The sequence below is a fragment of the Bubalus bubalis genome, chromosome 5 (assembly GCF_019923935.1).
Source record: "Bubalus bubalis isolate 160015118507 breed Murrah chromosome 5, NDDB_SH_1, whole genome shotgun sequence".
Taxonomy (NCBI): domain Eukaryota; kingdom Metazoa; phylum Chordata; class Mammalia; order Artiodactyla; family Bovidae; genus Bubalus; species Bubalus bubalis.
In genome coordinates, this window is record NC_059161.1 from 17,555,959 (window position 1) to 17,700,137 (window position 144,179).

Here is a 144,179-nt window from a genome sequence, read left to right on the forward strand (position 1 = left end):
ATAGCCAAATCAACTTTGAGAAAGCAAAACAGAGCTGGAAGAATCAGGCTCCCTGACTTCAGACTATACCACAAAGTTACAGTCATCAAAACAGTATGGTACTTACTCAAAAATAGAAATATATATCAATGGAACAAGATAGAAAACCCAGAAATAAACCCCTGTACCTATGTTGAATTAAGCTATGAAAAGGAGGCAAGACTACACAATGTTGGAAAGACAGTCTCTTCAACAAATGGTGCTGGGAAAACTAGACAGGTACATGTGAAAAAAAAAGAAACTAGATTATTCTTTAACACAGTACAGAAAAATAAGCTCAAAATGGATTAAAGACCTAAATGTGAAACCAAACACTATAAAACTCCTAAAGGAAAACAAAGGCAGAATATTCTCTGACATAAATCACAGCAATATCTTTTTTTAAAAAAAATCTGTCTCCTAGAATAATAGAAATAAAAGCAAAAATAAACAAATGGGACCTACTTAAACTCAAAATCTTTTGCACACCAAAGGAAACAATATACAAAATGAAAAGACAACCTCAGGTTGGGAGAAAATATTTGCAAATGATGTGATGGACAAGGGATTAGTCTCCAAAATTTATTAATACAAACAGCTTATGATGCTTAACAGCATCAAAGCAAACAACCCACTCAAAAAATGGGCAGAAGACCTAAATAGACATTTCTTTGAATACATTCAGATGGCTAATAGGCACATGAAAAGATGTTCAACATTGCTAATTATTAGAGAAATGCAAAATCAAAACTACAATGAGATACTACCTCATACCAGTCAGAATGGCTATTATCAAAAAATCCACAAACAATAAATGCTAGAAAGGGTGGGGAGAGAAGGCAACCTTCCTACACCACTGGTGGGAATGTAAATTGGTACAGTTCTATGGAGAATATATGAAGGTTCCTTCAAAAAATAAAAATAGAGCTACCACATCACCCTACAAGCCCACTCATGGGTATATATCTGGAGGAAAACATGATCTGAAAGGATACATGCAATGTATCCTTGAACCCCAATGTTCATTGCAGCACTGTTTACAACAGCCAAAACATGGAAGTCACCTAAATGTCCATCAACAGAGAAATGGATAAAGAAGATGTGATACCTACATACAATGGAATAGTACTCAGCCGTTAAAAATGAAATAATGCCATTTGCAGCAACATGGATGAAACTAGAGATTGTCATTTTGAATGAAATTAGTCAGACAGAGAAGGAGAAATATCATATAACATTCCCTATATGTGGAATCTACAAAGAAATGCGACAATTGAACTTACAAAACAAAAAGAGACTCAGAGTTAGAGAATGAACTTATTTATGGTTGTCTGTACACACTGCTATGTCTAAAATGAATAACCCACCAGGACCTACTGTACAGCACATGACACTCTGCCCAGTGTTATGTGGCAGCCTGGATGGGAGGGGAGTAGGGGAAAATGAATACATGTATATGTACGATTGAGTCCCTTCACTGTTCACCTGAAACTGTCACACAACATTGTTAATCGGCTATACTCCAATATAAAATGAAAAGTTTTTTCTTAAAAAAGGATTTGGGGAAAAAAAAAAATGTACCCCTCCCAGTACAGCCTCTGCCCCATTGCTTCACCTTCCCTCTTTAATTACAGCCTAAATTTCGCATTACTCAGTCCTTTGCTTCACTTTATGGCTTGGCACACGTGTAATTCTAAACAATAGAGTGTTTGATTTTTAAATTAACTTGTTCAACATCTCTCTTCCCACTTAACTCTGAGAAGAGGAATTGTGTGGTTTCTGGTCTCTGGTCTGTTCTAGCCTCAAGCATGGCCTTTAGCACATAGCAGGGACTTAGATGTTTACAGATTTTATGTCTATTCTTATAAAAAAAATGCATACCAGTCTCATTGTTGTACGGCAGAAACCAACACAGCATTGTAAAGCAATTATCCTCCGACTGAGAATAAATTTAAAAGAAAAAAAGCTTACCAGTCTCACTACCAAAATTTGTGTTTTAAAAACTTAGGGCAGCAATCACCCAGTGTACAGTATCCTGGCTTCTATCGTGCTAAGGTTACTGAGAGTGGTTCCAAGAGCACTTTAGCAGGTAGTCCTCCCCTCCCCCGCCCCCAGCTGGCCCCACCGCTTGGCAGGTGGTTAGCTGGGATTTTTGCCTCAGGGGAAGGCTGGGTTGCTGGGTGGAAACTGAAGCTGGGTGGAAATCTGAAGCTACTGGAAGCCTAGCAGTCCTCAAGTGAAAGCTCAAACACTTTAAATCTTACAGGGAACGGGCTCCCCAAGAAAGGGAACCTCTGAAAAGATTTAAAGGAAGTACTCTTCAAGACAGAAGAGACATAGATATTGTTTTAGGGCCCAGAAAGGAGACAGGATTCTCCTGAAGAGGCTGGGCCAGAGCAGTGAGCCGGCCATGTGCTTCCAGGGACTGCAAGCATTGACATCACCTGCAGCAGCTGCTTGCCACTTTTTCCTTCTGTTGGGCACCAGGTAATTCTTCTGAATTTCTTTCCAGCTCTGGGCAGGGCCAGGGACCCAGCAACCCAGGCTCGGAGTGCACGGAGGGCACCACTGAGAGGAGGCGAGGAGGGCAGCTTTTGGGTTGCCAGTGCAGCCAGACGACTCACCCTGGAGATGCGTTTGCAGAGCAAGGACACCTTTTACTTAGCTTGTAAATCTATTTGGAATGGCTGAGTAGAGATTCTGATGGGGAGTATGAGGTTGCTGAAGCTACCAGGGCACCTCAGTATCACTACTATTGGCTTCAGATTTCATTTAATTAAAGCAGATGAAGTAAAATAGCATTTTATGTGTGTAAATTCAGAGTTCTCTACCTTATCTTTGGCACCTCCTGACATCTATCCAAGTTCCTAGTAGATACTCAATAAGTGTTGAATGAGTGGATGAATTCTTAACAGAGCTGAATTACTCATTTATATTCCTGTATCTTTTAGGCATGTGCTTTAAAAAAAGTATAAACAAAAGTCTCTATAATAAAAGACTATGTGCAAAGTTTTTGTATTTTTTTTTAATTCTCCTCCTGGCATCAGTAATTACTGCATACTAGGTGCTGTTTTTTGTTTGTTTTGGGTTTTTTGTTTGTTTTTATTAGAATAGTTATTTTATAATGCTGTGTTAGTTTTTGCTGTACAACAACGTGAATCAGCTCTATGTATACATATATCCCCGCCCCCTTGAGCCTCACTCTGCTAGGTGCTGTTGATCCATTTAATTCCACAAGAATCCTCTGAGCTACAGTTATTATTGTTATTTCCATTTTACAGACAAAGCTGAGGCACATAAAGATTAACCACTTGCCAAAGGCCACACATGAGTAAAGGCATAGTTAGGATCTGATCCCAGGCAGTCCAGTTCCACAGGTTCCTGGAACTCTGTGGTCTGTCATCGTTAAAAATGGCAATGGCAGTGATAACTGTCCTGAGCCTACCACTGCTGCTTTGGGGACATAGTAAATGAAAGTGCTTTGTAACTTGCGCAACGTGACACTGTCGTACATTAATTTTAGTTACTTACAAGTGTAACAGAGCTCTTTCTCTTGTTTTAACTTTCTGTGATGTGGCCAGTTTTATTTTGTGTCCTTGGCTCCTACTCCTTTGTCTTTATGTTTCAGAAACGGAACGTTTCTAACTCAGGTTAAATTTGACTTCTCGGTTCCTCGGCGTGTTCCTCTGAAACCTCTCCTAACTCGAAATGGCGTAAATCAAAGAAGCGATCACCTCGCTACACGTCTTGCTAATGGGGGCACAAAGTAAACTGAGACAAAGCATAAGTGCTCACAGACACAGTTCAAAATTATGGCGGCTTGTGGAGGGAAGGGATCGTTAAGAGAGTTTGGGTTAGACATGTACACATTGCTATATTTAAAATGGATAACCAGGACTTCCCTGGTGGTCCAGTGGTTAAGAATCTGCCTGCCAATGCAGGGGACATGGGTTTGATGCCTGGTATGGGAAGATTCCACATACTGCAGAGCAGCTAAGCCTATGAGCCACAACTCCTGAAGCCTGCGCACTCTAGAGCCTGTGCTCTGCAACGATTGAGAAGCCCACACACCGCAACTAGAGTGTAGCCCCTGCAGCAAGACACCCAATGCAGCCAAAAATAAATGAATAAAAAATAAATTAAAAAATGTAAATACATAACCAACAAGGACATACTGTTAGCACAGGGTAATCTGCTCAATGTTATGTGGTAGCCTAGATGGGAGGGGAGTCTGGAGGAGAATGGATTCATGTATATGTATGGCTGGGTCATGGTGCTGTGGACCTGAAACTATCACAGCATGCTCCAATATAAAATAAAAAGTTTAAACAAAAATAAAACAGACAAAAGGGATAGAGCAGCTTGATGCTGAGATGAGGAGTGTGGCTCCCTGGGAAGGAGCCTGGCATTGCCACTCTGCTTAGGTGGTACATGCTGTTTCTACCAAGTCTCCTGCAAAACAAACACTGAACGCTACTCTGAATTTTCGACTTTTTTTGTAAAAGCAAAAATCCTCTTTGGATTTGTTACCAAAACAAGTACTAGGTCTTTAGGTCTTTCCTGAAATCAAAGGCAAACAAATAGTGGAAAACAACAGAATGGGAAAGACTAGGGATCTCTTCAAGAAAATCAGAGATATCAAAGGAACATTTCATGCAAAGATGGGCTCGATAAAGGACAGAAATGGTATGGACCTAACAGAAGCAGAAGATATTAAGAAGAGGTGGCAAGAATACACAGAAGAACTGTACAAAAAAGATCTTCACGACCCAGATAATCATGATGGTGTGATCACTCACCTAGAGCCAGACATCCTGGAATGTGAAGTCAAGTGGGCCTTAGAAAGCATCACTATGAACAAAGCTAGTGGAGGTGATGGAATTCCAGTTGAGCTATTCCAAATCCTGAAAGATGATGCTGTGAAAGTGCTGCACTCAATATGCCAGCAAATTTGGAAAACTCAGAAGTGGCCACAGGACTGGAAAAGGTCAGTTTTCATTCCAATCCCAAAGAAAGGCAATGCCAAAGAATGCTCAAACTACCGCACAATTGCACTCATCTCACACGCTAGTAAAGTAATGCTCAAAATTCTCCAAGCCAGGCTTCAGCAATATGTGAACCGTGAACTTCCTGATGTTCAAGCTGGTTTTAGAAAAGGCAGAGGAACCAGAGATCAAATTGCCAACATCTGCTGGATCATGGATAAAGCAAGAGAGTTCCAGAAAAGCATCTATTTCTGCTTTATTGACTATGCCAAAGCCTTTGACTGTGTGGATCACAATAAACTGTGGAAAATTCTGAAAGAGATGGGAATACCAGACCACCTGACCTGCCTCTTGAGAAATCTGTATGCAGGTCAGGAAGCAACAGTTAGAACTGAACATGGACCAACAGACTGGTTCCAAATAGGAAAAGGAGTTCGTCAAGGCTGTATATTGTCACCCTGTTTATTTAACTTATATGCAGAGTACATCATGAGAAATGCTGGACTGGAAGAAACACAAGCTGGAATCAAGATTGCTGGGAGAAATATCAATAACCTCAGATATGCAAATGACACCACCCTTATGGCAGAAAATGAAGAGGAACTCAAAAGCCTCTTGATGAAAGTGAAAGTGGAGAGTGAAAAAGTTGGCTTAAAGCTCAACATTCAGAAAATGAAGATCATGGCATCCGGTCCCATCACTTCATGGGAAATAGATGGGGAAACAGTGTCAGACTTTATTTTTCTGGGCTCCAAAATCACTACAGATGGTGACTGCAGCCATGAAATTAAAAGACACTTACTTCTTGGAAGGAAAGTTATGACCAACCTAGATAGCATATTCAAAAGCAGAGACATTACTTTGCCAACAAAGGTTCGTCTAGTCAAGGCTATGGTTTTTCCTGTGGTCATGTATGGATGTGAGAGTTGGACTGTGAAGAAGGCTGAGCGCCGAAGAATTGATGCTTTTGAACTGTAGTGTTGGATGAGACTCTTGAGAGTCCTTTGGACTGCAAGGAGATCCAACCAGTCCATTCTGAAGGAGATTAGCCCTGGGATTTCTTTGGAAGGAATGATGCTAAAGCTGAAACTCCAGTACTTTGGCCACCTCATGCGAAGAATTAACTCATTGGAAAAGACTCTGATGCTGGGAGGGATTGGGGGCAAGAGGAGAAGGGGACGACAGAGGATGAGATGGCTGGATGGCATCACTGACTCAATGGACGTGAGTCTGGGTGAACTCCGGGAGTTGATGATGGACAGGGAGGCTTGGCGTGCTGCGATTCATGGGGTCACAAAGAGTCGGACACGACTGAGCGACTGATCTGATCTGATCTGATCTGATAAAGGAACCCAGAATAAGGTGAACTTCTGAAAAGCGGGGGATACCTGTATGTCAAATCCATTTGACATAATTTCGTTATCACTTTCCTTTTGTGATACGAAAAGACTAAGTGTAATGATAATTATTCTATTCTTTAAAAAAATTTTATATATGTATGTGTATATGTATTTGTGCTGAGTCTTCATTGCTGCGTACGGGCTTTTCACTGCAGTGGCTTCTCTTGTTGCAGAGCACGGGTTCTGGGTGTCTGGGCTTCAGTAGCTGTGGCACATGCAATCCTTCTGGACCAAGGATCAAAGCCATGTCCCCTGCATTGGCAAGCATGACTCTCAACACTGGACTTACCAGGGAAGTCCAGATTGTATCATATTCTGAAAGAACTGCCACAAGGGCTAACATGACCAGATGAATGAAGAAGAAAAACAACCATCTTGAACTTTCCACTATGATTCTCAGTTTCCTGGCCTCTTCACACCTAAGTACATACTAGTAACCTAAGAGGCAACCTATTTCGCCTTCGTGCTTAATTGCTCAGTTGTGTCTGACTCTTTGCATGTCTGACTCTGTGTCTCAGTCGTGTCTGACTCATGGACTGTAGCCCACCACGCTCCTCTGTCCATGGGGTTCTCCAGGCAAGAATACTGGAGTGGGTGGCCATTTCCTTCTCCGGGGGATCTTCCTGACCCAGGCTTGAACCCGGCTCTCCTGCACTGCAGGTGGATTCTCTACCATCTGAGCTACCAGGGAAGCCATAGAGTTAGTGCATTCCTTGACCATATAAGTTTTGCTTTCAAAACGCAATGGACTTATTTGTATGCTGTTTGTTTTTAACTGGTAGGGATATATTAGACTAAACTAGTAATAAGCTTCAGAGAAGGCAATGGCACCCCACTCCAGTATTCTTGCTGGAAAATCCCATGGACGTAGGAGCCTGGTGGGCTGCAGTCCATGGGGTCGCTAAAAGTCGGACATGACTGAGCGACTTCACTTTCACTTTTTACTTTCCTGCATTGGAGAAGGAAATGATAACCCACTCCAGTGTTCTTGCCTGGAGAATCCCAGGGACGAGGGAGCCTGGTGAGCTGCCATCTACGGGGTCACACAGAGTCGGACATGACTGAAGTGACTTAGCAGCAGCAGTAATAAGCTTTGACTTCCCCTCCACCTTCTCTTCAAACATCATGTTTCTTCAAACAATCATGTATATAAAAGATGGTCCTCTACAATTCCAAACTAACTGAAGAGTTCTGTGTTCTCAGCACTATCTTCTTTCTACAACTTCGCTAATAGGGCAGATTAGAAACTTGCAGAATCAGGGATGCCCACCTCTAGAGGAGGGAGAGAGTGAGTACATATTTTTAAGAACCATCCCAAGGACTTCTCTGGTGGTCCAGTGGCTAACACACTGCACTCTCAGTGCAGGAAGCCCGGGTTCTATCCCTGGTCAGGGAACTAGACCCCACATGCTGCAACTAAGACTCGGCACAGCCAAAAAAAGAGAACCATCCCATATAATTCTGCTCAATCAAATTTAGGAAACATCTCTTAGCTTCAGAGTGTGGGCCAACTCCTGTTCTGGACTCAAAGGATCTCGCTCACTCTCCATCTGGCATCAATTTACTTAAGTTCATCAAGAGTAATTCACTATACTTGTAAAGTGGGACTCATAACACCCCAAGCTGCCCAAGGAGCATGTTGCTACAAAGCCTAGTCTCCTCACTCAGGAATTAGGAATATTCTGGACTGCATTTTGAATGGATCACCCAATACTAATTCCATCAAGTCCCCATCCCTCTTTTTTCCAATCCAGCCAGAGCTCCAAACCTCAGCCTTTATCACAGGGTCTCTCATATCCCTGTATTCCACATATCCCCTAACGTGGACCAATTTATTCCTCCCTTCCCCACAACTGACCTCTCCACTGTGCTCTCTAGAACTCCTGGCTTGTAATCAGCAGACTTTCTTTTTTTTTTAAATTTTTTATTGGAGTATAGCTGCTTTACAATGTTGTGTTAGTTTCTGCTGTTCAGCAAAATGAATCAGTTATATATAAATACACACACATATCCATTTTTTTTTTAGATTTCCTTCCCATTTAGGTCAGCACAGATCATTGAGCAGACTTTCCTGTGCTATACAGTAGCTTCTGATTAAGTTTATTTAGCCACGCTGAGCATGTGGGATCTATCTAGTTCCCTGACCAGGGATTGAACCTATGTCCCCTGCGCTGGGAGCATCATGTCTTAGCCACTGGACCACATGGGAAGTCCCCTGGACCAAGTGAAAAAGCAAGGTGGGTGCACACAAAAAGCAGACACACGAAAAACACACACACTTCCAAATACATTTATATGCTTATATTCATAGACTATTCCTGGTAAAATTTACAAGTACTGATAGTGACTTACTTGAGACAGGGATAACAGAGAATTGTTTGTGGTTGTTTTTCTCTACAGTTTGGAGTTTTAAAAAAAAGCATGCATTTATCATCTTTTCCGGGGGAAAAAAGTGCCTACATTTTTTAAGCACATGGGTCTAAGTCTACAGCACTGAGTCAGTGAAGGAGCAATGTCTGATCTTCTTGCCTTTGGGCAAGTCATTTAATCGTGCTGAGATTTTCCATCACCTACAACATGGTTACAATGATATACAGCCCTCAGGATTAAGTAAGGTCACTCTGTGGATGTGCCAAAGCACACGAGTAGGGAACACAGCCGGTATCAAACAAATGCTCGGTAGCCTCCGTTTCTGTTCCTGCAACCATAGGTAGCGCCCTGGGTACATCATCTATTGCGGCTTGGGTTTCCTTTCTTATGCCAGGAAAGTTGCTGTGAGTGCCGCAGCTATTTAAATCAACTGACCTTTCCAGTTAAGGCTCCAGACAACCTCTATCTTAGGCTGGAGATGACTAAAGCTGCTGATGACGGAGGCAACTGGTGGTGTATTGGGAGGTGTGGCAGGGGTGGGGCTGAGCCTTCCTCGGACCCTATGACCTACTGGCTCTCACGGTCTACAAATTTCTCTTGTAAGATATGTCTGCCAGCCGCACACTGTAATCTCTGAGAAGACAGAAATAGCAGGGCTCATGGTTCCAACTCCCATTCTTTGGGAATGGGACTTGGGCCTGAAGTTTTTTTCTACCTTTGCCAGAATTTTAATTCCCTTTATTGCCTTGGCCGCCTCAAGCCTTCTCCTGAGGGTGATGGAGCTTTGTCGAAGCAGTAGGGTTGGGCTGGCAGGCTTTCCAGAGGACATGAACTAGAGAAACACGCAAGAACACTGTCTCCTTAAGAAGCACCATCAGGCTATCACTGTCCCACCTGGTTCATTCAAGCCATGTGACCTCACTAAGGAAAGTCATGTGCTTTAAGCACCTCCTACCCAATTTCCATCAGCTCCACGTATTCCTGTCTTCATCATATAATCTAAACAAAAGCAATGAGCTTGCTGACTGCAAATAGTAAAATTACTCCACACACACTACCACAGCCGTTATAAAACTCTTCCTTGAATTAAGCTAAACTTGCCCAGAGTTCAACAGCTGCCATGGTTTCCACAAAGTTTTACGCAAATACCTTTATAGTATGAGAAGCAGCTTATACAGAGCTCCATTCGACCCTCAGGGCTTTCATTTATAAAAAGGTGTTACAAAGAGTTAATTTTATATGTCAACTAGGCTGGCCCATGGTGCCCACCCATGGTTTCTGTTTCTGTGAAGGCATTTTTGTGTTATATCTTTTTCTTTTTAAAAACCTTGGCTGTGCTGGATCTTCACTGGGGTGCAGGGGCTTTCTCAGAGGACGGGCTCTAGAGCTCTAGGGCTCAGTAGTTGCAACTCACAGGCTTAGCTGCCCCGAGGCATGTGGGATCTTAGTGTCCTGACCAGGGATAGAACCCACATCCTCTGCATTGCAGGGCAGATTTTTAATCACTGGACCACCAAGGAAGTCCCTCTGTGAAGGTGTTTTGGATGAGGTTGACATTTAAACTGATGGACTTTGAGAATTTCCTGGCAGTCCAGCGATTGGGACTCTGTGTGGCCACTTCAAGGGACATAGGTTCCATTCCTGGTTGGGGGACTAAGATCCTACAGGTCTTGGGGCATGGCCAAATAAAATAAAATAAATTGATGGACTTTGAGAAACAATGTGGATGGGCCTCATCTAATCTGTTGCAGAACTTAATGAAAAAAAGAGTGACTTTCCCTGAGCAAGAAGGGATTTTATTGTGACTCAAGCTGCAACTCTTCTGTGAATCTCTACCTCTTTTGTATGTGCCAAGCCTCTGCAATTGCATGAGCCAACTCCTTAAAATAAACCTCTCTCTCCCTCTCTTTCCCTATCTCTTTCTCTCTCTATCTCACCTTAAATATATATTTATTTATAGATAAGCATATATATATTTACAAATTTTGTCCTAGGAGAAAATAGAACCTAATTAATTTTTACCAGCATCTTTACCAAGGTCAAAAAAAAAAAAGCACACATTGAAAAAAACTAGAAAAAATATGTTAAATGTTAAAATTAAATACTAGAACTATGGTTGATTTTCCTACATTTAAAAATGTTTAGTAAGGTGAGAATGTATTACATTATGATGAAAATGTTTAAAATTAATTTCTTAATTAGGGAACTTTATGTTATGAAATGATACAGCTTTTAAGTAAAACAAAACAAAAACAGTGTGTTTGTTATGCAAATATAGCTTCAAATCAACTAGCCCAGGGCTCTCTTTCAACCGGATGCTGCCACTAAGACCCTCTAGGAATCCAGCTCAGAGAGTGGGGCTGCCCATCTCCCCAGATTCAGATGTGACCAACAGTCTATGAAGGCCAACTTCATGCAAAGCTTGATCTGGGTGCACTTGCTCTCAGCGCACATTCATCTGATTCTCACAACTCCTCTAGGTGTGCTCAGTGGCTTCAGTTGCGTCTGACTCTTTGTGACCCCATGGACTGTAGCCCGCCAACCTCCTCTGTCCATGGGATTATCCTGGCAAGAATACTGGAGTGGGTTGCCACTTCTTCCTCTAGGTGACAGGTACACTATTCTCACTTAGCAGATGAAGAGACTGAGGTTCCAAGAAATGATGTGATTTGCTTAAGAGGCAGTTAAGAGGCAGAGCCAGGATTTGAAACCTAATTTCCTAACTCCAGTCCCTATCATGGTTCCCTTTGCTGAAATCCCAGAAGACATGAGAGAGGGCAATACCCAGAGTCTGGTTCATTCTACATCAGTTTTTGTATTGGAGCAGGTATCACATGAAAAAAAAAAAAAAAGCTTATGATCAAACGTTTGTGTATCAGTTCCAGGAATTGAGCCACTGCCCATTTTTTGGCCTTTTATAGTTGGCCTCGGAACTGTCACGGCACTGCTGGGTGTGCCATTTAGCTTGTTGTTGTTCAGTTGCTAAGTGCTGTCTGACTCTCTGCAGCCCCATGGACTATAGCATGCCAGGCTTCCCTGTCCTTTACTACCTCCCAGAGTTTGCTCATATTCATGTCCATTGAGTTGGTGATGCTATCTAACCATCTCATCCTCTGCTGCCCTTTTCCCCTTTTGCCTTCAATACTTTCCAGCATCAGGGTCTTTTCCAAAGAGCTGGCTCTTCAAATCAGGTGGCCAAAGTATTGGAGCTTCAGCTTTAGCATCAGTCCTTCCAGTGAATATTCAGGGTTGATTTCCTTTAGGATTGACTGGTTTGATCACCTTGCAGTTCAAGGGACTCTCAAGAGTCTTCTCCAGCACCACAACTCAAAAACATCAATTCTTTGGCACTCAGCCTTCTTGATGGTCCAACTCTCACATCTATACATGACTACTGGAAAAAACTATAGCTTTGATTAGTAAGCCCTTTGTTGGTAAAGTGATGTCTTTGCTTTTTAATAGCTGTCTAGGTTTGTCATAGCTTTTCTTTGAAGGAGCAAGCTTCTTATAATTTCATGGCTGCAGTCACCATCTGCAGTGATTTTGGAGCCCAAGAAAATAAAGTCTGTCACTGCTTCTACTTTCTCCCCGTCTATTTGCCAGGAAGTGATGGGGCGATCTTGAATGTTGAGTTTTAAGTTTTAGTTTGTAAGTGTATAACAATGAACATATAATGAGGCTCAAGGTCCACTGGAAGTTGAACCTTGTGCCATCTTGGACTCAGTTTTTTATCATGTCCTATGGTTCTGTCATTGTTTTAAAGGTTGTGCCCTGCCCGCTTCCCTCCTATATCATGGAAATCCCATCAGGGGAGATTTGGCTAGATCTGAAAGGACAAAGATTGCCTTGGGGAACATAATCCATTTCCAGGGCGTGTGCCATTCTTCTCCCTTCTCCTAAGTTCTTTTTGGGAACTCCTGAAATGTCCCCATCTTTTGCCTGCTTTTGAAACAAGTGTTCAGGGAGCTGCCCAGGCAGGTTCAAACAAACAGCTGCCAAAGCCCCAGCTCTTCCCCTGTCACACTTGCTGCTGCTGTGTGTAGAGTGGGATCTATGGCCATAAACACTGGAGTCAAGTTGCAGACACTCAGCTTTCTAGCAGACTGTCCTTCTGTGTTTTTGGCTAGGGGGATTTGAAGCCCCGTGCACGCCCCCTCCCTCCATTCCATGTTTCTCTGAGTCTTTGACGGCTGTGGTTCCGTCCGATTCCCGGTGTGTCTGGCACATATTCTGGACCTGGTGGTCCCAAGGGACCTTGGAGTGGAGGAGCAATTCCTTTACATTTTCAAAGCCAGACTTGGCTAAGGCCTTTCTGGCATCTCTATTCTTTCCCCAAAGTGAACCTCTCTAGAGTCCTGTGTGATTGTTAGATCACATTTGTCAGCAAGGAACCTGACTGTGGCCTTAACCGAAAGAGGTTTATTTTTCTCAGACAAGAAGTCAGAGGTGAGACTTCCATGCTGCTCCAGTGGCTAAGACTCTGCACTCCCAATGCCAGGAGGCCCAGGTTTGATCCTTGGTCAGGGAACTAGATCCCACATGTCACAACTAAGACCCAACACAGCCAAATAAATAAGTAAAAAAAAAAAATTTTTTAAGAGAGGGAGATAATATTCAAGTTAACAAAGAAATATGTCTCTTTAAAAAAAATTTAAAAAGGAAGAAGTCAGAGGTAACTGTCCAGGCTATGCAGCAGTGCTAGGATATAATCAAGGTACCAAACTCCTCAGAAGATGTTTTTGCTCCATGATCCTTAGTATGTGGCTCTTCTCATAGTCTAAAGATGGCTTTTGCATCTCTTAGCATTACTGAGAAAGGATGCTGCCTTCTCTTTTTTGCTTTTAAGTATGGGGCTTCCCAGGTGGTGCTAATGGTAAAGAACCCACCTGCCAATGAAGGAGACGTAAGAGATGCAGGTTCGATCCCTGGGTCAGTAAGATCCCCTGGAGTAGGAAAATGGAAACCCCTTCCAGTACTCTTACCTGGAGAATCCCATGGACAGAGAAGCCAGGTGGGCTATGGTCCATAGGGTTGCAAAGAGTCAGACACGACTGAAACAACTTAGCACACACATGAAAGCAATTATTTTAATTAAATGAATCTAATCTAATTAAATGAATGATCCATAAACTCACTGGCCTTGTAAAAACATTACAGAGAAGGCTAAAGGCATCCTTTCACCATTTCTTTTCCCAGTCCCTGGAAGTGAACATTGTTATCACTTTTTTCTTTTCCTTCAGAACTTTTCCTGCATATTTCATACATTTATATATGCCCGTGGAAAATATAAAGCTTTTAAAAAATTTCATTTGTATCATATTGTATCGATGGTCCTTCAACCTTTTTCTTCCCTTTCCAATTCAACTGTATATTTTGGCAATTTATTCTTTTATTACATGTAGCTTTCTCAAGTTGTCTTCTACTTTCTATTTCTAAACTGCTTCCTGATATTTCCTAATATGAATATATTACTCTAGCTTCTTTAGCCAGTCAATCCCCTATTAATTGAGACATAGGTCATTTCCAATTTAGGATACTGAAGAAACATGATCCACAGATCATTCTTATACACATGCCTCTTTTGTATATATAGATACCATAAAATGAAATTTCTGGGTTTTAGGAGGCAGGCAATTTAAATCTTTACAGGTATTACCAGGTAACCCTCTCCTCCCATGCAGAGATAACCATATCTAAGAATGTGGTTTGTTCATCTTTAACTCCATTCTACCTTTAGGTCTAGCACAATCTAAGCTCAGTAAATGCCTGCTGAATTGCACACTCCACCAAGATTTTATATAGAGATGACCCAGTCATTTGCTATTTCTAAGGCCTCCCGTAGACTGGTTTTTGTTCTAAAAGTTCATCCTGTTGAGTCTAATGTTCTCTCTCTGTCTCTCTGTGAGATCTTAGTTCCCCAGCCAGGGATCAAACCCGTGCCCTTGCCAGAGAAAGCATGAAGTCCTAACCATTGGACCACCAGGGAATTACCCTCTCTCTCTTTATCCTTATACTTTGGTTCTTTTCTATTTTGAAGATCCAGGGAGAACAAACCTAATTCCAGTTTCATGTGATCTGTGCAGCTTATATCAGACTGATGATTGCTGCTCTACCCCCATTTCCATGCCCATTTAAAATTTTTCAGGGTTTTTGTGAAGATAAATGAGATAATCTTTGTGAAACTAGTCTGAGTTCTTTTCAAGGGTAGAATGTAATATGGCAACAACATGTCCCCAGTTTTTGAGGACAGGATTCATTTCTATCTTATGAACTCTTATTTCATACCATTTAAGGTTTTAAATGTGTAGTGTTTTCATAGGGCTCAAAAATTTACAAAAGGTATACACTGAAAAGTCTTGTTCCCATTCTTATTCCCCATCCTTTTAGTTCCTGACTCCTCTTTCCAGGTTCCCACATAACAACTTTAATTCATTTTTGGGTAGCATTCCATAACTTCCTTATTTAAACACTTACAGTTACTTAAATAAATTTTTGTGTTTCCTCACTCTGCCCCCCACCCCTATTCCGCACTTCTTTCTATTCACATTATATCTTTCTTTAAATTAATTTTTATTGGAGTATAGTTGCTTTACCATGTTGTATTAGTTCCAGCTGTATAGCAAAATGAATCAGCTATATGTACATATATTCCCTCTTTTTTGGATTTCCTTCCCATTTATGTCCCTGCTCACATTATATCTTGATATTTCTAAATGAAAACACATAGTGCTTCCCATAATTACTTTTGACTTTTTCTATTAATAGAAATTTAAAACAGCATATGGAAAATTTAATCTTTCAAATAACCTCCATCAAGCCTCAACAATTATTGCTAACTTGTCAATTTTTAAACCTATTCTTCTTTTAAAATTTTTGTTGTAGAATCTTAAAGCATACCATATTTCTATATTCATCTTTCTTATTTTTAATGGATATACAAATACTCTGATATAAAGACATGTCCCATAATTTATTTTAGCAGTCCTTCATCAATATATGTTTCCACAGTATAATTCTTTTTAATAAATGGAATTATATCTATAAATGTATATATGTGTATGTGTGTGTGCATGCTCGGTCGCTCAGTTGTGTCTGACTCTTGGCAACCCCATGGACTATAGCCTGCCAGGCTCCTCTGTCTATGGAATTTTCCAGGCAAGAATACTGGAGCGGGTTGCCATTTCCTACTTCAGGGGATCTTCTTGACCCAGAGATCAAACCCGAGTCTCTGCCTCTCTTGCATTGGCAGGCAGATTCTTTACCACTGAGCTACCTGGGAAGCCTGTGTGTGTGTATGTGTACACACAGATACAGATAAACACAAACATACACATGTAGTATACTATTTTTTATCATTTAAAATTTTCACATAAACAAATTCGCTACTTAGAAAAGGAAAATATCTACCAAACCATGGTTTCAATTTGGAGTTAATAAAATGGAATCACTGCAGAACCTGAACAGCAACTGTGGAGCTTTTGATCTGCTCTTCTCAAAATGCTGTAGAATCTTTGATATTAAGTACCTGCCCATATTAACACTCTTCTCACAATTTCATCATTAAGAAAGCTATGGATTTTCTGAATTTTATCTTCTCTTTTTTCTCTGCAAAGCCTTTCTCAACTTACCCAGACTTTGTCCAGTTTCTCAACCCCAGCACTAATGACATATCAGACTGGATCCACCCCCCGCCTTTTTTTTTTTTTTTTGCTTTGGGGGACTGTTCTGTGCACGGCAGGATGTTTAGCATCATCCCTGGTCTCTGCCCACTAGAGGCCAGTGACACTTCCCACCCCCCTCCATTCTGACAATCAAAAATGTTCCCAGACATTGCCAAATGTCCTCAGGGGAGCAATTTCCTATTGCTTCAGACTTACAGCAAACGGAGGAAAACTGGACAAGATGGCCAGCAGTAGACATGGAAACACTTTATGCTCTACTAGCTGATAGCCAAGTACGAACAAGCAAACTGAATTATGCTTCTGTTTCATTTTCCATTCAGAGCCAATTACTTGTTTATTTAATAAAAAGTTCTAACTTACTAGTTTAAACAAGGCTTGAGAATCTTAGTAGAAGCAGAAGGCTAATGAATGAATTTGCTAATTCCCCTTTCAAGCCAATGACCTTGGTTAATATTTCTTAGCAGTGACAGGTCTTAAGTACTGTTTATTTTTTTACCTCTGAAAAGTCATATTTTGTGTATTTATTTTGTGATTTAATGCTGTTTTCTATTAAGTGTCTCAAAGTGAATTCAATGGAGTTGAAACATTTTTCATAGGTGACTTGAATTTATATCCAAGTCTTGATTAATTTCCACACCAAAAGTTCTGTGTTTTGGTCTAGGTTGGCTCTCAAGGTGCATTTTCAGTTTTCGAATTGGAAATTGATCTCAGATGAGAAAATGGAAGAGGAGTATGCAGTCTCCTTTATCTTTCTTTTTGAGAAACAACTTGTCTTCTTTACAGAGGGAAGAATGGAGCCAAACTTTGCCAACCTAGACTAAACATGCTGTCAGGTGCTTAGGAACCTAGCTATCCAGGGTTTGTTCACGTCCTTACTCTTCTATGAGATTCTGCACCTGCTAAGCCAGAATGGTCTATCTCATTCTCTTTGCTCTGACAGTGTTTTAAAACTCTGCCTAGGACTTTCCTGGTGGTACAGTGGATAGGAATCCATCTGCCAAGCCAGGGGATATGGGTTCAATCCCTGGTCTGGAAAGATCCCACATGCCACAGAGCAACCAGACCTGAGAGCCACAACTACTGAAGCCCGAGTGCCTAGAATCTGTACTCTGAAACAAGAGAAGCTGCCCCAATGGGAAGCCTGCTCGCTGCAACTAGAGAAAGCCGGTGCACACCAACAAGGACCCAGTGCAGCCAAAAAAAAGAACCCTGAACCCTGCCTGACAACATGGCGAGGTGTGGACACATGTTCCCTCTTTTTTTTTTTTTTAATGAAACTGTGTGACTTTATTTATTTACTTATTTAGTGTTTGGCAGTGCTTCAAGCGAAGGCAATGGCACCCCACTCCAGTACTCTTGCCTGGAAAATCCCATAGATGGAGGAGCCTGGTAGGCTGCAGTTCATGGGGTTGCTATGAGTCAGACACGACTGAGCGACTTCACTTTCATTTTTACTTTCATGCATTGGAGAAGGAAATGGCAACCCACTCCAGTGTTCTTGCCTGGAGAATCCCAGGGATGGGGGAGCCTGGTAGGCTGCCGTCTATGGGGTCGCACAGAGTCGAACACGACTGAAGTGACTTAGCAGCAGCAGCAGCAGTGCTTCAAGATTAGTAGTATCTCAGTTCCCCAATCAGAGACTGAACCTGGGTCACAGCAGTGAAAGCACTGAATCCAAATTACTAGATCACCAGGGAACTCTCCATATGGCCCCTCTCTTATTTATTTAAGAGTTTATGAAGTTTATATCAACACACACCTGAAGAATATGAGTGGGAATGGATCTTAAAGATGAAAGCAATTAAAAACTGCAAGAGGCCAGATAGAACAATATGGCACATGGCCCCTCCTCCATTTGACTGTGAGCAGCTTAAGGGCATGAACTCATTCATTTCTATCCCTGAAATCTCCAGTATCCATTATTTTACATGGCACAGGACCCTGCCAGGCTTCTCTGTCCATTTTTTCCAGGCGAGAATACTGGAGCAGGTTGCCAGTTCCTACTCCAGGGGGCTCTTTCCAACCCAGGGACTGAACTCACATCTCTTGCATTTCCTGCGTTGGCAGGCAGATTCTTTACCATGGTGCCATCTGGGAAGCATCTGAGTCTCTTATCTGCCGTATATTTTACACATAATCTTATCTGATATTTACTTTGCAAAGTGTATTCTTATACCCATTTTTCAGATGAATTAGAAAGCTGAAGTTCAAAGAGGCTGAGAAACTTACTCAAGGTACCAAACTCAGAAGCGGGCATGCTAGAATACAGACTCAGAGGTCTGATTTCTACATATTTGTTCTTTCCATGTATCATTTCACTATGTGATGGAGGAGAATCTTTCGGGAAGCTCCTATGTGGAGTAAAAGCTTTAGTCAAAACATTCTTATTTTTTTCTCTACAGGACATTCAAAACCTTGGTAGTGTCTTAGATTTCTCCTTTACAGGAGAGAGTCCTTTCTGTTAGAATTGGAAGGACATGTGTCTCCTGCCTAGAGAAGAAGTTTGTTCATAGTAAGACAGAGATCCATTGGAAGGGTCATCTGGGGTGGTAAGAACCCTCTGGCATGTTCCAGCCTCATTTCCTCCCTGGCGCTGCACAAGGAGGGTACAAGTGGTTTTGGACGAGTGCCTCTGAGACAAAGCCTGTGGAAAAAGCTGGGGTGGGGAAGACCTTGAGAACATCAAAGCCCTAATGAGGCCTTTCCATGCCTGGTGTTCAGTGACTTCTCGACCAATTCTTTTTGTAGTTTTTTCCTACTTCTTTGCTCCTGGTCTATCTTGCATAGGGTAACTATGTAACACTGTCCAAACTAAGACAATTTTGAAAGGAGAACAATATTAATAATAACTCTAGGATAACAGAATCTCCTGGGGGAACCAGTATGCAGGGTTTCTCTCTTTTTTGGCCATGCCGCATGACTCATGGGATCTTAGTTCCCCCAACCAGAAACCAACCTGGGTCCCCTGCATTGGAAGGCAGATTCTCAACCACTGGACCACCAGGGAAGTCCCCCTGCTCTCTCTGTTTTAGAAGTCTTATTTCCGTAACATTTCAGAAACCTTTCAGAGGTCAATGGGCTTGACATCTTTGAACACAGGGAACATATGTGTACAGGTGAGATAGGACATATCATAAGGCAGAAAAAATTATGGGGTCTTTTCCAATCTGCATGACCTTGGATAAGCCACTCAGCCTCACTGAACTCAGTTTCCTCATGTACATAACAGCAAATGGTATTCCTCTCAGGGCAGCTTATATGGAATAAGTAAGAATATCACAGGTACTAAGTCTGCATACTAATCTCTTTCTCAGCTGGGCTGGGGACCATTGTGGCTGTTGGGGTGGTGGTGGGAACCACTAAATATTTGGTTCCAAGGTCAGAAGATCTCTAGAAACCCTGAGAGATGATCTGAGTTTCAGGTTCCTGTGATCTGAGGATTCTTGGCCCACTATAAGTTAATGAAAGTGGGGCCCATTCATTTTTATTGGTTAAAGAATATTCATCTACCAGTTGGGGATAAGAAGGGGAAAAAAGAAGAGAGAAAAAAGCACTTCAAAACATACTTCCTGTACTGCCCTGCAAACGGGGCAGAGAAGGGCTTGCGGGAGGATCTGACACGAGCCCACCCATGACAATGTGGAGAGAGGATGAGAGGTCATCTTGGTTGCTGTGTTCACAGGTTCCATGTAAATAGGAACCGAATAAATATGAAGTGAAGGAAAGAGCTGAGATGCTAAGCTTAAGGCTGGAAACAACCTCTATTTTGGCCTTTTACCTGTTTTCTTGGCCCTGGCAATAGGCTTGCACTCTCCTGACTGGACAATGATCCCTTAGGCATCCAAGCTCAGTGAGCATTTCCCAAGACTAATTAGTGTTTAGGAGAGACTTTTCCTGTTAAGACAGCCTCTGCCTTAGGCTTCCTTGTTCTGAGAGGAGGTCGGTACCTGCTTGCCTGAGACCTACTAGCTTTGATTAGAAGGTAAGACTGTTGACCTGATGCTTTCTTGGTTGGTACTGACTTCATTAGTTGTGCTGGGACAGCTATAAGATAGGCCAGTGATAGGCCTTGTCTATACCCCGAGACTAAGCTGAGAACACCCTGTAAATAATGGTCACGAATTCCATCCAGAGAGACAAGGACACAACTGACTCTAGTTACTGGGTTTCTGAACAGCATACAGCTGGGCCTGGGCTGGCTCATCTTCCCTACCTTTGCGCTCCTTCTCGAGGCCTGGGGCTGTGTCTCTGTTTTCAGGAGCCCTCCAGGCTCCTCTGCTCTTTCAGTGCAATGAGCGGCAGATGTGCTCAACTGCTAGAAGGCACATGGCTGGGGTGCTATTTCTGGCTTGGGCTGAACTCAGAAGTCCTAGAAAGAATGTTTGTGACACTACTCTTCTGAGAATTCATAATACTCTGCCTGGCTGTTCCTGATAGTCATTCAGACAATAGGCTTGTGGACCATGGCATCCACAGTGGGGCCAGGGCAGAAGGGTGATGGAAGTGGTGACATCAAAGCAGCTCTCTAGTGGCTGGTTCAGAGCAAACCACATCCTTGGCTGCTTCATTTATTTATTCATTTGTGCATTTATTTATTTTTTACTTATTTTTGGCCATGCCATGTGGCATGTGGGATCTTGGTTCCCCAACCAGGGATTGAACCCCCGCAACGTGCAGTGGAAGCACAGATGTTTAATTTTTTTTTTTTTTTTTAAGCAGGAGAAGGAATGATTATTACTAGCAGCAAGTAAGGAAAACACGTTTCCAAAGTAGAGTCTCCTTAACAGCAAAATTGGGCAAATTTTAAGCTAAAGGCACATGCATATTCATGAGGGGGCTTCAACAGAGAAGAATGCAGCAGAGAATTGGGGCAAAGGTTGACAGAGCTTTAGTTGACTGAAGTCAGGAGGGTCAACATCATCATTCCATCCTCCACCTGGTGGGGGCCTTAGTTCCTGGTCTCAGGACTTAATGAAGCTCACGTTCTTGATGTCTTATTGCAGAAAGGATTCAGCGAGACAAAGTGATAGACAGGAAGTGGAGTTATTTAGAGAGAAACACACTTCACAGACCGTGGGCCATCTCAGAAGGTGCGAGCGGCCAGAAGCTCAGATTCTTAACCACTGGGCCACTGGGAAAGTCCTGTGAATTCACTAAATAGCTGCACCTGGGAACTTCATGCACATAAGAGAACAAATCCGACTTAACATTCCTGCTTTCATGGATTTTATATTCTAGCAAGGGGGATACAGATAATAAATAATAAGCATATTAAATAAAGTGTTTAATGTTAGAAGATGTTAAATGCGATGAAAAAAGAAAAGAGCAGAGCAAAGGAGACCAGGAGTGCCAGTGGGGAGGATACAGTGTTAGACAGGGAGGTCATTCTAGATGTCATTGAGAAAGAGATTTCAAAGACTTGAAGGAAGTGGTTAACTCAGCTCTTTTCTGAGGGAAGAGTGATTAAGGCAGAGGTAACTTCTAGAGGAAAGGTGCAAAATGGGAAGATGTCTGGCCTGTTCAAGCAGCCGCAAGGAAGCCAGAGTAGCTGGAGGGGAAAGAGCTAAGAAGAAGGCTTCAGGGAAGTGAGGAGTGTGGGGGAGGCGCTGAAACAACAGAGCCTTGTATGCCGCTGTGAAGACCTTGGCTTCCACCTTAAATGAGATTGGAAGTCACTTTCAGGATTTTTGAGAGGTGGCATGATCTGACATTCAACAGGATCATTCTGGAAAGATGGCGGCAGCAGGGGAGGCGTACTTTTGGGACATTTCTGAATCTCCCTGTAACAACAGATGGAGAAACGAGAATGAAAACTAAAAACCCTGGGACAACATTTAGCTCAAAATTAGGTGACAAAGTGTCTTCACAAAAAAGACATGGACAGAAACACATCAGCAAAAGCCATAAGACCTGCATGGTATCAGCTTCTCTGTGTCATGGTATCAAACAGGCAAATTTGAGAAGATCATTCTGCAGGCAGGTGACTGTGGGGCCTGAGGTCAGGTCCCGGGGCTGGAGCACAACAGTCCCTCTGAACTTTTGAAACTGCCCATTGCAGGCTCCTTTCCTGGACACAGTGCTATTTGAGGAGAAATTGCTGGGGGTGTATTCAAAATACAACAAAATAGGACAAAAGAGATGCAGAAAGAAGCAAAAAGTAATGAAGATGACAAGGATTTGAGAGAATGTGACACATATTTCAGATTGGCAAAAATATATAAATTATATCCTATATAATTTATATATATATTAATATATAATTATATATAATTATTAGTATTATATATTAATTAATGGGAGTCCTGAAGAAGAAAACCAAAGCAAGGAAACAAAAACTAAACACTGTAACTTAAGAAAATTTGCCTAAATTTCAAAAAGAAAAAGGAAAGAGATTTTAAACTATATATTGGAAGAGCATATAAAGTGCTGGAGAACAAACATATTAGTAAAACTTTTAGATTGTAAAGGAAGTGAAATGAACATGTTACTTATAAGAGAAAGGAAATTCGTTTATCATCAGACTTTGTCATAGCAATACTTTATGCCAGGATCAAATGGAGTACCATTTTTAAGTTACTCAAGGAAAGATGAACTGAGGATTTTATTTAAGGTTGGGACTTCTTTAAGAAAAAAAAAAGTATTTATTTGGATGCTTTGGGTAGTTGTAGCACATGGGATCTTTACTTGCAGCATCCAGGATCTTTTTTTTTTTTTAGTTGCAGCAATGTGAACTCTTAGTTGTGGCCTGTGGGATAGAACCCCACCCCACTGCTTTGGGAGCATGGTGTCTTAACTACTGGACTGCCAGGGAAGTCCTGAACTGAGGATTTTAAATCCAGCAAAATTTACCTTTAAAGTAGAAATGGCCCTGACAAATTTATCAACAAGCAAGAGCTCAAGGAATATTGTTCCATGAGCCCTTCATAAAGAATGTTGTGAAAAACGTGCTTCGGACAAGCTGAATGATTTAGGAATAATTGGTATAAAGACTTTTATGAAAGTCGCTCAGTCATGTCCGACTCTTTGCGACCACATGTACTATAGTCCATGGAATTCTCCAGGCCAGAATACTGGAGTGGGTAGTCGTTCCCTTCTCCAGGAGGTCTTCCCAAGCCAGGGATCGAACCCAGGTCTCCTGCATCGCAGGCAGATTCTTTACCAGCTGAACCACCAGGGAAGTCCATAAGGACTGTTGGTGAATATTAAATACACGGCTCCTTGTAGAATTAGATTAAATGAGAGTTAGCAGTAGGGCATTGGAGAAAGCAATGGCACCCCACTCCAGTACCCTTGCATGGAAAATCCCATGGACGGAGGAGCTTGCCGTCTATGGGGTTGCACAGAGTTGGACACGACTGAAGCGATTTAGCAGCAGCACTAGGGCATAGTGTATGTAATAACAGCAATATGCTCTGACAAGGTAAATTTAGTATAGCCATTAACAGATAAAGAACAGGAATGGCATAAACAAAAGCGATCTGAAGGGCTGGGGTGGAAAAAATATTCTTACAAAGGAAAATATGTCCTTTCGACCAGTTCTCAGGAATGCCTCCTGCCCTAGCCAGTCTATTTTCATCTACAAAGGCTCCTGACTGAAAGGAGCTTTGCAGTGAAGTTCAAACAGCCACCCACTTGCATTTTTCTAGCCCACAGGCTGTTTCCCTGCCCAACAAACACCATCCCATGTCACTGCAGGCCTATCTGTGGCGCTAACAATATCCTGCAGACAAGATGGTTCAGGAGTTCACATTTTTATGAAGTTCATTTTTTGCCACCTGTGTTCTTTTTGGACTGGCTTAACATTCCCCAGCCCTGGAGAACAGGCTGCAAGGGAATCGAGCTGGACTGACTGAAAGCTGGAGGCCCTTGTTCTTGTTGTTCTCTTTAATCTGGGTCTGTAATCCCCAGGAATCCGGCCGTGGTGTACGCCTTCTCACGGTTTCCCGGTTCCTCAGCGACTTCCTGGCACGGATAGACTCGGGGTCCCCAGGAGTACCACCTCCCAGCCCTCCCGCTGCCCTCCGCCTTGCCTTTCTTTCTTTCCTGCCTGGAGCTTGAGCCTGATGTGCAAACACACACAATCCGTCTCTTATGTAAGTTTCCTGGTCCCTGAGCTGGGTGACTCAGCACGGGGTGGTGCCTCACACTTTCCCAGCCTGGGGCAGCACGCTAGCAAGCTGTCATGGAACACAGAACTGCTGATGGGGTCCAGCTCAGCAGCCTTCCCCAGTGTGTCTGCTGAGCCCGTGAAATCCGTGGGAACCACCTGAGGGCTTAGCACACGGACCCATGCGGGTGGAATTCTCCATCTCCCTGCCCACTTCCTGTTTCTTCCTCTCCCACCTTTGGCAGAGGGTCACGGGAGCTTTACATTTGGTTCTCCTCTGCCCGGAGGCTGCCACTTTTTGGGTCCCAGCTAAGAGCTGAATGTTTGTGTCCCTCCAAAATTCGTATGGTGAAACCCTAACCTCCGCCACCCCTAGTGGGATGGTGTTAGGAGGTGTGCCTTTGAGAGGTGATTGGTTTGCTTACTTATTTACCTGCTGCCCTGGGTCTTCCTTGTGGTGTGTGGACTCTTCGGTCGGGCAGGCAGGCTTTCTCTAATTGTGGGGCACAGGGGCTGGCCTAGTTGAGGCACGCATGCTTGTCTTGTGGAACACCGGCTCTGGAGCACACACACTCAAGTAGCTGCAACATGCGGGCTTCTCTACTTGTGGCGCGTGGGCTTAGTCGCTCCACGGTTTGTGAGATCTTGAAATTCCCTGGTAGCTCAGTTGGCAAAGAATCTGCCTGCAGAAGTGGAATCTTTGCTCCCGAGCAGGGATGGAACCCATATTCCCTGCATGGGAAGGTGGATTCCAGGGAAGTCCTGAGAGGTGGTTGGTTTAGATGAGGTATCAAAGGTTGAAAGTCCCCTTCTCTCTGCTGTGTAAGGATGCAGTAAGCAGGTGGCCATCTGAGAACCAGGAAGAGGGTCCTAACCCGAACCCCACCAGGCTGGCACCCTGATCTTGGACTTCTAGCCTCCAGAACTGCGATTAATTTCTGTTTCACCCACAGAGTGTCTGTGGTATTTTGTTACAGCAGCCCAGCAGCCGAGCCACCAGTCCCACGGACCTGAGTGAGCCCCCATGTCTGGGTTCTACCAAAGCTCTCAGGCAGGCAGCAAATTGGTGCGGGAGGATACACCCTTGGTATGGCTTGCTGGGACCCAGACTCACTCTCACTCTCTCAAAGGAAGGCTACTGAGAACACTGGTCATAGAGAGGACAGACTTCGGCTGGTTCTGTTAGGGGAAGACTGACTGAAACCGCCCACCCTGGCACCATAGAAACCATTTACATGAGTTGTTTTACGACAGGAGGTCCTGGTAAGGAACACAGAACTAATAAGCCACCACCAACCAGAAGAGTTTGGGAAAGGTCAAAAGGAGACACCACATGTCCGACCACCTCCCAGAACCCTTCTCTCTGGCATCCATCTTGGCTGAACCAAGATGTGCACCACCAGAAAGGACTCTGAGTCAGAATGATTGGCTAAAGGCAATCGGAAACTAATCCCATCACCATAAAACCCGAGACTGCAAGCCATGTGGCAGAAAGTTCTCCTGGGTTCCCTTAACCTCCTGTTCTCCATCCAGGCACCCCTTCCCAATAAAATCTCTTGCTTTGTCAGCACATGTGTCTCCTCAGACAATTCATTTCCGAGTGTTAGACAAGAGCCCAGTTTCAGGCCCTGGAAGGGGTCCCCCTTCCTGCAACAGCTCTGTTCTTGGGTCTGGCTGTCCCTCATTTCCCTCTTCTGCAAGCATGTTATTGAGTTTCCTTTCCGTTCCAGGACAGGGACAGGTGCTGGCATCCTGCTGATTGCTGGACTAGGAGCCAGAGACCTCAGATTCTAGTACAGGTCTCGTCACTAATCAGGTGCTCACAGTTAAGCAGCTTGCTTTTTCCCTTTGTGCCCCAGGCATGCATCTGAGCAACACCTGCCTTAGAACTGTTACTCGGTCATTAATAAAAGCTGTGTGCTGGCTCCTCCAGGGTTGCAATATGGTGCTTAACCAGACAGCTTCGATTGCTGCCCTCCTGGAGCCTGCATTCCAGAGCGAGGAGGCGACAGAAGAAATAGGTAAATAAGACAATTACTGACTGTGACAACTGCTCTGAGGGAGATGCTGAGGATGAGGAAACAGCCCCTGGGAGGACGTGATATTTATTTCAAAGCCTCCACCTGCAAACTGAGAAGCCAGCCCTGCAACCTGGGAAGAGCGTTCCAGGCAGATCTCTGAGCTAATAAAAGTAAAAATGCTCTACGAACTATATAGTGCAATGCAGTCATCAAGTTTAATAGGAGTTAAATTGTCTTCAGCCTGTGTGGCTTTGCCGCACATTCCTTGATCACAGCCTGGAGCTGGCTTCACTGGCCAGTGTCTGGAAGGCGGCGTAAGGACAATGAAGTCCCAGGGTGTGGTGGGAAGAAGGGTGGATGAGTTCTGCTGTCTCTGAGGACGTGATGATCCAGCCTTTCTAGGCAGACCCATTTCCTCCCAGTGTTTTGGATCTTTGTCACCATGCTTGCAACATGCAGCTGGCATTTATGGAGCACCTGTTGAGAGATAGGGACTCTCCCCTCCTCTGAACAGGCACTCAGGCCTTGGGAAGGCCCCCTCTCCCAGCCTGTCCATGTGTGGGTCCATGTTGGCTGCTATCCATTTGTTTGTTATTTTGCTGTCTGGCTAGATCCCTCTGGGGAGCCAGTGGGGCTCCAGGCATGCCTGGATTGTGAACTGAGGCAGTTTACCTCAGTAAAGAGGGGCCACTCAGGGGCCGGAATGTTTTCACGTGTCTTCCTGGACAAATATCCAGGGGCCTGTGGAGCGGTCATGCAGTGTACCTACCTTAGCAAACTCCAGCAGCAAAGTGCTCCAGTTGACCGAGTGAGCAGCCTCAGCTCAAGGGACATAGGAGGGCTGCTGCTTCACGTCCCCTCAGAGTTAGGGATGCTGGACAGAGAGCCACAATGCCGGAGTCCCTGCCTGTTAAGCCTGCGGCCCACTCTGCTATTTTGTGTTCCTTCCTTTGGTGCTAACATTCTCTAGCTGTGTGACTTTAGGAAGACGGTAGTTTTCAAACTTCAACGGGCATCAGAAATCTCTGAGAGCTTGTGGAAGCACAGCTCCTTGAACTTGCTGAATCAGTAGCTCTTTGAGTTAGGGGTGCAGGAGTTTTTGTTTTTAACAGGCATTGAAGAGTGATTCAGACTGCACGTAAACCGCAGCTGGGGAAACCTGGCTGTTTAAAGTCATGATTTAGGTCACACCTCCCTTAAAGGACTGATGGTTCCTCAGGGAGCCCTGAAGCCAGGCTGCCAGGCAGGGTTCCTGGCGGCACCATGAGAAAAAATGCCTCCTCCAAGGTGGCCCGAAGCTTCCCAGAGTGTGGGGCCCAGGGCGTGTGCTCAGTAATGCTAACTGTACGGATGAAGACTTGAGACTTGGAGAGATGGAAAGGGCAGCTGGGGGTGGGCTGTTAATTACATTTGTGCTGCCAGAATGCAAGTTCTAGAAAAGTAGGGGCTTATTCTTAATTATTCCCAGGACCTGATCCATAAAATGCTAAATGAATTAATGACACCACCCACTTCTCTCTCCCTTGGGAAAGACAGAATATCTGAAAGCCCAGTGAAATAGACCTACCGTGTCTGACAAAATTCCCTAATTCCTCAAATATCTGATTTAAATGGATTCAAACAGGGTCAACGTTGTGTGATTAAAAAATAAACTCAGGACATCAAGGTATTTTTTGATACCCAGTGACAGGCAAACACATCAGCTGGGTGTAGCAAAGTGAGTCATGCAATTTCTATTGTAATGAGAAGGGTGGAATAATTGATTTCCCTTTCTTCCCCTTAAATATCAGGCCCAGAGCAGTTAACCCATCAGGAAAAGTTACTAAATAACAAACTTCATTATAAGCAAAGAGAAAACAAATTAAACTCATATTGGAAAACCATTTTAGACCCACCAGGTGGGCAAATATACAGTCTGACAATAGTGAGTGTTGGCCAGGATGTGGTAGAATAAAAAGTCTAGTTGGCTGCAAGTGGTCAAGCACTTAGGAGAAAGAATTGGACAACCTCAAGCAAAGTTGCAAATGTGCCTGCCTGTTTCATCACTCAGCACTCCCACTTCTAGGGAGTTACTCAATTCTTTTCTCTGCCCAAATGTCTCTTTATCTCTTTTGTCACTGTGCAATCGAAGAATTGATGCTTTTGAACTGTGGTGTTGGTGAAGACTCTTGAGAGTCCCTTGGACTGCAAGGAGATCCAACCAGTCCATTCTGAAGGAGATCAGCCCTGGGATTTCTTTGGAAGGAATGATGCCGAAGCTGAAACTCCAGTACTTTGGCCACCTCATGCGAAGAGTTGACTCATTGGAAAAGACTCTGATGCTGGGAGGGATTGGGGGCAGGAGGAGAAGGGGACGACAGAGGATGAGATGGCTGGATGGCATCACTGACTCGATGGACGTGAGTCTGAGTGAACTCTGGGAGTTGGTGAGGGACAGGGAGGCCTGGTGTGCTGTGATTCATGGGGTTGCAAAGAGTCAGACACAACTGAGCGACTGAACTGAACTGAACTGAATCTAGAAATCACTTTTTAAGTGAGGAGAAAAACAGTTTCTTCTTCTATTTATACTCACTAAAGGAGAAACCTGGAGTCAGGTTTCCTAACTCCAAAATGTTAATAAATAAGTAAAAGGAGTTCGCATTTGCATTTCACCGAACACTCAGTTCGACGGGCAAGGGCGGTGGCCTCCCCTCTGCTCTCAGCTGTGTGTGGCAGCTGCAGTCACCCACTGCCCTGGAATCTGGAGGGCATGGGTCGCCTCACAATCAGGCTGGACTTCTCTTCGCTCAGGACTGTTACTGGGAGCTGTCCTTTGTGTGCGTGCCCAGTTGCGACCTTTGCGACCCTGAGGTCTGTAGCCAGCCAGGCTGCTCCATCCGTGGGATTCTCCAGGCAAGAATACTGGAGTGGCATTTGGGTCACCTCTAACTCCCTCCTCCCTCTTCTCTTCTCCATGTAACGCTGTGAACCTCTCTGAGTGACCCTCACAGTAGAGAAACTTTTCATCTTTAACATAGATGTTTTATCAATGGTGCTGTATAGAAGAAGTTTTGAAACTACTGTAAAAATAAGACCGATAACTGGAAGTAGGAGGCTTAAGTCCAAACCCTGACTCCAGGGAACTCCTGACTCCAAGGAACATTAATTGACAGGAGCTCATCAAACGCCTCCATACCGACACTGAAACCAACCACCACACAAGGGCCAACAAGTTCCAGGGAAAGACATACCAAGCAAATTCTCCAGCAACAAAGGAACACAGCCCTGAGCTTCAAGATACAGGCTGCCCAAAGTCACCCCAAAACCATAGACATCTCATAACTCATTACTGGACATTTCATTACACTCCAGAGAGAAGAAATACAGCTCCATCCACCAGAACATCGACACAAGCTTCCCTAACCAGGAAACCTTGACAAGCCACCAGTACAAACCCACACATAGTGAGGAAATGCCACAAAAAAGAGAACTCCACAAACTGCCAGAATACAGAAAGGACACCCCAAACTCAGCAATTTAAACAAGATGAAGAGACAGAGGAATACCCAGCAGGTAAAGGAACAGGATAAAAGCCCACCAAACCAAACAAAAGAGGAAGAGATAGGGAATCTACCTGATAAAGAATTTCCGAATAATGATAGTGAAATTGATCCAAAATCTTGAAATTAAAATGGAATCACAGATAAATAGCCTGGAGGCAAGGATTGAGAAGATGCAAGAAAGGTTTAACAAGGACTTAGAAGAAATAAAAAAGAGTCAATATATAATGAATAATGCAATAAGTGAAATTAAAAACACTCTGGAGGCAACAAATAGTAGAATAACAGAGGCAGAAGATAGGATTAGTGAATTAGAAGATAGAATGGTAGAAATAAATGAATCAGAGAGGACAAAAGAAAAACGAATTAAAAGAAATGAGGACAATCTCAGAGACCTCCAGGACAATATTAAACGCTACAACATTCGAATCATAGGGGTCCCAGAAGAAGAAGACAAAAAGAAAGACCATGAGAAAATACTTGAGGAGATAATAGTTGAAAACTTCCCTAAAATGGGGAAGGAAATAATCACCCAAGTCCAAGAAACCCAGAGAGTCCCAAACAGGATAAACCCAAGGCGAAACACCCCAAGACACATATTAATCAAATTAACAAAGATCAAACACAAAGAACAAATATTAAAAGCAGCAAGGGAAAAACAACAAATAACACACAAGGGAATACCCATAAGGATAACAGCTGATCTTTCAATAGAAACTCTTCAAGCCAGGAGGGAATGGCAAGACATACTTAAAATGATGAAAGAAAATAACCTACAGCCCAGATTATTGTACCCAGCAAGGATCTCATTCAAGTATGAAGGAGAAATCAAAAGCTTTTCAGACAAGCAAAAGCTGAGAGAATTCTGCACCACCAAACCAGCTCTCCAACAAATACTAAAAGATATTCTCTAGACAGGAAACACAAAAATGGTGTATAAATTCGAACCCAAAACAATAAAGTAAATGGCAGCGGGGTCATATTTATCAGTAATTACCTTAAACGTAAATGGGTTGAATGCCCCAACCAAAAGACAAAGACTGGCTGAATGGATACAAAAACAAGACCCCTACATATGTTGTCTACAAGAGACCCACCTCAAAACAGGGGACACATACAGACTGAAAGTGAAGGGCTGGAAAAAGATTTTCCATGCAAATAGGGACCAAAAGAAAGCAGGAGTAGCAATACTCATATCAGATAAAATAGACTTTAAAACAAAGACTGTGAAAAGAGACAAAGATGGTCACTACATAATGATCAAAGGATCAATCCAAGAAGAAGATATAACAATTATAAATATATATGCACCCAACATGGGAGCACCGCAGTATGTAAGACAAATGCTAACAAATATGAAAGAAGAAATTAACAATAACACAATAATAGTGGGAGACTTTAATACCCCACTCACACCTATGGATAGATCAACTAAACAGAAAATTAACAAGGAAACACAAACTTTAAACAATACAATAGACCAGTTAGACCTAATTGATATCTATAGGACATTTCATCCCAAAACAATGAATTTTACCTTCTTCTCAAGCGCACATGGAACCTTCTCCAGGATAGATCACATCCTGGGCCATAAAGCTAGCCTTGGTAAATTCAAAAAAATAGAAATCATTCCAAGCATCTTTTCTGACCACAATGCAGTAAGATTAGATCTCAATTACAGGAGAAAAACTATTAAAAAATCCAACATATGGAGGCTGAACAACACGCTGCTGAATAACCAACAAATCACAGAAGAAATCAAAAAAGAAATCAAAATTTGCATAGAAACGAATGAAAATGAAAACACAACAACCCAAAACCTGTGGGACACGGTAAAAGCAGTCCTAAGGGGAAAGTTCATAGCAATCCAGGCACACCTCAAGAAACAAGAAAAAAGTCAAATAAATAACCTAACTCTACACCTAAAGCAACTAGAAAAGGAAGAAATGAAGAACCCCAGGGTTAGTAGAAGGAAAGAAATCTTAAAAATTAGAGCAGAAATAAATGCAAAAGAAACAAAAGAGACCATAGCAAAAATCAACAAAACCAAAAGCTGGTTCTTTGAAAGGATAAATAAAATTGACAAACCATTAGCCAGACTCATCAAGAAACAAAGGGAGAAAAATCAAATCAATAAAATTAGAAATGAAAATGGAGAGATCACAACAGACAACACAGAAATACAAAGGATCATAAGAGACTACTATCAACAATTATATGCCAATAAAATGGACAACGAGGAAGAAATGGACAAATTCTTAGAAAAGCACAACTTTCCAAAACTGGACCAGGAAGAAATAGAAAATCTTAACAGACCCATCACAAGCACTGCCGGGAGCCGGCATATTGCATATTGAGTGCATATTGCATATTGAGTGCAGCACTTTCCACAGCATCATCTTTCAGGATCTGGAATAGCTCAACTGGAATTCTATCACTGCCGGGAGCCAGCGTGAGGAACTCTGCCCATGACAAAGGTCATGAGGAAGGAGGCTCGGCATACGCAAAGGCGGGATCGAGCCTCAGGAGTCCCCCTGGAAATTCTCGAGCATCTACCCCCAAAACCAGAGTCTGTCTACTTTCTGCTTTGTGCTTTCACCTACACCTCTGACTTTACAGGGGGCTGTCCCCCACTACCTCTCTCTGAAAAAAAGAGTTAGCTTACAGCTCCAGTTAATAATTCCTGGGTGTGACAGTGTTTCAACCTACAAACTCCTTTGGAAATCCTCTAGCCTGCCTGAATGGGTTTTTCCGGCCACATGTGATTGTTCAGAGCCTCCCAACTGTGAGAGGCAGGAGATGTTCTAAACTGCCTAAACACAGATTCCTTTGAGTAGTTAAAAGATTGATTAGAAATTGTATTGGTGAAGGGTTTTTCACTTGTTGGGCCAATGTTTGCTGCTAAGTCTCCATACTCCTTACCTACTGTGTCCTTGGCAGTGTATTGATTGATATAATGGGTGTATAGAAATGTAAAATGCAGCTTTGTCCAATGCTTTTTTGGAGGCTGGTGCCTGACTTTGGAATAATCACCTTTAGAGAAAAATAAGTTTCTTAAAATGTTAACAGGCCTCCGGGCCAGAAGATGATGTCAATCACCTGAACTTTTGCGTATGATAAGTTTGAAAGCCTGGCTTCGATTAGGACCAGGAACTGCTGTCCTTGCATGACTCCACCCCTTCCCCCATTATCCTCTATGCATAACTTAAGGTATAAAAACTACTTTGGAAAATAAAGTGCGGGCCTTGTACACTGAAACTTGGTCTCCCCATGTCACTCTCTCTCCCAAATTCTGGCTGAGTCTCCATCTGGAGTGCGGAACCCACCACGCTTGCTAATTATGCCTGGGCTTCTAAGATCCGACCGGGGAGGCCTCAGTGTCTCCTCTCCTTCGGGAGAACGGAAGGACGCCTGCGGCCTACGTAAGTGGTGCAAACTTCTTGTCTTGAAGTTTTATTGGTCTCCCGTGTAAACCAAGCTACTCAGCCTCTTTTCTCCACTGAATTTCCTCACTGAGCTATCCTTATTTCAGCCTCTTTTCTCCACTGAATTTCCTCACTGAGCTATCCTTATTCTATTACTCTTTATATCCTTAATTAAAGTTTAATTAAGCAGTTGTTTCCTGACCCTCTCCTATGCTGTCTCTCCTTCGAATACCCTGGATCAGCTGGGGCTGGACCCCGGCAAAGCACGGAAATTGAAACTGTAATCAAAAATCTTTCAGCAAACAAAAGCCCAGGTCCAGACGGCTTCACAGCTGAATTCTACCAAAAATATAGAGAAGAGCTAACACCTATCCTGCTCAAACTCTTCCAGAAAATTGCAGAGGATGGTAAACTTCCAAACTCATTCTATGAGGCCACCATCACCCTAATACCAAAACCTGACAAAGATCCCACACAAAAAAACTACAGGCCAATATCACTGATGAACATAGATGCAAAAATCCTTAACAAAATTCTAGCAATCAGAATCCAATAACACATTAAAAAGATCATACACCATGACCAAGTGGGCTTTATCCCAGGGATGCAAGGATTCTTCAATATCTGCAAATCAATCAATGTAATACACATTAACAAATTGAAAAATAAAAACCATATGATTATCTCAATAGATGCAGAGAAAGCCTTTGACAAAATTCAACATCCATTTATGATCAAAACTCTCCAGAAAGCAGGAATAGAAGGAACATACCTCAACATAATAAAAGCTATATATGACAAACCCACAGCAAACATTATCCTCAATGGTGAAAAATTGAAAGCATTTCCTCTAAAGTCAGGAACAAGACAAGGGTGCCCACTTTCACCATTACTATTCAACATAGTTTTGGAAGCTTTGGCCACAGCAATCAGAACAGAAAAAGAAATAAAAGAAATCCAAATTGGAAAAGAAGAAGTAAAGCTCTCACTGTTTGCAGATGACATGATCCTCTACATAGAAAACCCTAAAGACTCCACCAGAAAATTACTAGAACTAATCAATGACTATAGTAAAGTTGCAGGATATAAAATCAACACCCAGAAATCCCTTGCATTCCTATACACTAATAATGAGAAAACAGAAAGAGAAATTAAGGAAACAATTCCATTCACCATTGCAACGGAAAGAATAAAATACTTAGGAATATATCTACCTAAAGAAACTAAAGACCTATATATAGAAAACTATAAAACACTGGTGAAAGAAATCAAAGAGGACACTAACAGATGGAGAAATATACCATGTTCATGGATTGGAAGAATCAATATAGTGAAAATGAGTATATTACCCAAAGCAATCTATAGATTCAATGCAATCCCTATCAAGCTACCAACAGCATTCTTCACAGAGCTAGAACAAATAATTTCACAATTTGTATGGAAATACAAAAAACCTCGAATAGCCAAAGCAATCTTGAGAAAGAAGAATGGAACTGGAGGAATCAACCTACCTGACTTCAGGCTCTACTACAAAGCCACAGTTATCAAGAGAGTATGGTACTGGCACAAAGACAGAAATATAGATCAATGGAACAAAATAGAAAGCCCAGAGATAAATCCACACACCTATGGACACCTTATCTTTGACAAAGGAGGCAAGAATATACAATGGATTAAAGACAATCTCTTTAACAAGTGGTGCTGGGAAATCTGGTCAACCACTTGTAAAAGAATGAAACTAGAACACTTTCTAACACCATACACAAAAATAAACTCAAAATGGATTAAAGATCTAAACGTAAGACCAGAAACTATAAAACTCCTAGAGGAGAACATAGGCAAAACACTCTCTGACATACATCACAGCAAGATCCTGTATGACCCACCTCCCAGAATATTGGAAATAAAAGCAAAAATAAACAAATGGGACCTAATTAACCTTAAAAGCTTCTGCACATCAAAGGAAACTATTAGCAAGGTGAAAAGACAGCCTTCAGAATGGGAGAAGATAATAGCAAATGAAGCAACTGACAAACAACTAATCTCCAGAATATACAAGCAACTCCTACAGCTCAAGTCCAGAAAAATAAATGACCCAATCAAAAAATGGGCCAAAGAACTAAATAGACATTTCTCCAAAGAAGACATACAGATGGCTAACAAACACATGAAAAGATGCTCAACATCACTCATTATCAGAGAAATGCAAATCAAAACCACTATGAGGTACCATTTCACACCAGTCAGAATGGCTGCGATCCAAAAGTCTACAAGTAATATATGCTGGAGAGGGTGTGGAGAAAAGGGAACCCTCTTACACTGTTGGTGGGAATGCAAACTAGTACAGCCACTATGGAGAACAGTGTGGAGATTCCTTAAAAAACTGGAAATAGAACTGCCTTATGATCCAGCAATCCCACTGCTGGGCATACACACTGAGGAAACCAGAAGGGAAAGAGACACGTGTACCCCAATGTTCATCGCAGCACTGTTTATAATAGCCAGGACATGGAAGCAACCTAGATGTCCATCAGCAGATGAATGGATAAGAAAGCTGTGGTACATATACACAATGGAGTATTATTCAGCCATTAAAAAGAATACATTTGAATCAGTTCTAATGAGGTGGATGAAACTGGAGCCTATTATACAGAGTGAGGTAAGCCAGAAGGAAAAACACCAATACAGTATACTAACGCATATATATGGAATTTAGAAAGATGGTAACAATAACCCTGTGTACGAGACAGCAAAAGAGACACTGATGTATAGAACAGTCTTATGGACTCTGTGAGAGAGGGAGAGGGTGGGAAGATTTGGGAGAATGGCATTGAAACGTGTAAAATATCATGTATGAAACGAGTTGCCAGTCCAGGTTCGATGCACGATACTGGATGCTTGGGGCTGGTGCACTGGGACGACCCAGAGGGATGGAATGGGGAGGGAGGAGGGAGGAGGGTTCAGGATGGGGAACACATGTATACCTGTGGCGGATTCATTTTGATATTTGGCAAAACTAATACAGTTATGTAAAGTTTAAAAATAAAATAAAATTAAAAAAAAAAAAAGAATACTGGAGTGGGGTGCCATGTCCTCCTCCAAGGGATCTTCCCAACTCAGGGAGGGAGCCCATGTCCCTTGCGTCTCCTGCGTTGGCAGGTAGGTCCTTTACCACTAGTGCCACTTGGGAAGCCTGAGCTGTCCTTTAAGATGTGCTATGCTTGAGAGGAGTCCAGCCCTGACCATTGGATATGCATTTAGAGTTCTGACCATCACTTATGGTCAGAATCTCAATTCTACTTTTATTTCCTGGTGAGAACTCCTTAATCTATATTCAAGTTAGTGTACTTAGTTAAGGTATGTGGGCAGGGGCTTGGTCCGCATCCAGATAGATGCAGAAGAGAATGAACCCTGAAATCTCAACCCATCAGCAACATCGGTTATTACATATTATGTGTTCATCAGACAATATGTATGGTATTGAGTGTTTCTTTTCTTACTGTTATAAATGTGAAGCCCATGTCTTTTGAAAGGCTACTGAAAGTAAATGCATTGCCTGTCACCATTATCCAAGACTTTGATTCCGTATAATAAAAAGGGACTTAGTACAGAGCAGTGGTAACTTAACTTTCATGGGAAGGTGAGGAAAGAACAGAGGGGAAGTTAATATGTAAAGAGATACTCCATTCTTGCACAGGTTTCCACGTGCTGCTGATGCTGCTGGACCATAGTTTGAGACTACACACCCCCATCTGGACCCTATTAAAATGCATCTCTTGACCAGTCACAGGAGGAGCCTGGAAGGGGGAGGAGAAGCCAAGGGAGAGGAGAAGTCAAGACAAGTTGACCTCAAAGGTACCACGGAAAAGGTAAGGGGCTCCAAGACAATGGTCAGCTCTCTTTCTACTCAGAGAGCCTGAGTTTCAGAGATAAAAGTCTGCTTTTCCAACGAGGAAGCCACGGTGGATAAACAGATCTCTTTCCTTAGCTGCCAGAACAAGCACAGCTAGATAACAGTTCGTAGTCTCCCAAACTAAACATCCATCATACCTGTGACTTGCAGTATCGATTTGTGTTCTAAATCAATTCTAGCTTCAATGTTGAAAATCCCCAAAGATCTAAACCAGAGGTTAAAGCGGGAGGGGGGGCAGGGGGGGTGCGGGAAGTGGGGGTGGGGGGGAGTTGGGGGGGGGGTGGGGAGGGGAATTCTCATTTTCCTCCAAAGTCAGCTTTTCCCAAAGTGTATTCTGAAGAATATTTGTTTGATCAAGTCACACCGTGACAAAAGCATTTCATAGTCAAATGAAACAGGATGCTGAAAGTCATATCCTCTTCTCAGAGATCCACAGGAACGTGTCTGAGAAGTCTTGCGGCCAAGAAATCAAGTTTAGATTTTTTTTTTAATTGGAGTGTAATTGCTTTCAGGAGAAAGGAATGGCTACACACTCCAGTATTCTTGCCTGGAGAATCCCATGGACAGAGGCGAGCCTGGCGGGCTACAGTCCATGGGGTCTCAAAGAGCCAGACACGACTAAGCAAGTCACACATAATTGCTTTACAATATTGTATTAGTTTCTGCTGTACAACAAAATGAATCAGCTATGTACATACATATATCCCCTTCCTCCTGAGCCTTCCTCCCACCCCACCTCCCCATTAATTTAAGATTGTTAAGCTCAGTGTTTAGAAATAGGACCAAAGAACATTTGTGCTTATAACACAAGAGCTGTGGCACATATTTAGAGAAGCACTGCTTTTGAAAACCTTCTTTCTTCAAAGGGAGGAATTTTGTTTTGTTTGTGATGGAAACTTCATGTAGGCATGCAAGAACAAGCTAATAAACACACAGACACACACAGAAACACTCTAGGCTGCCTCCAGCCTCAATCCCCAGATAGGCAGAAGAGGAAGTATCTGAAATGACTGTTTAGGTTCTCTTCCCCTCCAGATGTGAAGCTGGCCTGAGGTAATTGCTGCCTGGGTGGGACACAGGGGCTGCTCTTTTTATGGGGGCGGAGGGGGACTGCTGCTCTTTAATGAGGCAGTTAGGATGGGTGGAGGAGGAGGAAGCTCTGGGAATAGGTGATAGGCAGCCAGGAAAGCGCTGGCCTAGGGAACACCAAGTGGAATTTTCCTCTGGAAATCCTTTTGAACTAAGTGGATTTGACTGTTGCACCCCTGGTTGCCTAGATCCCATGGCTAAGTGATTTTGTCTTCATTTTCCAGTAATGATTAACACTGCTTCAGTTTGGGGACAGTTTATTCAACTGCGGTGATGGAAACAAGGAGAAAGCCCTTCCTCAAACCCCTCGGCAAAATCTGCTTTCCACTTCTGACTGATGGTGGGAAGAAGAAAGACGCTGCGTTTGGAAGGATTGTCAGAATCAAATACTTCTGAAATCTTAAATACTTCTCAGTGTCTGTTTTGTGATTTTTAAAATTTTGTTTACAAAAGCTTTTCTCTTTCCTCCCCCTCTCTCCTTTTGTCTCCTCCCTCCCTTCCTTCCTTCCTTTCAGTGAAAAGAGGAAAGGATAACAAAATATTGCTCATTTGGGAGAGGTAACAATAGAAAGCCAGCAAAAACTGCATCTGGATCCACCTGGCAATGCAGGGGATGTGGGTTCGATCCTTGGCTGGAGATCTAAGATCCCTTATGCCACGGAGCACCGGAACCTGCACGCTGCAACCATGGAGACTGCATGCCACAACTAGAGAGTCTGTGTGCAGCAGTGAGTATCTCGAGTGCTGCAACTAAGATCTGACACAGCCAAACAAATAAATAATTAAAAAGAGAGAAGAATCTGCACCTGGGAGTAAGGGGAGAGCTTCTCCTTCCATGACAGAGTGGAAGCCTAGAATGTCAAAATAAGGAGGGACCTCAGGGATTGTCCTGACTCATCTTCTCAAAGAAGATAGACCCAAAGGTTGATCTCTTGCACAGGACTCTTCATCACAGCACTGCTGCTTTCTCTGCTCCAGGCTGGAAGCAGGCTGGACAGAGCTTGTTAGGCAATGTCATGAGTTTTGCTGCAGCTCTCTCTGAAGCAGGGGTGATGTGACATGTTTGAACCTCTGAGCTAGCGCATCCTCTGGATTGTGCTGAGACTTGGTCAGCTTGGGCGGACAGGGTGGTTGAGGTAAGGAAGAGATGTGTTGTTGTTGTTGCTGTTGTTTAGTTGCTCAATCGTGTCTGACTTTCATGACCCCACAGTCTGTAGCCCAACAGGCTCTTCTGTCCATGGGATTTCCCAGGCAAGAATACTGGAGTGGGTTGCCATTTCCTTCTCCAGGGGATCTTCCCAACCCAGGGATCAAATTCACGTCTCCTGCACTGGCAGGTAGGTTCTTTACCACTGAGCCACCAGGGAAGCCAAGGCTGAGATAACCAGCCTGCAAAGAAAGGCTCCTTATCCTAAAAACTAAGGATATTGAAAACATGCTTGATGCATTTCTAAGCACTCAGCCAAAGTAAGTTTGCCAAAATCACAATGTTTAAGGCTTCTATGATGGAGTAAGAGGGACACAGAGCAAGGTGTGGAATACCCAGGCTCAGGGAAACCCACCAGAACTCTTACATCATCTGAAACCCCTGTGTAACCCCATCTTTAATGAGGTGATGGCTGAGCTTAAATGCTGGGCCTCTCAGCCATGCTGTGAAAAGTAGTCTCCTACAAAGGATGATCACCATGTAATTTGAGCTCTCTAGCTAAAACAAACCCTACCTAGCTGAATCCTCCTTCAAGGGGGATTCTTCCTGTTCAGTTTCATGTCATTCAGTGCTATGGTACAGAACATGGCAGTGTTTGTTCTAGATACTTTATCCCTTATTTTTGTGACAGATGGATATTCTGTTATGTGAACTTTTTTATGGTTGGCAGTAGTATCAAGTATCAGTTATTTGTTAACCACATTCCTAAAGTTAATATGCAATGACAGAAATTGTTAATTATACCTGTGACTACGGTCATAAAAATGATTTTTAAGGCAGAATATAGAGATTAAGTGATGAAGAGGCAGGGATGATAAGAGCAAGGAAAGGGGAAGAGACAGTTTTGCAGGTGACAGAGGGTGGTGGTGAGGGTCTCTAAAAATCTTGGCCAAGACCTAATCTAATCATGAATGTTGTTTTCTCTGAATCTGAAGTAATAATGTGATGTATGAGCAAGAACTAAAAAGCATGGGAAAAGTGCATTTCAAAGAGTAGGGGTATTAGTATGAGGTTTACAGCCGCAAAATGAATTCCTATGATGGAACTGACTCACACTGGATACAACACGACTTGACATGCTCCTCAGTTACAGCCACAAAGAAGGGGCCATCAGGAAAGGAAGCTAAGATTGCTAAGGACATACAGGCCACCAAATGCTAGGGCTGGGAGGACTCCGGAGGTCATCTAGTCCCTTCTTCTGCCTTATAGTTCTCAGACAATGAGTCAGCTGGTGGAAGGCGGGCAAGAGTGGGGAAACTCCTGTCTCTGATTTTGTCCTAAATATCTCAGAAATGAGAATGATGTCTTGGCCACCACGATGCTATCGATCTGTTCTAGTATTTAAAGGAACATAGTGCATGGATAAGAGGGACTCATATTATTGAGGGCACATAATGTTGTATCTGGCACCATGCTGAGGATATGCAATGTATCCTACCCCATTCAGCACTCACACCAGCCCTAATAAGGCAGGTACTTTGTTATACAGATCAAGAGGTCAAACCATAGACAGAGTGAATAACTTACTCTAGATCTAGCAAGTGGCCGAGCTAGAGCCCAGAACCAAGTTTGCCTGATTTTACCCTTCAAACTCTTAACAGTCCTATTCGACTCCCCATTGGCAAGGAAGTCTCACTGCTATGAAATGATTCTCTTTATATGCTGAAAAATTGGTTTTGATTGATGGGTCAAAAGACACTTCCCTTACAAGTAATAAGAAGTTCATTATTAGGGTTGCCAGATTTAGCAAATAAAAACATAGAATGATACATTTGAATTTCTGATAGAGAATTTTTTAGTTTACATATTTTTAGTATAAGTGTGTCCCAAATATTACAATGGAACAGACTTCACACTAAAAGACTATTCTTTGTTTATTTGAAATTCAAATTTACTGGGCATCCTGTGTCTTATCTGGCCTCCATGTTCATAATGAACGAGAAAGTTGGTGAGTTTAGTCTCTCTGCGGGCCACTTCATGCAGCTCTCTTCCATGGCTGACCCCCTTCTACTGGGAACCTTTTCATCCAAGGCTTCTATAAAGCCCTTCAGTCCTATAGTCTCTTGGTATCTATGTTTTTGTTGTTGTTTAATTGCTAAGTAGGGTCCGACTCTTTTGTGACCCCATGGACTGCAGCCCACCAGGCTCCTCTGTTCATGGGATTCTCCAGGCAAGAATACTGGAGTGGGTTGCCATGCCCTCCTCCAGGGGATCTTCCCAACCCAGGGATCAAATCTGTGTCTCCTACGTTGGGAGGTAGATTCTTTACCACTGAACCACCAGGAAAGCCCTGTCTATGTATATCATAGACTAATTTATTAATTTTTAAATGTTTTTATTAGTAAATGGTTACAGAAGAATATATGTAACCATTCTACTTAACAATCACTGAGTCAATGGTTATAAGGCCTGTTCAGTATTTTAAGATATGGCCAATTGTTTTCCAACATGGTGGTATAACAATTACTCTTCCACACTGGTACACTAGTTCCCTGGGTTTAGTAACCTCACTGCACATGGGATATTGTCAAACTTTTTAACTTTTGCCTTTGTAGTGGGTGTAAAGTGCCCTCTCACTGTGATTTCCATTTCCCTGATTTCTAATGAGGTTGAGCATCTTTTTACAAATTCATTGTCTCCTCCTCTTCTTCTTTTCAGAGTTTTGCATTCCAACTATGTGCTGGGGTCTAAAAGTCCATTGTTTTATGGAAGAGACTTGGAGATAGTAACTCAGGGGAAGATCAAACAGAGAAGACTCCAGGTACGGAGTGCACGTTGGCCCTCTGTGAGCAGAACGAGGGGACTGTGCTTTGCACACGGCACTACCTACAGGCCTGGAAACACTGCTGTTGCTCCAGCAGCACTTAGCTCCTCCCCACTGGTAGCCCAGTGTTGGAGAAAGTATTTCCAAGCCACACAGACCTGTTTCCTAGCTATGTGACAGAGAGTTGCTTTCTTCCTCTGAGTCTCAGTTTTCTTATCTATAAAAACATGCCTTGCAGGGTTATTCCAGGGTTAAATAAGACAGGAAGTGGAAAGGACCGCCAGGTAGGGCCTCAACCCATGATGCCTTCTACCAGGCTTCTTTAAGAACCAACAAGAAGAAATACATCTCAAGACAACCAATATCCTGTTCCAAAGAATTAGAACAGATTACCAGGAATTTTGTACTTAAGATCTTATTTGTAGCAAAAGTAAGCCTAGGGTTCTTCTTAGAATCAAGAGATTGAGTGGATTTTGGAGACAATCTGACCTGATGACTCCTTTCCATGCATTACTGGGAGTAGATCATTGGAGAGCTGAGTGTCGGCCATTATTCCCAGGCGCCTTCAGAGGGAGATTCCACCCAGGTGCCCTACTCAGTGTCCCACAGTCTCTATAGTTCAGAGTTCTTCCCAATGTCTTACTTAAAACCTCTCCTGCTTCAGCATAAATTGTTCTGTCTTCTCAGAGTGAGGGAGCCCTGCCATGAGACAGATGGCTTGAACTACAAAGCAAGTCTGCTAGCTGCTTCACTGGTCTGACTCACAAGTTACTATTATGGAATGGGCTTCCCTGGTAGCTTAGTGGTGAAGAACCCGCCTGCCAATGAGGGAGACACAGGTTCGATCCCTGGGTCAAGAAGATTCTCTGGGGAAGGAAATGGCAACCCTCTCCAGTATTCTTGCCTGGGAAATCCCATGGACAGAGTAGCCCGGTGGACTACAGTCCATGGGGTGGCAGAGAGTCAGACATGACTTAGTGACTTTGCACAATCCCATATTATGGAATGTTGGGCCTAGGCTGCACCACTTAATTCACATGAGAAAATGAAGGCCCAGAGAGATCTGTCTGCCTGGATATGATACTACAGCTAGTAAGGGGCAAGAGCTGGGTTTCAACTCCAGTTTTCAGAGTCAAAAATTCAGGATTATTTTGTTCCCCATCACCGAGGGTCTGTTTTTATTGAGTGTATGTCTAGAGGTGACCCAGAATCCTTGGGCCATCTGAGGACCAAGTTCAGACATTGTACTCCAGGAGTCAGGAGACCCCAGTCCCAATCCTGGTCCTCTTCAGAACTGCTCCTCTGGAGAATGTAGTGACAAAAGAGCTTTTGTTTATGTGATCATTTGGAGGCTAGAATTCTGCACTGGTAGATAGATATATATATATATGCCATGCCAAGTCACTCCATTCACGTCCGACTCTTTGCGACCGCAGGAACTGTAGCCCACCAAGCTCCTCTGTCCATGAGATTCTCCAATCAAGATACTGGAGTGGATTGCCATGCCCTCCTCCAGAGGATCTTACCGACTCAAGGATCAAACCCTAGTCTCTTATGTCTCCCACTGGCAGGTGGGTTCTTTACCATTAGAGCCACCTGGGAAGCATCCCCCCCCCCCCATATATATACAATTTTTTAAATGGAGAGTTATTGTAACTTTCATCCAACTTTAAAAAAGGAGTCCAGGACCTTAAAAAAAGCCAAGTAATGCATTCATTTATCACTCATTCAGCAAATGTTTTTCAAGTGCCTACTGTGTGTGAGATACCCTACTAGGCCCAGAGAATATAGTAGAAGTGCAATAGACGTGAACCCCACCTCACGGCACCTGCATTCTAGTAAGAGGGGCAAATGATAAATAATAAGCAAATAATAACATGAAATACCATCAGATAGGTTCAGAACTACCGGTCCAGCTAGACTTTGCCTTCCTCTCTGGACTCAAATATGCAGTTTTCCTCTGCTAAGAAAGCCAAACCCCAGTGGAAACAGACTCAGTTTAACTTCTCAGTTGCAATTTGAAAGGATGTAGCAAAGTCCCTCGGAGAAGGCAATGGCACCCTACTCCAGTACTCTTGCCTGGAGAATCCCATGGATGGAGGGCCTGGTAGGCTACAGTCCCTGGGGTCGCTAAGAGTCAGACATGACTGAGCGAATTCACTTTTACTTTTCACTTCATGCATTGGAGAAGGAAATGGCAACCCACTCCAGTGTTCTTGCCTGGAGAACCCCAGGGACGGGGGAGCCTGGTGGGCTGCCGTCTATGGGGTTGCACAGAGTCGGACATGACTGAAGCGACTTAGCAGCAGCAGCAGTAGCAGTAAAGTCCCTAAGTCTCCTGACCCTGTTCCATGTAAACAGGGTTGTCTTGTGCAGTCAGGCTGATTAGATTAACCCTTCATTCCTCTCTGCCCCCCAGGCAGGCAGCATAATTCCAGATCTCTAGAAATGAAAGGCAAGTCTGTTTGGCCAGGATCAGCAATGCACTTTCCCCTTGCAGAATCTCCCTGCTGATTACAACTGCTGCTTGTGCAACACCAAATGATCTGAAAGCCCCAGAAAGACAAACCACCAAGAAGCATGGGTGAATGTTTAAAATTTGTGGATTCTCATAATAAGGATATTGTTCAGAATTTTTATCTCAGATCAGCTTTTTGTGCAGCTGCTGAGTGGGTTTTGCATATGTGCACCTCCACGGTTTAATAACGCAAGTGAGCTGGACTTCCGTGGTGGACCAGCGGTTAAGACTTTGGGTTTCCGCTGCAGGTGGCACGGGTGCTATCCTGGTTGGGGAAATTCCTCATGCTGTGCAGTGCAGCCAAAAAGAAAAAAAAAAAATGCAAGTGTGTCGATTCCCACCCCACCCCCACCCCCTGCCCCGCCTCCATTTCCAATCCACGACAAACTCAGAATTGTTGCTATTTTTGATTTGGTGTTTCCCTAAATTCAACTTTGGGGGGTGGCAGTAGCAAGAAGGAACGACCTGTTGAAAGTGACATAACTCAATGGCAAAGCTGCAGTCTGACTCTAGGACACCTGATTTCTGGGTTTCTGCTCTCCAGGCACTAGATTAGATCCAAAGGCCTTGCTGAGATTACACATGCATGCGCACACAATTATTATCGGAATGCTGTGCGGCTCCATTGATTAGAATGTTTAGTCCTTACTAATCTAGGGACAGCGTCACACCACCAACTGAAAGGCCAGTTCTGGTTTAAAGAAAAACAGACTCTGTCAATGAAACTGAAGTGCGTGGTTGTTACAGTTTGAAAACACAAGTAAATGAAAATTTAAAAAGAGGTTGGGGAAGGTCATGGATATCCATCACTTGGAGGGTGAATAAGAAAAGATTAATGACGATGTACAATTCAAGTTACCAGGTCAGGATGCGAAATCCTGCTGGTTGTCCAAAAAGGGTGAGAATTGGTTCGAACTCCATTGATGGCTTCTCTCTTCCTTTAGCTTTCTTCCCATTTCCATCCTCCACTCCATGTCTCCCTGCCATCCATTCATATCTTGGATCTGGTGGGGAAGTGACAGTCTCTCTGGGGATGGGCTTCAAGTCATGGTATTACTAGCCTTGGAAATCACTCTCCTTAATCCTCTAGTGAAAGCATGAGAGAGTGTCAGAAAAGAAAATAGACCTGAACTAGAGAGAAAGTCAGGCTTCCTGCCCAAGGAGCTACTGGTTATTTCTGGAGAACCAGGCCTAGGATTTATGCCCATTGCTAAGAAGGTGTCATGGAGCAGACTGAAATAATCATGTATTGTGTCCTCCCATCTCTTAAATCCATGAAGGACTGGTTCTTGGACTGGGGTGTGGGTGTGTATGTGTCTGTGTATGTCTGTGTGTACGTGTGTGTGTGTGTGTGTGTGCGTGTGTGTGTGCGTGTGCGTGTGTGTGGTGGGATGGGGTGGGGAGGCGGGGAGAGCCTGAAAGGTTTGTGTGTGTGTGGACTATGGGGTGGTGGAGGGGGAGGCTGAAAGATAAACTGAACAGGACTCTCTTTTTCATTGCTATTGTGACTCAGCCAATTCCAGGATTTAAGGTCAGGTCATTATCCATTATGCCTCCAATTCATTTCTCCCGGGAAATGCCATCTGTTGGGGGTACTTATTTCTGGGCAGCACAAATGCTACGAGTTTGGTTTTGGTGTAGCTGCTGCTTAGCATGCCTCCTGCTAGTCTTGTCCCAGGTGGCAGGGAACAAGGGTAGGGCTAAGGCATTTGCCGTCATCCAGTTCACCCTCTTTGTGCATGTTCTGCCTATTTTCTCAGCTTTCTGTAAACATCCCTCATCCCCTTGACCCCACACATACACAGCAACACCCTCCCTTAGTTTTCAAGCCACAACACGATTTCAACGCTTCTGTGCTTCTGTGAATTCCGTATCAAGTGCACTAAGGCTCAACTTTGCCTGGAGTAAATAAGGAAGTGCTGTTAGGAAATTCTTTCCTTAGGATTTTACTTATGCCTGAAGCTAGACCAGCACCTTTTGTTATTACAGCTTTTCCGCACAGCAGTGCCCATAGGCTTGCCTTTCTGACTCCCTATTGTGAATGCATTGTTGGTTGACATTCACCCCTAGAAGAAATCTCTACCTTTTCTCCAGTTGGTAGGCTAAATTCACATGCCAGTTTAGGCTGGTTCACCTGTTCAGTACTAAGTGACCTGAATGGGGCTGCCTTCTCAGCACCTCACTGATCCCAGTGCATAGACACAGTCCACTCAAGAAGGCAGTCCTGACATGGGAACTTGGGAATTCCTGGAAGATTTCGGGAGTGATGAGCACAGTTCTACAGAGAAGCAGGATGCATGTGCTGGCTTGAAACTCTGGAGACAAGTTCCTGTTCAACACCCAGGAAAGCTGGTTTTCTGGCTGAAGTCTTATAGTTAGGAAATTCTGGGGATGTGGGTTACAGAGGGCGGAGCTAGGGATGTGAAGGGGAAGGAAGTCATGTGCTCCAGACAGTCAAAGGAGACATTCTTGATTTTTCTTTCCTTCTCACCGCTCATAACCAGTCTATTAGCAGCTCAGGCAGTCCCACCTTCAAAGTTTGTCCTGAAGTCACTTCTCTCTGTTAACCCTCACGGCCATCACCCTAACTGAGCCTCTGCTGTCTCTCACTGAGTCAACCAGATTACCTCCTCCAACTAGTTTTTGTGAACCTCTCTTGCTAATTTCTCAACTTTTAAAGAAAATTTTTTAAATTTTTGGCCGTACCGGGTAGCATGTGGGATCTTAGTTCCCTGACCAGAGACTGAATCTGTGCCCCCTGCATTGGAAGCGCAGAGTCTTAACCACTGGAGAGCCTGGGAAGTCCACTCTCGCTAATTTCTAATTAATTCTCTATGTGCATTGCAGGCGGGTTTTTTTTACTCACTGAGTCACCATGGCTGCTGCTAAGTCATGTAAGTCGTGTCCGACTCTGTGTGACCCTGGACTGTAGCCTGTGAGGCTTCTCTGTCCATGGGATTCTTCAGGCAAGAATACTGGAGTGGATTGCTGTGCCCTCCTCCAGGGGATCTTTCTGACCCAGGGACTGAACCTGCGTCTCTTACATCTCCTGTATTGGCAGGCAGGTTCTTTACCACTAGTGCCACCTATACTAGGTTAAATAACATGTTTATAGAAATAACATCTTATAAACATTAACATAGCTATTTTTTTAAAATCTTTTTAAGGTGGCTACTAAAATTTTTTTCATAGCATTCATGACTCACATTATATTTCTATTGGCCAGGACTAATTTGGATCACCAAAACACTCCTCAGTGTGCATTAAATTCTTGTTTACTGATGGTTGTTTATTTGCTTCTAATCTGTCTTTGAAGTTTACCAAAGATAAGTCAAATGTTTTTCGTTTCCTCGTTCCATCTGTTTCAGATTAGGAGAAAGCCAAAACAAAGCTCAACACCAACACCACCACCATCAACAGAAGAAATCTCCTGAGCCATGCAGGCCCCAGCAGCAAGCCAAGGAAGGCAAACTGGGATTGGGGGGCCAGAGGGTAACCCAGGATGGTGGCTAGATGGGGTGAGTGGCTTCAGCAGCCAGAGGTCTTCCCTTAGGCCTAGGAGGTGATACAAGCAATTCTCCCAGGATCACCTTGATGAAGCAATAAATAAAGGTAACAAGGCGGAAGGTCACTGAAACCTGGTCTCAGCCAGTCCCGGGACACTCTTTCCTACCATGTAAGCCAAGGGGCTGGCAGAGAAGTCTCCTCATTCATTCAGTTCAGTTCAGTCACTCAGTTGTGTCCACCTCTTTGCAACCTCACGGACTGTAGCACACCAGGCTTTCCTGTCTTTCACCATCTACCAGTTTGCTCAGGCTCATGGCCATCGAGTTGGTGATGCCATCCAACCATGTCATCCTCTGTCGTCCCCCTTTCCTCCTGACTTCTATCTTTCCACAGCATTAGATCTTTCCCACTGAGTCAGTTCTTCGCATCAGATGGCCGAAGTATTGGAGCTTCAGCTTCAGCCTCAGTCCTTCCAATGAATATTCAGGACTGGTTTCCTTTAGGATTGACTGGTTTGATCTCCTTGCAGCCCAAGGGACTCTCAAGAGTCTTCTCCAACACCACAATTCAAAAACATTGATTCTTCAGTGCTCAGCTTTCTTTATAGTCCAACTGTCACATCCATACATAACTATTGAAAAAACCATAGACTTGACTAGATGGACCTTTATTGCAAAGTAATGTCTCTGCCTTTTAATATGCTGTCTAGGTTGGCCATAGCTTTTTTTCCAAGGAGCAAGCGTCTTTTAATTTCATGTCTGAGTCACCATCTGCAGTGATTTTGGAGCCCAAGAAAATAAAGTCTGTCACTGTTTCCATTGTTTCCCCATCTATTTGCCATGAAGTGAAGGGACCAGATGCCATGATCTTAGTTTTTTGAATGTTGAGTTTTAAGTCATCTTTTTTACTCTCCTCTTTCACTTTCATAAAGAGGTTCTTTAGTTCTTCTTCACTTTCTGCCATAAGGGTGGTATCATCTGCATATCTGAGGTTATTGATATTTCTCCCGGCAATCTTGATTCCAGCTTGTGCTTCATCCAGCCCAGCATTTTGCATGATGTACTCTGCATAAAAGTTCATTGGCCCAGCTCAAAAATATATCCTTCTGCTTGTATGGTGGGGGGAGTTGCAGAATTTAGAGAGTCACAGTGGCATGGCGGAAGGGAAATAACTATAGGGATAGCAAAAGCCCTAGTGATTTTTTCCAGCTCTCCTTTCAAGGGCTTCTGGAGACAAAAGGGATTAAAATTTCAAGCTAGGGAGGAGTAAAAACTCTTAGCTAACTGATTGGCTAGATTTATCTGATTAATCCTGGGGCATCTGTGTCACAATTCAATGCAACAACATTTACTGAAGTATGGAAAGCTAAAAAAGCTTTGAAGTCAGCAGCCAAGGGAACGGGTGGGAGAAGGTGGGAAAGGATGAGATAGGGCCAGGAACTGCCTTGTTTTGGGAAGAAAAAAAGCTGAAAAAGGCCCCAGGCAAGGTGGAGTTAGACTAAAACAACTTTGTCTTTACTTTCTTTCAATTCCAGTTATTCATTCACTCCACAAATATTGAGTGCCTACTGTGTGTTAGGCCTTTGCCAGCACTATGATAGGACTTCTGGAGTTGTTGACTATTCTTGAAGAAATCACAAATACTACCTTAAGACCTTTAAGCAGGTAATAAAATGCTTTTTAGTTGCTCGGTCATGTCCAACTCTTTGCAACCCCGTGAACAGCAGCACGCCAGGCCTCCCTGTCCATCACCAGCTCCCGGAGTCCACCCAAACCCATGTCCATTGAGTCGGTGATGCCATCCAACCATCTCATCCTCTGTCGTCCCCTTCTTCTCCTGCCCTCAATCTTTCCCAACATCAGGGTCTTTTCAAATGAGCCAGATCTTGGCATCAGGTGGTCAAAGTATTGGAGTTTTAGCTTCAGCATCAGTCCTACCAATGAATATTCAGGACTGATTTCCTTTAGGATGGACTGGTTGGATCTCTTTGCAGTCCAAGGGACTCTCAAGAGTCTTCTCCAACACCACAGTTCAAAAGCATCAATTCTTCTGTGTTCAGCTTTCTTTATAGTCCAACTCTCACATCCATACATGAACACAGGAAAAACCATAGCCTTGCCTAGATGGACCTTTGTGGACAAAGTAATGTCTCTGCTTTTCAATATGCTGTCTAGGTTGGTCATAACTTTCCTTCCAAGGAGTAAGCGTCTTTTAATTTTATGGCTACAATCACCATCTGCAGTGATTTTGGAGCCCAGAAAAATAAAGTCAGCCACTGTTTCCACTGTTTCCCCATCTATTTGCCACTGCCTTTGCTGACACACAAACCCTCCCTGGTGAGGGTTCTGCCCACTTCCTTTAGCTCTGTTTCCACCTGTGACTCAGCCACACCGCAAGTCTGCTGTCCCATACTTCTGTATCTTCCCAGGTACTGTAACTGTTCCTGAATGCTTTTCCCTCGCCTACCTTCCTAACCCTACACTACCCTTCAGGATGGTGCACATATCATTCCTTCTTTGAGGCCTTGCCTGACCCCCCCAGCTGGTTTAACTCTCCTCTTTTGTGTTCCCAGTGCACTTTACAATGCGTGCATTTGTTATTACTGCCTCCTAATTGTGTTAGATCCAACTCCTAGCCTGGCTTCTTCCTAACCACTTACTTGACCTTATGCAAGTTATTTAATGCTTGGATACCTCAGTTTACTCATCTATAAAAGGGAATGAAAAATGACATTTCTCATAAATGTGCTCTGATGGTTTAAGATATTTAAAACATGAAAATGTATTATAACATATGTTAAATATATTATACATCAGAGTATTTGATTTATGTTAAATATATGATTTGGAGAAGGAAATGGCAATCCACTCTAGTATTCTTGCCTGGAGAATCTCATGGACAGAAGAGCCTGGCGGGCTACAGTCCACAGGGTCGCAAGAGTCGGACACGACTTAGCGACTAAACCACCACCACCAAATATATGATTATATATATCAAAACATATATTAAAATTCTTTGTATAGTGTAAGCACTAAATAAATGTCACTGTTATTCTAGCTGTTATTATTGTTCATCCATACTAGACTATAAGTGACTTGAGGGCAAAGATGTGTTTAATATCTAGTATACAGCTTAGCATCTGGTAGGTGTTCAGGGGATATTTGGGTTTTGTATCTTTCTCCTGTTTTCAGTGTTGCATCTGTCTCTTCAGGTTCTCAATTCAATATATTTTTTTTAATTGAGTAAGATGAGAAGAAAAAGGAGGAAAAAGATATTTGCATTTATTTATAGAGATTTCCTAACTCTGGCTGTAGTCCAGCCCCAAGGGACTGCAGAGATGTTACTTCTGTAGATAAGAGAACTTTGGCGCCTACCCTAGTCTTTCTCCCCATCCACCTCCCTCCTTGCAGAGATGCTTTACTGCTTTTACTGACTTCTCTGCCCATTCCTGGCACTCTGAAGATTTTCAAAGAATGTGGTGATAGTGGTGGTGGTATGGGGAGAAAGGGAGTTTGTATGCAGTTTGGGGAAAACAATACCAGGAGAGATGAAAAAGGTGAGATTGTACACGTTTCTTAAAGGCCCAAAGGCTTGGAGTGCTTTATCTGAACTTGAGCTTTTTCTAAATCTGATCCTGTAAGGCAGAAGATCATTCTTTTCCATGTTTTTGTTGAGCATCTTTAAGTCCTAAAAATAGGGAGATCATTCACCAGATAAGGGCTCAGGGTAGGCAGGGAACTGGACCAGATGAAGTAATCATTGTGATCAGATTTTTAAAACCAATATAATAGTATAAACTATGGCACAAAAGAATTCTTTACATTCTGATGTGATTTTTTTATGTAAAAGATCATGAAAAGATATAAAATAATGAGACTGCACTGAATGAACAGCCTTTATTAAACACCATAATTAAACAAAAGAAAAAGTACAGTCAAAAATATTTTAATGTTTGTAACATTTCACAATTGTTGTTCAGTTGCTCAGTCATGTCCGACTCTTTGCGACCCCATGGACTGCAGCACACCAGGCTTCCTGTCCTTCACCATTTCCTGGAGTTTGCTCAAATTCTTGTCCATTGAGTTGGTGACACCATCCAACCATCTCATCCTCTGTTATCCCCTTCTCCTCCTGCCTTGAGTCTTTCCCAGCATCAGGGTCTTTTCCAATGAGTTGGCTCTTTATATCAGGTGGTCAAAGTATTTGAGCTTCAGCATCAGTCCTTCCAATGAATATTCAGGGTTGATTTCCTGTAGGATTGACTGGTTTGATCTCCTTGCAGTCCAAGGGATTCTCAAGAGTCTTCTTCAGCACCACAGTTCAAAGGCATCAATTCTTCCTCGCTCAGCCTTTTTTATTGTCCAACTCTCACATCTATACATGACTCTGGATATTTCACAATAAAGGTTTAATTCATGTCTTTTGCTCACTTTTGCATTGAGGCATGTGTTTTTTTTTCTAACTGATTGCCACGAGTTCTTTAAGAATTTTGGCTATGATTGAAAATATATTTTCTCATTCAGTAACTTGCTTTTCCATGCTTTTAATGATGTCCTTTGATGAACAGAATATTTAAATTTTAAGGGAGTCTGCATTATCATTCTTTTCCTTTAGGGATGATCTTCTATGTTTCCTATTTGAGAAGCCTTTGCCTGTCCCAAGGTCATGACAAATTATATGTCTTATTCTAGAAGTTGTATATAAATGAGAGTGTCCATATGGCTATAAGCATGTGAAAAGATGCTTGAAATCACTATTCACCAGGGAAATACAGTTCTCTGCCCTGATGGATACCTAATATTCTAGGAGGAAAGACTGACCTGAAGCAAGCTTTGGGAGGGAGATGCTAGGAAAGGGACATAGAGTCTGAAGTAGGAAGTCTAACCTAGTCTTGGGGATTGCAAAGAGCTTCATGAAGCACCTTCAGACTCTAGAGAAGCTGGTGCTTGTTGCAACTATGGAGGCTGTGCCCTCTAGAGCCTGCTCACCACAAGAGAAGCCAGCTTGCTGCAACTAGAGAAAGCCTCCATGCAGCAACAAAGACCCCGTGCAGCCAAAATATATTTTAAAAATTAAAAATAAATAAAAGAGAGTCAAAATAGAAAAGGGACAGCTGTCTTCTTTTGGTAAGATCTGTGGGTAAGAAGTAGAGCTGGGACTAAATAGCAGCTGTCCAGGGGCCTAGTCTCTTACTACCCTATATTCTATGCTCTGTTTTTGGTCTCAGACTAAAGTGAAAAGGGGGCCTTGGTTTAGAAGTGAAATTTAAGAGAAGAGCTACCCCTCTTTCCTCCTTTCCTGGAACCATGCCAAAAGCTGGAGAAAAAGGAGGGCTGACAGCTTGCATGGACTCATGGCTGAGTCCTTTACAAGAACCTATCTTTGTAAGGGATGCCCTCACAACAAGACTTTTTAATCCTTTTCATTGATTTTACCTAGAAATATTTTTGAGGCAAAAGCCAAAATCCCTCAAATAATGGGTTTCCACAAGGCCCACCAGGAATTCTGTGAAAGGATAAATGCCACCTAGGAGAGTTATAAAAGTCCCTTGGTCCTTTCCCAGAACACAGTGCCCAGGATTAGTAAATTGGAAAGCAGAGAGGTTTTCCAGGACAGAAAATTGTTTTTTGAGACAGAAGAAAAAAGAAGAGTTTTAAAACAATCACTTCTTGAAAGTCCACTGTATACTCCTTGCCCTCATTTCTCCAGATTCACTCTCAGCCCCCTGGAATTTGCCTTCTGTACCTACTACTCTATGGAAACTGCCCCTATCCAGCTCATCAACGACTACCTTTTTTTTTTTTTTTTGGCAAACCCAGCAGCTTCTTTTTGGTGTTCATCCAAAACCAAGGATCTGTCCTGAAAAATACCTCTGCTTTTAAAATTACCAAACCTGGGCACTGAGCTACGGAAACAGACAGACTGATGTTCATAACTCTCTGTGGTGACACTTAGTGCTTCACAGAATTCCAAGCGGGTCTTGTGGGAACCCATTATATGAGGATTTTTTGCTCTGTTCATTTCTGTTCTATTGACCTTCCTCTCCTGCACAAGAGAAACTTTCAGAGTTCTCTTCTCCATGGCTTTGGTGATGTTCTGCATTCCAGGTGCTCCTTTTATTTTCCCATGTCTAATTGGCTTCTCTTGCTTTGCATCCCATTAAACACTGAAAAATTCTTAAAGAGATGGGAATACCAGACCACCTGACCTGCCTCTTGAGAAACCTATATGCATGTCAGGAAGCAACAGTTAGAACGGGACATGGAACAACAGTCTGGTTCCAAATAGGAAAAGGAGTATGTCAAGGGTGTATATTGTCACCCTTCTTATTTAACTTATATGCAGAATACATCATGAGAAAACACTGGGCTGGATGAAGAACAAGCTGGAATCAAGATTGCTGGGAGAAATATCAATAACCTCAGATATGCAGATGACACCACCCTTATGACAGAAAGTGAAGAAGTAACAGGCTCTGGATCAAAGTGAAAGAGGAGAGTGAAAAAGTTGGCTTAAAACTCAACATTCAGAAAACTAAGGTCATGGCATCTGGTCCCATCACTTCATGGCAAACAGATGGGGAAAGAGTAGAAACAGTGACAGACTTTATTTTCTTGGGCTCCAAAATCACTGCAGACAGTGATTGCAGCCATGAAATTAAAAGACACTTGCTCCTTGGAAGAAAAGTTATGACCAACCTAGACAGCATATTAAAAAGCAGAGACATTACTTTGCCAACAAAGATCCATCTAGTCAAGGCTATGGTTTTTCCAGTAGTCATAGTGCCAAAGAGTTGATACTTTTGAAGTGTGGTGTTGGAGAAGATTCTTGAGAGTCGCTTGGACTGCAAGGAGATCCAACCAATCCATCCTAATGGATTCAGGAAATCAGTCCTGAATATTCACTGAAGGACTGATGCTGAAGTTGAAACTCCAATACTTTGGCCACCTCATGCGAAGAACTGACTCGTTTGAAAAGACCTTGATGCCAGGAAAGATTGAAGGCGGGAGGAGAAAGGGATGACAGAGGATGAGATGGTTGGATGGCATCACCGACTCAATGGACATGGGTTTGAGTAGGCTCCAGGAATTGGCGATGGACAGGGAGGCCTGGTGTGCTGCAGTCCATGGGGTTACACAGTCGGACACAACTGAGCAACTAAACTGAACTGAAACACTAATACTCTCCAAGGTTCTAACTGTAATTTTTTCTTTCCCTTTCATATTTGCTGAATAATGTCCTCTACCCCTATACATTATAGACTGATGACTTTTTTTCCTTTGGCCACATTGAAAAGCATGTGGGATCTAGTTCCCTAAATCAGGAATCAAATCCATAATCCCTGCATTGGAAGAGTGTGGAGTCTTAATCACTGGACCTCCAGGGAAGTGCCACTGACTATGATTCTTAAACACCTATTTCTAAGCCCCTACATCTTCCGGGCTCTCAGCTTATAGTGTCAGTGATTGCCCACTGGACATTTCTTTGCCTGGATGACCCAAAACTGTGCCATCTTCTACAAGTTAATCATGCCCAAGGATTGACACAACAGACTGGTTCCAAATAGGAACAGGAGTACATTAAGGCTGTATATTGTCACCCTGCTTATTTAACTTATATGCAGAGTACATCATGAGAAACGCTGGGCTGGATGAAGAACAAGCTGGAATCAAGATTGCTGGGAGAAATATCAATAACCTCAGATATGCAGATGACACCACCCTTATGGCAGAAAGTGAAGAGGAACTAAAAAGCCTCTTGATGAAAGTGAAAGAAGAGAGTGAAAAAGTTGGCTTCAAGCTCAACATTCAGAAAACGAAGATCATGGCATCTGGTCCCATCACGTCATGGGAAATAGATGGGGAAACAGTGCAAACAGTGTCAGACTTTATTTTTTTTGGCTCCAAAATCACTGCAGATGGTGACTGCAGCCATGAAATTAAAAGACGCTTACTCCTTGGAAGGAAAGTTATGATCAACTTAGATAGCATATTCAAAAGCAGAGACATTACTTTGTCCACAAAGGTCCATCTAGTCAAGGCTATGGTTTTTCCAGTGTTCATGTATGGATGTGAGAGTTGGACTGTGAAGAAAGCCGAGTGCCAAAGAATTGATGCTTTTGAACTGCGGTGTTGTAGAAGGCTCTTGAGAGTCCCTTGGACTGCAAGGAGATCCAACCAGTCCATTCTAAATGAGACCAGTCCTGGCTGTTCATTGGAAGGACTGATGTTGAAGCTGAAACTCCAATACTTGGGCCACCTCACGCGAAGAGTTGACTCATTGGAAAAGACTCTGATGCTGGGAGGGATTGGGGGTAGGAGGAGAAGGGGACAACAGAAGATGAGATGGCCAGATGGCATGACCAACTCAATGGACATGAGTGTGAGAAAACTCCAGGAGTTGGTGATGGACAGGGAGGCCTGGCATGCTGCGATTCGTGGGGTTGCAAAGAGTTGGACACAACTGAGCGACTGAATTGACTGAACTGAACTGAAGGATTACCTTCAGCCCAAGTAGAACTGCTACTTCTCCAGCATTTTCTGCTTCAGTTAATGGCACTAATATCTGTCTAAGTACCACTCCAGAATCCCTGGATTCATTCTTTAACTGTGTTCTCTCCTTCAGCTAAGAACTCAACATGTCATGAAGTCCTGTTACCTCTATATCCAAGATTTCTCTTCCTGACACACTTCTCTATCACCCAGGACTTGCTTTTAACCCAAGACTTACTCTTTGCCAGCGCATCCCTCTCTGTTGCTATCAATAATCACTTTTAACGCACAAATCTATGAACTTGCACCCCTTGTTTAGGTCTATGAAGTCTCTGAAGGCTACCCATGTAGAATAAAAGTGTCCCTGACTAGGGTACATAGGCTCACCCACACACTAGTGCCAGCTTATTTCCCCTGTGTCACCCCTCTGCTTGAACATGCCCTGGGTACCCTAGCTCTACTTTTGCCCTCACTGTTCTCCTGTACTTTCACGAGGTCACCCTCTCTTCACATCTAACAAACTCTTCTCCGCTCTTCTAAGCTGTCACCCCCCTGTGACTGTTCCTCATGCTCCTTGTCAATATCCCAATAAACTAAGTCATTTACTTTGCTCCCTCAGTACTTTGTACATGCCTCAATTACAGCAGCTTTTGCACTGTTTTAGAACTGTCTGCCTTACTGTTTCTCTCTTCCTCTCTCAGGGATCTTTCTTTAGTCACACTCTAATCCCCAAAGTGCCTGGCATATAACAAGCACTCAATAATGTATACATTTTAAGGCTTTTTCTCTTTTACTTTTGGTTTCTGACTTCTTTCCAGTAAACTGATTAAAGGTATAGACAAAGCCCAACTCATATTTTCCCAGCTGAGCTAAAGCTCACAGACACAGCAGGCCTGAGAAATAGTAATAAGAGTGAAAGATCAAGGGCTGGGAGAACAAAGAACACATTGAATCTTTTTAGTAGGGCTGACTGGGGCTGCACCACCCCCAAGTGCTTGCTCAGAAAATAACAGTAATGCTTTATTGCCAAGTCCTGTCTTACACTCTTCAATGTGTAGGCCAGCTGGTGTCAACAACAACATGGTGAATGAGCCAATGGTGTGTGTGGACTCTGCTGGTGGGCATGTTTATGGTGACAAAGGGCAAAGTATTATCTCTGGTAATAGGTGGGAAGCACGGCTGGAATCGGGCTACTGATCCTAATTCAGAGTTGGCCGTTTTTTTTTGCAAGGGTCAGAAAGTATTATAGTCTCTATAATCTATAGACTATAGTCTCTATAGAGACTATATTATATTATAGTCTCTATAATCCCTATAGACTATAGTCTCTATAGTCTATAGAAAAAGCAGCTATAGAAGATACAGAGCAAATGACTGTGGTTGTGTTCCAGAAGGGGCTTTGTGTTCCAGAAAAAGCTTTACTCATGGGCACTGTAATGTGAGTTTCATATACTTTTCACCTGTTGTAAAATATTCTTCTTCTTGATTTTTTCCAATCATTAAAAAAAAAAAAAAAAAAAAAACTATCCAGTAGTTGAGAATTCATCATCCAATGCAGGGGACGAGGGTTCAATCCCTGATTGGAGAACTAAGATCCTACATGCCATGGGGCAACTAAGTTGGCTAAGTATTGAAACCCACGCGCTCTAGAGACTGTGCTCTGCAACAAGAGAAGCCATTGCTTGGAAACAAGAAGCCCTTGTGTCGCAACTAGAGATGCCCTTGTGTTGCTAGGAAGACCCAGCACAGTTAAAATTTAAAAATGAAAAAAAAGGAAAAACATTCTTAGCTCTCAGGCCAAACAAAAGTAGGTGTCAGGTTGGATGTGGCCCACAGGCCACGGTTTGCTACCCTTTTTCTGGTGCCAAGTCTATTACTAACTACCCGGAATAGCTTTACTGGGGGCAAAGCCATATGGAGAGTGCTGACCGGATGACACGACCATAGCAGTCTCACCGCGTGCTGGGTTCTGTGCTTCAGTGCAACATGTATGCTCTCATTATTTCTTACAACAACCCCGTGAGGGAGGAACTAGGATCATCCCTGCTTTACAGATGCTCAACCTGGTCACCCAGCTTGCTATGTCAGAATTAGGCTTTTCAAGGTCTGTCTGGTTCTGTGGTGCATGTTCTGACCACTGTGTCAGATTGTCTCCTGTGGCAAACTCTCAGTGTCGTGGAAATCATAAGTGATGGCTTATGTTTTTCAAGAACACAGATTTTTTAAATATATATACAAAAAAGAAGTCAGGTTTCCAAAAGAAAAAACTGGGGGCAATGAGGTCTGAAGGACAGATGTGGGCATATCTGGCTGTGGGAAGATTGGCTCCAAATCCCCCAAGACTTAGTGATTTTTCTGAACTTGTTATCCAGTTCTTCCCCCAGAAGTTTGGAGGAATGCAGAAGTCATCTCACTCTCCAGAGGGACCCTCCCATCATTGCCTCCCATGAGTCCCCACTAACCTCCCCAAAACACACACACAGACACACACAGACACACGTGCGTATCTTAGGTGTGCATGTAAAACTACTGTCAAGCAATCTACTTGGCACTGGGATGTAAAGAACATATGTCAGCCTACGGCTGCTGCTTCCAGTGGGCCTTGCCAGGTGAGTGCTAAGGTGGGCCTCGCCCAGCAGTGCCTGCTCTTTCCTGCCCTCTGCTTCCATAGTTTCTCTTTCTTGGACACCCACCCACTGGGAAGCCAACATGGAGGGCTGCTCAAGGGTGGGCCACAGTGACAGCATAATGGGGCGGGGTGGCGTGGAGCTGGGTGCCCTCAGCTGCCCTTGCCACACTTCTGTAAAGTCCACTCGCAGCTTTTCTCCTCTGCACCCAGCCCCACCCACCACTTCCTCCCTGAGCTCACAAGCTACTTCCCTCTGCAAGCACTGGGTGACTGTCACCCCCAGAGCAGGAATTGCAGGCCCCGAAGAGACAAGCTCACGTGGTCAGGTGGGGATGGAATTAAGTTGGGGGTGGGGGTGGGAGCTAGAGCTTGGGTAAGGGAGATAAGAGAAGCACAAAAGGGGATTTAAGAGAGGTGACAGTGAGTGGAGGGGGTTGGAGCCAGAGGAAGAGGTGGCATGTCCTGGAGCTCAGATGAACCTTGCTCCTGCCTCTGGTTTTTTTCCAGGCCTTCTCTTCCCATCCACCCATAGAAATCCTCGGAAACCTGCCTGCTCCTGAACAGGGTGGTTTCAATTCTTTGTTAGAAATCCCCTTCTTGGTTCCTTTGTCTCATTCCTCTCCTATATCTGATCTCCTCCCTCTTCCATTCTGCTAACGAATCTTTTTGGAGCAAGCTGGGGGTGGGGGGAGGAGGGGGTGGGGTGGGGGCTGGGTGTGCTGGGGGTTAGGGCACAGCAATGGAGCCCTAGGTGGCCGCTTGGCCTACCTCTGAACTCGGTTCCCTGTGTGCTGAACTACCCTCTTCGTGTGGTTTCACTCACCCTCTGCCCTCAGATAAGGCTGAGGGCCTTTGCTGGATGCTGTGCTGGACAACAGGAAGGTGGGCTGAGCCGTGAGGTAGGAAGATCTGAAGTCTTTGGACTCAGATCACTCAGCTTTCAGTGAGGCTTCGTGATGAAGCTGCGTCAAGGCAAGGCGATCTACATTTGAAAAACAAATTTTAAAATGTATTCATCCCACCCACCATTACAGAGTCATATTTGTTCATGGTTAAAAAAAAAAAAAAAAAAAACTCGGACAGTACAGAACCCTACAGAAAAAAAGGAAGCAAAAGCACCCGTAATTCACAACCCTGGGAAAACTTCCAGCATTTGATCTTTTTCTGTATACTCCTTGCTTAGTGCGTATCTCTGTCTCGTTCTCTACCTATAACAAATAATATCGACCACTTGAAAGCCTGCTTTTTTTTTCTATTGGCATTCTTTTTTGAGTATTTCCCCATTTAAAATTCTTCTCAAGCAATGACTGACATGTAATGAATACATATTTGCCTTCCAATACTAGACAATGTTCATATGTAGGAAATCGTTTTGAATTATTATTGAGGACATTACCATCCCCACTCAATACTACACACACACCACACACACACACACACACACACACACATCTGTCTGAGAGTTTATCAGGAAGTCAGGAGGACCAAATACTCCTCACTATAGGGGGCAGGCTCTCCAAATGGGATCTGTGGGCCTGGGGTGGGGTGGAAGCCAGGTGGGGGGAAGAGGGGGTGGGGAAGGGGTGGAAGGTAGGCATGCAATGCAGGGGGATTGTTTACAACTGTGCATTCCTTATCTTGAAAGCTCCACCCCTTGACCAGAGAACATCTGGGCTGGAGTGTGCTGGGACCAGGGCTCAGAACTATGTGGGTGTATGTTGTGAGGCTCAGGCAAGAAAAGTGATTCAGCATGAACTGTGCCAAAATAAAACCAGATCAGACAAGGGAGTTCTATCTGTCTTCCTGGGAGTGTTGACATTCTCCACATTGTGGTTTATTTTCCTGCTTCTGTGGCCTGCCTTTAATCTGGAGATGGTGGCCAGCACAGCCCAAAGTCTCCCGGCACAGCCAGTGTGTCCAGTCCCCTAGCACATAGTTCTTGGGAATATTTTGGATTTGGGGGGAGTGAGCATAGAGTAGGAGAATGGGGGTATAAGTGAGAATTATGGCCAACAGTAGCTGTGAACCTATCTGCAAGAAACCTGACACAGCCGGTGAGAGTTCCTGAGGAAGGGTTCTCAGGGCCACATTTCTCAGCGTGGAGGGTCAGCAGCCGCTCTAGGGTCAGTGTAGAGGGTCAGCAGGATTCGATGCTACTAGCAGTTGGAAAGAAGTGAGAGGAAAAATGAGAGTAAAGGTGAAGGAATAGCAACAGGGCTTGATCACCAAGAAGCCAACTATCATGCTTGGGCATCCAAAAAACAAGGGAACCCAATATTTAATGTGTCATAAGGAATATTCATGTATTGACTGGCAGGAAGGTGGACAAGGGGAAGGTGATTAAGGCCTTAATACTCTCCAGTTATTAGGGCCTCAACGGGTCCTTGGAGAAGGCAATGGCACCCCACTCCAGTACTCTTGCCTGGAAAATCCCGTGGGCGGAGGAGCCTGGTAGGCTGTAGTCCATGGGGTCGCTAAGAGTCGGACACGACTGAGCGACTTCACTTTCACTTTTCACTTTCATGCATTGGAGAAGGAAATGGCAACCCACTCCAGTGTTCTTGCCTGGAGAATCCCAGGGACGGCGGAGCCTGGTGGGCTGCCGTCTATGGGGTCGCACAGAGCTGGACACAACTGAAATGACTTAGCAGCAGCAACGGGTCCTAATGGACAGAAAGGAGATGGGAAAGGAGGAAAAAGAGAAAATCGGAGGATAAAAGAAGAGAAAGTAAGAATGGTTTCCATCTATGAATATGTATAAAGTGTCAGCCATAGTGCAGACTTTTTGCTAGAAACTAGGAAAATGTAATGAAAAGTTTCAAGCTGTGAAACTGTTGAACAGCACACCACAGAAAATGTGTTCCTAAACCTCTGCCGAGTGATTGCTTCCAAAGACATTCGTTGTTTGGTTTACCCAGGTGGCCTGAGGCTGGGTCATATGGAGTCAGAGGTTGTGTACAGAGTTCTGGGCTGCAGATACCATGCTGGTCATATTCACTGGGCTGGCTCCCTAATCAGAATTCCTTTATGGCACCTGCACTTCAGGAGGAAACCCAATTTCCATCTTTTGGTGGAATATGCTCTAGAACCTTGGGGAAGGGCTTCCACTCTATAAGGAAGATCAAACAAATATCATATGGCTTCATTTAAATGGGGTCTGATATGTTCACCACTCATTCTTTCATTTGTTCATTTTTCAAACCTAAGGGTTACACCTTATTCCTAAAGGTGAGGTTAAAAAGAATATATAGAGCCATTTATTTTCCATAGTACTTTAAAACACTGAGAAAACTTCCATGACAGCCTCTCCCTGTGGCATTAACTATCTTGAAAACAAGTTGGACCTTAGAGCAGATTTAGAAGTGAGGGAGGACCATCCCTGAATTGCTGAACACTGGGTACTGAATAGCCTCAAAGTGAAGGCCCTCAAGGTTGAGAGTTGGGGACAGGCTGGGAAATCTGCTTGAAACTTCTTTAAAAAAAATTACTATTTTTATTTTTTTATTTGGCCACACCAGGTCTTAGTTGTGGCACACAAGATCTTTAGTTGCAGCATGTGGGATCGAGTTCCCTGACCAGGGATTGAACCCTGGCTTCCCGTACTGGGAGCTTGGAGTCTTAGCCACTGGACCACAAGGGAAGCCCCTGCTTGGAGCTTCTTATTCTTGGCTCTGATTGGTATCCAGTGGCTCATTATCCGGGCAGAATCATTGAAGGTACAGGTGATGCCACTGAATCCTTGCTCAGAACCAACATCCACCTTTACTATCAAAGACTCTTAGGAGACCCGGCTGCTTTCATGCAAGGCCCGAGTTACAGAGATGAAGAGGATGCATTCCGTGCCCTTGGGTTAAAGCCTAAGAGAAGACTCAGGAAGGTAAACAACTGATTGGAATTTGAAGCAGAATAAAGTGAGTTACACACTGTGGAAGAGGCAGTGGGTTGTGGGGGTTCAGATGTAAAGGCATTTAATTTTATTGTCATGCACGACTACAGAAAACTTTACAGAAAATATTCATTTCAGGTGGACCTTTAGGATAAGCAAGATTTGACAAGTAGAAAAGATGGGAGGACATTTTCCAGGTCAAGGGAGTTACAAGGAAATATGCAAGCCTGCAATGGGTTCCAGGAAAAGCAACTCTGGGGAGGTAGCTTGAAGGGAGGGGGAAATGCGTGGAGCCATGGAGTGAAAAGTCATGGGCAGAGCACCCAAGACCCACCCAAGAATGCCAGCAACTTTCCCTTGGATGTTGGGGGGACGCAGGGCAGGACCACTGGAAGAGCATGGTATTCTAAGTCAGGCACACCACGGTTTGCTCTCAGCTCTACTTTAATCCTGACTGACACGAAACAAACTATCTCAAAACTCTGATCATTTTCCTAATGCATAAATTGAAGATGACACTCTTTCTTCTCAGACTGACGGGAAGTTTAAATATGTTCAGAAAGTGCCAAACAGGCGCAGATGATAGACCCTCATTAAATGTATCCCCTTCGTTTACTTCCTCGGGTGGAATAAATTAGGAAGTATAAGCTGTGCATCAAAAAGCGATAATGTCATTCATTTTACAAATTATCGACCACCTACTATGTGTTAGGTCCTGTGCTGGGTGATGCAGGGTATCCGAGATGCAAGCTCTCAAAGGGAGAATAATACAGCTAGGGGAGATGATACACAAAGAGTCAAAAGTTAGGGACTTCCTTGGCTGCCCAGTGGTTAAGAATGCAGCTACCAACACAGGGGACACAGATTTGATCCCTGGTCCAGGAAGATTCCACATGTGGTGGGGCAACTAAGCCTTGGGCCATAACTACTGAAGCCCCATGCTCCGAAACAAGAGAAGCCATCCCAGTGAGAAGCCCATGCATTGCACCTAGAGAGTAGACCCCACTCACCGCAACTAGAGAAAGCCCATGTACAGCAACAAAGACACAGAGCAGCAACCCCCCCCACAAAAGTCAAAGGTTAGGTAATAGTCTGAGTTAACTAACTCAGAGTCATCCTAAGCTGTCTAGAGAGCTGGACAAGCATCCAGATAGTGAACACTGAGAGTGAAATACAGGTGGACAAAGGGCAGGGTGAGGTCACTGAGGGCTGGGGGGCTGGGTGGCTAGAGTGATGTCAAGGAAGAGAAGAAATGTGAGCCAGACCTCAAACACGGTTAGTATTTGGAAAAACAGAGGGAAAGAAGACTTGTGCTAAGGGGCGAAAAACCACCCATGGTGCAGTCAGGCTGGACGGTAAAAGAGGGGTCCTGGGAGGTAAGGCTGACAGGCAGGTGGAGGCCAGATTGTAAAGCTCTGGAGGTCAGGCTAGGGACTTCAATATCCATTACAGACAATGTCTTTTTATCGTGTGCTTGAGGCCACACTGTCTGATCTGCCCGCCAGATGCATTCTGATGTGTCCCCAGCCACACTTTGAATTTTTTATGCCACTTATTCTCTAGTATTTATATATTGCTTTATCTTATTTTTTCTGTTGGATACATGTGTTACACTGTGCCCTAAGCAAGACTGTCAGCCTCACAGGACAGGTCACACAAGGATGTCCTAACTTGGTATGACTCAGTACAGCTTAAGCTGAGTCTAAGGGGATACCCATGGAGAAGCTGAAGTCATACTGTGGTGACGGTCTGGAGGAAATGCCAGTTGCTGCACAGATACCATAATCAGCACATTTGTTGTCTCTTCAATGTTGATCTTAATGTTCTTGCTCCTGCCTTGATGGTTTGGTCCTCCAGTTTGAGCAGTGTTTCCGTGGACCGTATTTAATGCACTCCCCATCCATTAATACAGAATCCTCAAATACAAGGGGACACTTTTCTGATGAAGGGTCTTAGGCCTTCCAGGTTCTTTTGTGTTTTTGCCTGGTTGAGCTCCCTGACTTTCCTAGTAAAAACCAACCAATCATTTAACAAGAGAACTGCCAAGTGTCCCTAACTCTCTTACCCTCTAGAAACCCTTGTCCTTTGAGATTCCCAGCTGCCCCAGTCTCAGCTTATTCCCGAGGAGGAGATCAACCAGGAACCTTGGGAATTGGATAACCCAGGGCGGAAAGCAGAACTACAGAGCAAACATGGACTGCCCTGCTGTTTGCTTTGGTTTAAAGAATTACTGGGCATAGTATACTAACCTTTTGTTTTGCAGGAGCTTTACTTTCCTGGTAAATAGCTGTTTTTTTAATAGCAATTTCTTCATGTGACCAGTTGAACGAAGTCTTAAAATAGAACTGACTCACTTATCTGTGGATCAGCCAAGATGGCAACAGTGACACCAGGGTCACTGGTCCCATTCTCTTGCCAGAACAATGGCCAATCAGGAGTGCATGGGTTCCTCATCTACGCAGGGCACAGCTGTTCCTTCATCTCACTGCCTCTTGAAGCCGTAGTCCTCCATAGCCCTGATCATCACCAAGTGGTAGAGTCCTCAGATGAGTGTTTGGCGCCCCAGACACTATTAGAGACCCTTACCATGATGCATGCTCATGAATTTCTCTGGAGTAGATTACTTTGGTTCTACAGACACTTCTTAAACTTGTTTTCCATGAAACAAGGGCAGCTAAACTGGAGTGTGGGTGGATATGGGACCGGAAAGAGGCCATTCTAGTTGTTTCTGTAAGGAGCAAGGACAAAATCTCCCCTTCCCAACTGGAGCTCGTTTATGCCATTGGGAGGTCGGGGTGGGCAGGGGTGGGGGTGGGTCTGCAGCTGGTTGGTTGAGTGGGTCAGAGCCTAGCACCCAAGGCCCAACAGATAGTGACTAACCTTAGCCCACTTTTTCTTTCTTCCTTTCCTTATACGTATTTTCACTGGACAAACACTAGCTCTTTGTGAACACCCCCAAGTCACGTACACACACGTGCCCTGCGCCAGTTCTCTCCTCTGGTCTATGCTTTCTATGTCTGCACTGTTTTTTTCCCTTAACAAGTCCTTCCCTCTCCACTGTATCTATTCAAATCTTTCCCATCCTTTAAGATCCAACATAAACCTACTCAGTGTGATCCATGAGCTTTATTTTGGACCCTTGAAAATGAGGTGTCTAACATTATGGCCTTGGGATACATTTCTCTTCCATTTAGTGGCTGACCAAGGGAGTCTGGGGACTTCCCTGATAGCTCAGTTGGTAAAGAATCTGCCTGCAATGCAGGAGACCCCGGTTCAATTCCTAGGTCGGGAAGATCTGCTGGAGAAGGGATAGGCTACTCACTTAAGTATTCTTTGGTTTCCCTGGTGGCTCAGCTGGTAAAAACTCTGCCTGCAATGTGGGAGACCTGGGTTCGATCCCTGGGTTGGGAAATCCCCTGGAGAAGGAAATAGCAACCCACTCTAGTACTCTGGCCTGGAAAACCCCATGTACGGAGGAGCCTGGTAGGCTGCAGTCCATGGGGTCCCAAAAAGTCGGACACAACTGAGCAACTTCACTCACTCACAAGGAAGTCTGAGTCTAGCCTCTTTGGTGTTTAGTTAGAAGAAGTCAAATTAGTAAGCATTAAATGAGCATCTGCTCAGTACACTTCTCTCTGCTGGATCCTGGTATTGGAACCTGAGGTTTCTGCTTCTGGAGAAGAGAGCCAAGAAGCCTAGTTGTTTTCTCAGCCCTAATGGGAAGTGACCATGATAGCTAAGGGCAGTAGCCACAGGCTGTTCAGAACAAGAAGAAAAACAGGGAAGGAGTTCCAAGGGGTCAGAAGCAGGAATGAAGGACTTCAGCTTCCAAGAGCACAAACTGGTTGGTTCTCAAACTGGGTGGCCTGAGGTGACTCAGATGACCAATTACGCAGGTGACACAGCAATTAACAGAACCAGATGAGATCTCCAAGTGAGGGGAGTCAGCCCCAAACTCTTTCTGGGGAGCAGTCAAACCTTCAGCAGTCATGGAACCAAGTCAGCAGAAGTTCCTGAGAAGAGCTAAATTTATCCAAGTTGCTGGAGGTGTTTGCAGGCATGAACTTCAGGGAAAGAAATACAAATGAGGAACTACTTATATGCCAGGAAGAGAGACCAGAAAAGATGGTACCCATGGCTGGTGAGTCACAGCAGCAAAATAGGGAAATCTCATCAATGCTGACCAGTAGCAGCAGCTTGAAAGTGAAGTGAAGTCGCTCAGTCATGTCCGACTCTTTGCGACCCCGTGGACTATAGCCCACCAGGCTCCTCCGTCCGTGGGATTCTCCAGGCAAGAATACTGGAGTGGGTTGCTATTTCCTTCTCCAGGGGATCTTCCTGACCCAGGGATTGAACCCAGGCCTCCCGCATTGCAGGCAGATGCTTTAGCCTCTGAGCCACCTGGGAAGCCCTAGCTGTGTGAATTACAGGGTGTGTGGGATGGGGATGGGAGAGATTCTCTTTAATTGAGGCACTTGAGCCATCCTGGGAATTTAAAGATGATGGAAAACAAGGACTCTTATCACGCTTCCACTACCTCTAATGATAGACAGAAATGCAATGCTTTCTCAAAGAACAGAGTGAACAGCTGAGAGTTTCCAAAGCATGTTGGCTCACATCCAATGACTGATGCGTGCAATGCTCAGGATGCAATAGGTTGTTGACATGACAGTAACATCCTGAGATTGTTGACTATCTGGAAAATGTGTCTAAATTGCAAGGAGTTGGAGGGAAGCCAAGATTATTAAGAGTTATCTTGCCCAATCAAGGGCAGCTTTCAAGGGGAAATGAACAGAAGGATGTAGGAGGTAAAGGAGCACTGGTTGAGTACCCACTGATTCAGTTCAGTTCAGTGTCTTTCTGTAAATACTATCTCACTAGATCCTTTGAGGTAAGTGCCATTCCCATTTTCAGATGAAAAAACCAAGACCCATGGAGTTTACATAAATTTCACAAGGCCACACTGATCCATTATTAAAGTCAGGGTTAAAACTTAGGCTGCAAAGCTCTAAAACCTGGCTCCTTCTTCTCCACTGCAGTGTTTTCCAGCTCTCTCAATTCCCTTTGTGTATGAAGGCCCAGCCAGGGAGAGCCTCCAGGGAGGGCCTATGTAATTAGGACATGGGAGTGGAGATCTGGAACTTCTTGCTCATAAAACCTCCTGGATCTTGGCCTAATCAAAAACTAACCACCAATACACCTTTTAGGCCAACTCAACACTTTCCTACTTAGAATCCCTATTTTTTCTAAAATGACATTTCTCTGAGAAATACACTTAACTAGGTGAAAGGTGCATGTCTAGGCCTTTTCCCCTTTGCTTTCAGCATATGATAACCTTTCTGGTCATGTCCAGTCTCCTTGGTCCTTGTCCTCATCACAGAGCAAGCACATGTTTACGCAACCTTTATACCACATGGCTCTGAGCAGCACATGCTCTGATCTGGACCAGGCCCATCTGGACGAGGGGGGATGGCCTTCCACTGACCCTTCCAGGAAACACCTGTCCTCCCCAGGTTTCCCCGGGGCCCATGCTCGTGGTAGCAGTGCGAGGACCGGGGCAGAGTGGGCTGAAGCTTACTCCTCCACAGGAAGTCCAGAACTGGTTCCACTAACTTCTCCAGGATGAACCTGGAGAAGCCCGAATGTCTTTGTTCACTCTTAAATCCTCCCAAGTCCTTCCTTCTATCGTTTCAAGGCTTGGCTACACATACTTGCGACACAAATTTAACACTCAGGAGAAAAACAAGCAACAAGTTAAGGCATGTAAGACACAAGAACCTACACTCAGAGATAGGTGGAGGCTCCAGGCACTCCTTGTTTACTCCTTTACTCTTTCTGTCCTCGGGCTGGTTGTTCCTTAGGATCCTGTCTTGGGCATCTTCTCTCTTCAGTGTTCTCATTCTCCCCAGGTAATCTCATTCTTCAGCATGACAGTGATCGCCACCTAACTTGTCGATGACTCTGAAATCTCTCGCCTCAAACCCCAGCATCCACCTTTCCACTAGCCACCTCTATCTGGAAACCACTCAGGACACAGTGAGTGCTCAATAAGTCATTGTTGAATGAATGGACCGCTTAAATCCTAAAAGCTGGCAGTTCAGGCACAGAGATAAGCTGCTGATTTGTTGGGGTTTTATAGCTCTCCTTTTATTGTTGTTGTTCTGTGAGGCAGTTTGGAGTGGCAGAAAGATCACAAGTTTTAGAATTACAATCGTATTCGGATCCCGACCTTGCTCTACAATCTGTATCTATTTATCTATCTGAAGGCTACAAGTCAAACTCTGAGGTAGGCAGTATGGCGTCTCATCAAGGGTTCTGGATCTTGTTCTTAAACAAGTAAGCTGGGTAGCTTTGGACAATCTCTGCCTCTCTGAGTCTCCGGGGATAGCAGAGTTGGATGATTTCTAAGTTCCTTTCTAACACTTAACTTTTCAGTGTGAAGCATTCTAACACCTCGGGTAGAGTGGTTTTTTCTGACTAGCAACCTGACAGTTTTTACTCGAAAAGGATACTATAAATTTCAGCAACTTGGCATATTTCATTCTGTTTTTCTCTACATTTGCCTGGATATCTCAGAAAGAGGCTGAGAACCAGTTGTTGGCTTTAATACTGTTCAACATTCAGTCTTCTGTCATAGTAGCTGTACACGGAGCAGATTTAAAGATGAAGGTAAAAATATCTCTTCCCACACAGACAGCTATTTTTGTCTAACTCATCCACTTTCCTTCTTCCCAAAACAAGGACCGGCAGAAGCAGCTGTTGCCTAAGCACACTGGGCAAGTGTTTGCACGGGGGACTGTACATGAAGCTGTAACTCCAGGCTGGTAACTGATAAGATACCAGATGCACAACTGATGCATCTAAGTGAGTCATTATCTTCCAAAGCACTCATCTTGGTAGGTGCACAGTTATTCTAAATCTGTCTTAGGACTACTATTTATTTCCCATAGTAATTTAAAATTTAATCAAAGCAACATAGGCAGACCCTGAGCTGAAACAAGTCAAACATGCTAGATACTTATCAACCCAGCAGTCCAGTGGCCTCCTGACTACCTCCCCCACATCCGGCTCCCTAGAGGCAATTGCATTCAAGTCTTTCAGCTCTTTCTTATGATATGTACTTCTCAATTTTAATGTAATACGCTAATTCTGCTGTCACTTGATTAATGATTTATTTTTAAAATTTTACTGTAAATGAGGTATTAGATCTCTCATACCCTCTTTTATTTCTCTAGTGTGTCTAATTCTTCCAACAGAGAATTAAAAACAATATTCAGGGTTTAGGTTATTATCATCACTGAAAGATTGTGCATGCCAAGCCTAAGGACTATGATTTCAACCTTTTGCTTTTTCAGGTAACTCATTATAGCCTACTTCCTCCTCCTCCTCTTCTTCCTCTTTCCTCCTTCTCCACTTCCTCTTCCTCTCCTCCTTCTTCAATTATATTTGTATCTATGGCTAAATTTCCCTACACCATTCAGCATTCACTGTACATAAATTTCCATGTGGTCAAACCAGGTGTCGGTGGAGGAGGGAGATAATTCCGCATTCGTCTTGAAGCCTGCCATGTGTCTAACTTCATTTTTTCCTGTAGCTCTTCCTCCAGGGGACTCTGTCCTCCAGCTCCTCTTTGGGCTTGTTTCCAGGCTCACTGCAAAATTGACCACAAGGGAATTCCTTCGTAGTCATTCCAAAAATTCCCTTCATCTTTCTCTTCTGTTGCATCTCCTGTTTCCTGGATCCCATGCCTTCCCTTCTTGGTTTACACCCTCCTTTTGGTGGGGCACATTCACCAAGAATTCCTATGTATAGGAATTCTATAGGCAGTGCTTTGAAATCATGCTCATATGAAAATGTCTATTCCGTGCTCACATTTAATTAAGACCTTTAGTTGGGAATAGTTAAAAATAATTTTCCTTCAAAAAAATTTTTTTTTTTTGTCTACTAGCTTTGTCTAGTGTGATGTTGAGAAGTTTATTGCTATTCTTATTTCCCATTTCTTTGTAACTTTTTTTACATATAAGCTTTTGTTTATTCCTCCATTTCTTATAACATGTCTTTGATAATTTCTTCTCTATTATTTTTCCTTTTTTTTTTTCTTTCTAGAACTATAATTGTTCAGAAAAATAACTGCCTGGATTGATTCCCTAACTTAAAAATAAAAATCTTCTTATCTATCACTGTACACTTTTTACACTTTTTCTCTTACCTTTTGAAAGTTGGTTTTCCTTTTTTTTACATTTTCCAATGAGTTTACTGTGTCTTTAGTTCTCTAGCACTTTTTCTTATTTTCATGATTTTTTTTTTTTTTTTTGCTGTTGTTTTTGCATCTTAATCTTGTTTCATGGATATAAACTTTCCCTCACCTCTCTGAAGGCACTGATTATATATTCATGGTAATTTTCTGCTTTCTGCACTGCCTCTGCTTCTCCAAGTTGCTTTATTATTGTTGTTATCTTTATTTTTCATGTCAGAGGGCTTCCTTAAGCATCTGATTTCTGCTCTTATTTAAGAGTGAGGTTTGTCAATTTGGTAGGCTACATTTTATGGTCATCAAGTGACAAGCAGGCTTTTTCACACACAGCTGGTCATATTCAGAATGCAGAAAATTCAGTGCAAAGGCCAGATCCTTGAAACAAGGGTCACTGAAGTAGCATGGTATAAGTTCAGTGCTTTTCCCTTTTATTTAGGGTGACTTTTCTTTCTTTCATTCTTAAACTTTAGAAATCATCGAAGGGATTAATAAGTGATTATCCTTTTGAGGTCGTTTCAAATGCTGTCTAAAACTTGAAACTGGATGCAAGGTTGGAACTGCGGCTCACTGAGCCTGAAGAGCACCCTCTCTGGGGGTGGGCACGAACAATGGAAAAGATGAAAAGAAAGGTGATTTAGATGTTACGACTACCCAGGGAACTGAGCAACTGTGAAGCAACTGTGCCAAGGAAGAGTGGACTATGTAGATGTAAAATCCTAATGTTACATGACCTTTCTGTTTAACTTTCAAGTGAGCAGCACACTGCAGTATCACTATAGGATCGTTGCTGTTGACCAGGAAGCTGTCTACAAGAAGACAGTCAAATGAGAATGGAGAAATTACAGACACCACCGTCTTCAATTAAAATTTCTTCTTCCTGCTCTGAAAATAAGTTTTCATATTTTAAAGGAAAAGTGCCAGATCTGTGCTCCCTCAATTCCAGGTACGGCATGCCACGGACATGCATCAAGTCCATCCTGGAACCCAAGGGAAATGCTTTGCTCTCTTTCATCTAACCAATCATTTATTCATCAACCATCTATTTTTATCCTACATACCTGTCAAGACCCAATCTGAGAAGCTTTGCTTAATTATTTAATTCTACTTATTTCTTCCTTTCCTGAATACCTGTAACATAGCTATTGGCCTCAGGCATTCTAGCATGTAGTGATTCATGCATGACTTGGGTTGTCCTCAGGGGCAGTCACAAACACAAATGACTCCCAAGGGCTAGGCAGATAATGTAAATGAAGTCTTCTCCATGAGTTAGCTAATACAGCGTCCTAAGCAAGGGAGGGAACTAGAGAATGGGTGTTCTCAGTAAGGGCAGTCACACCTTCACTCCAGTCAACCACTGCCTGGCAGTAATGCAGGTTAAGGGTCATATATCTTCTAGTTTTTTGAGAGGAGCCAGATATCCAGCTTTGTATGTGATCTTTTAAAATGACGGTTCAATTTTACAAAAACACTACGTAGGACAAATAGAACAGGTGCTTCACACTGTAGGTTACAGCCTCTGACGTAAGTTTTCTCTCCAGAAGGCGATGAGCTTCTTGAGCTCATTGTTTCTGAATCCCCCACAGCAGCTCATGTAAATAACATGTGTAATAAATGCCTGACAAACGACTGTCCAACTTTGCAGAATACCACATTCAAGCCAAGCAAAATCATTGCCTCAGCTGATGCTCTGTAGCCTATAGGTGATGAAAAGTCTTCCCCTAAAATTCGTTTATGTATTAAAGCTTCCCACTCTGCCCCTGAATCTGGTGGGTCTTGATGTATTCGTCTGAGAGGTATAAATATGGTTTTAATTTGTTCTCTGCCATCTTTTCATAAAATTCTGTCTCAACCTCAACCTTCCATTTCTCTATAGCTACCACTAATAGGGTAAACTCATTACCTCTTTTCTATCATTTCATTCGCTTCTCACACATCCTTCCACATACACCACTCCTTAGGAATCACCCTCAATGATAAGGCCAACAGTGACCTCTTTTTATTTTTATTGGAGTATAATTGCTTTACAATGTTGTGTTACTTTCTGCTGTACAACAATGTGAATCAACTTTATGTATACATATATCCTTTCCCTCTTGGACCTCCCTCCCACCGCCCCCCACCTATCCCACCCCTCTAGGTCATCACAGAGCACCGAGTTGAGCTCCCTGTGCTATATAGCAGGTTCCCGCTAGCTACCTACTTTACACATGGTAGTGTGTACATGTCAATCCTAATCTCCCACTGCCCCCTCTGTCTGTTCTCTATGTCTGCCTTGGTATTTCTGTCCTGCTAATAGGTTCATCAGCACCATTTCTCTAGATTCCACATATATGTATTAATATACATATTAATTTCCTTTTTATGGCTGAGTAACATCCCATTGTATATATGTATCACACACAATGGTACAGCATAGAAAGCTCAGAGATAAATCCACACACCTATGGTCACTAATTTATGACAAAGAGGGAAAGAATATACATGGAGAAAAGACAATCTCTTCAATAAGCGGTGCTGGGATAACTGGATAGCTACACATAAAAGAATGAAATCAGAATACTATCTGACACTATACACAAAAACAAACTTTAAATGGATTAAAGACCTAAATGTAAGACCACACACTATAAAACTCAGAGAGGAAAACATACGAAAAACTCTGTGACATAAATTATAACAAGATCTTTTTTGACCCACCTCCCAGAGTAATGAAAATAAACAAATGGGACCTAATTAAACAGGGACCTCTTTGATGTTACATGCAGTGATGCTAATCAGTGCTTTCATCCTCCTATCTGACTTGCATCAGGCTACAGCATTTGATGTTATTGATTATTTCTTACTTCTTGAATCTATTTTGTTCCTTAGCCTTTTGAGGCTCTACTGCCTCCTGAATTTTCTTTCATCTTCCTAGATACTCCTCATCAGACTCCTTTTCCTGCACAATTCCTAAAATGCCAGTTTCTTGCAGGTTTTATTCCAGGCTCTCTTCCCTCTCTCACCACACATTCACCCTGAATGACCCTACCCTCTCCCATGACTCTGCCCCAACCTCTGCCCCATGAGTGCTGATGACGCCCAGTTCTACCATCTCCGCTCCAGACTCATCTAATCAGCTGCCTTCTGGCAGTGTCTGTCTCCATTGATACTTCACACTCACAAGTCCAAGGCTGAGCTCATCAGCCCCATTCTGCCCCTGCTTCTTCTCTTCCTGCTTCACTGTTCTTTGTGAGAGGCGTGCCATCCACCTAGTGGCCCAAACATGAATTTCGCAACTCTCTCCCATGTTGGCTTGTCCAACAAGCATGAAAAGGTACGTGCTTGAAATACCAAGAAAACAGGGTGCCAAAGAATTATTTGGAAAGTGTTCAGTGCTTTTAAAAAAGTGTCAAGTAAGCCATTCTAGAATAAAACAAACTTCTTGAAATTCCTTACACTTACTTTAAAAACATTTTTAAATTAATTTTTATTGAAGTATAGTTGCTTTTCCGGTGGCTCAGTGGTAAAGAATCCACTGAGGAGGATTCTCCAATGCAGGAGACAGATGTGGGTTCTATCCCTGGGTCAGGAAGCTCCCCTGGAGAAGGGAATAGCAACCCACTCCAGTATTCTTGCCTGGAGAATCCCATGGACGGAGGAGCCTGGTGGGCTACAGTCCATGGGGTCACAAAGAATTGGACATGACTTAGTCACAAAATAACAATAGAACAGTTGCTTTACAATGTTGTGTTGCTTTACAACGCTGTATTAGTTTCTGCTGTACAACAAAGTCAATCAGCTATATGTATATGTATATCCCCTTCTTTTTTGAATTTCCTTTCCATTTAGGTCACCACAGAGCACTGAATAGGGTTCCCTGAGAGCTATATCAGTTCTCATTAGTTATTTATTTTATGTTGCTGTTGTTTAGTCGCTAAGTCATGTCCGACTCCCATGGACCACAGCCTGCCAGTCTCCTCCATTCATGAGATTTCTCAGGCAAGAATACTGGAGTGGGTTGCCATTTCCTTCTCCAGGGGATCTTCCTGACCTAGGGATCAAACCCTTATCTCCTGCATTGGCAGGTGGATTCTTTACCACTGAGCCACCTGGGAAGCCCAACTACTTTATACACAATATCAATAGTGTATATATGTCAATCCCAATCTCCCAATTTATCCCAACTGTCCTTCCCCTCTTCCTTGCTGTTGTTTAGTTGCTAAGTTGTGTTCAACTCTTTGCGACCCTATGGACTATAGTCTGCCAAGCTCTGTGATGGAATTGCCCAGGCAGGAATACTGGAGTGGGTAGTCATTTCCTTCTCCATCCCACTTGCTTACACCTACTTTATTCTGAATGATGTATACAGGAGGCTGGATGGGCATAACCTTTTCAGGGCTGAGAACCAGTACATTCTCACTATAACCATAGTCATCCTCAGCCATCCCTTCTCTACACCCATTTGGTTCCTAAGCCCTGTTGATTTCACCTCATTGACAACAGCTGAGCCAACTTTAATGGACTCTTGGGGTCTTTGCTGTCTGCTACCCAGATTCTTAGAGCAACCTCTTAACCAGCTCTTCCTTCCCATCCATCCTTCACAGAGGAAATATCTGCTTCCTGTATATCACTCTCTTGTCAAAAATCTGTTCATTGCCATTTAGTAACTTCAAGGAAGTTCCAACTACTTAGCCTGGTCGTCATGGCCCTGCACACCTTTTTGCCCTGTACTTGGCCTCCTCAATTCCATGCCCTACTTCATCTCTAGGCTTGGCCGTCAATAGTCCATGTTTATTCCACCCCTGCACCCCACCATGTCCCTGAACCTGAGGAAATGGTCTGCAAAAGAATGAAAAAAAAAAAAAAATCAGAAGACTTTAAACCTCTAGTCTTCAGAAAAGAAATGGTTCAGGTCCCTCCACCTCTTAAAAGTTTCTAAAGGAGAAATGAGCAGACACAGAGATAGACCTCAGCTAGGAAATCATTTTCTTGGGATTGTCTTTTGGGCACAGCTTTTGCTCATCAAATGCAGGTAGATGGGTTACTGGGGCTACACGTAGAAGAGGGTCATTGTCTTCTTTCTCTCAATGCCCCGCTCAGTGTGAGTATCTTCACATCACCAGCCATGAGCCAGCCTCTCAGCTGATTGAACTCGTGTCTGCTGTAAACAGGGCCGGGTAGAACGCTCTGTGCGCCTCCGGCTGGGGCTCAGCCTTGGCTGGGGAGGATGGCATTACTCACTTGGAGCCCCATCCTCGCCTCCCCCCAACAACTGTTTGCCCATTTTCACCAGGGAACTAAAATGGGGATGGAGGGGGAGGTGGGAGAACACAGAGGAGCAGGGCTGTTTGTTCTCTTCTTGGTGTTAACAATACAACATCTGTTCTCCAGCCTGGCAGCTGGACCAAAGTGAAATGATGTGAGCATTTGTTGGCCTCTGGATCAGGGGGTGGAGTGGGAGAAGGCAGGAGGGAGGGGTGCACTGAGGGCTGAAGCCTCCCTGAACAATAACAGCAGTAACACTAATGAGAACACCTTCAATACTACTTTGCAGGCAGGTCGGTGGAACACACAGAGCTGAGTAACTTGTTCTGGCTGATCCACATAGTATAACTAATGCACCTAAGAGCGATCTGTGTGCCTTTTAAAAAGAATCACCCAATTAAAAGGATAGGGTTTAGCTGGTAAATATCTGTTTTGGCTTGTGCACTCTGATAGAAAACGTCTTTGTTAGTATGTAAGAGTGAGGCTGAAGGAGGTGAGGCTGAAGGAGGTGAGGCTGAGAGAGGTGGAAAGTGAAGAAGGAGAGTGAGAGCTGGAGGGAGAGAAGCAAGGGGGAACGAAGGACCCACGGCCTCCAGGCTTCTCTCCTCCCTGCCTCCTGTTCCTTCTAGTTCTCTGCTGCCGAATGCTGCTCAGGCAGTGGGCCACGTCTCTCTTCCCTCCACGACTCGCACTTAGAGTTTTCATCCAGTCTAGTGACTATGGTCTTTGTAGAAAGTGAAAGTTGCTCAGTCATGTTTGCCTCTTTGCAACGCTAGGGGCTGTGGCCCGCCAGGCTCCTCTGTCCATGGGATTCTCCAGTCAAGAATACTGAAGTGGGTAGCCATTCCCTTCTCCAGAGGATCTTCCCAACCCAGGGATCGAACCCAGGTTTCCAACATCACAGGCAGAGTACTTACCATCTAAATAATGACCCATTCCCAATTTATACCTCTGGCAACAACATGTTTTCCAGCCTCTTATATCCGACTGCCTGCTTGTCACCTCCAATTGGATATCTAAGGCAGAGGTCCCCAACCTTTTTGGTGTCGGGGATCAGCTTCCTGGAAGACAGTTTTTCCATGGAGCTTGGAGGATGATCTATGGGATGATTCAAGTGCTCCTATGAGCATCTAATGCCACCCCTGATCTTACAGGAGGCAGAGCTCAGGTGGTAATGCGAGTGATGGGGAGCGGTTGTAAATACAGATGAAACTTATCTCACTTGCCTGCCACTCACCTCCAGCTGTGTGGTCAGTTCCTAACATGCCACAGGTTTGTGGCCTGGGTGTGGGGGACCCCTGACCTAAGGCATATCCAGCCAAGCATCCCGCAGTGAGATTCTGACAGCCTCCATCTCCCAAACTTTCTCTCCCACAGCGTATCTTCCTCTCTCAATGAATGGCAACTTCACCCTTCCTTGACACTCCTCTTCCTCTCACATCCCACAAAAAATCTATTAGAAAAACCTGTTAACTTGACCTTCAAAATGGAACCCAGAACCCAATCACTTCTCCCCATTTCAACCACTGTCCCTGTGCTCTGAGTCATCATTAGCTCTTATCCAGATCATGACAACAGTCTCCTGACTGCTCCTCTTCTGCTTATGACGTCCCTTCCCAGTTCATCCAATCTACTCTCAATGCAGCAGTCCGAGTGCTCCTATTAAACTGTAGTTTAGATCGGGTCACTCTTCTCTCAAATTCCATCAGATCCTCTTCGCACTGGTAGAAGCCAAAGTTCCTACAATAGCCTGCAAGGTTCTCTGGGACTTCTCATGCTTTTAACTCTGCCTGGAACATGCCAGGCCTCTTCACACTGGTAGAAGCCAAAGTTCCTACAATAGCCTGCAAGGTTCTCTGGGACTTCTCATGCTTTTAACTCTGCCTGGAACATGCCAGGCACACTTCCAGGACTCTTCCTGAACTGCTCGTCTCTCTGATCTTTGCTTATCTTACTATCTCATTTTTAGGCCTCTATCTCAGCATCTCCTAATCTCCTTTCTTAGTTTATTTTTCTCTATAATATTTGCTTCATCTAACAAGTTATATCTCTACTTATTTATTTTGCTTGTTGCCTGTTCCCAATGATGATGCAAATGGTATGAGACTGTAAGACAGCTACCACCCAGAACCACAATCAGTCCCTATTCCAGGTGTAACAAGGGTTTTGGTTTTGTTGAAAAGAAGAATAATGTTCTGTATTTAGTTTCTGGTTCATGATGATGTTCAACATTTTTGTTTTTGACTTTTTTTCTGTGTGGGGGTTCAGAATTAGAAAAATTCATGAGCAGACTGAACAGACACACAATAGTGAGAATGTGTAATTAATGCCTTCAGCACAATCAGGATATGAAAATCAGTGTCTGCAAGATTCTTTTCATTGGGTTTTATCATCGTACTTTTTGTAGCCTTTTATTATTTCTTTCTTCTTAAATTTCTGTCTCAACTTCATTGCAGTGTATAAGCTAATATGAACTGAAGAGGTATCAATATAATCTTGCAGTATTAAATCCATCTTCTTTTCCCTCCATAGATCAGGAGAAATAGGAAAAGTGCTGTACTCCCATGTTTGCTAGTCAAGGCAAATATAAAACTTCTTGGTTCCATGTGAAAGGCTGACAGAACTTGAATTATAGATCTTATATCTTAAAAGCTCTTTTGACAGTGGCAGGAGGAAATACTTGAAAGTGGCGGTAATAAAGTGGAGAGTCCTTAAAATTAGTGACAGTTTCAAATCAAATGAAATTAACAGTTAAGACTCAGGTAGGAGACCGTTTTGATGTTCCAGATTTATTCTGCTTCTGTTGTTTTAAAAAGACAGAAATCTTAGCATGGCTAAACGGCTTCTCTTAGTGTTCTTTAAAAGTATTTCTGGCATTTTGTGAAGAGAAAGTGTAAGTTCATTGCAGCTAAGGGATGTCAAAGATTCATCTAGATTTGCTTGCCAAATGACAGTCTGTCAAGTATTTGAAGACATGTGTTATGTCTCACAGAGGTCTGCAGTTTTCTTGGGTAGATAAACTAGCCTCCTTCTACTATTTCTTATATGACAGGGCTGCCCCGTTCTGGGTATTTTTGTCTGGCTCTCATTCAGTGTGGTTGTCAGTCTGGAAGTGTGATACCCAGAACTGGACTTCCCGCTTCAGATGTGGACTGACCCGAACATAAGAGACTGGTACTTCTACAGTCCCTCTTGGGCAATGTTTTACTTCTTTTCATCCTAACTGCATCAGCATTAGTTCGTCACCCACATCACAGCACTGATTCACAATACCTTGTAGTCAACTCAAACCTCTAAAGTATCTGTTGTTATTTCTTTCTGTTGAACAAGAGTAACTTTAAAAACTTTTTATTTTGAAATAATGATTGATTTTAGGAAATTGCAAAGATAATACAAAGAGATCTCAAGTACCACTCTTCCAGTGTCTCCCAATGGTACTTCTTACTTAACTATAATATAATATCAAAACCAAGAAATGAAATTTGTGCAATGCATGGGCATAGTTCTTTGCCATTCTAACTTTTTTTGACTTAAAAAATCTGAGTTTGTTAAATAACAAACTCTGTACCTGCATGAGCTTCTTCAGATGCCATCCTCTTTCTTCTACACTGGAATAACTTATACTGTTAGAGTTGGATTTTTTTAGAGCTTCTCACTTCTCTTCCCTCTTTAACATTTCTTAACACCTCTCCTGACCAAAACAACAACAACAACAACAACAACAACAACAACAAAGAACAAAACAATAGCAACAACAATTAAAAAAAAAAAAACAACCCTTCTTTTTCAGCATCCTACATCAGCAAAATGGTACCACCTTTCACTCAATTACTCAAACTAAAATTCTTGGGAGACATTGTTCCTCCCCCCTTTGCTTATACCCTATATCCAATTCATTAGCAAATCCTATCAATTTTCTTTTAAGCATTTTTTGCCCCCACTGTAGCCACTCTGGTCTAAGCCACCATCACTCTGGCCTCCACTGTGGCCTCCGAACTGACCTCTCAGTCCAATGCTTGCACCTGGAGTCTATTTTCCACAGAAAGCACAGACAGATCCCTTAAAGAACTCATCTGAGTCATCAGCACTACTCTGCTCAACACTTCCATGCAAATTTGTAGAATTTTTTTGCATTTATAAAAATGATTTTTGGGGGGCAGAAAATGGCAGCAAACTCTTATCTGAATCTATTGAGGATGGCATAATGGTCTTTGGTTGCAGCAAGTGAGACTGCAGTCAGAGAGAAAGGAGAACTGATAAACTATTCCTGGAGTAGTTTTATCAGTTCTATCGGTAGAAGGGAGTACAGATAAAACTACTCCTGGTGAGTTCCCCTTGCTCCTTGCTCTGAGCTGGCCTGATACTAATTAAGAGTCCATGGAGACGGGGCTTCTCTAGTGGTCCAGTAGTTCAGAATCCACCTGCCAATTCAAGCGACATGGGTTCAACCCCTGCTCCATGAAGATCCCACATGCTGCAGGGCAACTTAGCCTGTGTGACACGACTATTGAGCCTATGCTCTAGAGCCCATGAGCCACAACTACTGAGCCCACAGGCCACAAACACCGACGCCTAGAGCCTGTGCTCTGCAACAAGAGAAGCCACTACAATGAGAAGCCCATGCCCCACACCTAGAGAGCAGCGCCCACTTATCATATGTAGAGAAAGCCCGTGTGTGTCAATGAAGAGCTGGTGCAGCCACGTATAAAGTGAAATAAAAAAATAAATCTTAAAAAAAGAAAAGAGCCTGCGGAGACGCCTCGCAGTGACTGTTGTAAGGATGCTGCTCAGAATACACCTGTTATGCTGCTCTGTGTCCCTTTTACAAGGACCCTTCAGAAAAAGCTTTCCCTAGTTTTAGTATCAGCCTTCGTTCAATTATTCAGCCAATATTCACCGAGACTCCTCTCCACTGCTAGACTCTCTCTTAAGGGGTACAGGCTAGGTCTTGCACTCATGACCTTCTGTAATGGGAGAGACACACAATAACTATGTTATCAAATAAATGAGTTACATTTTTTTATGGATGATTAGGTGCTATAAGAAAAAACAAGCAGAGTGAAGCAATCTCACCATAGGCTTATAGGGAAGAGGAATCGCTTTTGAGTCGGCAGTCAGAAACCACTTCTCCAAGGATGGGACTTTGAGCTGAGGTCCAAATGACAAGAACAAGTCAGACGTGTGAAGATCTGAGGAAAGAGGAAAAATGAAGCCAGAAATGACCTTGATGTTTTCAAGGAACAAAAAGGAGAGCGGGTGGCTGACATGCAGTGAGGAAACAGTGGGGGTGCGAGCTGTGAGACCAAAGGCCCAGAAAGACCTGTGCATTGAGCATGCTAGGGAAAGGGGAAGCTGCTGGAGTTGAGAAACACACTGGGGCTCTCTGCCATGCATATCTCTGGGCCCCATGAACAGATATGCTCACCTGCTTCCCCCTTTCTCATCTTCTGCTCAACAGTTCGGGGCCAGATTCACGACCTTTGCTAAGTGCCTGGGAGCCTGCATTGTGTATTAACTTCATCCCTGGAACCATCTCATGCCCAACTCTGTGTGTCCTTTTTCTTTTTAATACTTCTTACCGTAGCTAGCTTTGATTTATATTCTCTTTCAATAAGTCACTTCCTGTTTTGTTTCAGATGAAGGCAGGTGGACAATGCGTACACTCGGGGACAAGGTGAACACACAGAAGCAATGGCAGAGGAATGGGGAGAGTGACATCTCCATCATGGAGTCTTCAGAATGGGATGGCATGATTTTTTATCTATCCAGCTCAACTTAGAGGCTGGCTCCCCTGTCTCTGACTTTCTGTTCCTTGGGTTCTAGTGTGAAGACACAGGTTTGGAGGGGACTACTCTTTATTAGTGAGAGACTTTATTTTGGGGGGCTCCAAAATCACTGCAGATGGTGACTGCAGCCATGAAATTAAAAGACGCTTGCTCCTTGGAAGAAAAGTTATGACCAACCTAGACAGCATATTAAAAAGCAGAGACATTACTTTATCAACAAAGGTCCATCTAGTCAAAGCTATGGTTTTTCTAGCAGTCATGTATGAATGTGAGAGTTGGATATAAAGAAAGCTGAGTGCTGAAGAATTGATGCTTTTGAACTATGGTGTTGGAGAAGACTCTTGAGAGTCCCTTGGACTGCAAGGAGGTTCAACCAGTGCATCCTAAAGGAAATCAGTCCTGAATATTCATTGGAAGGACTGATGCTGAATCTGAAACTCCAATACTCTGGCCACCTGATTCAAAGAACTGACTCATTGGAAAAGACCCTGATACCAGGAAAGATTGAAGGCAGGGGGAGAAGGGGAGGATGACAGAGGATGAGATGGTTGGATGGCAGCACCAATGTGATGAATATTTGTTTGAGTAGGCTCCAGGAGTTGGTGATGGACAGGGAAGCCTAGTGTGCTGCAGTCCATGAGGTTGTAAAGTCGGACACAAGTGAGTGACTGAAATTAAGAGGTATAAGATGAGTCCAGATGAAAATGGGGAATGTATTCCAGATCCCGGATACCTAAGAGACCACAGATCATTCAAAGATCCAAGGAAGCTAATCCCATAACTCTCTGGAGTGAAGGGACAAAAAGGATTGGGAATGTCAGGTATTTCCCTCACGAGTTATCTAGAATTCTGTGGACATCTCAGGGTGCTGTGGTCTCCACAGGCCCTTGGCTCAGGGGTGATTCCAAGTGCAGCAGAGCCATCCCAGGTTGACCACTGACCTCTGGTCATCTCTAGCTCTTGGATGAACCAGACTTGAGGCTTTGAGAATATACATAGGCCAGGGGTCTTGTTATGTTGTGATAACTACCCTGTTCTTCCCTGTCAATCTATCATCTTAAAAAAAATAAAAAAGGTAGGTACTCAGAGTGGCTGTGTGATTGGGGTGAGGCAGGGGTGAGTCATTCACAGGTTATCTCTAGGAAAAGGGACAAGACAGAGGCCTGAGATCATTCTACAGGCAATGAAATAGCATATCTCATTTGCTTTAAAATACCGCATGTGTGTATTAGTCACATGGTCAGACTCGTTTGTGATCCCATGGACTGTAGCTCATCAGGTTCCTCATGAAACTCTCCACGCAAGAATATTGGAGTGGGTTGCTATTTCCTTCTCCAGGGGATCTTCCTGACTCAGGGATCAAACCAGAGCATCCCCTCCGGCTTTCGCATTGGCAGGCGGATTCTTTACTGCTGAAGCACATGGGAAGACCTTACATGAGCTTACATGTAATTTTTTCAAGCCATCATCTCTTTTGCCTGTACTCTCTCCCCTACCCCATGAAAAAAAGGTAGAGGGTACATTTCTTCACGATTTTGCTTTTTCACATTCCTCTTTAATCTGGCCTCTGCCACAACTGGCAGCAGAAGTGCTGATCTATCATGAGAAGGTCTTTCTCAGGGAAGCGTGGCCGAGGCAGCAGCAGGAAGTACAGGAAATCTCATGAGACAGTCTGTTCTTGAACACTTGCCTGTCTTCTTCTGCAGACTCACAAGGTAAAGAGAAACGTCTGAGACATAGGGGAGGTGGCGGGAGCAGAAGCCCAGTTCTTAACTGTTTGAGGTTCACCCACAACTGGCAAAATAACCACAGGGCACAACTGTTAGACTCCAGTCAGGCCTGCGGCCATGGTGCTGTGTGTTGAGATACTTTTGTTTCTAACGGGTTCTAAGCACCCAGGGAGCCCAGCAGTTAGAAGCAGCAGTGAAAGGCTGCTGCTTTGTCTGCAGGCGCTATAATACGCTGGCTCATGGTAAGATGCTGCTAGGGTGGTCCTGGAGTGGTCATGTGAGAGGGGAGGCATGGTGGTCTAGTCTCATGAGGCAACGAGATAGCTGCTTCCAAGGGGAGGTCTGGGTCATAGATCAGAGCCAACTTCTTTGGAAGACTCAGGCTGGGGCCCTGTGACTGCTCTTGCACTTTTGGGCAATTCAGTTAACTGATCACACACAAATGTGAGCTCCGGGATGAAGACACTGGCCCCAAGCCCCAAACTTGTGAAAGTTTCATCACTTGTTAATTAAGACAAAGGGAGAAAGAGAGTGAAAGAGTGAGAAAGGAAACAAGACAAGACAGAGAGAGAGAGAAAGAAGGAAAACAAAAAGAAAGCTTTCTCTGGCACATCTTTGGCAAGTGTTGCTTCCTGATACAGCAAGGTCCATTCTTAGAAATGGCTGGGCTTCACTGCCAGGGTTAGATGAAAGCCAGTACAGGCAGACTGGCCCCAGGCTGAATGCTCTGACCCAACCCAATCCACCCAGGCACATGCCCAACCTCTGCACCCTGTCTTTTGTTTTCCACCACATCTGATCCTCCAGTGCACACCTCAAGAGCTGGAAATTCTGGGGTGATTTGCCTCCACCGTATATATACCAAAACCACCAAGCCAGTCATAGCAGCTTCTTTAGAGACAGCGTCTAATGAACCCAGTGGATGACTTCTTCAAGCAAGTTGGCAGGTCAACTTAGTTTGGAGGAAGAAAGGGAAGCGGGTCAAAATACGGCCAGAGATCAGAGATGGACCCTGGATCAGCCATCACAAATCTAGGATTCTAAAACCCTCTCTCTGCTACTTCTCTTGCCTGAAGGGGAACTCCGCCCTAGGCTGAAAACGTGAAGAACAGAGCTGGGTATTGTCAGGGTCTGAGTGGATGGATTAGAGCCTGAAACAGGGTCTGCCAGTCAGGAGAACAGGGCTGAGGTCTGACCAGTGTGGTCCGGTGAAGATTATCATCTGACTTATCCACTGGCCATGCTGATAAGGCCTCTGACCTGTTGTGGCCTGTCCTAATTTAAATGGAAGGCCTCTCAGGTGGTGCAGCAGTAAAGAATCTGCCTCCCAATGCAGGAGACGCAAGAGGCACAGGTTCAATCCCTGTGTTGGGAAGATCCCCTGGAGAAGGAAATGGCAACCTGCTCCAGTATTCTTGTCTGGGAAATCCTGAGGGAGGATTTCCGAGTAGCCTGGTGGGCTACAGTCTATGGGATGGCAAAGAGTTGGGCAGGACAGAGCACAAACATGATCGAATAACTGATTTAGAAAATGCAATTGATGATATATATGATCCAAACACTTAATTTGTCTTTCTAAGCTCAGATATGATTATTTATTTTAAAATGGATGTTCTCCTCCCAGTTCCCCACTGCCCATAGGTAACTTGGTGATTGAACTTCTGACCACAATTTTTAAATCTAAATACAATCAAGCTCTAAAGGTGAACATTTCTTTAATAGATGTATAATGCTCACAGTGAAATTAAAGGTGAGAGAGGCTGCTGAACTCCTGCTGGGCAGGGATGGAGGATACAGGGATTTTATCACTACCTCTCTCAGAGAAAAGACAAAATATCAGCTCTCCCTGCCACCACCCCACCACCCAAACATAAAAACACACAAGAAACTTTGGTCACACAAACTGCTTCCAGGCTGACCAGATATTTTCTCAGTTCAGTTCAGTTTAGTTGCTCAGTCATGTCCGACTCTTTGTGACCCCATGAATCACAGCATGCCAGGCCTCCCTGTCCATCACCAACTCCTGGAGTCTACCCAAACCCATGTCCATCAAGTCGGTGATGCCATCAAGCCATCTCATCCTCTGTCATCCCCTTCTCCTCCTGCCCCCAACCCCTCCCAGCATCAGGGTCTTTTCCAATGAGTCAACTCTTCGCATGAGGTGGCCAAAGTATTGGAGTTTCAGCTTCAGCATCAGTCCTTCCAATGAACGCCCAGACTGATCTCCTTTAGAATGCACTGGTTGGACCTCCTTGCAGTCCAAGGGACTCTCGAGAGTCTTCTCCAACACCACAGTTCAAAAGCATCAATTCTTTGGTGCTCAGCTTTCTTCACAGTCCAACTCTCACATCCATACATGACCACAAGAAAAACCATAGCCTTGACTAGATGGACCTTTGTTGGCAAAGTAATGTCTCTGCTTTTTAATATGCTATCTAGGTTGGTCATAAATTTCCTTCCAAGGAGTAAACATCTTTTAATTTCATGGTTGCAATCATCATCTGCGGTGATTTTGGAGCCCCCCAAAATAAAGTCTGACACTGTTTCCACTGTTTCCCCATCTGTTTGCCATGAAGTGATGGGACCAGATGCCATGATCTTCATTTTCTGAATGTTGAGCTTTAAGCCAACTTTTTCACTCTCCTCTTTCACTTTCATCAAGAGGCTTTTGAGTTCCTCTTCACTTTCTGCCATAAGGGTGGTGTCATCTGCATATCTGAGGTTATTGATATTTCTCCCAGCAATCTTGATTCCAGCTTGTGCTTCTTTCAGCCCAGCATTTCTTATGATGTAGTCTGCATATAAGTTAAATAAGCAGATGACAATATACAGCCTTGACGTACTCCTTTTCCTATTTGGAACCAGTCTGTTGTTCCATGTCCCATTCTAACTGTTGCTTCCTGATCTGCATACAGGTTTCTCAAGAGGCAGGTCAGGTGGTCTGGTATTCCCATCTCTTTCAGAATTTTCCACACAGCCAAAGGCTTTGGCATAGTCAATAAAGCAGAAATAGATGTTTTTCTGGAACTCTCTTACTTTTTCCATGATCCAGCAGATGTAGGCAATTTGATCTCTGGTTCCTCTGCCTTTTCTAAAAACAGCTTGAGCATCTGGAAGTTCATGGTTCACGTATTGCTGAAACCTGGCTTGGAGAATTTTGAGCATTACTTTACTAGCGTGTGAGATGAGTGCAATTGTGCGGTAGTTTGAGCATTCTTTGGCATTGCCTTTCTTTGGGATTGGAATAAAAACTGACCTTTTCCAGTCCTGTGGCCACTTCTGAGTTTTTCAAATTTGCTGGCATATTGAGTGCAGCACTTTCACAGCATCACCTTTCAGGATTTGGAATAGCTCAACTGGAATTCCATCACCTCCACTAGCTTTGTTTGTAGTGATGCTTCCTAAGGCCCACTTGACTTCGCATTCCAGGATGTCTGGCTCTAGGTGAGTGATCACACCATTGTGATTATCTGGGTCGTGAAGATCTTTTTTGTACAGTTCTGCTGTGTATTCTTGCCACCTCTTCTTAATATCTTCTGCTTCTCTTAGATCCATACCATTTCTGTCCTTTATTGAACCCATCTTTGCATGAAATGTTCCCTAGGTATCTCTAACTTTCTTGAAGAGATCTCTAGTCTTTCCCATTCTGTTGTTTTCCTCTGTTTCTTTGCATTGATGGCTGAGGAAGGCTTTCTTATCTCTCCTTGCTATTCTTTGGGACTCTGCATTCAAATGGGAATATCTTTCCTTTTCTCCTTTGCTTTTCGCTTCTCTTGTTTTCACAGCTATTTGTAATGCCTCCCCAGACAGCCATTTTGCTTTTCTGCATTTCTTTTCCATGGGGATCATCTTGATCCCTGTCTCCTGTACAATGTCACAAACCTCTGTCCATAGTTCATCAGGCACTCTGTCTATCAGATCTAGTCCCTTAAATCTATTTCTCACTTCCACCGTCTAATCATAAGGGATTTGATTTAGGTCATACCTGAATGGTCTAGTGGTTTTCCCTACTTTCTTCAATTTCAGTCTGAATTTGGCAATAAGGAGCTCATGATCTGAGCCACAGTCAGCTCCCAGTCTTGTTTTTGCTGACTGTATAGAGCTTCTCCATCTTTGGCTGCAAAGAATATAATCAATGTGATTTCGGTGTTGACCATCTGGTGAAGTCCATGTGTAGAGTCTTCTCTTGTGTTGTTGGAAGAGGGTGTTTGCTATGACCAGTGCGTTCTCTTGGCAAAATTCTATTAGCCTTTGCCCTGCTTCATTCCGTATTCCAAGGCCAAATTTGCCTGTTACTCCAGGTGTTTCTTGACTTCCTACTTTTGCATTCCAGTCCCCTATAATGAAAAGGACATCTTTTTGGGGTGTTAGTTCTAAAAGGTCTTGTAGGTCTTCATAGAACCGTTCAGCTTCAGCTTCTTCAGCGTTGGGGTTGGGGCATAGACTTGGATTACTGTGATATTGAATGGTTTGCCTTGGAAATGAACAGAGATCATTCTGTCATTTTTGAGATGGCATCCAAGTACTGCATTTCAGACTCTCTTGTTGACCATGATGGCTACTCCATTTCTTCTAAGGGATTCCTGCCCACAGTAGTAGATATAATGGTCATCTGAGTTAAATTTACCCATTCCAGTCCACTTTAGTTTGCTGATTCCTAGAATGTCGACATTCACTCTTGCCATCTCCTATTTGACCACTTCCAATTTGCCTTGATTCACGGACCTAACTTTCCAGCTCCTATGCAATATTGCTCTTTACAGCATCGGACCTTGCTTCTATCACCACCGGTCACATCCACAGCTGGGTATTGTTTTTGCTTTGGCTCCATCCCTTCATTCTTTCTGGAGTTATTTCTCCACTGATCTCCAGTAGCATATTGGGTACCTGCTGACCTGGGAAGTTCCTCTTTCAGTATCCTATCATTTTGCCTTTTCATACTGTTCATGGGGTTCTCAAGGCAAGAATACTGAAGTGGTTTGCCATTCCTTTCTCCAGTGGACCACATTTTGTCAGATCTCTCCACCATGACCCGTCCGTCTTGGGTGGCCCCACATGGCATGGCTTAGTTTCATTGAGTTAGACAAGGCTGTGGTCCGTGTGATCAGATTGGCTAGTTTTCTGTGATTATGGTTTCAGTGTGTCTGCCCACTGATGCCTGCTCGCAACACCTACCATCTTACTTGGGTTTCTCTTACCTTGGACGTGGGGTATCTCTTCACGGCTGCTCCAGCAAAGTGCAGCCACTGTTCCTTGCCTTGGACGAGGTTGCCCCTCCTGACCTTGAACACGAAGTAGCACCTCTCGGCCCTCCTGCGCCTGTGCAGCTGCTGCTCCTTGGACGTGGGATTGCTCCTCGTGGACGTGGGATTACTTATCTTCTTGCTCAGTGGGTCAGCCCAATGTGACAATATCACTCACGCTGATCTACCAAGGGTCCTTCCCTGAGACTTCTGAACATGGCAGGGAATGTGTCCATCCAAGGATGAACACTGTGAGAAGTGAGGCTCTGGACCTGCTGGCGGCTGCTGTTTGGAAATCTGCTCTGCTGGGTGAGACGATAATCCTGCTCAGAGGCACACAGCAGTGAGGTAGAGCTGGGCTTTGGCCGATCTGTCTGCTTCCAGAGCTCCTAGTCTTCAGTCACTCTGTGGTTCATGCCTTTGTTTTCACAGGGAAGTAACTGGGAAACGTGTCGGCAGGAACCCCCAGGCCACTACCTGGGGAAGAGCTTTGGTTTCTGAAGATGGTGAAGAAAGAAAAGGGGGCCAGTATTACTAGTCTCTCAAACCTTGGCTCAGACTGAGATATTTTCTAATCAGCATCTATTAATATTATCCCTAAGGATCACAGAAAACACAAGAGAATTCCAGAAAAACATCTACTGCTTCATTGACTATACTAAAGCCTTTGACTGTGTGGATCATAACAAACTGTGGAAAATTCTTCAAGATTTGGGAATATCAGACCACCTTACTGCCTCCAGAGAAATCTGTATGCAGGTCCAGTTCTAAGCAATAGTTAGAACTGGACATGGAACAATGGACTGGTTCCAAATTGGGAAAGGAGTACATCAAGGCCATATATTATCACCTTGCTGATTTAACTCAGATGCAGAGCACATCATGTGAAATGCTGGGCTGGATGAAGCACAAGCTGGAATCAAAATTGCTAGGAAAAGTATCAATAATCTCAGATATGTAGATGACACCATCCTTATGGCAGAAAGCAAAGAGGAACTAAAGAGCCTCTTGATGAAAGTGAAAGAGGACAGTGAAAAAGCTGGCTTAAAACTCAACAGTCAAAAAATGAAGATCATAGGTTCTGGTCCCATCACTTCGTGGCAAATAGATGGGGAAACAGTGGAAACAGTGACAGCCTGTATTTTTGGGGGCTCCAAAATCACTGCAGATGGTGACTGCAGCCATGAAATTAAAAAACTTAGACAGCATATTAAAAAGCAGAGACATTACTTTCCCAACAAAGGTCCATCTAGTCAAAGCTATGGTTTTTCCAGTAGTCATGTATGGATGTAAGAGTTGGATATAAAGAAATCTGAGCACTGAAGAATTGATGCTTTTGAATTATGGTATTGGAGAAGACTCTTGAGAGTCCCTTGGACTGCAAAGACATCCAGCCAGGTCCTGAGTATTCATTGCAAGTACTGATGCTGAAGCTGAAGCTCCAATACTCTGGCCACCTGATTCAAAGAACTGACCCATTAGAAAAGACCCTGATGCTGGGAAAGATTGAAGGCAGGAGGATGGCATCACTGACTCAATGGACATGAATTTGAGCAAACTTCAGGAGTTGGTGATGGACAGGGAAGCCTGGTGTGATGCAGTTGACAGGGTTGCAAAGAGTTGGACACGAGTGAACTGAACTGAGGATTTTATTAAAAGTTGCTTTTCTAAATTTTAAAGTAAAATCTCTTATAAGTAACATCATCATCATCATAAAAGATCAGAGTAAGAGGGTAGGGATAGATTGGGAGATTGAGAGTGACATGTACACACTGCTATATTTAAAATAGATAGCCAACAAGGATCTACTGTATAGCACAGGGAATGATGCTCAATACATTATAATTTAGATGGGAAAAGAATTTGAAAAGTAATAGATCTAGGTATATGTACAACTGAATCACTATGATGTACACTTGGAACTAACACTGTTAATCAACTATATACCATTGTAAAATAAAAACAGTTTTTAAAAGGTGAGAATAAAATTGAAAATTTCAACTCCCTGCTGATAGCCAATCTATTTCTTTTTTTTCAATTTTAATGGTATTTCTTTAATGAATGCATGTCATTTTTTAAAGATGTAACTGACATATAGTCTGTGTGAGTTTAAGGTATACAATATGTATATATTACAATATGATTTCCACTATAGCTTTAGATAACATTTTCATTATGTCACATAATTATCATTTCTTTCTGTGGTGAGATTTATGACCCAGTCTTCTAGAAATTTTGAAGTATATGATACAGTTATTGTTAACTATAATCACAACTCTGTGCTTTTGATCTCCAGAGCTTGTTCATCTTCCAGCTGCAAGTTTCTACCCTTTGACCAACATGTCCTAGTTCCCCCAATCACCAGGCCCTGGCAACCACAACTCTACTCTTGTTTCTATACGTTCAGCTTTTTTACAGTCCATGTGTAAGTGGTATCATACAGTATTTCTATCTTTCTCTGTCTAATTTAACTTAGTATAATGACCTCAGGGTCCATTCACGTTGTTGCAAAGGCCAATATATTTCTAAGTAACATCCAAAGTAACAATATTCATATCAAAATGTTGGCATTGTATAATACTTTCACCTGCCTTATCTGCTCCTTATAATCACTTGAGTAAATTGGTCCAAATTTACCGTCCCCTCTTTACACTGTGGAGAAGTAGTGGACTTGAAGACTCATCTCTCAGGCCCTTCCCACCAGCCGAGGGGCGTGCGGCCAGTCAGCAGGCAGCCTCTCGTTGTCAGCTCCTTCAGGGTTGCACCACCCCACCTGAGTCATACCCTTTTCAGGGCTGACTTAACGAGGAGGGGTAGAAAGGCCCAGCACTTCAGCTGATGGCACAATGACCACAGTGGGCACCACTCACTCTAGATCTCCCCACAGTTCTGCCGGGTCTGCATTGCAAGTTGACTGCTTCCTTTGCCCAGTCCTACTTCTGCCCCTCATCCTTTCACAGGTATTCATCTCTAAAAAATGTCTGCACCCTAAACTTCATCTTAACATCTTCCAAAGAACCCAGCCTTTGAGCATGGATGTATGCCAAAAAAGCAAGGGGGTGAAGTGGGATTTCACTGGCTGGACCCCTCGCTGCCAGGCTGGCAGACAGGTACCCGTCCTGGTGGTGGGTGAAGCAGACAGCCCTTGGCACCAGGTGGTTATTTAGCTTGTTCGAACTCTCACTTCTGTGATCTGGGAGGGTGTGTTGGTGGCAGGGGATGCACCAGCCTGTGTAGATACCCCAGGTGTTTGCGGTATGTGGAGAGAAGGATGATGGTGTTGGATGGCTATTACTGCCGTTGGTGCTCCGCGTGAAGATGAGGATTGGGTGAAAGTCACAGGCAATTAGAAGCCAGGTGTGGAAGCCAGAGGGCCTCTTTGGTTGCTCTGCAGTGGAAGAATGGAGAAAGCCTAGGACCAAGCTCATGACTTAAGAGTCACTGAACTTCAAACACAGTTACAGTTAAATGCTGAGTGTGCAGACCCACCTGTGTGACTTCCTTGACCCTGGAGTGGAAAATCAGAATTAACATATTTGTTCCAACTCCCATACTGGGTCCTTAGCTTATGGGGTAAGAGTTATGATAGTGAGAGGGCCAAATGGGAGCATCTGAAACTGCCTCTCCCTCCTCCCTAGGGTGGGATGGTGGAGGTTGGTGTCATCCTTAAGTGTCCAAAGGATTCAGGAGTAGTGGTTCCTGTAATATCTCCACGTGGGTCACCAATCTGGCCACTGCAAAAACTAGATGAATCCTGGAGGATAACTGCAGGCTATTACAAGCTCAAATAAGGAGTAGGCAGATTACAGCTGCCGTTCCAGATCAGGTGTTTATTTGCAAGAATAGATTAATATGGCCTCAGGTTCATGGTACATCATCATTAATCTGATGAATGCTTTCTTTTTAAACCCGATTTAAAAAGAGGATCAGAAGCAGTTTTCATGTTGCTCCAGGGCTATGGTAACACTCCTGACAGAGAGTCTAAACAAAGTCCACAGAGAGCTAGGCTGTCTGGACATTCTGTAGTACTGATCTATCATATTGATATTGATGATATTATGTTAATCGGGCCGGATGAGCAACTGATGGCTAGCCCACGGGCACTCCAGAGAGTGGAAAAATAAACCCTACTTAGATTCAGGGGCCTGCCATTTCTGTACAATTTTTAGAGGCCTACTAGTTAGGAGCATGCTGGGAAAACCCTTTCAAGAAAAAAAAAAAAAAAACCCAACCCATAAATTATTACACTGCTTGCTTGCATGAGTGCTCAGTCATGTCCAACTCTCTGTGACCCCATGGACTGTAGCCCACCAGGCTCCTCTGTCTGTGGGATTTTCCAGGCAAGAATACTGGAGTGGGTTGCCATTTCCTATTCCAGGGGATCTTCCCAGCCCAGAGGTTGTCTCCTGTGTCTCCTGCATTGGCAGGCGGATTCTTTACTGTAGAGCTACCAAGGAAGCCCAATTATTGCATTATATATTTCCTAGTACAAAAAAGGAAGCACAACACCCGAGGGCCTTTGGGGGTCTGGAGGCAGCATGTGCTACTCCGAGGAATGGAGGACATGAAAGGCTGTCAGGTCTGAGTGAGGCACAGAGCAGACAAATGCCCTGTGGCAGGTCCAGTCAGCAATACAGGTATTTCTGCTACTTGGACCATATGATCCAACAGACCCAATGGTGTCAGAGGCATCAGTGATAAGAAAAGCTGCTATGTGGAATGTGTGGAAAGTCCTAGAAGGAGAGTCCCATGGACCTAGGTCATGCAGTTGGCAAGCAGATGAACAGTGTGCCTTTTGAAGAAACAACTCCAGCTATGGTATTGGGCCCTGAAAGAAACAGACTGCTTGACCATGTGAGACCAAGTGACCATGAGTCCAGGACTATTCATCTTGAACTGAATCTTGTTATATCCATGAAGTCATAAGGCCAAACAGGCCCCCAAATAATTCATGACGAAAAAGAAGTGGCACCTCTGGGATTGAGCACAGCAGGCTGCATAACAGAAGCCCCCTCTCCCATAGACACACACCCATCATTGCTGCATCCACGCCTCTCCCTCAGCTCACACCAGGGAGGTGCAGGGGACTGTTAACAACTAACTGAAGGAGGATCAAAAATCGCAAGCTTGCATATGAATGGATCGACTTGGTATTTGTGTGAAAGTTGAACGGCTGAATGTTGATGACAGGTGCTGGACAGTGTCTCTCAGACCTGGCCCTGAAAACGACAGGGACAAGAGAAGGTCCTCCCAGTGAACAGAGCTCTGCACGGTCCTATGGTCATTCACTTTGTGGCAGAGAAGGGGTCTGAGGCTAGAATACACATGGACTAATGTGCTGCTGCTGCTAAGTCGCTTCAGTTGTGTCTGACTCTGTGTGACCCCATAGATGGCAGCCCACCAGGTTCCACCATCCCTGGGAGTTTCCAGGCAAGAACACTGGAGTGGGTTGCCATTTCCTTCTCCAATGCATGAAAGTGAAAGGTGAAAGTGAAGGCGCTCAGTCGTGTCCGACCCTTAGCGACCCCATGGACTGCAGCCTACCAGGCTCCTCCATCCATGGGATTTTCCAGGCAAGAGTACTGGAGTGGGTTGCCACGGACTACCGTACTGGAGTGTAATTCTAGTGGGAATGATCCCTGATGGCTCACCCAGCCTCACAAGTGAGAGGATAGAATTTTATTTTCCAAAGATCAGCTTTCTTCTTTTGGGGGGAGTCTTCTTTTGTCCCAAGACTGACCTGGCTCCTTTTCAGAACCTTCCCCAAACCCAGAGGGTTCCTCATAGGTTTTGGAGGCCCACTCTCTCCTTTTAAGGTGTTGCTGGTCCTGCATGGCAGAGAGTGCATAGCACACATAGAGAACATGTCAAAAACAAATAACTCTTGAAACTCTATCCCCAGCTTTGGGTTAGGGCCCCTCCTGGCACAGACTTCTGAGACCTGAACAGGGCTGTGTGTTTTCTGTACCAGGATTAGCTAAGAATAACACAGATCTAATGTAAACATACTTAGGGATATGTGGAAAGTACACTTAAATTTGCATTTATAGCAGCCCAGTCAACCTTTGGGAGGACAGAGGGGGAAAGATGATATTTTTTTCAATTAGCCACTTGATTGTTGATTCACTTTTGTATTTCAGATTGTGATTCGTCCACAAGCAAAGGCAAGAGTACTCGAGTGAGTTGCCATGGACTACCGTACTGGAGTGTAATTCTAGTGGGAATGATCCCTGATGGCTCACCCAGCCTCACAAGTGAGAGGATAGAATTTTATTTTCCAAAGATCAGCTTCCTTCTTTTGGGGGGAGCCAGAGAAGGCAATGGCACCCCACTCCAATACTCTTGCCTGGAAAATCCCATGGATGGAGGAGCCTGGTAAGCTACAGTCCATGGGGTCGCTAAGGGTCGGACACGACTGAGCGCCTTCACTTTCACCTTTCACTTTCATGCATTGGAGAAGGAAATGGCAACCCACTCCAGTGTTCTTGCCTGGAGAATCCCAGGGACAGGGGAGCCTGGTGGGCTGCCGTCTATGGGGTCACATAGAGTCGGACACGGCTGAAGTGACTTAGCAGCAGTAGCAGCAGCAGCACAAGCAAATAGGGGAAAATGAAAAACTAGGCAGAGATTTTTCCAAGAAACTTATTTAACCAGCAAATACCATTCCGTTATCATGGAAAGAAAGACTGGTCTACCGAAGCTTTGGCCCTCATCCTCTTCTGGGTCTGCAGCTACCACAAAATCCCCCCAAATCCTGGAAAACACAGTCAAAAAGGACTGAGGGACCCAGAAGAGAATGCCTCTGTTGCACACATTCTTATAAAATTAAGCTGGCTTGTAAATATGCAAGAATAATGATGAGAACATAGTGATAATATTTAAAATAATAAAGTAAAACTGTTATCTTCAACCTTTAGTTTAGATGAGAAACACTTGTCAGGGAGGTCTTTAAAAGACATGTGGGGTCTATTCCCTGAGGCTCCGATGCAGTTGTTCTGGGTCGGGGGGCAAAAGCTTCCTGGAGATCAAATGTGCAGCTTGGGTGAGTAAACACCAAACAAGACCTTGATCAAACCTAGCATCACGTGATTTTTATCCCCATAGAAGAATATGTTTGGCACGGGTAGGGATGGCGAGAGGAAGACTTATTAATAAAAGAAAAGAGCTCATTGAAAAGAACTTTACAAAAACCAGTAAACCAAAGTGCATTTTAAAATGATAACTCATGAACCTAATGTATTCCACAAGGATCCAGTGGCCCTTTTAAAACATACTATTTTTTCTCATTTTTACTTTTTTAATTGGAATATAGTGGCTTTACCCTGCTATGTCAGCTTCTGCTGTACAGCAAAGTGAATCAGCCATACGAATACACATATCCCCTCTTTTTGGATTTCCTTCTCATTTAGATCACCACAGAGCACTGAGTGAGTTCCCTGTGCCATACAGTAGTTATATTCTCCTTAGTTATCTATTTTATAGATGGTAGTGTATATGCGGTATGGTGCATGCCTGCTCAGTCATGTCTCTTTGCCAAACCCATGGACTGTAGCCTGCCAGGCTCCTCTGTTCGTGGAATTTTCCAGGCAAGAATACTGGAGTGGGCTGCCATTTCCTCCTCCAGGGGATCTTCCTGACCCAGGGATCAAACTCATGTCTCTGGCATCTACTACATTGGCAGGCAAATTCTTTACCACTGAGCCACCTGGGAAGCCCAGTAGTGTATATATGTTAATCCCAATCTCCTAATTCATCCCATCAACCCCATCACGTTTGTTCCCTGTGTCTGTGTCTCTATTTCTGCTTTGCAATTAATCACGCTATTACATTGAATCCACATTTCATGTATTAAAACCAAATTATTTGCTAATAATTAGAGACAATAAAAAGTAACGTTATTATTTTATAATGTCTTTGATTTAGGTTCTGTAAATGGGCAAGCAAATTCCTGCTGAGTGTGCCAATCAGAAAAAGCAGTCTATCGTTCTGTTGATTCATTCCCTCCTGGGGGGCTTCTGAGAAAGCCCAGGCTGCCAATGGGGAACTACACCTTAGCAGCCCAGTACAGGTATGCATGTTAGTCCAGGAGCTAGGTGACCTGGATATTTGTCTACTTCTGATACCAAGTTAGTGAGCTATTTAACTAAGATCCTTTTTCATCTGTCAAATGGAGATAGTAATGATTATTTTACTAACCTGAAAGGTAGTTGTGAGGCAAAATTAGAGAAAAGAACTGAACATATATATATATATAAGAACCAATGTTATTCAGTATGATTTTTATTATTACATTATCATCATTCCACATGTAACTTGACCTAGGGAGCTTAGTCTTGTTTTACAAAAGGACAGCTTGGGAAATTATTCTTCTTATCATAATCTTCATGACCAATGTCTGTATTTTTATTTTGGCTGGTATCATTATTTCTGCAGCAAAAAAACCCAGGAGAGGTGACAAATAGGTGACCCCAGCAAAATGGACTCAAAGACACAATTATCTAAAAGGTTCTTCTCTCCCAGGTTATACAATAGTAGACTTTATACCCCTGTCTCTACTCTTATGCTTCCCTGATGGCTCAGATGGTAAAGCGTCTGCCTGCAATGCAGGAGACCCGGGTTTGATCCCTGGGTTGGGAAGATCCCATGCAGAAGGAAATGGCAACCCACTCCAGTACTCTTGCCTGGAAAATTCCACGGACTGAGGAGCCTGGTAGGCTACAGTCCATGGGGTCGCAAAGAGTCGGACATGACTGAGCGACTCCACTTTCACTTTTTCTACTCTTTTACCATGAAAATACCCATTTCAAGGCCTAAGGAAAAGCCAGTGATTTCAGCATTCATAACCCCAACTGCAGAATGTCCTTAGAGGGCTGTTGTTAGCATGGGTAAGAGTGAACAGGAAGGCACTTTGTAAGCTATGAGGCACTGGACATGTGTGGGTGATGGTGATGTCAGTGACAGTTATAGAGATGATGATATGATACTGACACAGACCAACTTGTTAACCCATAAATAGGAAAAGACGTGAACTGCTGGTTCCAACTGGAGTAGTAAATGCACTAAGGGAGACCAGGCAGCCTATGGAAAAAGGATAAGTCATGCAGAATGAAACCTAGGGCAGGCTGTTTAAAAGCCTTATAGTTTTAAAACTCCAGCCCATCCCTTTCAAATCTGAGAAATACCAAACAATTCCCTGGTAGTCTTTATCGGGTTTTTCTTCCCCTGCGTGCTTCTTTCTATCTAGATAGTTCACTTGAAGCTCCATCATCCACACCTCCTGTTCAGCAAGGTTCCTCCCCCTACACAGTCTCAGTGGGTACCACTCTCTGGACCATAGGATGGGTGTCAACACTGTTAAAGGGCAGAGAGTAGAAAGGAAGGGGCAGGGCAGTGAGGAAGGGTTGTCTGTTCATCCCCAGGAAAGCTACATGAAGTTCCTGTCCTTACAACCCACTGACTGCTCTTTCTAATGGCTAAACTCTCTTTCAGGAGCAACACAGAACCTTCCACTTTGATGGAGAAGGCAGACATGGTAAGGAATTATAAAAGTACACATAAGTACCCCAGGTGCTCAAAGCGGGCTGCTACAATTCCATCTTATTTATTTATTCATGGCCGCGCTGGGTCTTCATTGCTGTACGCGGGCTTTCTCTAGTGGTGTCCTGGCTTTTCATTGTGGTGGCTTCTCTTATTTCAGAGCACAGGCTCTAGGCATGCAGGCTTCAGTAGCTGCAGCTCCCGGGCTCTAGAGCACAGGCTCAGTAGTTGTGGCACAGGGGCTTAGATGCTCAGAGGCACGTGGGCTCTTCCCAGATCAGGAATCAAACCCATGTCTCCTGCATTGGCAGGTGGATTTTTTTTACCACTGGACCACCAGGGGAAGCCTTACAATTCCATTTTAATTGGAAGATTAAAGAAAGACTCTGTGGAGGAATAAGAGTGGGGACAAATTGAAAAAAAGTAGAATGAAAAGTAAACAAATGTGAGAGGTTTACCTTCCAAGAAGGTTCACTGCCCCTCCCATCCCCCCACAAATAGAAGAAAAGGATCACTAGCCTTATCCAGGTGCTTCTTCCAAATCTTTTGGGCCCCTTATTCTCGCATTGAAAACTTCTTGCTCTAACAGTTGGGGACTTTTTCTTCCAGAGAGCCATTCCATTTGCGTGATACTGGCCGATGTGTTTTTGACCAAGAGAACTGAGTATAGGACAGGATCTCCAGGATCAAGGCAGGTGATCAGAGGTAAAAAGATAGATGAATCTGCCCTCTCCTAAGCATGAGCTGTCTCCTTGGATTAGCCCAGAGCAGTGAAGGGCCATGGGGGCATGTCTATTGGGTCATCCCAGCATTGCGGAACTTGATCAGTGACAAAACTCTGCTCTGTTGCTGACAATGCCTCTCTTCAGAAAGACAACGGGGTGGTTAGGAGAACTCTTACAACTTGCTGTGGGACTACAGGGTAGATAACACCCCATCTGCCTTCATCACAACACAACCCTCAATCCTGCAGTGATGCCTTTATCAGAGATTTTTTTTTTATTCTCTAGAGCCTCTCACAAAATCTATTGAGTGCTGTACTCAATATGCCAGCAAATCTGGAAAACTCAGAAGTGGCCACAGGACTGGAAAAAGTCAGTTTTCATTCCAATCCCAAAGAAAGGCAATGCCAAAGAATGCTCAAACTACCACACAATTGCACTCATCTCACACGCTAGTAAAGTAATGCTCAAAATTCTCCAAGCCAGACTTCAGCAATACATGAACCGTGAACTTCCAGATGTTCAAGCTGGTTTTAGAAAAGGCAGAGGAACCAGAGATCAAATTGCCAACATCCGCTGGATCATGGAAAAAGCAAGAGAGTTCCAGAAGAACATCTATTTCTGCTTTATTGACTATGCTAAAGCTTTTGACTGTGTGGATCACAATAAAATGTGGAAAATTCTGAAAGAGATGAGAATACCAGACCATCTGACCTGCCTCCTGAGAAACCTGTATGCAGGTCAGGAAGCAACAGTTAGAACTGGACATGGAACAACAGACTTGTTCCAAATAGGAAAAGGAGTACATCAAGGCTGTATATTGTCACCCAGAAGTTAAATATTTAACTTCTATGCAGAGTACATCATGAGAAACACTGGACTGGAAGAAACACAAGCTGGAATCAAGATTGCCAGGAGAAATATCAATAACCTCAGATATGCAGATGACACCACCCTTATGGCAGAAAGTGAAGAGGAACTAAAAAGCCTCTTGATGAAAGTGAAAGTGGAGAGTGAAAAAATTGGCTTCAAGCTCAACATTCAGAAAACAAAGATCATGGCATCTTGTCCCATCACTTCATGGGAAATAGATGGGGAAACAGTGGAAATAGTGTCAGAATTTATCTTTTGGGGCTCCAAAATCACTGCAGATGGTGACTGCAGCCATGAAATTAAAAGACGCTTACTCCTCGGAAGGAAAGTTACGACCAACCTAGATAGCATATTCAAAAGCAGAGATATTACTTTGCCAACAAAGGTCCGTCTAGTCAAGGCTATGATTTTTCCAGTGGTCATGAATGGATGTGAGAGTTGGACTGTGAAGAAAGCTGAGCACCAAAGAATTGATGCTTTTGAACTGTGGTGTTGGAGAAGACTCTTGAGAGTCCCTTGGACTGCAAGGAGATCCAACCAGTCCATTCTAAAGGAGATCAGTCCTGGGTGTTCATTGGAAGGACTGATGCTGAAGCTGAAACTCCAATACTTTGGCCACCTCATGCGAAGAGTTGACTCACTGGAAAAGACCCTGATGCTGGAAGGGATTGGGGGCAGGAGAAGGGGATGACAGAGGATGAGATGGCGATGGCTGGATGGCATCACTGACTTGATGGACATGATGTTGATTGAACTCCGGGAGTTGGTGATGGACAGGGAGGCTTGGTGCGGTGTGATTCATGGGGTCACAAAGAGTTGGACATGGCTGAGCGACTGAACTGAACTGTACTGAATTGAGTTCCATCTTGCTGGCTTCATCTCAACCTGTGTGTTTTAGCCATTAGTGTCTAGCACTTCTCTTAGAGCAAACTATCTCATAAGAGTTTTGTGGGGGAAGATAGACATTCTTCAGATTGACCCGTTTTTCTAGGGAGATTAGGCAGAAGTCTAAGAATGTAAATAGATGGGCCCAAGATAACGCTTTGTGTATGAGTGGATCCCAGGGTGTTGTGGGCTGCAATGGGTGGGGATAGAGCTTGACCAGAAACCTGGTGGAGGTTCACTCTCCCCCTAATCACCCCAGACTCACTGCACAATGAAATGATGGCTCCAAAGAGTCTGTCTCCTGCTCGGTCAATATGGCCTCTCTCAGCTGACTGCTGTGGCTTTGCAGATGCAGCCTTTGTGTGAGGCCATGACAAAGTCACCAGAAGTCAAAAACAAGCTCTCATTCGATTACGGCGCAGGCACTTGTGAAGGCAAACCAAGGGATGTGGGGTAATAAAGGGCACCCCGATGAGGCAGGGAGTGAGAGGGATAGAAAGAGAAGTAAACTGTATCTGAGACTTATCAGGGCCCATTCACAAGACTGCTATGAGCTGCAGAGATGGGGTGTCTGCATGACTTAAAATGGGCTCAGGTGGCCATTGGTTTATTCTACATCCAAATTTCGCCATCCACAGGAAAGAGCTGTACTTTTATTCCATGTATATTTTTAAATACATGTGTATTTTTAAGTTAAAGATGTGTAATTTTTTTTTTTGGGGTTGTGCTGGGTCTTAGTTGCTATATTCAGGTTTTCCTCTAGTTGTGGTGAGAGGGGGGCTACTCTTCCTTGGGGTGCCTAGGCTCCTCATTGCAGGGGCTTCTCTTGTTGTGGAGCACAGGCTCTAGGCACACGCATTTCAACAGTTGCAGCATTCAGGCACAGTAGTTGTGGCTCGTGGGCTCTAGAACACAGGCTCAGTAGCTGTGATGCAAGGGCTTAGTTGTTCTGAGGCATATAGGATCTTCCCAAGCCAGGGATCGAATCCATGTCCCCTGCACTGGCTGAAGGATTCCTATCCACTGTATCACCGGGGAAGTCCTGTGCATGCATTTTTAAAATTAAGTTTTAAATTACCCAGCAGAGTGACATGAATCTTTGCTAAGTCAAAATACATATCCTGAGTGTCCCGGGGTGCACTAAATTTAGCAGGGTCTATTAATACTATAATAAAGGTGAATCACTAAAAATGAATGCTATGAGGTATGGAAAGTTGGGTCTTCTCCACAGCTTCTGGAACATTCCATAACAAGAGACTAACTTGGTCTCAGATTCCTAAGGGCCAGTGGATAAAGGAGTTGGGCTATTTCACCCTAGAAGACTAACGGGCGGTCAGATTTCATGCTGTGCTGTGCTCAGCCATTCCGTCGTGTCTGATTCTTTGCAGCCCCATGGACTGTATGTAGTCTGCCAAGCTCCTCTGTCCATGGGATTCTTCAGGCAAGAATACTGGAGTAGGGTGCCACTTTCTACTCCAGGGAATCTTCTCCACCCAGGGATCGTATTGAACTTGCATCTCCTTTACTGGCTGGCAGGTGGATTCTTTACCACTGAGTCACCTGGGAAGCCCTGGCTAGATTTCACGAATAAATATCAAACAGCAATAACACTGTTTCAGATTTGCTCAGGACAAATCAAGAGTAAATGACCTGAAACAGTAAAAGAGAGAATTTTGATTTAAAAAAACAAGAACAAAAAAAACCCCCCTCACTGATGCAAAAAAAAAAAAAAAAAAAAAAAAAGTGTTTTAATGCCCCAGTAGGTGACTCTAGACCCTGTGGGTTGACCTACTGTTGAATAGGAAAAGCTTCTGTCTGTGAGGATGTGGGTATAGTTAGGTGAATGGACTGAACATCCTGAGATCCAGGGAATGTTCTGTTTCTATGAGGCTACACCTGTTCCTTTCTGACCTTACCAAGCCACAGCTGGGGCAGTGCCTTTTTGTGGTTAGTGCTAGCAGAACTCCACCTCTTAGGGTCCTCCTACACAGAATCCCCCACCACAGAGTCCATTTGACTTCAGGCATCCTGGACTTCCCTCAAAGTTACAGGCACCAAGATCACACTTCCTTCCCATAGACACAGCAGAAGCCCTTGATGCCCTACACACATTTCTGGATTGTCAGGAGTCCATCGAGTGTCAAAGGCTGGGACTTGGAAGAACTAGGTCCAACCCTGGCTATGCTGTTAACTGGCTGTGAAACAAGGGCAAGTCTCTTAACTCTTTGGGCCTCATTTTCATCACCTGTGTCATGAGGACTTTTTGTGTAAATTACACTTTCTATTTTGAGATAATTACAGATTTATATGCAGTTGGAAGGAATGATACAGAGGGGTCCCATTTTCCCTTTTCCCAGTTTTCCCTGTAGTTATTCCCTGTAAAACTATAGCAAAATATCACAACCAGGGCACTTCCCTGGTGTTTGTGGTTAAGACTCCAAGCTTTCAATGCAAGGGTTGCAGGTTCGATCCCTGGTTAAGGAACTAAGATCCTACATGCCATGTGGTGTGGCCAAAAAAAAAAAAAAAAAAAAAAAAATCCCAACCAGGGTATTGACATAGGTACAGTCAAGGTCGGAACAAAGATTCCTCATATTGCTCCCCCTGCCCTTCTTCTGGTTTTATAATATTATACAAGTTTTGTGTGTAAAACACTTTATTTCTAATTCTATATGTCCTACAGTGTGCTTACCACCACACATTTAGTTTCCATCCACCACCATGCAGTTGATCCCCTTTACCCATTTTTCCCTCCCTTCCACCCATTCCTATATGGTAACTACTACTCTGTTCTCTGTAAGTGCTTCCCAGGTGGCACCAGCAGTAAAGAACCTGCCTGCCTACATAGAAGACATAAGAGATGCAGGTTCAATCCCTGGGTGGGGAAGATCCCTGGAGGAGGGCATGGTACCCCACTCCAGTATTCTTGCCTGGAGAATCTCATGGACAGAGGAACCTGGCTGGCTGCAGTCCACACAGCTGCACAGAGTGGGACATGACTGAAGCGACTTGGTGCACAGGCATGCACTCTGTTCTCTGTAACTACATGTTTATTTTTGCTTGGTTTGTTCATTTAATATGTCTTTCTATTTTCTATATTCCACATACAAGTAAAATCATACAGTTTATTTGTTTCATCTGACTTATTTTACTTAGCACAATACCCTCAAGGTCCTCCGTGTATATATACAATGGAATACTACTCATAAAAATACTACTCCATAAAAATGAAATCTTGCCATTTGTGACATCATGAAGAAATATGGCTAGATAATCTCTAAGATCCTTCCTAGTATGACATTTATAATTGTATTGTAACCTGACTGTGTTTTCTCCATGCTATATCCAACTGTGAGTCCAAATAGGGTCATATCTGCTTTTCCAGAGAAGACATACAGATGGCCAACAGGCACATGAAAAGACGCTCAACATCACTAACCATCAGGGAAATGCAAATCAAACCCACTATGAAATATCACTTCACACCTATCAGAATGACTACTGTCAAAAAGATCACAAAGAACAAATGTTGAGGATGTGAAGAAAAGGAAACCCTTGTGCACTATTGGTAGGAATGAAAACTGGGGCAGCCACTATTGGAAACAGTATGGAGGTTCCTTAAAAATCTAAAAACAGAACTACCATACAATCTACCAATTCCACCCCTGGGTATATATCCAAAGAAAATGGAAGCACTAATTTGAAAAGATACATGCATCCCAATGTTCAGCATTTATTATTTATCATAGCCAGCATTATTATTTATCATAGCCAAGACATGGCCTTCCATGTAGCTCAAACAGGAAAGAATCTGCCTGCAATGCAGGAGACCGGGGTTCGATCCCTGAGTTGGGAGGATCCTCTGGAGAAGGGAATGGCAACCCACTCCAGTATTCTTGCCTGGAGAATCCCATGGACAGAAACACCTGGCAGGCTACAGTCCATGGGGTTGCATAGAGTCAGACACAACTGAGCCACTAACACACACAAGATATGGAACCACCCTAAGTGTCCATCAACAGATGAATGGATAAAGAAGATGTGATACACACACACACACACATATATATATACACACACATACAGCAGAATGCCACTCAACCACACAAAGAATGAAATTTTGCCATTTGCAACAACACAGATGGACTTAGAGAGTACTATGCTTAGTGAAATAAGTCAGAAAAAAAATACTCTGTTATCACTTATATGTGGAATCTAAAAAATAAAACAAATTAATATAACAAAATAGAAATAGATTCAGTTATAGAGAACAAACTAGTGGTTACCAGTGGGGAGAGGGAAGCAGGGAGAAGCAATTTAAGGGCGGGGGATTAAAAGGTACAAAGATGGCTGGATGGCATCACTGACTCGATGGACATGAGTCTCAGTGAACTCCAGGAGTTGGTGATGGACAGGGTGGCCTGGTGTGCTGCGATTCATGGGGTCGCAAAGAGTCGGACACGACTGAGCGACTGATCCGATCTGACTATATATAAAATAAATAAGATACAAAGATGTATTGTACAAATGGAATACAGCCGATATTTTATATAACTTTAAATGGAATATAATCTATAAAAACACTGAATCACCACATTGTACACCCAAAACTAATACTGTAAATCACCTATAATTAAAAAAACAAAAACTGAAACAAAAAAATAAACAGCATTACATTCACAGTAGCGACTGCACTTCACTGGCTCCTCCCTCCACTCCCTCTTGGCCCAGTTTTGTTTCTGGGACTCCCCAGGGACCCTTTGCACACGAGCACGTGCTCCCACACCCTGCCGCCATGTGCTTCCTCCTCTCCCACGGACTCATCGGGGGTTCAAGGCCTGAGAAGTCGCTTGAGGACCCCTCCACACCACAGCCGCCAGTGCTTCCACCGCAGTGCTGATGTCTGTGGGGTGCTCTCCCCCGTCCTCCTGCCCCCACCCACTGTCCCCAAAGCTGTGCGGACCAAGGAGCCGTTAGTCTCGGAAGACTGCAGTCCTCACTGTGTCTGAAACGCTGCAGCTTCAGCACAGGAGCAAACAGGATGCTCTCCCTTCCCACCTTCAGTCACAACAGCAGCAGAATCCTGCTTTTTACATCTCCTCCAACTTTGAAAACTGCCTGTTGTAGCTTCAGCTTGTAGCTTCTCTTTCCCTGGGGCCAAGGGCGAGATGTCTGAGATAACCATTCCCACTTCTGCCTCAGAAATCCCTTCCAGAGTGACTTTTGCCCACCAGTCTGTGACACACATAACTTTAAATGGAATATGGTCAGGCAGGTCTGAAGCCCTGAAACAGGCACTATTTAGGCTGCAGTGGGGGACTCTGCAAGCTATTTAAAGAAACAAACCAAGAAAGAAAGAAACAAACAAAAAAAGAAAAAGAAAAGCTATTCATCTTAAAGACTATTCGTGGAAGTAGGGGAATTAAACATGGCATCCTTGAATATATACCCTCCACAGCACAGCTTGGCCTATTGTTCCCGTCATAATGACAATTTACCTCTGGGAGGTTGAGAACGGGGCACTCGCTGCTGGATCAGGTACTGGGGAGGAAACAAGAACAAAGCTATATTGTCAGGAAGCCTAAGGGCTGACCCAAACACAGCAGCACTCCAGAATATTATTGTGGAATGTGTTTCCTCCATAGAGACCCAATCTTCAGGCAGACTGGACTGGGAGAGGGAAACTACTCCTGCGTGTTGCTATTCCATTAAGGAGAGAAACGTACACACATACATAGCAAGAGTGGTGTGAGCCATTCTCAGGAGAAACCCACCGTTCCGCCTTCCCTCTCTGCTCCTTCCTCAAAGTCACTTTCCAATACCCAGGTGTTCTCTTAGCTCTGATGTCATCAGAAGAAAACACTGATTTGACTTATATGTCTTCCTTTATGAAGCTCCTGCCTGTTCACTTGCTTGATTACCTGGGAGCCTGATGAGAGTAGAAGATCCCAGATACAAAATCCCAAGATGGAGAACCCAGAATCTTTAGTAGCAAATTGTTGGTCTGGAAAATTTGTCAAGGTGGAATCTAAACTGGGCTCTGTCATCAGTAAGATCCCTTAGCCCTTCTGCATCTCTTGATAATCACATGGATACCCCAAAGTAGATTTAAATGCCCAACCAGAGGACACGGGGGATGTATGGATGTGTTAGCCTCAGTGTAAGCAAGATGAAGTTTCTCTAAAATTATGGTCTGTCAGGACTTCTGGTTGAATTATTTTTGTGGCAGCTGTAAATAAAATTCCTTTCTTAAAAGGGCAGGAGAAGCTGTGAAGAAATCCTGCAAACAAAGAGTGAAGATGAAACTAATTTTGGAAGGAGCAAAGGGACAGAAGTGCTCCTAATGAGTTAGTCATGACAGTGGGCTGGGGGGATCATTCATTCATCTACCCAGTCACTCAACACATATTACAGAACCCTTCACTGTGTGGTAAGCACTATAGGGTTAGGGGCAGATCGGTGAATAAAAAAGAAGAGACAGCTGCTTTCTTACAGCTTTTGCTAGGTAAGGGAGACAGACTAACATGACACAAATAAATTATGCCACTGTAATTGGGGTAAGTGTTAGGAAGGAGAAGAGCTGGGTACTATGAAAGCAAATAGAAGGGTGGCAATGGTTCAGAAAAATTTCCATGAGGAAAGCTGAGCCCTGGAGGATTAGCCAGAGGAAAGAGAGGCGAGTTTGGGGAAATGACCTAATCAGGAAATAATAGCATGAAAGAAGGAAGAGTCAGGTGAAAAATGAATATCAAAAAAATGAAGTCATCTATAAAGGCAAAACTCAATGAACAGAAGGCAAAACAAAGCTAAACCACAGTGGGGCAAAAATCTACTCCAAAAAGCTGCAGTGGTGGGAGGCGTGTGGGTTCAGGGCTTCCTCCATCCAGGTGGCCTCCATCTTTTCCAGCAAAAGGCTGGAAAAGGCCTTTTGTGGAAGCACAGAATCATGTCCTTTACCACCGCATCCCTAAGATGTTACCCTAAGGCAGACAGATGCCATGAATTCTTTGTAAAATTAACAGCCCTGTGTGGTGGATGGCCACATTTTATACTCTAAAGAGAACTGCATTCTGGAGTAGGCAAGTGACTTGCTCAAAGACTTAAAGATGGAGATGAACCTACTCCACGTGGTCTGACTCTTTATGTCTGACCACACGCTTATTCTTCTTTGCAACCTAACTGGAACCCATAGAGCTTATTTGGTCCCAGCCTCTTGTTTTGTAGGGGAAGCTGGAGCTCACAAAGGTTCAGAAACTCATGTGAGACCATGGGAGTAGAGGCCAGTGTAGGATTAGACTTCTGGTTCCCATCGCTAATCCATGCATCTTCCCCATTTCTTGCTGTTTAGTGAAATGTAGTAAAAACACACAGTTGAGAATTAATTATGATAAGATGCCAAAACTACACATAAATTGATCATTTTTCTTGAGTTACATGCCTTTCTCCTCTGAAAACTTCAGTGTTGAAATATGTAGTGGAAACTTATTATTAAAAAAAAACACTAAATGATATATCTTGTGATGAAGGAATCACATTTTTGAGTTCCTGAATTTTGAACTATTTCAAAGCAGGATATGCTTGCATTAAACAACTGATTTATGACTTTTTATAATATTCTTCTACATTCATCTAATAAAATGGAAAGTCTTAAAGGATATTTAATTGGTTAGTTTCTCTAATAAAATCTTGAATATAGAATAGTATCTTGGCACCTACACTGAATAATGAATACAGGGGAACAGGAAGATAAAAATGGTAATCACTTGCTGCATCAGAAAGGATGGGGCATCTCTTATTATAAAATTGCTTCTAATTAGTCTTAATAAACATATCACTCACCCTTCTGGCCTTGGATTCTACCTCTGAGAAATGTAGGGATTATACTTGATGGTATGTATGATCCCTTTTAGATGTGAACTTCAATGAGACAATGGGTCTCGGAGGTATATTTACAACCAGCCCACTTTCTCAACGACCCTCAGCCATCATTCCCATCAGCAGGCCCTTAACTTTGGGACTTCAGCCCTTCCCTACTGGGTCTTAGAAATAACTAGACGAACTTCTGACATTTTCAATTCCTGGACCTGAGCGCCCCCTAGGCACACAGAGATAAACTGTAGCTCTGGGGGAATCAGGACTGTGGGAAGCTGGTGTCTCACTAAGGTCAAAGATCCCTGAACTTCCCTATTTGCTTGCTGTGTCAAGAAAGGCCAGGGCAGGGAGGGAGCTGGGAAGGACAAGACGGAGTGTGTGGCAAGAGGGAGTGTGTGGCAAGAGGGAGTGGGTGGCCAGCTCTGTCGTCAACCAGACACTACAGGGGCTCTGGGTGACTGTCCCCCTAACAACAGATACACTCAGAATGGGAGGGGGTGGGCTAGAAGCCAAGCAGACCCTACCCCATGGAGATATCACTGGCCACATAGTGAATATATTGGGCTAAAGAGTAGTCATTGGAAAAATTTTATTGTTCAACTAAATCCATTAGCAGTAAACTATTCAAAGTTTACTAAACATAAATTATTTGTGTTGCTTACATTGTCTTCCTGTCCCTATGCCTAACAGGCACACATATCACTGGGTTTCATCTTACTATCTACCATTCTTGCTGCCTTTTTCATTTCTGATACTGTTTTGCATACATACCTCCCACATTCATAGTCCACATAACTATTACCTTAAACCTTTTGTTATATGGCTAAACCACGGTGAGGCACTTTTTCAGAAGCTCATATGTGGTATATGTGTTCACTGTATATGTTTGTGAGTGTATATTTGGGTTGTGTGCATTATACGTGAGCGTGTGTGTACTGTGCATGTGTGGTATATGTTCATGCGTGTGGTATGGTATGTGTATTTGTGTGTATCTACTTGTGGTATGTATATTTGTGTCTGTGTCTGTATGTGTATGTGTAGTGTATGTGAATGTCTATGTTTTTGTGTGGTGAGGTGCATGGAGGGTTGTGTGATGGGTATGGTATGTGTGTGTGTGATTTGTAGTGTGTTTGTGTACCTGGTGAGCCTCTGCATGTGGAGGGGTGTGTGGTATATGTGTGTAGGCTTGTGTATGTGTTCTGTACCTCTGTGTCTATATATGTATGTGTATGTGTGCATGTCTGTTTCTGTACGTGTGGTGCTGGGTGTGCATGTCTATGTCCCTCTGTGTGTGTGATTGTGTTTCTATGTGTGTGTGTTCACTCCTGCATGGGGACTGCAGCCCCACAGGTCTAGGTCCGCGGCCCTCCTCTCAGACCTCAGCATCCCTGCCAGAATACAGAGCCTTCCTGGGCGCCCACATGGACTGCGGTCTGTGTCTAGAGAGAGCGGGGAAGCGCTTCCTGTGGCAAGTGTTTACAAATCTGCACAGTTGTGTGCCTGGGTGTGTGATATGCCAACTGCTTCTGCAGAGGACAGGTGTCTGTGGTTACCAGCCTCTCAGGACCTCAGGAAGTCATTATCACAGGCACCAGAGTGCTTGAATTCATGGGAAAGTGTTTTTCCTCTAAGACCATACTTTCATTCTTCATTAAAAGAAAAAAATATCTTGGGTGACTCCATCAGTCATTCTTATTAGGCCCTTCCATCTCAACAACCTTTGATCCTAGAAGCATTCAAATCCATCATACAGCCTGTCCTCCATATTCCAGCCCCAGTTCCCTGCTGGACTCACACACATGCTCAGCCCCCCTCCACCACGTGCTGCTGCTGCTAAGTTGCTTCAGTCGTGTCCGACTCTGTGCGACCCCATAGACGGTGGCCCACCAGGCTCCCCCATCCCTGGGATTCTCCAGGCAAGAACACTGGAGTGGGTTGCCATTTCCTTCTCTAATGCATGAAAGTGAAAAGTGAAAGTGAAGTCGCTCAGTCATGTCCGACCCTCAGCGACTCCATGGACTGCAGTCTTCCAGGCTCCTCCGTCCATGGGATTTTCCAGGCAACATGGGGCACCTCTTTTGTCCCCTCATCGTCATTGGTCTCCTGCCTTCCTGACCGGGAGTCAGAGCCAGAAGGTGAAGAAGCCTTAGGCCATGGTATCTAGGTTTAATTTTCTGTTTAAATCCCTGATAATGAACTCCTCCAATGTTCATTGAGTAGGTGTGGCCACATGCCGGGTTAGGCATGCAAGACACAGAGACGGCTAGAATAATATGGTGGTTTAGAGCAAGGGCTCCAGAATAAGACAGCACCTGTTCACCTCCCATCCTCACCACTTACTCTGTGGTCTCTGACAAGACAACTTCCTTAAGGCTCTGCTGCCTCATTTGCGAAATAAGTACATACACAGCTCGCCGTGTGGCTGTGAGGTTAACTTGGCGTGAAGTACCTAGCAGAGTGCCCGGAATGCATAGTCCACACATGTTGTCTCTTGTGAGGACTGGCTCACAGGCCTTCATTCCAGCCTCCTAGGTGGAGGGAGACGTTAGGAGGCTGAGCACCATGTTTTCCAGGCGTCTTTGCCATCTCTCATCAAGTAGGTGTACTCAGCACAAGAAGTGCAAGGCAGAATCTGCTCCCTTTTGTAAAATTAAAAATAAAGTGAAGTCACTTATGTCAATCACTTATGTCAAGAGGTCTTAAAATGGAGCTGGAGCTGAGCCTTACACATGTCCTCACTGATGGAACCATGAAGGTTGAACTGGGTCAAATCATAAGAATTCCAAGGACTCTGTAAGAACACCTGAAAATTGAAACACCTGAACATACTATCACATATTTGTCTCTGTGGCTTATTTCACTTAGCATGATAATCACTAGATCCACCCATGTTGCTGCAAACAGCATTATTTCATTCTCTTTATGGCCAAGTAATACTGATTGTTTAGATACACCACATCTTCTTCACCATTCAACTGTCATGGACATTTAGGCTGCTTCCATGTCTTGTCTGTTCTGTTCTGTATACTGCTTGCCATAGTGGTTGTACCAATTCAGATTCCCACCAACAGTGTAGGAGAGTTCCTTTTCCTCCACACCCTCTCCAGCATTTATTATTTGCAGACTTTTTGATGATGGCCATTGTGATGTGATACCTCATTGTGGTTTTGATTTGCAGTTCTCTAATCATTAGCAATGTTGAGCATCTTTTCATGTGCCTTTTGGCCATCTGTACGTCTTCTTTGGCGAAATGTCTATTTAGGTCTTCTGCCTTTCTTTGCCTTTAAAAGCCCCTGAATTCCATCCCCCCACCCCGTGTCCACAAGCTTGTTCTCTATGTCTACAACTCCATTGCTGCCCTGCAGATAGGTTCATCAGTACCATCTTTCTAGATTCCATATATAGGCATTAATATATGATATTAGTCTTTCTCTTTCTGACCTACTTCCCTCTGTATAATAGGCCCTAGGTTGATCCACCTTATTAGAATGAAGTTAAATGCATCCCTTTTTATGGCTGAGTAATATTCCACCGTGTATATGTACCACAGCTTCTTTATCAGGGAAGTGGGACAAATTGAGAGAGTAGCATTGAAACATATACATTACCATATTTAATAGATAGGCAGTGGAAGTTTACTGTAGGATGCAGGGAGCTCAAATCTGATGCTTTGTGATAACCTAGAGGGAGAGGATGGGATGGGTAGTGGGAGAGAGGTTCAGGAGGGAGGGGACATACATATACCTATGGCTGATTCATGTTGATATAGGGCAGAAACCACACAAAACTGTAAAGCAATTACCCTCAAATTAAAAACAAATAAATACATAAGCCTCTTAAATTTACTCAGTGTTCCCACTAGGGCCACTGTTTGGGTTGTTACTCAAATCTGTGTGCTCAATCTGCAATTCTTTGGTCACAAATAATCAAGCTTTTTGCTTCATTATTGCCTCTTAGATTTATTTAGGCTGATCCTCTTTTAGCCGTTTTTGCTGGCAACCAAAATTGTGGAAACGTGAGGCTTTTCTGGAATGGTGCTCTGGAGTTCATTTTCCAGCTTCTTGGGCACTGAGCAGCAAGGGCTGGAGCAGAGGCAGCCCCAACGTCAGGGTTCCAGCGCAGCTCCCAAGGTGCCCCAGAGGTGGACTCCTCTGGCTGGTCATTTCTGTGTTGTTTTGGAAGCTGTTTCAGGAGCCCCAGCCTAGAATCAGTTCCTTCATTCCTTCTACTAACTTTGCAATCACACTGCTCCTTTATAAAGTTCATTTCCAATCATTAAAACCAATTTAATATAAAGCAGTTTCTATTTCGTGCCCTGAATTCGGATGGATATATCTATTATTAGTATGTTATTAATATTAATATATTATAATATTGTCATAGACATATTATTATATATTGTATACATTAATATTCTTTGTATATATTAATATATCATTTGTATATATTAAATAATATTAAAATAATAGCAGCTATTATACCAAATATATTGGCTTCCCAGGTGGCCCAGTGGTAAAGAATCTACCTGCCAGTGCAGGAGATGCAAGAGATGCTGCTTCCATCCCTGGGTGGAGAGATCCCCTGGAGGAGGAAATGGCAACCCATTCCAGTATTCTTGCCTGGAAAATTCCATGGACTGAGGAGCCTAGAGGGCTACAGTCCATGGGGTCAAAAAGAGTCAGACACGACTGAGCACATTTATACCAATTATACCAAATGGGTGAACTCTGGGAGCTGGTGATGGACAGGGAGGCCTGGCATGCTGTGATTCATGGGGTCGCAAAGAGTCGGACATGACTGAGTGACTGAACTGAACTGAACTGAGGCTATACTGTAGGGCCAAATTTTTACAGATATTATCTAACTCCATCCTTGCAGCAAAATTACACAGTCTTTAAGGGAACCAATCAAGGTGTGAACCTAGATCTTTTCGCCACCTAGATCATATGCCTAACTACTATACTCTCCTGTTCCTTCCCTTCTCCAGAGGAGTCTTGCACAATGAGGATGGCTACCATGCAGTGTAAGAAATGCTGGAAAGAACCGTGCGCCCAGGACTGTGGGAGCCCCGAAGAGAAAAGGTCTAATTCTCTCTGGACCTTAGAAGTCCAAGATGGTGTCTGCTTTCCACCTTAGCAAGGGATCATGACCTCTGGATTCCTAATTATGTTGGGGAACCTGGCCTCAAAGATCTAGTGGCCTGTTTCTCATGTCTGCAAAGGCAACCGTCTAGTCTTTCATCCAGGTGAGTCATCGAAGGCCCTGGGACATTCAAATTCCTTTGTGGGACTGGTTCTAGCTGGCAGCTGGTGAAGCTCATAAGCAGAGGGTTTGGTCAGCCGGGGCAGATGTGTGCCCTGGAGTAGATGTGCGCACTCATCTTCAGGGTGTCTTTCTCCCTGTTTCTCACAAGATTTCTCTGTAGCAACACCTTCTTGCTGGGATTACCTCAGGATCAGAGACCTTGCTGTATTCAGGTCTGTACTGGCATTGAGCACACTGCAGATACTTACAGAATGAAGGAAGGAAGGAAGAAACCCCAGCTTGCTGCTAAGCCAGGTTACCTGGAGAGCTGGAGCCTTTGCACTCTCTTCTCAGCTCTTTTCCACTCCTGCTTCTGGTTGCTATGGTTCACTCACATGCCTGGCCTTGTATGGACTGCCCTACTCTCATCCTCTTCCCAGTATCTGAAAAGCTGGTGTTTGCTTTTACTTGGTGCTTCTCTCTTAATGTCAATCTTCATTAGATAGAAGCTGCAATAATTTTCCTTTGCTCCAATTTAGAAGTTTAGGCTACAGTCCATGGGGTCGCGAAGGGTTGGGCATGACTGAGCGACTTCACTTTCACTTTTCATTTTCATGCATTGGAGAAGGAAATGGCAAGCCACTCCAATATTCTTGCCTGGAGAATCCCAGGGACGGAGGAACCTGCTGGGTTGACGTCTATGGGGTCGCACAGAGTCAGATACGACTGACGCGGCTTAGCAGCAGCAGCAGCATGCAAAAATTTAGGACTTCGAATGTGTGTCTGAAAGGTCTCTTGATCCAGAAACAAATAAGATCTTTTTTCAGCTGAAGGACTGGTGAAAGTTTCTACCTCTAAGTGGAAGTTTCAGCCTTGTAGCCAGTTATAGCTGACCTTCCCTCTTTGAAGGTCTGGAGACCCTGGGGATATACAAATCTTTGCATCTGAATGTTTCACAATAGGTTTTTTTTTTTTTTTTCAATTAAAAAACAAAAGCTCCCACTGATCAAGATATGCAGAGCAGGTCATTGTCCTTGTTTCAAAAGTGTAGCTTTTGAAGACAGAGCCACAGAGCTTTAAGTGGCTGAGACAATCCATGATGCTCCATTGGTACATTTTCCAGTTTTTTTTGAAACTCTTTCCCAGAGTTACTGGAACACGGGGCACAGATACTCTTTTTGCTCTTTCCTTGTTTACCTCAAACGTGATTCAGGAGTCCCTGTTTGCCCAGTTGGACACAGCTGCAGGAGGTACAAGACCAACCTGCAGCATCAGCCCTGGAAGGAATGGAAGTTGAGTTTCATCGAGTGAATGGGGGCCAGACATAGGGAGCCTGACTTTCTGGCTTTTGCCTCCCTCGTTTCCAGGATTCACTACTATCCCTCTATTTCCAGGTTATGGGTCTCATAAAATGTTGTAAATTGGATGATCAGCAGCCTAATTCTGGAACACATTTTCTAATTTCTAGCCCATGGTTAATTTGCTCCTCTGTCTCCACATTTAGCCAACACCCATGACCACAGCCTCAGAGAAGCCCTGGGCAGAGATGCAGGGAACTGTGGGAGATTCTGGTCTCAGGACAATTTTCAAGTCTTGCAAGAGAGACAAAGACCACCACAGATGCACACTTCAAATAGTCTTGGGTCACAAGGACCTAAAACACCATAGTATTTTATAGGTATAATAAAAAGGGGACTAAGAAATTATGCACCTTCTACATCATTTTCAGAAAGTTTTATAAATTTACTAGTCATATATGAGATGGAAGAACAGCTGGAGATAGGAACAATCTCTCATTTCCTTGCTGTATCATCTTCCTCTCCATCATCTGGAAAATTGAAGCAGATAATGGAGTGTGTATGAATGATGAGAGTGTCTGACAGAATGAGATAGCATCTACTTGGTTATTGATAGTGGACTTGAGATGCTAAAGAAAACTGAAAGGAGTAGCAATACTATTTGCAGATACCCTATTTAATCACTTATTCATCCATTCAATAACTTGATTATCAAACAAGTATGACCTATAAGGTAGTGGTCAAGGTATTGGGAACAAAGAAGTACACAAAATAAACAAAATTCCTTTATTGGAGCTGCTTACAATCCAGATTGGAAGACAAATGATAAAAAAATATATATATAAAATATAGTTTATGCTAGATGTTACTGAATAATAAAGAGAAAAAAAAGTGGGAAAAATATAGGAAGTGCCTGGGCAAAATTGGGAATATTTTTGTTTCATTTTGAGCCATCTTTCATCTGTGAAAGATGATCTCTATGAATCACAAGCACTTGGGGTAAAAGAGGCAAAGACATAAGGATGAATAAATTGTATGAGTTAGTCCTGATGGTGTCAGAGATGGGGTAGCGTTTTGGCCAGGAGCATCAGAGCCCAGGGCTGTTTTACTCTTGTTGACCTAAGGCCAGAGGGTGGAGAACACCCATCTCCAGGGACCCAGATCACTCTGAGAATGAGTAAAATTGCGTGACCTCCTCTCACTTATTCAGTTCAAATTCCTGCTAACTATGAATGTGAAGATCTTATCATTTTTTAAATGGAAATAAGTCCTGAATCTACATTCTCACCATGCTTGATACTAAGCAAGCCACTGCATGAGTTATATACCTGGTAAACATGTCTGCATGAAGATGGTAGCTCTCCAGAAGGTATAAACTGTTTGGACACATTTCAGATCATGCTCTAAAGATAATTTTTGGCAGCTTTGTTTGGCCCACATCTAAGTTTAATTAAACTTACTGCAGCAATCATTTTGCAATATATGTATGAGAGGTCATTATGTGGTAAACCTTAAACCTATACAAAGCTGTGTTAATTATATCTCCAAAAAATTGAAAAAAATAAAAAATAACAGACAATTAAGAAAACAAAAAACAGATCTGAGGAGACAGCTGCCTGTATGGAGATGGCACAGCAGCAGGTCATTTGGCCCCTTAAGCTGAGCGCAGTGGGACATACAGACCTCCTATCCTGGATCTGAGGGTGGAAGTCAGAGTATTTTCATGCACAGCAATGGAAGTTAAACTACAGCTGCAAAGCCATGAGAGCAAAGGTGTGTTTTTGTTGCTGTTATTGTTGTTTGCATATTTTTTCCTTTCTCAGTACTTCATTGTTTACAAATACTTCAGGGTTTAAAAAATAAAACAAGCAGCGGGAGACTTTGGCGCGATGTCTCACACCATCTTGCTGGTACAGCCTACCAAGAGGCCAGAAGGCAGAACTTACGCTGACTATGAATCTGTGAATGAGTGTATGGAAGGTGTTTGTAAAATGTATGAAGAACATCTGAAGAGAATGAATCCCAACAGCCCCTCTATCACATATGAAATCAGTCAGTTGTTTGATTTTATTGATGACCTGGCAGACCTCAGCTGCCTTGTTTACCGAGCTGATACCCAGACATACCAACCTTATAACAAAGATTGGATTAAAGAGAAGATCTACGTGTTCCTTCATTGACAGGCCCAACAGGCTGGGAAATAGTTGAGTTTGCAAGCATTAGGGGAACGGGGAGGGGGGAGGCGAGGGGAGGGGCTTGGAACACAGGTGTGTGCAGTGTGCTGTAGTGGAAGTTTTGTATTACAGTTATCCTGTTTCCATTTTGGTATACTCTAGCCAGGATTGAATGTATTAGATAAAATGTGATGATCTTGTTCAATCTGAAAACCCCTTTGCCCCCCACCTTTTTTTTTACTTAAACATTTTTATGATGATTTAGATGAAAGTTGGTTTTTGTCAGTTAACGTTGGTTCCAGTCCCTCAAACTGTTCATACCTGCTTTATAACATCCACTGTACTAATCCTTCTTCAAGTTGGGGTGGGGAGTGAAGGCACAGTTTAGTTACGTCCTCAAGATAAAGTCTTGGTGAAAAACAAATAAATGTTCTTTAGTTATAAAAAAATAAAAAATAAAACAATATGCCCTGATTCACAAGACTAATTTTTGGATATCCTCAAGCTCTTTTGCTTAAAAAGATATATAGTCTATATGTACATTATACTTTAAAGTAAAAAACTTTGGAACAGAAGAAAATAAATAATAAACCAAGTTTACAAACATAAAAATAAAGAAATTACACAGCATTTAGAAGATGAGATGATAGGAATTTACAGTGGAGTTGACAAAGCACCATAATGATACCAAGTACTGCAGGCATACAGCGCTTGACAATAAAAGCTTTCTTATATATATCATTTCATATAATTCTCAGAATAATTGTCTTATCAAGTAGGCAGAGCAGACATTATCATGCCAGTTTAAGAAACTGAAACTGAAGCTTGGCGTTGAGGTTTTCTGATTCCAAATCCAACTCCCTTCTGAAAATCAGGATGAATATGATAAGCTTATACCAATTTTTTAAAAAAAGATCTGTAGTCCAAGTTACCTGATTCTGGCTCCCACCAGTGTATAGGGGACTTCAATCTCCTGCAAATTACCCCGTAATTAGTTCTGGGAGTCCCTAACAGGTTTCTTACATGAGTTCAAGAACAAGGCCACTCACAGAAGTTTCACTGCTGGTGGCTGTCCCCATCTGGCTGGGCCCTATGAAAGTTACAGCTGTGGGCTACTGTGACCAGGACCAACCCCAACATGTTTGTGGCCTCTCCAGAGCTATGCTCTTTCCCGAGACTCCACCAGCCCCAGCAGTTTCTCTTAGGAGCCATTTCAAGTCCTCAGGCTGTCAAGGACATCTGTGGCAGAAGAGGGGATAGTGGCAGCTTCTTCATGGGATCATATTTTGTCAGAGGCTCCCAAAGCAGTGTTATCACGACTCAGTGATGCAAGGGTTAACTGAGCAGCTATGTCAGTTTTTGTGTATCTGGGGTGACCCTGGGGCAGGTGCATTTAACAGCCACAGAGCTCTGCTTGGTTCCACTGAGTGTCCTCTGAAAGTTCAGTCAGTCTGAACTTTGGAACCAAGTGGAGTGAAGGGTACTTTTCAGTTAAACCTTTTGGTTCAAAACTGATGACTCAAGCAGATTTGGGTTGCCTGTCATTCTTCAATACCTAAGTGCTCTTATTTGGAGAGAGGGGAACCCTTGCCATAAGCCCTCTGATATGTCAGGCTGTATTGTCACAAGTCGGAGAAGGCAATGGCACCCCACTCCAGTACTCCTACCTGGAAAATCCCATGGACGGAAGAGCCTGGTAGGCTGCAGTCCATGGGGTCCCTAAGAGTCGGACACGACTGAGCGCCTTCACTTTCACTTTTCACTTTAATGCATTGGAGAAGGAAATTGCAACCCGCTCCAGTGTTTTTGCCTGGAGAATCCCAGGGATGGGGGAGCCTGGTGGGCTGCCGTCTATGGGGTCACATAGAGTCGGACACGACTGAAGCGACTTAGCAGCAGCAGCAGCAGCATTGTCACAAGTGACCCAGGGACAAGTGATAGGCACAAGTGATCCAGCGACAGACATGGTGGACACAATTCCTGCTCTGTTGGATCTTACATTCTGTAAGGTCAACGTTATCACAGCAACTTCTTTGTTTATCTAGGATGAGTTCTTTCCTGGGAGACTTATCTGGATTGTTCACTCCCTTCTACACCCCTCCCCACCATCTCACCTTCCCAATCTGCAAGTCCATATTTTTTTAAATTAAATTTTTATTCTAGGACTTCCCTGGTGGTACAGTGGATAGGAATCCACCTGGCAATGCAACGAACATGGGTTCGATCCCTTGTCTAGGAAGATTCCAGATGCCGAGAAGCAACTAACCCTGTGTGCCACAACTACTGAGCCTGCGTGCTGCAACTGCTGAAGGCCACGCGCCTAGAGCCCGTGCTCTGCAACAGGAGAAGGCACGGCAATGAGAAGCCTGTGCGCCACAGTGAAGAGTAACCTCCGCTCGCTGCAACTAGAGAAAGCCTTTGCGTGATAGCACAGACCCAGGACAACTGAAAATAAATAAATAAATAATTAAAAATTTTATTCTGAGATGACTGTAGATTCATTAGCAGCTATAATAAATAAGTCTCTTCACAGTCTCTTTGACTGTGAAGAGATCCTATGTACCATCTACCCAGTTTCTCCCATCTTGCAAAATGATAATAATAATTATTATATAATAATATATATCATATAATATATATATTATTATAATATCACTGTCAAACTGACATCAACACAACCAGACAGAACATTTCACATCCACCACTACAAGATTCCATGATATCACCCTGCCTCATCCCCCCATTTCTGATCCCTGGCAATCACTATTCTCCATCCTTACTTTGTCATTGTGAGACTATTTTTATAAATGGAATCATACAGTGTGCCTTTTGGGAACTGAATTTTTTTCCATTCAGCACAAGACCCTAATTATCTGGAGGTTCACTGAAGTTGTTTTATTTATCAACAGTCCTTTCCTTTTTATCACTGACCAGTATTCCACGGTATAGATGTACCAGAGATTGTTTACCTAGTCACCTACTGAAGGACTTCTGAGTTGTTTCCAATTTTTTATTATTATGAATAAAACTGTTCTTTATAGATTTTTATGTGAATATAGAATTTCACTTCTCTCGGACAAGTGCCCAGAGGTGCAACTGCTAGGCTGTATGGTAGGTGCACGTTTAGCGTCATAAGAAATTCCCGAAAGGTTTTCTAGAATGGCTGGAGCACGGTCTACCACCACCAGCAATGGGGGAGGAACCCAGTTTCTCCACATCTTCCCCACAAAGTGTACTTTAACTGACTCCCCATCAACTCACCAGACCCACCCATACAGAGTGAAAGTCATCCGGGGGGGTACTGCTTGAGATCGTTTGTTTTTTTCCAACAGGCTCTTTGACTGTGAAAATCTGACTTCTACCCAGCATGTCCCGCCATTTCTCTGGACGTGTCCAGACATGCCTGAAGCCTAAGCAGGGTCAGCAAAAGCCTTGGGCTCAAGCAACACATCCCTCTGCATATAGTGAGATGTTTGGCGGTTTTATCCCCAGAGCCTCTTCTAAAGGCCCCACCCTGTATCGTCCTCTGCTGAAAGGTGGGCCCTAGAGACGAGCTTGTCCCCACCCACTGGAGCCAAGGGAGGCTGTCTGTGACTTGTGGAGAGACAATCCCATTCTTTCCCTTGGTGTCTACTATGGGGCAGGCATAGGAGATAAAATAGTGAACCATCAGTCAAGGCCCCTCCTCTTGTGAACCTTACATTATAAGAAGGGGTAATAAATAATAAGGGGCTTCCCAGGGGGCTCAGTGGTAAAAGAATTTATCTGCCAAAGCAGGAGTCCCAGGAGATGCAGCTTCAGTTCCTCTGGAGGAGGAAACGGCAACTCACTTCAGTATTCTTGCCTGGAGAATTCCATGGACAGAGGAGCCTGGCAGGCTATAGTCCATGGGGTTGCAAAGAGTCTGGACAGGCATACAATAAATAATAAAGAGGCAGGGGGATTTCGGATGATGAGAAATACTACAAAGCCTATAGCCAGGGAAATGTGATAAAGTGAGTCTCCATGGAACTCAGCTTTTTCAGTATTAGAATTTCTACTTTTTTTTCCAAAGTTAATTACTTCCATTTCTCTACCATTTTTTCTGTAATATGTCTTCTGATTCCAAGATCCCACAGTTGACTTCTGCTATCAACAAGCCCTTTTATTCGTTAAAGATGATTTTATAATTTGGTTTTTTGAATTAAAGAATATTTCTCCAAATAGGGAATGGGCACTACAGACACAGTGCAAATACTCTCTTTAATTTCAACACCATGTTTTTATGAATACAGCCAAAGACTGCAGGCTTTTGCAAAAGTTGTGTTCTTGTCCATTCCTTGTTCATTCACCATGTGAATTAACATTCCCGGGTCCTTTTCAAGAAAATTCTGTAAAGTCAAATCCTTCACCTTCTGTACTGCTGCTGCTGCTGCTGCTAAGTCGCTTCAGTCGTGTCTGACTCTGTGAGACCCCATAGACGGCAGCCCATCAGGCTCCCCCGTCCCTGGGATTCTCCAGGCAAGAACACTGGAGTGGGTTGCCATTTCCTTCTCCAATGCAGGAAAGTGAAAAGTAAAAGTGAAGTCGCTCAGTCATGTCCGACTCTTAGCAACCCCATGGACTGCAGCCCACCAGGCTCCTCTGTCCATGGGATTTTCCAGGTAGGAGTACTGGAGTGGGGTGCCATTGCCTTCTCCTCACTTTCTGTACTAACTAGTTCCAAACAGTTAGCTTAGCCTTTTTCTGGTTCTTTCTGCTCAGAACACAACTGAGACAAAAATCTTTGCTGTCCTTAGGCTTCTTAAAACCTCAGCTTCTTCTGACATTGGTCTTTAGAGCCCTTATGTTTCACCTTTTGTACTTGTAACAGCTGAGTGCCCTAAGCAGCCAAACTGTTAACTTCTAAGTGTTATTTTTGGCATATTTATGCATACATGCACAGAAGGCTGGAAGACTTAGGACTGACTATATTAATAAAATGTTATTTTTTAATAATCTTCCAAGTTCCTTGAAATATCCTGCCTTCTGGAATCATTAACCACAGGATATTTTCCCTTTTCCATTTATTTTATGATATCCACTTTCCTAAGGTTTATGTATGTGGTTGATTCTTCACAGACTTCTCTTTCTTAACTATACGGTCTTTCAAATGGCATGGTTATCTTTCAACAATTTTAAGAGGCTTGGTTAACAATATGGGCTTTGGAGTCAGATAGATCTGGGTTGGATTCTCAGGTCCTTTATTGTTAGCTAAGTAATCTGGCACCCGTCAACCTCTTTAACCTTCAGGTTCCTCATCTATAACATGAGGATAGTTTCACAGGTTGTGAAACACGTAGTGAGCACCCGAAAAAAGATGTTAAGGGCTTAATAAATGTGAGCTATTGTTATTTTTATTACCCTTGTACACTAAGATTGCATCTGGAGGGTCATTTCCTCAAAATGTTACTTCTGCTTTCTGCAGGAAGGAAAAAATTTACCAGATTCTTTGTTTTTGGAGTATAAATCTTCCTGGTGTTTGGACAGACTTCCTTCTCTGCTGCTATTAGGTCTCTTCCTATGCAAGTTTTCTAATCTGATTTGCTAAATATCCTCCACATCCTTAAAGGCATCTGCAGTTTTGATCATTTCATTCCTCTGTTCTTTAATCCTCATCTAAAAGCATCTGTTCTGCTTTATAAATGTCCCTAAACAGAAATAATTCTATTAGATGTTGCAGTTTTCCCACCCTGCAATTAGTCGTCGTCCTTTTGGGCAGTGGATGCTGGCGCATCATATTCGCCCTAATAGGGCAGAGAATATACTTCCGCCTGGAGTCACTTTGTAAAAAGCCAAATTCTTCTTTATAAAAGTGTGATTTCCTTTTGATATGAATTATCACATTGGTTTTCATTATCTATGCTCAGCTCACGTCTGAGATCATACGTTTGGCTGCCACATCTTTCCCCTCGTGTTTCTCCTGAGATCAGCTGCGAATCTTCGCCACTGTTGTTCTTTCCATTTAACACCTGAGTTGTCAGTTTTATCTGAATCTTTTTCTCCCTCCTCATGAAATGTTAATATAAAACCCTCTTGGTCAGTTTATGAACTACCTGCCAAACTCTCCCTTCCTGTTCTGTCTCTTGCCAAGATTCTATCGCTCTATTGTTAGAATAGGAAAATCAAAGCTGTTTTTCAACTTGTTTATGAAGTTATCAGTTCCCTTCCAATATCTCCTTTTCTCTTTCAAGGTCATTAATTTCAACTGGAATATGGGCTTAAATGATCTTCATTGCTCCCAAATGCCTATTTCCTGTTAAAGATTTTGCAGCCATCTGAGATGCGCCGCCAAATATCTTTATGCTGTATTTTCTCTTTCCATGCAGACTGGTGGGAGTAGGTAGTGGTCAACAGGTTTGGTGATCCTTGGCAAGCTCTCTTACATTTCAGGTGCCTGTGTCAAACAACAACAAACCTCCAGAGTTTCCTATTGAAACTCCTGGTTCAATTACATTTCAACAACACTGGCCTCCTTACTAGACCTTAAATACACTGGGTATGGTTCTGCCCTGGAGTCTTTGCGCCAGATATCTCCCAGACATCCCCAAAGCTCACTGCCTCACCTCTTCTATGTCCCTCTGCCCTCTGTTTCAGTGAGGCCTACCTTGACTACCCTATGTAAAGTCACAGGGGCTTCCCAGACAGTCCAGTGGTTAAGACGCAAGCTTCCAATGGAGGGGTGTGGGTTCAATCTCTGGCCAGGGAATTAAGATCCCACATGCCTTGCAGCACAGCCAAGAAATGAAATGAAATAAAATCACACCTTCTTAAAGTAGATAACCAACAAGGACCTACTGTAGAGCACAGGGAACTCTGCTCAATGTTATGTAGCATTGATGGGAGTCTGGATGGGAGGGGAGTTTGGGGGAGAATGGATACATGGCCGAGTCCCTTTGTTGTTCACCTGAAACTATCATATTCCCTATCTTCCTTATGCAGCTCCATTTTTTCCCACAGTATATATCACCTCTGAATATATCAGATAATGTGTTAACTTATTATGTGCATTATGTTCTTAGTCGCTTACTTGTGTCCAACTCTTTGTGACCCAGTGGACTGTAGCCCACCAGGCTCCCTTGTCTATGGGATTTTTCAGGCGAGAATACTGAAGTGTATTGACATTTCCTCCTCCAGGGGATCTTCCTGACCCAGGATCGAACCCACATTTCTTCTATCTCCTGCATTGCAGGCAGATTCTTTACCCGCTGAGCCATAGTTATTGTGATTGTCTGATAACCCCAGTGTCTCCCCTTCCCACTGGAATGTAAGCTTCACAGAACAGAGACTTATACATTCTGAAAACTTACAGCAGCGCTTGATACATACAAATATTCAGTAAATACCTGCCGTATTTACAGAGTGTAAATACACTCAAGATCTAATGCCAAATTACAGTTCAAATCCACCACCTGCCTTTTATCATTTGTTTGTTTTTTTTTCTAAAATTATTTAAAATAAAAAAATAATATTAAAATTTGGAAGCAAAAAAAAGAAAATCATAAATAGTAAAAATAACGCTAAACCACCCACAGGTAAATGTTGATAATGATCATTAACACTGAAAAATTTTTCCAGCTTCTTTAAAATTGGATGTGCATTTATATATAATCAAAACATGCTATTGTACATGTTATACAAGTAATACTGTATACAATATTTATATATACACAGTAGTAGTAGTGTAGTTGCTCAGTCGTGTCTGACTCTTTGCGACCCCATGAACTGTAGCCTGCCAGGCTCCTCCATCCATGGGATTCTCCAGGCAAGAATACTGCAGTGGGTTGCCATTCCCTTCAGTATTTACATATAATATATTTATACATATATTCCTATATAAGTATTACTGTACAGAGAGTTCGGTACCCTGATATTAGAGTGAATGTGTTTTTTCCCTGTTTTCTTGGCACTCTGCATGCTCTCAGAACAAAGTCACCCCATTTCTCTGCCTTCAGTACAGAAGGCCTAACCTTAATTTAACCCTAACCCTAATCCTTAACTGCGCTCCTAGACATCTTACCATTGAGTCTTGGGGGGAACATGTTGCTGTTGTTGTTCAGTCACTAAGTCATGTCCAGCTCTTTGCAACCCCATGGACTATAGCACACCAGGCTTCCCAGAGTTTGCTCCAACTCATATCCATTTGAGTTGGTGATGCCATCCAAACATCTCATCCCCTATTGCCCCCTTCTCCTCCTGCCCTCAATCTTTCCCAGCATCAGGGTCTTTTCCAATGAGTGGGCTCTTTGCATTAGGTGGCTGAAATATTGGAGCTTCAGCATCAGTCCTTCCAATGGATATTCACTGTTGATTTCATTTAGGAATGACTGGTCTGATCTCCCTGCTATCCAATGGGCTCTCAAGAGTCTTCTCCAACACCACAATTTGAAAGCATCAATTCTTTGGAGCTCAGCCTTCTTTATGGTCCAACTCTCACATCCATACATGACTACTGGAAAAACCATGGATTTGACTATACAGACTTTGGTTGGCAAAGTGATGTCTCTGTTTTTTTTTAGCACATTGTCTGGGTTTGTCATAGCTTTTCTTCCAAGAAGCAATTGTCTTTTAATTTCGTGACTGCAGTCAACCACCCAGAGTGATTTTGGAGCCCAAGAAAATAAAATCTGTCATTTTTTCCCATCTATTTGCCATAAAGTAATGGGACCAGATGCCATGATCTTAGTTTTCTGAATGTTGAGTTTTAAGCAGCTTTTTCACTCTCCTCTTCCACCCTCATTGAGAGTCTCTTTAGTTTCTCTTTATTTTCTATCATTAGAGTGGCATTATCTGCATATCTGTGATTGTTGATATTTCTCCCAGCAATCTTGATTCCAGCTTGTGAGTCAACCAGACCTGCATTTCACAAGATGCACTATACATATAAGTTAAATAAGCAGGGTGACAATATACAGCCTTGACGTACTTCTTTCCCAATTTTAAACCAGTCCATTGTTTCATGTCCGGTTCTAACTGTTTCTTCTTGTCCTGCATACAGGTTTCTCAGGAGACAGGTATGGTTCTATTTGCAAAAAATTAAGATATATATTAATGCCAAGTGTTGATGGGCTTCCCTGGTGGTTCAAACAGTAAAGAATCTGTCTGCAATGAAGGAGACCCAAGGTTTGATCCCTGGATCAGGAAGACCCCCTGGAGAAGGGAAAGGCAACCCACTCCAGTATTCTCGCCTGTAAAAGTCTATGGACAGAGGAGTCTGGCAGGCTACAGTCCATGAGGTCGCAAGGAGTCAGACATGACTGAGCAACTAACTTTATTTTCTTTTTTTTAAATCTTGATGGGAATGTAGGACAAAGGGAAAGTTTAGACATTGCTGTTGGGAGTTTAAATTGATATAACTGAACTTTCCTGGTGGTGCAGTGGATAAGAATCTGCTGCCAGTGCAGGGGACATGGGTTTGAGCCTTGGTCTGGGGCGATTCCATATGCTGTGGAGCAACTAAACCTATGTGCCACAATCTCTGAGCCCATGCTCTAGAGACTTCAAGCCGCAACGACTGAGCCTGTGTGCCTCAACTACTGAAGTCCACGTGCCCTAGGCCCACACACTGCAACGACTGAGCCTGAGTATTGCATCTACTGAAGCCCACGCACCTAGAGCCTGCACTCCAAAACAAAAAAAGCCATGCAATTAGAAGCCTTTGCAACACAACAAAGAGTAGCCCTTGCTTATCCCAACTAGAGAAAGCCCATGCAGAGCACCAAAGACCCAAAACAGCCAAAGATAAGAGTAAATAAATAAAATTAATTTTAAAAAGTAAGTGATACGACCATTTTGCAAACAGTTTCCCACACCCTGCTGCTGCTGCTGCTGCTAAGTCGCTTCAGTCGTGGCCGACTCTGTGCAACCCCATAGACGGCAGCCCACCAGGCTCCCCCGTCCCTGGGATTCTCCAGGCAAGAACACTGGAGTGGGTTGCCATGTCCTTCTCCAACGCATGAAAGTGAAAAGTGAAAGTGAAGTCGCTCAGTCGTGTCCGACTCTTAGTGACCCTGTGGACTGCACCCTACCAGGCTCCTCCATCCATGGGATTTTCCAGGCAAGGGTACTGGAGTGGGGTGCCATTGCCTTCTCCATTCCCACACCCTATGGCTCAGCAATCCATTCCTAACTATATGCCCTAGAAACCCTCATGCACTTGTACACCAGGGGTCATGTTACAAGAACATACATCTCAGTATTGCTTGTAATAGCCAAAATGTCTAAAGGAAAATGAATAAATGCACTGTAGTGTATTCACACCTTGGATTACTATATAACATGAAAAAAAAATTCCCACTCCACACCATAATATGAATTTTAGAAACTTGATGTTTAAGAGAGAGCAAATGCCAGATACTAACACACACTATGCTTCTCCCACAGTTTTTTTCATATTTAAAGATTTAATTTTTTTAGAGAAGTTTTAGGTTCACAGCAAAAATAAGGTGAAGATATAGAGATTTTCCATACGCTCCTTCATGTGTAGCCTTTTGCATTAACAACATCCCAGAATAGTACCTTTGGTACAACTGATGAACCTACACTAATACATCAAAATCACACAAAGTTAACAGGTTACATTAGGATTCATCTTGATATCATACATTCTGTGGTTTGGACATGGGGATTAATGTAAGATTTAATTAATATATATATATAAAGCTTACCTCAAGAAAAAAATCAACATTAGCTGAAAGCAAGCGGATGGAATAAACAGTGAAGATAGAGTAAACATTAATGAGTCAGAAATAGAAAATAAGAACTAATAATTTAATAATGCTGGTTCTTAACTAAATGAAATAGGTAAACCATTAGCTGATCCAATAAAAAACTGGAAAACATAAGATAAATAAAGATGAAGCTTTCTAAAAATGGCATTAATTTGAAAAAGTCTAAGCAAAAAAATTTAGAAATCCAGATAACAGAGACAATTTCTTAGGAAAATCTTGAAATTGGCCCAAAATTGACCCCCATAAACAGAGAAACCTTAAATAGACACATTTCCATAGGAGAAATAAAGCTATCAAGACACTACCCTACAAAAAATGAATAAGATCCTGATTATCTCACAGGAGAACTTTTATCAACACTCTATTTCTAGTTTAGCTCCAACATGTAAAGAGCTGTTGAAAGTGAAGTGTTAGCCATTCAGTTCAGTTAAGTTCAGTTGCTCAGTCTTTTCTGACTCTTTGCAACCCCATGCACTGCAGCATGCCAGGCTTCCCTGTCTGTCACCAACTCCCAGAGCTTGCTCAAACTCATGTCCATTGAGTTGGTGATACCATTCAACCATCTCATCCTCTGTTGTCCCCTTCTCCTCCTGTCTTCAATCTTTCCCAGCAACAGGGTCTTTCCAATGAGTCAGTTCTTCACATCTGGTGGCCAAAGTATTGGAGCTTCAGCATCTAATGAATATTCTAATTTCTAATGAATATTCAGGTCTGATTTCCTTTAGGATTGACTGGTTTGATCTCCTTGCTGTCCGATGGAGTCTCAAGAGTCTTCTACAACACCATAGTTCAAAGCATCAATTCTCTGGCACTCAGCTTTCTTTATGGTCCAACTCTCACATCCATACATGACTGCTGGAAAAATCACAGCTTTGACTAGATGGACCTTTGTTGGCAAAGGAAAGTCTCTGCTTTTTAATATGCTGTCTAGGTTTGTCATAGCTTTTCTTCCAAGGAGAAAGTGTCTTTTAATGTCATGGCTGCATTCACCATCTGCAGTGACTTTGAGTTTAAGAAAATAAAGCCTGTCACTGTTTCCATTGTTTTCCCATCTATTTACCATGAAGTGATGGGACCGGATGCCATGACCTTAGTTTTCTGAATGTTGAGTTTTAAGCCAACTTTTTCACTCTTCTCTTTCACTTTCACCAAGAAGCTCTTTAGTTCTTCTTCACTTTCTGCCATAAGGGTGGTGTCATCTGCATATCTGAGGTTATTTATATTTCTCTCTGCAATCTTGAATCGAGCTTGTGCCTCATTAGGTCCAGCATTTCTCATGATGTACTCTGTATATAAATTAAATAAGCAGGGTGACAATATAGCCTTGACAGACTCCTTTCCCAATGTGGAACCAGTCCATTGTTCCATGTCCAGATCTAATTGTTGCTTCCTGACCTGCATACAGATTTCTCAGGAGGCAGGTAAGGTGGTCTGGTATTCCCATCTCTTGAAGAATTTTCCACAGTTTGTTGTGATCCACACAACCAGAGGCCTTAGCATAGTCAATGAAGCAGATGTTTTTCTGGAATTTTCTTCCTTTTTCTATGATCCAATGGACGTTGGCAATTTGATCTCTGGTTCCTGTGCCTTTTCTAAATCCAGCTTGAACAACTGGAATTTCTCAGTTCATATACTATTGAAGCCTAGCTTGGAGAATTTTGAGCATTACTTTGCTAGCGAGTGAGATGAGTACAATTGTGTGGTAGTCTGAACATTCTTTGGCATTGCTTTTCTTTAAGACTGGAATAAAAACTGACCTTTTCCAGTCCTGTGGCCATTGCTGAGTTTTCCAGATTTGCTGGCATATTGACTGCAGCACTTTAACAGCATCATCTTTTAGAATTTGAAATAGTTCAGCCATAATTCCATCACCTCCACTAGCTTTGTTCGTAGTGATGCTTCCTAAAGCCCACTTGACTTCGCACTTCAGGATGTCTGGCTCTAGGTGAGTGATCTAGATAACCTTTGTGGTTATCTGGGTCATGAAGATCTTTTTTGTATAGTTCTGTGTATTCTTGCCACCTCTTCTTAATATCTTCTGCTTCTGTTAAGTCCACACCATTTCTGTCCTTTATTGTGCCCATCTTTGAAATGTTCCCTTGGTATCTCTAATTTTCTTGAAGAGATCTCTAGTCTTTCCCATTCTATTGTTTTCCTCTATTTCTTTGCACTGATCACTGAGGAAGCCCTTCTTATTTTGCCTTGCTATTCTTTGGAACTCTGCATTCAAATGGGTATATATTTCATTTTCTCCTCTGCCTTTAGCTTCTCTTCTTTTCTCAGCTATGCGTAAGACCTCCTCAGACCACCATTTTGCCTTTTTGCATTTCTTTTTCTTGGGGACGGTATTGATCACCACCTCCTGTACAATGTTATGAATTTTCATCCATAGTTCCTCAGGCACTCTATCAGATCTAATCCTTTGAATCTATTTGTCACTTCCATTGTATAATTGTAAGGGTTTTGAGTTAGGTCATATCTGAATGGTCTAGTGGTTTTTCCTACTTTCTTCAATTTATGTCTGAATTTGGCAATAAGGAGTTCATGATCTGAGCCACAGTCAGCTCCTGGTCTTGGTTTTGCTGACTGTACAGAGCTTCTCCAATCTTTGGCTGCAAAGAATATAATCAATCTGATTTCTGTATTGACCATCTGGTGATGTCCATGTGTAGAGTTGTCTCTTGTGTTGCTGGAGAGGGTGTTTTCTATGACCAGTGCATTCTCTTGGCAAAACTCTGTTAGCATTTGTGCTGCTTCATTTTGTACTCCAAGGCCCAACTTGCCTGTTATTCCAGGTATCTCTTGACTTCCTACTTTTCATTCCTGTCCCCTATGATGAAAAGGATGTCTTTTTTTTATGGTGTTAGTTGTAGAAGGTCTTGTAGGTCTTCATAGAACTGTTCAACTTTAGCTTCATCGGCATTAGTGGTTGGGGCATAGATTTGGATTACTGTGATACTGAATGGTTTGCCTTGGAAATGAACAGAGATCATTCTGTTGTTTTTGAGATTGCACCCAAGTATTGCATTCCAGACTCTTTTTGTTAACTATGAGGGCTACTGCATTTCTTCTAAGGGATTCTTGCCCACAGAAATGGATATAATAGTCATCTGAATTAAATTCGCCCATTCCAGTCTATTTTAGTTCACTGATTTCTAAAATGTCGATGTTCATTCTTGCCATCTCCTGTTTGATCACTTCCAATGTACCTTGATTCATATCTAACATTCCAGGTTCCTATGCAATACTGTTCTTATAGCTTCAGACTTTACTTCCATCACTAGTCACATCCACAACTGGGCATTGTTTTCGCTTTGGCTCAGCCTCTTCATTCTTTCTAGAAATTCTTCTCCATTCTTCTCCAGTAGCATATTGGGCACCTACCACCCTGGGGAGTTCATCTTTCAGTGTGTTGTCTTTTTGCCTTTTCATACTGTTCATGGGGTTCTCAAGGCAAAAATAATTAAGTGGTTTGCCATTCCCTTCTCCAGTGGACCTATGATCCTCCTCCTATGATCCATCCATGTAAGCTGCTCAGTTGTGTCCATCTCTTTGCAACCCCATGTACTGTAGCCCACCAGGCTCCTCTGTCCATGGGATTCTCCAGGCAAGAATACTGGAGTGGGTTGCCATTCTCTCCTCCACACTCCTTACAAAAGAAAAATGCTGAATGCAGTAACTAAAAATGGATTTTCTTAGTTCCATTAGAGAAGAGAAGTCACAGGGCAAATGTCCACCCTGTAATTTGGAGAGACATGAAAGTATAGATATCACAGGCAAGATCAAAGTCACTCAAGCCATTAACTGGTAGAACCATTTCATGGTGATTTTGACTAATTGCTGGGGGCTGAGCATAGACTAGCTTGAGAGTTAAAACATTCCTAAGCCTAATTCCCAGACTTAGGGAGGATCCATATTTTTGAAAGGTTTATACCTCCAGGTTTTCACATTGAAGAGTGAAGAAAAATATCCTGGGGTTTCTAGTAGGGGGAAGGAGAAAATAACCATTTACAAGTGTGCCCAGAGTAAAAGAAAACTTTTTGAAATATGTCCAGAGAGCATTCTTCACAATAAAATCCTGCCCTCCAGGGGAAACTACTTTCCCTTATCTCACTGGGACAGGGGTCAGCTCCAGCACTCCCTACTCTTTTTGTCTAAGGAAAAGAAAAAAAAAAAAAAAAAAAAAAGATGAGACACATTTCTGAAGGCCACAGCCCAGGGACTTAGGCTTGTTAAAAATCAAAATTAATCATAAGATTATAGAACACATCCTCTCCAGCACCTCACCACCACACCATCAGGGCTCCAGTATAACAGTGGATTACAACTGAGAGAGCTGTAAGACAGAGTCTTAATTTAAGAAGAAGTTCTTAATGAAACCCAAAGACAATCGGGGAGGGGAAAAATAAAAGAAAAAAAATAAAGATCAGGAATTCTCAGTGCTAAATTCCAAAATGCAGGAAAAAAAAAGGAAAAAAGCCCACATTCCTAAACTAAAGCAAAAATTCTGAAATAAAGTATTAGTGAGAAGACTCTTTTAGCACATTAAGAAAATAATTCATATTCATCAGATGGAATTTCTTTTAGGAATACAAAAAAGGGTGGTTCAGTATTATGAAATTCATTAACAGAATTGATTATACTATTTGTTACAGGGGTTCTCAGATGGAGCTAGTGGTAAAGAATCCCGCTGCCGACGCAGGAGACACAGGAGACGTGGGTTTGATCCCTGGGTTGGGAAGATCCCCTGGAGTAAGAAATGGTACCCCACTCCAGTATTCTTGCCTGGAAAATTCCATGGACAGAGGACCTTGGAGGGCTACAGTCCATGGGGCCATAGAGAGTCAGACATGACTGAGTGACTAAGCAGCAGCATTTGTTATAAGTTAAATATTATTTTAGCATCTTTGGAGATTACTAAAAAGACTTTTGACAAACTTCAACACCCATTCCTCAAGAAAACTTAAAATAACATAGAAATTGATAGAACCTTAACATGATAAAACATAAAACGCACACCTAAAGTTAAACTGTTCTGTGATCATGAACTGGAAGCCTTAACACTGTTAAATTCCATTGTAGGAAACACTATGGAGTTTCCTCAAAAAACTAAAAATAGAAATACCATATGATCCAGCAATTCCACTCCTGGGTATATATCTGAAGAAAATTAAATCACTAATTTGAAAAGACATATGTACCCCAATGTTCATAGCAGCATTAACTACAGTTGCCAAGACATGGAAGAAACCTAAATGTTTAACAACAGATGAATGGATAAAAAATACGATACACACACACACACACACACAACGGAATACTACTCAGCAATAAAAAGAATGAAATTTTGCCATCTGCAGCAACATGGGTAGGCTTGGAGGGTATTACACTAAGGGAAATGTCAGACAGAGACAAATAGTGTATGATAGCACTTACATGTAGAATCTAAGAAATATAACAAACTAGTGAATATAACAAAAAAGAAACTGATTCAGAGCTACAGAGAAAAAAACTAGTGGTTACCAGAAGGGAGAGGGAAGCGGGAAGGGGCAGTAAAGGGGAAGGGGATTAGGAGGCACAAATTATTAGGTATAAAATAAACTACAAGGATATATTGTACAACATAGGGAATATAGCCAAAATTTTGTAATAACTATATATGGAGTATAACCTTTAAAAATTGTGAATCACTATATTGTACACCTGGAAGATATGTAATATTGTACATGAACTACACAAAAATAAATTAGGTTCAGGAAATTTTTAAAAAGAGAATATAAACTTATACCTAGTGCTATGAATTGAACTAGCTTCCCAGGTGGCACTAGTGGTAAAGAACCTACCTGCCAGCTCAGGAGACATAAGAGTCATGGGTTCGATCCCCGGGTTGGGAAGATCCTCTGGAGGAAGGCATGGCAATCCACTCCAGTATTCTTGCCTGGAGAATCCCATGGACAGAGGAGCCTGGCGAGCTACAGTCCATGGGGTTGCAAAGAGTCAGACATGACTGAAGTGACCTAGCACTTAGTGTTTTAAAAAGATATGCCCTAATCCCCAGTAGTTCTGAATGTGACCTTATTTGCAAATAGGGTCCTTGTAGATGTAACTAACTGAGCTTCCTTAATGGCTCAGTGGTAAAGAATCTGCCTGCCAATGCAGGAGACACAGGTTCAATTCCTGGGTCCTGAAGAGCCCCCAGAGAAGGAAATGGCAACCCATTCAAGTATTCTTGCCTGGAAATCTCATGGAGAGAAGAGCCTATGGGCTACAGTCCATGGGGTCACAAAAGAGTTGGAGATGACTTAGTGACAAAACAACAGATGTCATTAATCAGGTTAAATGAGGTCATACTGGAGTAATTCTTGTTTAGAAAAACCATAGCTTTGACTGGACGGACCTTTGAGTGCCAAGTGATGTCTCTGGTTTTTAATATGCTGTCTAGGTCTGTCATAGCTTTTCTTCCAAGGAGCAACTATTTTATCATTTTGGGGCCGCAGTCACCATCTGGAGTGGTTTTGGAGCCTAAGAAAATGAAATCTGTCGCTGTTTCCACATTGCCCCTTTCTATTTGCCATGAAGTGATGGGGCCAGATGCCATGATCTTAGTTTTTTTGAACCATCACTCTTAGTTGAAATCTAGAGTCCCTGATGTGGCCACTTCAGTGTGTGATCTGGCTCTGCTTCCTCACCAGCCACCGCCTCTGTTCACCATATTCCCGGCAGACCACACTCTCTCATCTTCTTTATTATGGGTAGGTTTTTACCCCAGGTATTCCTGCTGACCAGAATGTTCCACATCTGGCTGATTCTTTCCTGCCTTCCAGGTCTTAGGTTCAGTGTCCCCTCCCAACCTCCCATTCCAAAATAGACTTTCTAGTTATACCCTCCCATAGTGTCCTGGACTTTTCCTTTATTGCATTTACCATAGGTTGTTATGATGGCATTTATTGGAATGATAAATAATTAGTGGATGGCAATTCCCCAGTCAGAGGCCTGTTTGTTTTGCTCAGTTCTGAATGCCCAGGTGACAGTAATTCAGTAAATATTTACAGAATGGGCGAAGGCTTATAGCGTCATGGTATTAGCTCCCATTATTGTGATTGCTCCATTAAGCCTTGTACTTAAAATACTTTTTTGTTTGTTTTATAGAGTGAATTCTTGATCATTATTTTAAGATAAAAGCTATAGCAAACGTTTTTCTTTTTTTCCATCCTTCGCTCTAGTCTGCCATGTAGCTCAGCTGCAGAAAAAAGTACCTTCTTCCATGGTGTGTGTGCTTAGTCACTCAGTCGTGTCCTTAGAGTCAGTCATGACACTTTTGTGACCCCATGGACTGTAGCTCTCCAGGATCTTCTGTTTATGGGATTTTTCAGGCAAGAAAACTGGAGTGGGTTGCCATTTTCTTCTCCAGGGGATCTTCCGACCCACAGATTGAACCCAAGTCTCCTGCATTGAAGGCGGATTCTTTACCTGCTGAACCACCTGAGAAATCCAACTTCTTCCATGGACAGTGGGTAACAGGCAGATGGGAGCCCAGGTATAAGAACCAGGGCAGCATCTTGTTAGCTCAGCAGAGGAGCTAGAGCATGTTAGAAGGCCAGGGATGGGGAGGCTAGGAGACAACAGGCAGGGACCTTCACATCCAGGTGCCACGCAAACCTGGAGGAGTCAGCAGCAGCCAACTGCTTAGGGCAGCTGTGAAAGTGAAGTCGCTCAGTCGTGTGCGACTCTTTGCGACCCCATGGACTGTAGCCTACCAGGCTCCTCTGTCCATGGGATTTTCCAGGCAATAGTACTGGAGTGGATGGCCATTTCCTTCTCCAGGGGATCTTCCCAACCCAGGGATTGAGCCTGGGTCTCCCACGTTGTAGACAGACGCTTTACCGTCTGAGCCACCTGCCTAGAACCTCTAGGCCTGGGTGGGACCACCCTGTGGAGAAGTGTCCTCTGAGGGCAAGGAGCAAACAAATGGTACAGAAGCCTGGTGATGTAGAATGCAATCAATTTTTACAGTAAAGGAAAAAGAAAAAACTTTAAGCTAAGATCTCTTTGTTTCCCAAGACTGCATTTTAGAAAAAGTAAATGCTATTTTATTACTGGTATAAATTCAACTAGGAGGAAAGAGAACCAAAAACAAAGGGTAAATGGTACATATATAGGCTTCCCAGGTGGCACTGCTGCTGCTGCTGCTAAGTCGCTTCAGTCGTGTCCGACTCTGTGCGACCCCATAGACGGCGGCCCACCAGGCTCCCCCGCCCCTGGGATTCTCCAGGCAAGAACACTGGAGTGGGGTGCCATTGCCTTCTCCTCCCAGGTGGCACTAGTGGTAAAGAAATCTCCTGCCAATACAGGAGATGCAAGAAACACAGATTCGATCCGTGGGTTGGGAAGATCCCTTGGAGTAGGAAATGGCAACCTGCTCCAGTATTCTTACCTGGAAAATTCCATGGACAGAGGAGCCTGGGGGGCTACAGTTCATGGGGTGGCAATGAGTCGGACACGACTGAGCACGTGCGTTCGCACGTACACACACACACACACACACACACACACATATATGACAATGGACATACATTTGTCTGTCAATGAACACTTAGATTGCATCCATATCTTAGCTATTGTAAATAATGGTACAATGAACATTGGGTGCATATATGTTTTCAACTTAGTGTTTTTGTTCTCTGTGGTTAAAGACCCAGCAGTGGAACTGCTGGATTAAATGGCAGTTCTAGTTCTAATTTTTTGAGGAACCTCCGTAATGTTTTCCATAGTAGTTATATTAATTTACATTCCCATCAACAGTACACAAGGTTTTCCTTCTCTCCATATCCTCACCAACACTTGCTATTTCTTGTCTTCTTGGTGATAGCCTTTCTAACAGATGTGGTGTGATATCTCATTGAAGTTTTTATTTGCATTTCCCTTATGACTAGCGATCTGGGGCATCTTTTCATGTACCTACTGACCATCTATGTCTTCTATGGAAAAACGTCTATCCAAGTCCTGAGCCCTTTTTTTTAATCTGGTTGTTTGATTTTCTGATGTTGAGTTGTACGAGTTCTTTTTATATTTTGGTTATTAACCCTTTATTGGATATATTATTTGCCAATATCTTCTCCCGTTCAGTAGGCTGCCTTGTTGATAGTGTCCTTTGCTCTGCAAAACCTTATAGTCTAATGTAGTAACATTTATTTATTTTTGCTTTTGTTTCCCTTAACTGAAATCTCAAAAAAAAAAAAAAAATGCTGCTAAAACTGATGTCAAAGAGTGTACTGCCTATGTACTCTTCTAGGAGTTTTATGATTTCAGGTCTTACATTTAAGACTTTAACCTATTTCAAGTATATAAAGACTACTCAGCTAGTAAAGAAATCGCCTGCAATGAGGGAGACCTGGGTTCGATCCCTGGATTGAGAAGACTCCCCTAGAGAAGGGAAAGGCTACCCACTCCAGTATTCTGGCCTGGAGAATTCCATGAACTGTATAGGCCATGGGGTTGCAAAGAGTCAGACACAACTGAGTGACTTTCACAAATATATATGATGTGAGAAAAAAGTCCAGTTTGATTCTTTTGCATGCAACTTTCCAGTTTCCCATCATAATTTACTGAGAAACTATTTCTTTCCCATTGCATATTCTTTCTTCCTGTGTCGTAGACCAACTGATCATAAAAGTGTGAGTTTATTTCTGGGGTCTCTATTCTATTCCACTGACCTATGTGTCTGTTTTAGTGACAGTACTATACAGTTTTGATTCATGAAGATTTATAGTATGGTATCAAATTAGGGAGCATATCACCTCCAGCTTTGTTCTTCTTTCTCAAGATTGTTTTGGCTATTCAGGGTTTTTAGGCTTACACATAAATTTAAGAATTATTTGTTCTACTTCTGTGAAAAATGCCATTGATATTTTGATAGGGATTGCATTGAATATGTAGATTTCTTGGGGTAGTATGGTCATTTTAACAATATTAATTCATCCAATCCCTGAGCATGACATATCTTTCTGTCTGTGTCATCTTCAATTTTTCCCAGCAATGTCTTATAGTTTTCCAAGTAAAAGTCTCTTACTTCCTTGGTTAGATATATTCTGAGGTATTTTATTCATTTTGATGCAATTGTAAACAAACTGTTTTCTTAATTTCTTTGATAGTTTGCTATTTGTGTATAGAAACAGATTTCTGCATATTAAGTTTGAATCCTGCTTTACTGAATTTATTAGTACTAATGATTTTTTAGTACTTCCCTTGTGGCTTCCCTTGTGGGCTTCCTTTGTGGGCTTCGCTTGTGGCTCAGCTGCTAAAGAATCTACCTGCAATGTGGGAGACCTGGGTTCGATCCCTGGGTTGGGAAGATCCCCTGGAGAAGGGAAAGGCTACCCACTCCAGTATTCTGGCCTGGAGAATTCCATGGACTGTATAGCCTATGGGGTCACCAAGAGTCGGACATGACTGAGTGACTTTCACTTTCAATGATTTTTTGGTGTCCTTAAGATTTCCTGAGCTTCCCTGGTGTTTCAGATGGTAAAGCATCTGCCTGCAATGCGGGAGACCCGGGTTCGATCCCTGGGTTAGGAAGAGCTTCTGGAGAAGGAAATGGCAACCCACTCCAGTACTCTTGCCTAGAGAATCCCACAGAGAGGAGCCTGGTAGGCTACAGTCCATGGGGTTGCAAAGAGTCGGACACGACTGAGCAACTTCACTTTCACTTTCAGGATTTCCTACATATAGTATTATGTCATCTGGAAACTGACTATTTTAATTCTTCTCTTCTGGTTTGTATTCTTTTTATTTATATGTCTGGTCTGACTGCGGAGAGAGGACATCCTTGACTTGTTCCTGATCTCAGAGGAAATGCTTTTAGTTTTTCACCACTGAGTATGATGTTAGATGTGGGCTTATCCTCTGTGGCCTTTATTATGTTGAGGTATATTCCTTCTATGCCCACTTTGTTTGGAGCTTTTATCATAAATGGATATTTAATTTTGTCAAAAGTTTTTTCGGCATCTATTTAGATAATCATATGATTTTTTTCTTCAATTTGTTAATGTGGTGTATCAAATTGACTGATTTGAATCATCTTTGTATTCAGGAGATAAATCTCATGTAACCACAGTGTATGATTCTTTTACTGTATTGTTGAATTTTGTTTATCAAGGATTTTTGCATCAATGTTCACTGGAAATATGTTCATTAGGGATATTTTCTTTTCTGTGGTGTCTTTGGTTTTGCTAACAAGGTGATGCTGGTCTCATAGAATGAGTTTGGAAGTATTCCTTTCTCTTCAATTTTTGCAGAATAGTTGGAGAATGATAGGTATTAACTGCTCTACATATGCTTGAGAGAATTAATCTATGAAGCCATCTGGCCCTGGATGTTTTTGGGGAGGGGGGATGTTTTTTAGAGGGGGAAGTTTTTAAATTACTGATTCAATTTCATTATTGGTAACTGGATTGTTCATATTTTCTTTCTGATTCAGTCTTGGGAGATTGCATGTTTCGAGGAATTTATCCATTTCTTCTACACTGTCCATTTTATTGGTATATTGTTCATAGTAACCTCTTTTGATACTTTGTATTTCTGTAGTGTCAGTTGTAACTTCTCTTTTATTTCTGATCTTATTTAATTGGGCCCTCTTTTTTCTTGATGAGTATGGGTAAAGGTTTATCTGGGTTTTGTTTTTTGTTTTTTGTTTTTTTTTTTTTAATCTTTTCAAAGAACCAACCCTTAGTTTCATTGATCTTTTCCATTTTTTTTCGTGTTTACTTCATTTATTTCTGCTCTGATTCTATTGTTCCTTTCATTCTAATAACTTTGTGTGCTCTTCTTTTAGATGTAAGGTTAGATTGTTTGAGATTTTTCTTGTTTCTTGAGGTAGGCTTGTATTGCTATAAACTTCCCTCTTAGAACTGCTTTTACTGCATCCTGTAGATTTTGGATTGTTGTGTTTTCCTATGTCCATCCATTCTTCTCTGGAGTTCCTTGAACATTTTCATAATTATTACTCGGGACCCCGATGTTCAAATCAGATCCAACTGTTATAGAGAATTACTATACTATGCTGGAGGCCCAGAATCTTAGGATTGCTAAAAATCCTAATGATTATTAGGTATACCCCAAAGATCTTGAAACCATCTCTACAGTTCCTGCTGCGTGACTACTGCTTAAATACTTTGTATGCTGGTGAACTCACTATCTTCTAAGGCAGCCAAGCCATTATTTCATTTAAATATTTATGGAATGTGGTCCCTCTGGCAGGCACTAGGACTACAGGTGACAAGAACATAGGCCCAATACTTAAGATGTTTATAGTTTGAGAACAAATTTCTCTGCTGTGTTTGCTCACTTGCTTGCTTGTTAAACAGGGCCATATACTTTGCTTGCACTGAGGGTAATCATCACTACTCTCCCTTCCATAGGTCATCCAGCATTTGGGTGAATTACAAGCACAAGGCCACAGTCCTCTCTCAGACTCAATCAGTCTTACCCTAATTATCCCTAGAAAAGGAAAGGAAAGTGAAGTCGCTCAGTCGTGTCCGACTCTTTGAGACCCCATGGACTGTAGCCTACCAGGCTCCTCTGTCCATGGGATTTTCCAGGCAATAGTACTGGAGTGGATTGCCATTTCCTTCTCCAGCGGATCTTCCCAACCCAGGGATGGAACCCAGGTCTCCCACATTGTAGACAGACGCTTTACCGTCTGAGCCACCAGGGAAGTCCGGGCATTTAGAAATGGCTTACACAACATTTTCCAAACCTTTTTCTCCCCAGAGGACTTCTAGAGTCAGTCATTTGTCTAGTTGCAAAATTGCTTCTCCTCTGCCTTTGCATTTTAAGTTTCCAAATTCTGCCCCTGGGTCCATTTCAAAACCTGTAATCGGACCACTCAGGGGTTGAGCTTCTGTGGAGTATCTATGTCCTTCTCCATATTCATCTTGGAACAAACCCACACCAGAACTCACTTTTCATTCCAAAACTTGCCTTGTGCTCTCTATTCCAAAACCACTGCATCTGAAAAATTGCCACCCATCTCAAAGCCACCCCCTACTTTGTGTTACCAATTCAAAATACAATTTGTGTCTAAAAACCAGGATGCTTTCAAAATTGTTTTGGAAGATATTCTACAAGATCAGTTTAAAGTCCTCAAGATTATCTTCCCTGACGACTCTCCTCCACTCCAGCCCCAGCTCTCTTCATTCTCCCTCATTTAGAGTCCTAGGTCAGACCACAGATCATCTTCTCAGTCTTTGCTCTCAGCCTCATCAGAGGAGATTCCTGTCTGATTAATGCATCCAACTTTCTGTAAAGTGGACATTTGCAGATTGATAAGCAAAAGTTATTTTCAATGTCCCAATTTCAACTTTCAGGCAAAGCTTATTGTTTTCAAGCTCCATTTTGCACTCACTCCCTTCTACTAGGCTGTACTGTAATAATTGGCCCTGGAATGTTCTAATGATGTGTGGGGAACCAAGCAGCTAGTGCCCACTGGGTACATGATCTATACCAGCCTGCTAAATCCTCTCCACAATCCTGGGAGACTGGCTCTACTAACTCATTGTCAAAGATAAGGAAATGAGGCAGAATCAGGTCAAGTCACTTGTCTAAGACCTCCTAGCTGGCAAGTGGAAAACAAATTCACGTGTCTGATTCCAAAGCCAAAGCTTTTTCTCCTGCTTTATCTAATTAACTCCCTTATATGAAGATTGGAACTATTCAGGCAAATAACCTTGGACAAGCCAATTAACCTTCTCTGAACATGAGGTTCCTTCCCAACTGAAGAAGTTGAACTAGATGGATGCTGCTGCTGCTGCTGCTAAGTTGCTTCAGTCGTGTCTGACTCTATGCGACCCCATAGATGGCAGCCCACCAGGCTCCACCGTCCCTGGGATTCTGCAGGCAAGAACACTGGAGTGGGTTGCCATTTCCTTCTCCAATGCATGAAAGTGAAAAGTGAAAGTGAAGTCGCTCAGTCGTGTCCAACTCTTAGAGACCCCATGGACTGCAGCCTACTAGGCTCCTCCATCCATGGGATTTTCCAGGCAAGAGTACTGGAGTGGGGTGCCATCGCCTTCTCCGAGATGGATGCTAGAGCCCTTTTATCTCTTACATGCTCTCTGTTCCTATTGCACTTGAGCTGGAGGATTCTGGAGGAAGAACTTATGCCAACCTCAAGCCATAGCAACAGCAGTAATATAAACACTAATCATTTGTTGAATGCTTACCCTATAACAGGTGAATGATAATTTTACTTATTTTAATCCTTCTAGTAGGTTCTACTTATCATCCTCATTTTATGGATGAGGATTACAAACAAAAGTTAGAACATGCCCAAAGTCACACAGCCAATAGATGCAAACCCAGGGGTATCTGATTTCCAAGCCCATGCTCATGGGCAGCTATATTTTGAAAGAGGCAGAGGAAGGGAAGGAAGTCAGGCATTGTGAGAAATGGTCTTTTAGGGCTAGAGAAACGTATACACCTGGCAGAATGATCAGAGGTAAGTCAGTTGGGATGAGGAAGGACGTTCAGAACTTCAGGTAATTAGTCTATCCTAGTCTCCACCACCTTGATCCCAGCTCTAAGCAGATGTGTTCCCTGCTTCCATGCACAGAATGCTGCCCTGGCAGGTGCTTGGCCTGGGAGACCTTTGCTTGCTACTCAGTCTTGCTCCTAGAGGAGACTTAGACCCAAAGTCACTACACCTTTCATCTCACTGGTGTTGTTTTTAATCTAATCTTATTACCGGGTCTGAGATTTTCTGACCTCTCTGAACTTTAGCCAAAAGTGCCAGACCCCAAGCCCACGTGCTATCACACCCAGTACTTTTCTGGGGCTGCCAGAGTCTCGATGTGCAGTAAGTAGGGCTGGTGGGACTACGAAATTATCACCAAACATGATGGAAAAGAAAGAAAAATGGGTCTCTGAAGAATAAGCAAGTGTCCATCAGGGGGTTATTCTAAGCTGGCCAATTATGAGAGAGGGCCTCAGCATTGTATGAAGGCTGCCATCGAAAGAGTCTA

General features: G+C 43.2%; 1 protein-coding gene and 3 long non-coding RNA genes across 6 annotated transcripts; all 4 read left to right on the forward strand.

Moving 5' to 3' along the window:
- Nucleotides 1–2,175: 2,175 nt before the first annotated feature.
- LOC102414397 lies at nucleotides 2,176–54,950 on the forward strand. Of its 3 annotated transcripts, XR_006551064.2 has the most exons (8): nucleotides 2,179–2,505; nucleotides 24,364–24,548; nucleotides 26,496–26,583; nucleotides 37,245–37,416; nucleotides 38,774–39,685; nucleotides 42,415–42,517; nucleotides 48,407–48,556; nucleotides 54,891–54,950. It is a non-coding gene; the product is annotated as an uncharacterized LOC102414397 (long non-coding RNA). The 3 variants fall into 3 exon arrangements; XR_006551065.2 differs by lacking the exon at nucleotides 54,891–54,950 and having other exon boundaries at nucleotides 2,176–2,505; nucleotides 39,065–39,685; nucleotides 48,407–49,071; XR_006551063.2 differs by lacking the exon at nucleotides 54,891–54,950 and having other exon boundaries at nucleotides 2,180–2,505; nucleotides 48,407–49,071.
- Nucleotides 54,951–68,042: 13,092 nt separating this feature from the next.
- Nucleotides 68,043–73,899, forward strand: LOC112585058. The gene is made up of 3 exons (XR_003109387.3): nucleotides 68,043–69,588; nucleotides 70,294–70,448; nucleotides 72,277–73,899. It is a non-coding gene; the product is annotated as an uncharacterized LOC112585058 (long non-coding RNA).
- Nucleotides 73,900–98,568: 24,669 nt separating this feature from the next.
- LOC112584969 lies at nucleotides 98,569–100,494 on the forward strand. Its single transcript, XR_003109261.2, has 3 exons — nucleotides 98,569–99,341; nucleotides 99,956–100,051; nucleotides 100,357–100,494. It is a non-coding gene; the product is annotated as an uncharacterized LOC112584969 (long non-coding RNA).
- A 17,584-nt stretch (nucleotides 100,495–118,078) lies between these two features.
- On the forward strand, nucleotides 118,079–118,435 carry LOC102414059 (enhancer of rudimentary homolog). Its single transcript, XM_044942526.1, has one exon. It carries the CDS (start codon nucleotides 118,130–118,132, stop codon nucleotides 118,418–118,420), a length of 291 nt encoding a protein of 96 aa, XP_044798461.1. The 5' UTR covers nucleotides 118,079–118,129; the 3' UTR covers nucleotides 118,421–118,435.
- The last annotated feature ends 25,744 nt before the right edge of the window (nucleotides 118,436–144,179 follow it).

Bases quoted from the DNA above. Each gene is read 5' to 3' on its own strand.
- LOC102414059 (XM_044942526.1), top strand. From the start codon at position 118,130: ATGTCTCACACCATCTTGCTGGTACAGCCTACCAAGAGGCCAGAAGGC.